Genomic DNA, 144,179 nt, shown 5'->3' with positions numbered 1-144,179 from the left:
CCCTTGACCTGAGCCTAAAGGGAACATAGGATATATTCACATGATAAAGCAAGAAAGGGATATTCTAGGAGAATCCAAACAAAAACAAACAAAAGCCAGATAAGTTTGGGGAATGCCAAGTAATTTGGGAAGACAGAATTATAGGGCGTGAGTCAAAGGATGGTAGAAGCTAAGGCCTGGTGTGTATAAAAGAGTGGGGTTAAGAAGCGTTTAAAAGAGTTTGCATTTGAAGATGAAGGCATTGAAGAACCAATGGATTCTTTTAAACAGGTACGTTATATGATTAGATTTGTGTTTAGAAAGATGTAGGTAGTATGTGTAGGTAATATGTGGAATAGATAATGGAAAATCATACCTGAAGACAAGGAAAATAGAAAGAAGACTGCTTTAATAATACATGGGATGAATGTTGAAAGTCTGAACTAAGATGATACCAGGGAGTACTCCTGGCAGATCGTTAACTCTTACATGACAGAATCTTGACCATTCCTTTAAGACCAGATGTTAAAAGTCATTCTAGGGGGCCAAACTTTACCACCCGAAAATGTGTATCTTTGGCATGAAAATTAATTTAGGCTGGTTATACTTCAGAAACAGAAGACTCAGGAATCTCTTTTTGTTACCTCTCTTCTAACAGCCTAAAATAATTGAGATAAAGGTCCTGTTCCCAGAATAGAGCTGTCACCAGAGATCTCTGCAAAGAATATGGGCTGGGGCTCGCCCGGTGGCGCAGTGGTTGAGAGTCCGCCTGCCGATGCAGGGGATGCGGGTTCGTGCCCCGGTCCGGGAGGATCCCACATGCCGCGGAGCGGCTGGGCCCGTGAGCCATGGCCGCTGAGCCTGCGCGTCCGGAGCCTGTGCTCCGCAACGGGAGAGGCCACAGTGAGAGGCCCGTGTACTGCATTAAAAAAAAAAAAAAAAAAAAGAATATGGGCTGGAAGTGGTGAAGAGAACTAGGGAGGACCTTGGATCAGAGTCCACTGTGTGTCCCAGTTGTGTCTGCATGGTCCAGAAAACAACTGTTTACCAAATATTTGCTTTTCCATCTCCATGTGATATGCTTTCCTCTCCTTTGATGTCCCAAACCACAACCCCCAACATCCTCTTTTGTCTTTAGCTGAAGATGGTATTTAGATGAGGATTTCAGCCATTTTGGTGAGTTACTAAGTTTTCATGGGTCTCTCCCATGTATACATATTACTAAATTTTGATTGTCTCCTGTTAATCTATCTCATGTCAATTTAATTTTTAGACCAACTAGAGAACCTGGAAGGGTAGAGGAAAATTTCTTCCTCCCTGACATCATCATAACATAGATTTCTTTGGAAACTTGAGTCTCTTTGATTCATGGACATTTACATTCTCCCTTTTGACCTTTGTTTTTCTGTTTTCCTATTTCAGTTCTCTATTTATCTATATCTCCCCCCACCTCTCCATCTCGGTTACCCCACACTCCAATTGCCAGCTCCTTAAGAAGGGAACCATCCTGTAAATTACTGTATGCAGCTGGGTCAGCATTATCACCCTTTGTGTACTTAGTAAATGGTTAATTAACAAGCACATGCATACATCATTCTGAATGGCAGAATTGGGTCAGGAAATTAGTGGATTTTAATGACTGACATTCAGAATCTAACATGTAAATTATCTCAATTTACATTTAAATGTAAATATGTATGTCTCACATTTAAATATATTTACATAATGTATATTTATTATATTTACATTGACATTCAGCTGGGAGTGAATTCAGAATGCATAAGTTGCTGACATTTTTATTTTCCTGGCTTCTCTGTCTTCTGAAAGAGCTCAATGTCAGTGAAAGAGATTGAATTGTATAAAAAGGTGACCATTTCTGCAAAGGCAGAAACATGCTTACCTGGAAAGTCCTCTTATTAGGATCATAGCTATAGCTTCCTTTTATTATAAATGTGCACATATTTTAGTTAAGAATAAAAAATATTTACGATATCAATCATCTTGTAATTCAGCCTGTAGGCAAGAGACTTAGAAAATGGTACCTGTAACCTCCAGGGACATATTCCATCATTAGATTAACAATCACTGAGGCAAACATACATCATTAAAACAGACAAGTGCTGCATCGGTGATGCAGGAATAATAAGCAGAACAACGTGTGGTATCACTTTATATAGGAAAACTGTAGACATTTTGTAGATGTGAGAATCTTGTTTGCTTTGGATAAAATATAATCACCACTTCTAGAGATAAGAAAAATTAAAGGATGAACCAAAGCTATATCCCAGGGGTATACCTTCTTTTATTTGGTTTGTCTGTACCGATAGCACAGAATGGAAATTAAATGCATTGAAGTTAGTGACTAGATTCTGCATAGTCAGTAGTGCAAAAACTGATTTTTCACTCATTTAACCTAAACATTACACTGTTATCAGCATCAAAGACAGCCTGTCTATAAACCTGATTTCACTTGCAGAAAAAAATAGACTGGGTTAAATAATTTGGATTCTGTTGAAAACCTATTTTTTCCTTCCCCTTATCACATATTTCCATTTCTAAATGAGGATTGTGAACACACATTTCCCATTGCCTGCCCTTATAAACTCAATAATTTACTATTACTGTTCTCCCAGAATGGATTTAAAAACTGTGTGCATTTATCTATAAAATCCTGGGAGATGTGGCCACCCATTGGATCTGACCTATAGGTAATTATGATGTGCATAATTATGTTATCTGAAGCAGAGCACTTCTGATGTAATCAAAACTGTTCACCTTTAGGACTTTCAAATAACTACCCAATTCACCTAGCCATTCACAACATGGTGAAATTCTACAAGCATCAAGTTGTAAAACAGACAGGTTCTTATTAATAAATGAAATTTTTCCATTTTCAATGTTCTACTGTAAATTGATACATCACAATAGCTAATAGTTGATGTTTGGACGTCAGAAAAACCTGTAGCTTCTCTGTACTTCAATGTCCAGATATTTAAATTGGCAATAAGAAAAGATTAAATTTGTAAAATTTAATTTTAAGTGTTATTGTATCATATTGTGAAGATTATTGTATTATAAATTTTACATGTATGTAGATCATTTAGCACAACATAAGTGTTCCTAACTTGATTGCTAACTTCAGTGAAGTTTTGTCTGACTTTAGGACACTGGTAGATATGTCAGATTGTAGTATTTATGTTGTTCAACAGAAGTTAAAGAGATAAGGTACAATGTAAGTAAATAAAACCCAAAACTTTATTAGTTCACTTTTTTCAAGGTTTATATAAATCATCTTGATTTTTCACTCTCAAATTCAATGGTTTAGATTGTTAGCAATTAAGCCAAAACTTCAACTGAAAACCTAACATGGAAATTATATTTGGTCCAGTCCTGATTCCAATCCTTTCCTATTCTATTTCATATTACATCCTTTTCAATTAAAAAAATATATATACTGGATACGTTTTGAAATATTAATCAAATTAATTCACGATCTTTGTTCAAGTGAAATACCAAAGACCAGAGAAATTTAAGTCAAGTGCATTTTATGTGAAGTAAAGTAGTTTTATTTTCAATCTGTATCCAAATTTTCTATCATTTAACTAACATCTTAGCTATTCATTTAAGTAACTATGATCTAACTTTGCCAAATAATAATCATAATTACATTTTACATTTTGATGGAGAATTCCAAGTGCTAATTGCTCCATATTAATGCGCTCATTAAATGTATTTTAGTTATAAACACATTTTCATGCTGTCAAATTCAATTTTGTAAAGAATAAAAAACTCAGAAATAATACTTAAAAATTCAAATCATAATTTAAATTCAAAGTTAGAACTTGGCAAATTAAAAAATACTGAAACAACATAGTCAGAGAACGTGAAAGGAGAAAGTTTTGAAAAGCATGTAATCAGATTTTAGTTATCTTCTTGAAATCTAAGATTTAAACTTTCATGCCATTCTCCTAAACAGAGATATCAACAAAAATTTCACTTGTATTTACCTTGACACTGGTAAGAATTGATATTTGCTATTAATTTTGATATAATTTGGTCTGATTTCAAACCTCAGCCAAAGAAGTTAAAGATCAGAACAGTGAAGGTCACACCTAAAATCAATAGAGTGAAGTATTTATTTGCACTAAATGCACCATTTTGATTTATTGACAAGCTACATGGAAATTTCTGGAACAGTCTGAATAAAACAATAAATCCACAAATCAATAAATGAATTAATAAATTAGTGAAAGATACATATGTTTTTATTTATTGTGAATAGTTGGCTCTCAGGAGCAGTTATAGCTTTTTGCATATATCTTTTCGATTTTTGTATATTTAACCCTGAGAGATATAATATATGCTTAATAAATTTTGGTAATTGGAAGATAATAAAGGAGAAAATAAGGGGAAAAAGTAGAAAGGGAGAAATGAGGGGAAAATACAGAATAGTAGATAGGAAAAGGGAGAAGAAAGAAAATTTATCTAGCTGAAATAATTAAAATTACTTATTGTATATTGATATTCAGATCCCCTGTTATTATACTAACTCCCATTTTTATTTTGAAACAAAATAAGGTTGCAAACAGAAAAAATAAAATATTTATAATGTATAAATATTTAAACAACAAAATCTAAAAGTTATGGAACATTAAAACAAAAACCTTGGCTACAAAAACTACATAGTTACAATCATTCACTACATGTATTTTTTTCTTCTATTATATTAATTTAAAATCAAAACAAAAATAAGGATAATAAAATGAGACTGGAACACAGAATACTCCTTTCCTGACACCTAATAAAATTTATTTTAAAAAGAAGTAAAGGGGGGGTAGAGTCAAGATGGTGGACTAGGAGGACACAGAATTGTCTCCGCACAACTAGGGCACCTACCAGGCACTGGTGGGGGACCACGGGCACCTAAGGGGATGGGAGAAACCCCCAGCCACCAGCTTGTGGAATCTTGGTTCCCAGGCTGGAGGTCAGGCCCGAGCTCCTGTGGTGGGAGCTCCAAGTCAAAACCACTGGACTAACTAAAAACCTCAGACCCCAGGGAATATTAATCAGAGTGAAGCCTCCCGGAGGACCTAATCTCAGCACCAAGACCCAGCTCTATCCAACTGCCTGCAAACTCCAGTGCTGGATGCCTCAGGCCAAACAACCAGTAAGACAGGAATACAGCCCCACCCATCAAAAAAAAAAAACAAAACCAAACAAACTGAAATGATAAAAAAATATGTTACAGATGAAGGAGCAAGGTAAAAACCTACAAGACCAAATAAATGAAGACAAAACAGGCAACCTACCTGAAAAATAATTCAGAGTAATGATAATAAAGATGATCCAAAGTCTCAGAAACAGAATGGAGAAAATACAAGAAACATTTAACAAGGACCTAGAAAAACTAAAGAGCAAACAAACAGTGATGAACAACACAATAACTGAAATTAAAAATACTCTAGAAGAAATCAGTAGCAGAATAACTGAGGTAGACGACAGGATAAGTGAGAAGGAAGATAAAATGGGGAAATTACTGCCAGGGAACAGAATAAAGAAAAAAGAATTGAGGACAGTCTCAGAGCCCTCTGATACAACATTAAACATATGAAGAATCGAATTATAGGGGACCCAGAAGAAGAAGAGAAAAAGAAAGGGTCTAAGAATATATTTGAAGAGATTACAGTGGAAAACTTCCCTAACATGGGAAAGGAAATATTCAATCAAGTCCAGGAAGCACAGAGTCCTATACAGGAAAAACCCAAAAAGAAACATGCCAAAACACATATTAATCAAACTATCACAAATTAAATGCAAAGAAAAAATATTAAAACAGCAAGGGAAAAGCAACAAATAACATACAAGGGAATCCCCATAAGGTAAACAGCTGATCTTTCAGCAGAAACTCTGCAAGCCAGAAGGCAGTAGCAGGACATATTTAAAGTGATGAAGGGGAAAAACTTACAACCAAGATTACTCTACCAGCAAGGATTTCATTCAGATTTGATGGAGAAATTAAAATCTTTACAGACAAGGAAAAGTTAAGAGAATTCAGCACCACCAAACCAGCTTTACAACAAACGCTATAGGAACTTCTCTAGGCTGGAAACGCAGGAGAAGGAAAAGACCTACAATAACAAACCCAAAACAATTAAGAAAATGGTAATAGGAACATACATATTGATAACTACCTTAAATTAACTGGATTAAATGCTCCAGCCAAAAGACATGGACTGGCTGAATAGATACAAAAACAAGACCCGTATATACATTGTCTACAAGAGACCCACTTCAGACCTAGGGACACATACAGACTGAAAGTGAGAGGATGGAAAAGGATATTCCATGCAAATGGAAATCAAAAGAAAGCTGAGGTAGCAATTCTCATATCAGACAAAATAAACTTTAAAATAAAGACTATTACAAGAGACAGAGAAGGACATTACATAATGATCAAGGGGTCAATCCAAGAAGAAGATATAACAATCATATATATTTATGCACCTAACATAGGAGGACCTCAATACAAAAGGAAAATGCTAACAGCCATAAAGGGAAAATTGACAGAAACACAATAATAGTAGGGGACTTTAACACCCCACTTTCACCAAAAGACATGTCATCCAAAATGAAAATAAATAAGGAAACACAAGTTTTAAATGATACATTAAACAAGATGGATTTAATTGATATCTATAGGACCTTCCATCCAAAAACAACAGAATACACTTTCTTCTCAAGTGCTCATAAAACATTCTCCAGGATAGACCATATCTTGGGTCACAGACCAAACCTTGGTAAATTTAAGAAAATTGAAATCATACCAAGTATCTTTTCCGACAACAATGCTATGAGACTAGATATTAATTATAGGAAAAAAAGGGTAAAAAATACAAACACATGGAGGCTAAACAATGTGCTACTAAATAACCAAGAGATCACTGAAGAAATCAAAGAGGAAATCAAGAAATACCTAGAAACAAATGACAATGAAAATATGACAACCCAAAACCTATGGGATGCAACAAAAGCAGTTCTAAGAGGGAAGTTTATAGCAATACAATCCTACCTCAGGAAACAAGAGAAATCTCAAATAAACAGCCTAACATTACACCTAAAGCAATTAGAGAAGGAAGAACAAATAAAAAAACCCCAAAGTTAGCAAAGGAAAGAAATCATAAAGATCAGATCAGAAATAAATGAAAAAGAAATGAAGGAAACAATAGCAAAGATCAATAAAACTTAAAGCAGGTTATTTGAGAACATACACAAAATTGACAAACCATTAGCCAAACTCATCAGGAAAAAAAGGGAGAAGACTCAAATCAACAGAATTAGAAATGAAAGAAGGAACAACCGACACTACAAAAATACAAACGATCATGAGAGATTACTACAAGCAAAAATATGCCAAAAAAAAAAAGGGCAGCCTGGAAGTGATGGGCAAATTCTTAGAATAGCACAACCTTCTGAGATTGAACCAGGAAGAAATAGAAAATATAAACAGACCAATCACAAGCACTGAAATTGAAACTGATTGAAAATCTTCCAACAAACAAAAGCCCAGGACCAGATGGCTTCACAGGTGATTTCTATCAAATGTTTAGAGAAGCGTTAACACCTACCCTTCTCAAACTCTTCCAAAATATAGCAGAGGTAGGAACACTCCCAAACTCATTCTATGAGGCCATCATCACCCTGATACCAAAACCAGACAAAGATGTCACAAAGAAAGAAAACTACTGGCCAATATCACTGATGAACATAGATGCAAAAATCCTCAACAAAATACTACCAATCAGAATCCAATAGCACATTAAAAAGATCATACACCATGATCAAGTGGGGCTTATCCCAGGAATGCAAGGATTCTTCAATGTAGGCAAATCAATCAATGTGATACACCATATTAACAAACTGAAGGAGAAAAAACATATGATCATCTCAATAGATGCAGAAAAAGCTTTCAACAAAATTCAACACCCAGTTATGATAAAACCCTCCAGGAAGTAGGCAAAGAGGGAAATACCTCAACATAGTAAAGGCCATATATGACAAACCCACAGCCAACATCGTTCTCAATGGTGAAAAACTGAAAACATTTCCTCTAAGATCAGGAACAAGACAATGTTGCCCACTCTCACCACTATTATTCAACATAGTTTTCGAAGTTTTAGTCACAGAAATCAGAGAAGAAAAAGCAATAAAAGGAACACAAATTGGAAAAGAAGAGGTAAAGCTGCCACTGTTTGCACATGACATGATACTATACATGGAGAATCCTAAAGACACTACCAGAAAACTACTAGAGCTAATCAATGAATCTGGTAGAGTAGCAGGATACAAAATTAATGCACAGAAATCACTTGCATTCCTATACAATAATGATAAAAAATCTGAAAGAGAAATTAAGGAAACTCTCCCATTTACCACTGCAACAAAAAGAATAAAACACCTACGAATAAACCTACCAAAGGAGACAAAAATCCTCTGTGCAGAAAACTGTAAGACTGATGAAAGAAATTAAAGATGATACAAACAGATGGAGAGATATACCATATTCTTGGATTGGAAGAATCAACATTTTGAAAATGACTATACTACCCAAAACAATCTACAGATTCAATGCAATCCCTATCAAATTACCACTGGCATTTTTCACAGAACTAGAACAAAAAATTTCACAATTTGTATGGAAACAAAAAAGACCCCTAATAGCCAAAGCAATCTTGAGAAAGAAAAACGGAGCTGGAGGAATCAGGTTCCCTGACTTCAGACTATACTACAAAGCTACAGTAATCAAGACAGTATGGTACTGGCACAAAAACAGAAATATAGATCAATGGAACAGAATAGAAAGCCCAGAGATAAACCCACACACATATGGTCACCTTATCTTTGATAAAGGAGGCAAGAATATACAATGGAGAAACGACAGCCTCTTCAATAGTGGTGCTAGGAAGACTGGACAGCTACATGTAAAAGAATGAAACTAGAACACTCCCTAACACCATACACAAAAATAAACTCAAAATGGATTAAAGACGTAAATATAAGGACAGACACTATAAAACTCTTAGAGGACAATATATGTCACTGTATGACAAAAGTCACAGCAAGATCCTTTTCGATCCACCTCCTAGAGAAATGGAGATAAAAACAAAAATAAACAAATGGGACATAATGAAACTTAAAAGCTTTTGCACAGCAAAGGGAACCATAAATAAGATGAAAAAACAACCCTCAAAATGGGAGAAAATATTTGCAAAGAAACAACTGACAAAGGATTAATCTCCAAAATATACAAGCAACTCATGCAGCTCAATATAAAAAAAAAACAAACAACCCAATCCAAAAATGGGCAGAAGACCTAAATAGACATTCCTCCAAAGAAGATATACAGGTTGCCAACAAACACATGAAAGGATGCTCAACATCACTAATCATTAGAGCAATGCAAATCAAAACTACAATGAGGTATCACCTTACACTGGTGAGAATGACCATCTTCAAAAAAATATACAAAAAATAAATGCTGGAGAGGCTGTGGAGAAAAGGTAACCCTCTTGCACTGTTGTTGGGAATGTAAATTGATACAGCCACTATGGAGAATAGTATGGAGGTTCCTTAAAAAACTAAAAATAGAACTACCATATGACCCAGCAATCTCACTACTGGGTATATACCCTGAGAAAACCATACTTCAAAACAAGTCATGTACCACAATTTTCATTGCAGCACTATTTACAATAGCCAGGACATGGAAGCAACCTAAATGTCCATTGACAGATGAATGGTTAAAGAAGATGTGGATATAGCTGTTTCACTTTGTTATACAGCAGAAACTAATAATATTGTAAAGCAATTATACTCCAATAAAGATGTTAAAAAAATAGAAGTAAAGAATATCTAGAATAATGTAGCTTCTAATTATTCCTCCGACCCACTCACACAAGGGAAATGGCAGAACGAAAGTAAGTAGCAAACATCTTGAATATTACTATGAGCATTAAATTTAGAGAGAAGCTCATGGAGGAAGCAACAGGCAATGTGAAAGAAAAATGTGATGGGGTGGAAAGCAGACTTGAGGAGTAAGGGACAGTGGCCATGCAAATGTGGAATCTCTATCTCTCAGTCCAGTTTTCAAAGAAGTTGGGACCCACCACCAATGCTCAAAATGTTTATTTTAATTGTGTAGAAAATCTAAAAGAAAGAAAGAAGAATCACAATATTAGAGTTACCACTTCCCCTGGAAAATGATGGATTCAGCAGACACAAAAACAAAAGATGTATAAAGGAGCAGAAATCCAGGGGAAAAGTCACCAAGTAAGTCCATTTGAAGTCTCCTCTATAGCACTGTCTTGCCCATGGAACCAATTAACACCATATCTATGCATTATTCATCACTTGGTTCTCCCTGCTGATTCTAGGAAGAGCAGAATGGAACCGCTAAGTGCATAATCTGACCTGGCTCTTTGGTCTCAGCAACTCTTGGACATGCATGCTGCATTGGAGCAATCGTCTGATGCTCCAAGTTAGTACCTTAGAAGGGAAGATACAATCCTCAAACTACGTGCAATAAATCCTGGTACAGGACATATAACAGAAGGAACAGCAGCAACCAGGACCTCCCACAATGCTAAACCCTCTTTCCCACACTAGCCCTCAGGCTACAGAAAATACAATAGAGGGAAAGACTTAAATCTCAAACTGTAGCTATGAAATAAAGGGTGGGAAGGAACAATTCACATGTCCAATATCAAAACAAGTTTGGCAGTGTCAGATCTTTCTATAAGATTCTTTGTAAATAGTCTGATCTCTTCCTAGACGTACTGCACTTAAAATGTTACTAGTATTTTTCAGAAATATATTAGTCAAAACTACTGATTTTTTAAAATTCTTACACTGAAAATCCTTATATTTATCTTCAATTCATTATATCCATCTCCCCTCACCCCCACCTCCACAAGTGGGACTTCACCTCTTTGTATTTTAATTTTTTACATTATTCCTTGACATGCCCTTAATATCTCTTATGAAATAGTTTATCTTTAATTCAGTGAAAGTCAACTGCCAAGATAGCAAATACTATCACAAAAATATTTGAAGTTATAAACCATGCCTTTTTATTTTCTATAATCATATGGAATTTATAACTGATTCATATAAACCCTATTAGCACTTGCAGATTTTGATTACCTTATTCTTAAGAATCAAATTATTGTCTAATTGCCATTATATGGTAAAAATGATCTGAATCATTTTGTTAAAAATTGGAAAGATAATATACAACTATATACAAAATTTATAATATGATAATATTCATAAAAAAATAAAGCTGGTTAAAAGGGATAGAGAATGCAGCTGGGGTGGATCTAGAATCACTGGGGTGGGGCAATGGCAGAGGAGTCAGAGGTACAAAGTGATAGACCAAGGTGAGGAAGAGAAAAGCAGTTCCCAACTTCGGAGCTGACGAGGCACTCTCAGGTAGGTCATGGTGCTTTCTTGTTGAACATAAACAACTCCACAGGACACTAACATCAGTCAAAGCCACTCTGACCATGATAAGACAAAAAGACCATTTGGGAATCATTTCTAAACATACAAAACATGAATATGGTTCAAACCACAAAAATATCCAAACATCTCCCTGTCCTGGATAATATGTATGACAGTAGCTCCTTACCAATTATACCTTTAACCTTGTTTAATTCTTCCTGCCTTGTAGATAAGATTGATTTAGATAATCGGTCATAGAATGCCCACACTGCCTGACAGCATCCAAAAGCTTAGTAAAGTCCTGCTTCCTAAACCCTTCCTAAAATTACCTAACATGAGACCAACTCCTAAGAATTAGCCTCTTGTAACAGACTTACTCAGATACTAGATGGCTCCCCATCATGTGCATTGTACTTCCTTAAAAGGAACACTAAACCCAACTTGTTCAACTATAGGTTTATTATTCCTGGTGTTTTATGGCTGAAGGGCATTGACGGTGGGAAGCAAGTGGCAGTGAAAAAGGTGATAGGACCAGTGGATTGAAGGGTCTTAAAGAAAAGAGCTAGAATGAGAGGATGTGAAAATCAGAAAGTGGGGTACTTGAAACTGAGTCTATGAAGGGGATACAGTTATTCATAATGCCAACGTCTGGATAATGGCCATGGGAATAGAGAGAGTGAATGTGGAAGGGAGGATACTGAAATGGATCTGGGAACTATGAGATCAGAACATTACAAAGATCATGCACAAGGACATTACAACCATTAAGACTTAGGACAAGAGTACTGTTAGAGTGACAGGAGCCCAAAGTTAAAATATTTAATTAATGAGTCTGTAGATAAGCATAACATAGAAGTATATTATAGACTGGGAGCAGAATCTTCAAAGATAAGAAATTTTAGGGAAGAGAGAAAGAAAATTAGTTTGAAATTAGCAAGAAAGTGTAGGGAAGACATCAACTCCACCTACAAGCCACGTACAGTGTGGAGAGACAAGAGCTATTGGTTGAAAGGGCCACAGGGAAAAAGAATCCTTCTGAGGAATTCACATTTCAATATAGACTGAGAAGGTGAAGAGGACATTTAGGGAAGAGGAGGGTATAGAGGATTTTCAAATGATGGACCAGAAGCTCAGAAGTCACTATGAAAGAATCAAAGATTAGAAGACATATGAACCCTCTTACACTGTTGGTAAGAATGTAAATTGGTGAAGCCACTATAGAGAACAGTATGGAGCTTCCTCAAAAAACTAAAAACAGAATTACCATATGATCCCACAATCCCACTCCTGGGCACATACCCAGACAAAACTATAATTCAAAAAGAACAAACACCACTATGTTTTTAGCAGCACTATTTACAGTAGCCAAGACATGGAAACAACCTAAATGTCCATTGACAGATGAATGAATAAAGTGATGTGGTACATATATACAATGGAATATTACTCAGCCATCAAAAAGAATGAAATAATGCCACTTTCAGCAACATGGATGGACCTAGAGATTATCATACAAAGTAAAGTAAGTCAGAAAGAGAAAGACAAAAACCATATGATATCACTTATATGTGGAATCTAAAATACAATACAAATCAACATATCTATGAAACAAAACCAGACTCACAGATATAGAGAACAAACTTGTGGCTGCCAAGGGGAAAGGGGGCTGGGGGAGGGAAGGAATGGGAGTTTGGGATTAGCAGAGGCTAACTGTTATGTATGGGATGGATAAACAACAAGGTCCTACTGTATGGCACAGAGAATTAATTCAATAACCTTGACAAACCATAATGGAAAAGAATATATATATATGTATAACTGAGTCACTTTGCTGTACAGAAGAAATTAATACAACATTGTAAATCAACTATACTTCAATAAAATTTTTTTTAAAAGAACACATATGAAATATGGGGATGTGAATCTCTATGATGAGTACTAGACTATAGCTGTGGAAGAGAATGACATTTTCTAAATATTAAATATTTCATAATACTCATGTCAAAAATGTGAAATACTTCATTTAAAAATCATATTTTTATAATAGAGATAATGTCCCACTAATTGACTTTTAGTCATGAAATAGCCTTTCCTCTGAAGTATTATTACTATGTTCTTTTCTGCACGTAAATTATCATGGGGAGATGAAAGAGGCTTATATTCTAAAGGTTTTTTTTTTTTTTCCTGTGTCCCTTAAGTGAGGGCTTCCCTTAGCGTGCAGGGAAGGAAAATTTTTCCTTTTTATTTTTCTAGGTTCTGTGGCTGGTGTGAGGATCAAATCTGATGTAGGACAGATTAACAGCAGAAAAAAAAAATGTAATTGCATGCCAACACACAGGAACCCCGCAATGATATGAGACTGAAAATGTGGCCAGGCAATTAAGACTTTTATGCCATCCTAAGCTGAGGAAAAGGATAGGGCTTTGGGGTTTCAGGTGGGGGATTGTTGGGGGAGGTTACTAACGAGGGAAGGTAAGAGGAGGAAATTACGGTAAAGTTTGCCCAGCCATGCAGGTAAGTTTTTCAGCTATAAAACTGATCTCTGGGGATAGCTCTCTCCCTATGCCAAACATGTAAATTTCCTCTATAAATGTATATATCTCCCACAAATAGAGAAATGTATACTTTCTTTTAGGCAGTTAATGGGGAGGTAAAGAGCTTTTCCTGAGTCTGCTGGATCTCGATTGCCTTCAACTCAAAATAACCATCATGCCAAAGTAGTATATTTTGGAGTGGTATATTCTATACCCCTTTAAGTGCTATTTCTCAACATTATTAAATCTGAGTTTCCAGTTACCATTTGAAATTACATTCAATTTTGCAAACAGATTCTTACAGACTATTTTCAATAAAGATTCATTTTCTACCTTTCATAATTTAATAAGCAACAGTGAATTTGCCAAGAATTTCCTTTACACTTGGAAAGAAATCAACTTTGAAAAAAGTTTAGCAGCTGTCATTAATGAAATAAAATTGAATTAACTCAATGAGATTGAATATATTCAATAAAAATAGGGCTACACAATAGCACCAGTGGTCTCCTTACAGAAGTAATGTAATTTTGAAAATATGTTCCACTTTTTTTTTAATCCTCAAACATCAAATTGCATCTTTTTGTTTTTTTAATCCTCAAACACCAAATTCCACTGAAAAACTAGCATCTCAATTTTTCAGAGAAAATAAACCTTGGACTACAGAGTATACTGCTAGTTTCAGGAATGCTCTAAGCTATGTATTGGTTTATACTTTCATCTCATGTCATTTTACTGAAATGCCCTTCCAAATATTTGGCATGCAGTACCCGTCAGGCAGTAGGTACTAATAGCTTACATTATTGTCATTATGCCAGCGAACAACCAGGTATTTGTTTGGTTATGGTTCAAGATGTCTTTTTTTTTTTTTTTTTTTTTGCGGTACGCGGGCCTCTCACTGTTGTGGCCTCTCCCGTTGCGGAGCACAGGCTCCGGACGCGCAGGCTCAGCGGCCACGGCTCACGGGCCCAGCCGCTCCGTGGCATGTGGGATCCTCCCGGACAAGGGCACGAACCCGCATCCCCTGCATCGGCAGGCGGACTCTCAACCACTGCACCACCAGGGAAGCCCTCAAGATGTCTCCTTATACCAAATAGTCCATAGTTGTAGGACTCTGGAAAGTCAGTTCCATTTTTTCTCAAGACCATCAGATGTACACTGAAAATTTTTAAAGATTGAAATTTTTAAGAAATAAGACTTCTGCTTTATTCACTTTCATTCACCACTTACATTCAAAGCACTATATCTAAAGTAAACAGATATGTCCAGGGTCCTTGAAGAGATGGAGCTAATTTCACTTTAATAAGAAATCACCCAGTCAGAATCCTGGGAAGAGTCATCATCTCCAAAAGGTGGAACAAAATGAACAGCTTAGAGCTATAGGAATTTTACTTTTAAGCCAAATTTGTCTGTTTTTTTTTTTTTTTTCATTTTGGATGAATTCTTGAATAATTCTGGAATTTGGGCAAGTTCAGCAAGGAAACTCTTCTCTGCCCTATGCAGCATCCACTGGGTGACTCAACTGGGGGTTGGAGGATCCACTTACAAGTTGACTCACTCACATGGCTGATCAAGTAGGTGCTGTTGTCAGGGAGGTGCTCAGATGGGGCCAGAGGCCTCAGTTCCTATCCAGGGACCTCTCCCTGAGCTGCTTGGCTTTCTCAGCGGCAAGATGGTTGCATTTCCAGAGAGTGTCCCAAAAGAACCAGGCAGAAGCAGGATCACATTTCATGACCCAGCCTTAGGAGTTACAAAGTGTCGCATTCACCACAGTATGCAGCCCATCCCAATCCAAGGACATAGAACATGGAGCCCCGAATTCAACAGAAGAAGTACCATACTCACACTGTAATAGGAACATGTGGTCAGGGAGATATTTTGATAGCCATTTTTGGAAAATACCACCTCAGAGTTTGTCTTCTGACCACAAAAATTCAGTTCCCTCCTACTTGCAAAATATATTCTCCTCTTCCCCAAGACCCATCCCATTACAGAATCAGCTTGAAGTCCAGAATCTTTTATCTCCATCAAGCCCAGGTGTGGATGATGATTTGGGGTAAGGTTTCTCAAATACAACTTCTTAATTCCCTTTCTTTTGATCTAAAGAACTGAGAACTGAAATAATACGTGATTTACCCTCCATGCACATACAGTGGTGAGATAGGCAACAGGGATAGGATAACTGCTACAGACACTCTCATTCAGGAACGGGGGAAATTTGAAGAACACAGCAGCTATCAGTCTATAAAAATTCTGAAATACAAAGAGGTGTGGGTTGTCAGTTCCTTGATTAGGGCTAAGATATACTGCCTGGAACTTCTTTTCTGTAGCCCTTATCTCCACCCTTTGGACTACTGATTTTGTTCTCTGAGTCTCCCATCCTTTTCCACAAAAAACAATCTGTGTTTACACTAGTTTTCTGGGTCGGCTTCCTGCCCACAGTCGTTTGGGAGTCTAAGGCATCTTTTTATCATGTAATTTTTCTGATATTTCCAGTCTAAGCTGGTAAATTTCTTCAAGAACTTTGAGGCTTCTTGCCCATCAATTTATAATCCACGTTATTAGACAGAAACCGTACCCATACTTTAAGGTAAGTCCTTCTCTATATTCTGCTCCATGTGAAATTTCTGTGGGACAATGGCTTTAAGATTCCTAGAACACCTATTGTTTAATAGCATTTGTGAGACATACTATTAAATCCTTCTGAGGGACTCTTTGAAAGGGTTTATGATGGAACATTCTGGATGTTTTCTTCTGAGGTCTTCCAGGATCTCATACGTCTACTCTGAATGAGATTTTTACCTGGAAGCCATTTCTTAATTTCAGAACGATTTGCCATCTGGAGCATCTGGAAATGAAAAACAGTTTTCTGATTTAATTTCAAAATCATTAAGTCCCAGTTCATTTTATTTCCTTGAAATTTTCCTTAAAATTTAACAGTTTTTTTTTTAAGCTCATCTCTCTCTTCTCGCATTTTCCTATGTACAGCCATAAGCAACAAGTCAGCATTCCAATATTCTGTCTCAAATTTCTCTTACCTACATCACTGAAGTCACTAAGTACATTTTCCAGTCTCCCCTACTGCAGGTGACAGTGTTGCCAAACTTTCCACCACCACATAAGAAGGGTCCTTTTTCTTTTGGACTCCAATAACATTTTCCGTATATTCCTTTAAGCTCTCACTGCAAACACTGCACGGAAGTCTCATTAGGCTTTTATTAATAATTTATTAGAAATTCTGTTGGGCATCACTTACCAGTTACAAAGCCAATGCCATTTCCTTAAGTTGTCATGGCAGTATGCCACTGCCAGTACCAAAATCTGTTTCATTTATTTATTTCTGTGAAACTAACTGCACCCAAACCTTAACAGCTTAAAGAAACAATAAACCTTTGTTTTGCTTACAAACAGGCAATTGGGCAAAGCTTGGTGGGAATAGCAACCAGGTGCTAGCAGACAGCTGGGAGCTTACTCAGGGCTATAAGACTTGGACCGATGTTCCTTTCTATGCATATTTCTCCCAGACTGCTTGGGCTTCCTCACGGCCTGGTGACTGAGTTTAAAGAATGAACGTATCAAATCAGGAAGAGAAATGATTGCATTTTATGATCCAGTCTGAAAAAATCATACCGCATCACTTCCGTTGTTTTCACTAGCTCACCATTGTTCAAGGGTAGGAAACATAAATCCAACCTCTTGAAAAAAGATGTGTCAAATTCACTTAAAAAAAAAAAGGCATGTGCAATGGGAGATATTGTTGCAGTCACATTTGGCAAATATGTCTGCACATTGCGTGAAATTGTTTTATCTACCACAAATGGTATATTAGAATGATCAGTATGTTATAGATATAATTATACAATAATAATTGTTAATGCCCTTCTGAGTAGAAAATAGTATTTTTCTTCAAATCTATTTATTTTGGCCAAGTTATGGGCCTACTTTTTCTGTGGGTTTTCCCCTTTCCACTAAAGAATATCAACTTTAATTTATGTCAAGAGTTTAGGTAGAAGAAACTTTAGTTTCCCCCTTATAAAAAAATGATTTTACTTGATTTTTTTAACACTTGTCTAAGAAGACCTAAAAGTGTTATCACAAATTTCTACTCTACAAGATGCTAAATTAGGAGAATGGTATTTGATACATGGTATCTGCAAGGGTTCCTTCTCTCTACTTAAAACTGCAAATGATTTTTATCAACCTTCCTCTAAAAAAAAATAGGTATTTAAGCTTAGCATATTTCTTGGAATTTATCTCATTCTTTCTTTTTTATAAGTTTTAAAACCCATAATTCAAACTTAATAAATTCCTGTTAAATAGCTGGGTTAAGCCAAAATTAGACTTAATTTCTTTAAATTGATTTCTCTAAGCATGGTACATTTAATTTAAAGAAAAAATTTAAACTGATTTTAATTAAAGATATTCCAACATGAAATTTTTTTTTTTTTTTTTTGCGGTACGCGGGCCTCTCACTGCTGTGGCCTCTCCCGTTGCGGAGCACAGGCTCCGGACGCGCAGGCTCAGCAGCCATGGCTCACGGGCCCAGCCGCTCTGTGGCATGTGGCGTCTTCCCGGACCGGGGCACGAACCCATGTCCCCTGCATCGACAGGCGGACTCTCAACCGCTGCGCCACCAGGGAAGCCCCCAACATGAAAATTTTAATGGCAATGTAGAATAGTAAAGCTACAAACCCCATAAGCCAAATACATATATATATATATATATATATAAAATGTGTTTATATATAGTATGTATGTATGCATGTGTATATATATATGTAAACATTACATATATGTTTATATAATTATATATTATGTATTAGTTCTATACATATGTGTAAATATTAATATATATATAGCACATATACATGAACACACACATACCCAGTGATACAATTCTACGAAAGAGTGAAAGACATTTTCTTTCTGAGAGGAAAAAATAAGGCACTGATATAGGCTTAGCAGTTACAAAATTATTGTTCATGTGTGTTGGCTTCTTAATTTCTTTTATAAGCCTATATATAAAAAGTGTTTTCTTTTTTTTTGTTGTTGTTGTTTGTTTGCTGTACGCGGGCCTCTCACTGTTGCGGCCTCTCGCGTTGCGGAGCACAGGCTCCGGACGCGCAGGCTCAGCGGCCATGGCTCACAGGCCCAGCCACTCCGCGGCATGGGGGATCCTCCCGGACCAGGGCACGAACCCGTGTCCCCTGCATCGAAAGGCGGACTCTCAACCACGGCGCCACCAGGGAAGCCCTAAAAAGTGTTTTCTTGAACTAAAAATAAAGAATGGAATTTTCTTCAAAATACAAGCTAGGTGAGAACCTAGCTTGTATTTTGCAGCACTAGCACTCAATTCAGGATTAAATTTGATATAAGCACAGAGATATTTTCAACTGAAAGCGTTTGATTCTCGAGGCTTGTTAAGCATGGAAGACCTCGCTGGTACATGGAAGAAGTTGAAAACTACAGCAAAATGTACACTAAGTAGTGAATGGCAGGATACTTGTCTTTTATATAATTCTGAGTTTTTCTATGGGAAGAATAGAATATATCTCATCTTGAGTACATGATCAGACTGTAGCTCATAAATTCTACTCTTTTCTCCCCAAAGCCAAATTCTCAAGTTTAACAGAAAATTCAGAGAAAAGACCACTTACCCAATCTCATATCTGTGTGGAAAAGAAAAAAAAATACTATTTAATTTTGATCTGTAGTTCTTCAAGGAAACTTTTGATGTCTTAATAGTCTCCCTTACTCTCAAGACCAACCAGCAATAAAGATATTTCAAGATTTTCTTCTGCAACATGATTTTTCCAGAGATTCTGCTTTCTTTTAAAACCAAGAGTCTTCTCACTTGAACTGAGCAGACATGGAGAATTTCAAGAAGACAGCTCACATTTTCTCCAGTCTTGCAACTGGTTCATGGGAGGAAACTTTCTAACAAGTAGGCTATTCTCTGCATCCATTCTTCACCTTCAAAGCATGAAGCAATAGCTGCATTTCTCCTGTCTTGACAGCTCCCCTACAATTCACCTGTTGGTTCAGATTCCCTGTTGAGAACTCATCCTCTGGTAAGCCACCAAGTTTCTGGACAAAACAGAAAATTTATGTGGTCCCTGTCCAAAGTTTTCCCACAGATTTTAAACATTTTTGAATGAGTGTAGTGGTCTTTTTAAACTAATGGTGATCATTTTTGTAGCAGTAACTAGAATGTTTTTCCCTTCATCTTCAAGAATTTTTGAGACCAGCATATATCTGTGAAGAAAGCAGTTCATTGTGACAATGTCAGAAATGTTTTTTGTTACAAGAGAAGCAAACTTTTCATAGAGCCAACAACTGATGAGACACCACTAGGTGCCAACACAGTTCCTCCAAAACAAGCTTTTTTGGTTTCCAGATAGGAAGACAAAACATTAAGCCTTTTCTTTTCCAGGCAGCTCTTTGCAGAAGGTAAACATTTCTTGAATTTCACCGTCACTTACAAATTATACAAATACTATGACATAGCATTTACTAGGGAAAACTGATGACTCATTAACCTGGATAGAAAAGCTCTCTTTGACATGTCATCAATATATCAGCTTCTGGAGCTGTTTGAGAGTGGAATTGTATAAGTTCTTGTACAAAAATTGCTTGAGCATTTTACACACTCTAATGCAATATGCTGGGTTATTAGGTCCTTGCCATTTGTGTGCCTTTTTCTTTTCTGGGCAATAAGTTCTGCTACTAAATAATTAGCTTCTTAAGTCTTTTCCATGATTGTGAGTATTTAAACAGAAGTTCAACTCTATTTTGAGGTTCCAGTAACTATTTAACATAATCAGCACCATTGCTTGTCAAACGACTGTGATTTTCAGTAAGTGACTTTCCAGTTTTGCTGGAGCCTTTGGTGTATTTGTAAGTTGTCTTCCACTGGTGATGTGCAATGGAATAAGCCAATTTGGACTATCAGTCCCATTGGTAAGTACCCTTCAGTGTGAAGACAGGCTTTTTTGTGTGTCCCTTGTTATACGGCTACCTGAAATAACTCAAAACATTGTAATTTTTCATCAGTAACATTACCTGAATTGTCAGTAGTCCCAGGTATAGAGGCCTCCTCTTTCATCTCACCCTTTTCTTTCAAAAGTTGTCACATTGAATGGGCTTCCCTGGTGGTGCAGTGGTTGAGAGTCTGCTTGCCGATGCAGGGGACACGGGTTCGTGCCCCAGTCCAGGAAGACCCCACATGCCGCGGAGCAGCTGGGCCCGTGAGCCATGGCCACTGAGCCTGCGCGTCGGGAGCCTGTGCTCCGCAACGGGAGAGGCCACAACAGTGAGAGGCCTGCGTACTGCAAAAAAAAAAAAAAAAAAAGTTGTCACATTGGATCATCGACAGGTGTGTAAAGCAATAAAATTAATAAACAGAGGGCATAATAAATAGCTAAATGAGAAAATTGAAAAATACATAAATAGTCATAGTATAATTTATTTCTCACCTATATAATCTATACTTTGCAATGTTGACAATAGCAAAGCATACAGGGGGAAGCTGAGCCATGGTCAGTGAAAATGTCTTCTTTAGAATGGACACTTCCCTCTGATTTTCTATTATCCTAGTAAAGTCTGTTACTCCTTTAAGTTCAGGCTACCCAAGGAAGTAAATCAGGCTGATGTCATCAGCTTCTGTCCTGTCCTTTTTAGCAATTGTCAATGGCATCTCCTATCACAGCAAAGAATGAGAACTTAACCAAAGGAACTCCATCTTACCACTCACTGCCAAACAGGACTGAAGGACCTCTAACGAAATTGCTAATGAGGCAGCTGGATCACTGTTCACGAGCACGTGGAAGTGTGAAGACTGTGTAGAATGTGAAGTTCAAACACATACGGTTTTGTTTGTTTTTGTTTTGCTTTTTTAGTCATGTTCTCTCACTGAACCCCTAGCAATAAATCATGAAACCTCAGAATTCCACAGAATCCTGGTTGAGAAACATGTTCTAGAACAAGTTTAAATCCTGTTGTGAAGAGGCGTTGACATGCTTTCTGGGTGTCTTGCTTATATTTGCATATCTATCCGCTCTATGTCTCTCTATAAGTATATGTCTTCTTGTTAAATAATTATTTGGTGAGTGAGAATGAAATGGAAGATGAAGAGAAATAACAAAAGACAATCTTTGCTCTTAATAAGACTAAAATCTAACTGAAGAAAAGATGAACATAGTCAGAAATATTAAAGAGCTAAATGTAGCCATGAGAGAATGCCCTGTGAAAGAAATACTTAGGAAGAACATTGCAGAAATTAAAACAAGGAAACGAGCAATCAAACAAACATTATCAGACTTTACAAATATCCTAACACCAACAATCTGACAATGTTGAACTTTATCAGAGTCTTGTGCTCCTGGAAAATAGTGAAATATAAGAAATCTTCCCACCCTTTTTTGTTACTCTAAGCAACCACCCTTGCCCATGTGATTTAGATAAGACAAGGCAGACAAGGATCCTCCAAATTCCTATTTTTAGTCACATAAATGATTAGCTGAACTATTGATTCTTATTGTTCAATCTGGACAAAATGCCTGCTTATGTGCAAACTTTAGTCAGGTTTCTCACAAGCCTTGGTCCTTGAATTATCTTTGAACTTAAGCAAGCACTGGGATGCAAAACCACCCTTTTTAATGGCCTTTCCTGAGAATCCACTGATCTCAGGAAAAGACCTTCCCTAATCATCTTTCTCTTGACTCCCCCTGCCTGCTCATCCCACTTCCCCACAACCAATTCCTTCTAGCCTTGTTTGCTCCTCTGATCAAAGAAAAGCCCTTTTGTAACTGAGCAGGACCCTATGGGCCTTCCCGGGACAGACTCCTCCCCAATATCCTCAGCTGTAGCTCCTCTCTGAAGTACCTACATAATAATATCTGATGCTCATTTCCTGAGTTGTTTTACAGATGCTAAAACCATTACCCAATGGAAGAAATTAATTACATGATGATCATGAGTACATAGCCCCCAGACCTACTGGTGCCTAAGGACTGATAATGTTAACCCCTATGACACCACCTTGTTACCTCACCATCAACCAATCAGAGAATTAAGCATGAGCTGATCACACACCCTGTGACCCCCACTCCCTCACCTTCCCTTTAAAAATTCCTTGCTGAAACACTTCTGGGTGTTGTTTGGATTTTTTCAGCACTAGGTGTCCTAGACTACTTGCTTGGCGCCCTGCAATGAATACTGCACTTTCCTTCACCACAGCCTGCTGTCAGTAGAATTGGCTTTACTATGCAGGCGAGTGGACCCAAGTTTGGATGGGTAATACTTTCTGTCTGATCTTTGAGACACTCGTACATCTTCTGGTTGCAACTTCCTATGGCAATATCCTCTCCCCCATTGCAATAGCCCCCTTCCTTCCATTGCAAAAGTTTTTTTTATTTTTTTCAAAAAAAATCTATTCAAGTCTAAGTCCAGATTTTTTTCATTATTTGACAAATTCTACTAATTTAGCATACAAAAGGAATAATTGAAATCTAGAAAGATTTATGTGCAAAATATTCCTACTCAATATTTTATGTAATAGCAAAACAGTGAAACAACCTCAAATTCTACAAAAAGATTGATCTAAAAAATTATGATAGATCTGTGCAATTGGGAAAAAAATGAGAAAGACCTACATGTATTGATAAGGAAAATATCTCATATATTATTAAAGAAAAAGCATAACACGCATAAGAATGAATTAGCTGTGTAGATATTCATACACATATTCTGACATACTGATGCTTTATATTATAGAGGAGGGGAAAAAAATCTTTTTCTTTTACTCATCTTAGGTTCTCCAGCTGAGGCTCTGTAAATTACACCAACAAAATGATCTCAGGCGGCCTCAGCCTGCAGCGGCTTGAAGCAGGTTCTTAGTTCCCCAACCAGAGATTGAAGCCAGGCCATGTCAGTGAGAGCACTGGATCCTAACCACTAGACCATGAGGGCCAGTGGCTAATGACAAGGCCCTGGCTTGTCTGCTTTGTAGAAATGAATTCCAACAGAGACGGAAAGTAGTGAAACAAGTAATGTGCTTATTAGGAGGAAAAATTACCTGTGAATAGACACACACGGGCGGGCTCAGAGAGAGAGTCACGATTTGTGGTAGTTTGAATCACTTATATGGGGCATTTCTGCCAGGTTTCCCCTGGCCAGTCATCTTGCTTTGCCTGGCTCTGAGTCCATATTTGGTTTATCTCAGGGTCTCCCCCACTCCACGCATGCACATCTCTTAGCCAAGATGGATTCCAGTGCAGAGGCCTGTGGGAAGGTTAACGCCACCTATTACGGACTTTTTGGCCCCCGAGGAGCCTTTCTGCACATCTATAGTCAGGAGGCCTCCTTGACCTCAAGAAAAAGAAATATGTGGTCTGTTTATCTTTTATCTGGCCAGGGCTCATCTCCTCCTCGCTGCTGCTATTATCTTTATCTTGGAGTATCTGTCCACAGGGGACAGACTTGAGCTGCTCAGCCTGGGACCCATTTACCTCCTGCCTCAAGAAGACTAAGAAACAAGAGAATAAAACAGAAACTAACACACCATTGTAAAGCAATTATACCCCAATAAAGATGTAAAAAAATAAAAAAATAATAAAATAAATAAATAAATTAAAAAAAAAAAAAAAGAGAAAAATAAACAGAAGTTTATTAACATGTGCGTAGCTCATGTACATATGGGAGCACCCAATGATGAATAACCAAAATAGGTGGTTAGAAATTGGACTTATATATTATCTTAGGTTGCACTAAGGAAGAGGGGTTTGGGGACTTCTAGGTAGAAGAGGAAAGTTTTGCGAAGATGACCAGGTAGAGTGTGGTAAACACGGGTTTTTTTAGTAAGGTTTGTTATGCAGATTTAAGTCAGTGCCTTCCCCACTGATAAGAGTTGTTCAGAGTCCTCCCTTCTTGGTACAAGAGGGAGGCACCTTTACATACGGAAATTTTGTGCCCGGGTTTTAGAGGTTTTCTTGCATGTGCTGTTTCTCAACTGCCTTTAGCTCAAAATAATCCATATGCCAAAAAGTCATACTTGGGGGTGGCATATTCTGGTGTAAATACTTGTATCTGTGATGACCAGTTCTAAAATAATAGGCAAATAAAGATGTTACAATAATTGTTGCTTCTGGGAATAGGATTAAGGTTTGGGTACAAGAAAAATTTATTTTAATTCTATAATTTTGTAGTGATAGAATGCTTTAAGTATGCATGTATTATTCTTTTTCAATAAAATAATAGTTAAAAATGAATGCACTATAATAGAACAATTTTTAATAATAAAAATAACAGTTCTGTCTGACTCCAAAACCCTTATTATTTTCATTATTCCACAGTGAGAACTGGAAATTGAAAACCTTAATCTTCCTCTCTGATCCCTCAGATCCTCCTGCTATTATGAACAACTACAAAGATTGGAGAAAACTGCAGTCCTAGAGCGTGGAATCCAGTCTCACACTTCTTTTTGGTCCATCTCAGAGTTTTCTGTATACCTAGTAGGTACCCAAGAGTAATTTGGCAATGCTATGAAAATAACAGTATGTGAAATATATATACAGAATTATAGAATGGTTCCATTTATATAGTTGAAATAATTTTATTTAAATAAATTATTATTATTGCCCAACAGACAGAGTTTTCTTGAAAATCAATTGCTTTGTTGACGGTAGGGCAGGAATAAAGACGCAGACATAGAGAATGGACTTGAGGACACAGGAGGGTGAAGTGAGAGAAGCATCGACATATATACACTACCAAATGTAAAATAGATAGCTAGTGGGAAGCAGCAGCATAGCACAGGGAGATCAGCTCGGTGCTTTGTGACCTCCTAGAGGGGTGGGATAGGAAGGGTGGGAGGGAGGCTCAAGAGGGAGAGGATGTGGCGATATATGTATACATAGAGCTGATTCACTTTGTTATATAACAGAAACTAACACAGCATTGTGAAGCAATTATACCCAAACAAAGTTGTATAAAAAAAAAAGAAAAAAAATCACTCATTATTCTATTTGCTTGATAAAAAAATAAAATAAAATAAAATAAATATTTTTCTAATACCCCCAATTACCTTAGCGTTTGCAGTTCTATGGACAAAATATAGTTTGATTTTTCTTTTTTTTTGACATTTACAGGCCAGCTAAGCTCCCTGGAGGGACATTGTCTCTTTCCAGAGATTTATGTGGTCTGAATGGTAGGGATGATAAGCACTTTCTGTTCAATAGTGTAGTTAATACTCAGCCCCAGGATAAGAGAGCAGCGAAGCATTCCCCATGCTGAGGTACAGTGGTTCAGTAGCAATCAGCAGCACTGTTACTTTATGTGAGGAAATTTGCATCAAAATGCTGAGTCCACAGGGAGCTCAACATTCACTCACTTCTCACTGCCCAAGGAAAATAGCTATTATGGTCATTTCCCAGTCTTTCAATGCAGAACAAAAAGCAAGGCAAAGAAAAGAAAAAGAAACACTATTGTAACAAGAATGGCTAGAGGAACAGAGCTGTCTTAATAGGAATATAATTCTGCCTTAAGGTGTACTTTACTTGAAACATATTAATATCTACCAATGATTATGAATTATTACTTTTCTCATAGGTGCCATATTTATGGTAATGTTAAATAAGAGTGAGGAAGACAAATCTATCTTTTTTTGTTTTGTATTTCATCATGTATCTTATTTTGGGTCTTATTTATTTTCATTTATTCAATAAAGAGAATTTGAAAACTTTCAGGATTTGTTACAAGAAATGAATGAATAAATGAAAAGGAGGGAAGGAAGGATTAGTTAAGATGATTTGGACTTTTCTTGCAAAAACATTTAGGTTAATGCTGAAAACTGTACTATTTCTGTTTAGACATCATAGAGGTAACATTTTCTTGGCTGCAATGCAATTTCCTCTTTCAAACAAACACATCAACAAGAATTAAAACAAGAAGACAAAATAACGTATTTGACTGGACTAGAAACAGCTCCAATATAGCATCCTACCCCATGTAAAAGGCTATTCATAACAATGAAAATAGAATCAAGTGAAATAACGTTGCCTGTAGGGGCCGCTGCAGTCATTAAGTAACAGGCCTTATTCCCAAGTAGGTGGCATGTCCAGAAGACCCAAACCAGTATGTTGCCTTATGCTGCTGAGTGCAAGGCGGGTAGAGATGAACAAGGAAACTTTCAGACATGTCAATTATAAAAGAATATGACTTTCTTTTTGCAAGATAAAGGAGAAAATGGGGAATTCTGCAAAAAAAAGAAAGGAATTCTGCAAGTGATTTAGGACAGCTGAAGAGTCTCCCTGGTTTGTAAACCTGGAGAGACTTCTTGTTAGTTGGGCATCACTTCAGTCAGCCTGGAGGGAGGCATGAAAAAGCAGAGGATGCAAGAGAGTGGTTTTGGTCATAGACCAGACCCAGGTTCTCTGCTGATTAGACTCTGCCTCACTCCCTTCTCCTCTGATTTCTTTCAGTCCCCTGTTGGACAATTCAAATACCTACTGGAAACAAGAATGAGAGCTAAATCAAGATGGAGGAAGGAAAGAGATGTAAGGATATGTATTATAGAAAGAAACATCACAAAAATCTAAGCCACAAAGAAATTTTAAAATATGACACTATCCAATTATGTTATAGAATTTAGAGAAAAACTATTCTATCTAAAAAAATATCTCAACTAAAATAGTGGACTCATTTAAGGAATAGTAAAACAACAGATGGGGTGATATAATTTAGTTGGGCCAGGGATAATATAGAAGGAAAAAAGTAAACTATTATGGAGTTATAGTTAGAGCAAAAGACATGATCGACACAGCCAAAACAAAATCAGGCAGTAATACTGATGTCCAGATATTCTGAACACCCTCTTACTATAACTCATTTATAACATTATATATTTAAATTAAAGCATCATATATTTTAAAATAATAGCTAAAATATTTCAAATGCATAACTGAGTTTGACAAACAGAAAACTAAATTTTCATACCTGGAAAAAAAAATTAAACAATGCAATGACCCCAGGTAGTAAGTGTTTCATAGGCTTTTCAGGAGTTTTAAATCCAAATTCTTCTTTCTGCCTGCTTTTTCCCCATAGCCCTTAAAAAAATACCCAACATCTGCTGTACTAATATTTTAAACTTACCTAGAAATTCTCTTTAGCTCCTCTTGTCTTTTTCCTCCAAATTTCACAAAAAAAGTTTTCTATATTTCCACCTCTCTCTCCATCTTCAAAATCCAAGTTCAATCTGATAACTTATTTTACTGGATCACTGAAATTGTCTGTTATCAAGTCTCCTTGTATTTATTGTTACTCCAATGCATTTACCACACTGAATGCTTTAAAAAAAAAACAAAACATTTTGAGCATGTAGTTATGTTATTTCTGTTTCTCATTGTCTCAAGGTCTCAAATTCTTAACATGGCTTATGCAGCCCCTACTTATCTTTATATCCACAGCTTACACCATTATCCCACTCATTTCCTACCTTTTAGTTCTTCCAAAACTGTGATGCTTCCCAACTCAAACCTTTGGCACATGCTGTTCTCTTTGGATTCTCCTCTCCTCCCTCTATACATGATTAATTCCTGATCTTTACTAAGAGGTCAGCTCACGTGTCATTTTCCTCCGAGTACCCTGCTCTGATAACCCCTGACTAAGACATGGCCTTTTATTCATTCTTTGGATTGGTCCCTTTTTCCTTGATCGTGCTTATAACAACTGCTATTAAAAATTAACTCAATATGTATTATTAAAACCTTCTTCCACACCAAAATTAGGTTTAGAAACCTTGAGTTAGTTGTTCCCCATAATATCCCTAGTTTCTCTACATGATGTCTTATAATGAGTAGACCCAGAAGAAATATTTTTGAATAAATGAATAATACCATTTACTTGCTGTACCCTGCCTCTTCTTCATCTTCAGTGTTCAATACAGTTCAAAGTTCTGTTTCTTCCTAACCATCTTCTGGAATTGCTCTCACTTAAGTCACCTGTTATCTACTTGTGTCTGCATATATGAGACTTTGTAACTCTGGTGTAACTGAACCACTCTGATGTATGTTTTTGTGGCCACACTTCTCTTGAAAACCAAATGTGAAGGCATCATATACAAGGGAAAATAGCCAAATGGGAAACAAGGTACCAATAATAATTGGGCAAAAAATAATCTCCACAATCCAGATCTCACTGATATTTGAAAACATGACTTAGACCTGAAGGCCTAAACAAGTCCTCCTAAATCTAGAATGTTTCAATCTGCAAAAGAAGCCAGGGGATAAATTTGATCCACTTAGTGTCCATGTAGAGTTACAGAAATGGAAATAAGAAAACCAAAAGTTAGGCAGCTTTTTAACACCCTCCCAATGATCCATGCCCTTGTATATAATCCCTTTTCTTTAGGGGTAGGCTGGACCTAGTAAGTAGCGTCCATCAAATGGAATGCAGATAGGATACAGCCAAAATGATGGTATGACATTTCCAAGATTAAGTTAAAAAAGACTGTGACTTCCTACTTGCTGGAGCTCTCTTACCCTCTCTTTTGCTCACTTTGATGAAGCCAGCTGCTATGTTGTGAACTGTACTATAGAGAGGTCCACATGGCAAGGAACTAAGGGCGGGTTTCGTCCAACAGCCAGTGATATACTGAGGCTCTCAGTTCAACAGACCATAAGGAACTGAATCCTGCCAACAACAACTGAATGAGCTTGGAAGCAGATCCTGCCTCAAGCAAATCTTGGGTAGACTGCAGCTATAGATGACATCTGGATCAGAGACTTGTGAGAGACTGAGCTAAGCAAAGACCAAGTTCCTGATCCACAGAAACTGTAGGATGGGTTGTTTTAAGGGATTAAATTTGGCAATTTGGTACACAGCAATAGGTGCTAATACACAGGCTATTTCTCAGACGCAGACCTTGCTATTTAAAACATGCAAGCAGGAATGGAAAAAGTGGGCATCTCTCATGGATGCTGACATTTAAGGTCCAGGAGCCTATCTTCCTTATAACCAATCCTCTTATATATTCAGCCCACTGAATACTCAACTATAAACAATCAGGTGAGTAAACTCCATGTTGTCTGACATAATTCACAGAGATTTTACAATAGACCTACTAAGACAACAAATGCCCCAAACTTAAATTAAAACCATCTTTAATTATTGAACTCCCAGAGAGACATTAAAATCTCCAAATCAAGTCATATCCCTTTATAGAATTCAATGACAAATACATTAATATACAATATTTTCTTCTCCAAAATTTTATATTTTGCTCAGTTTAATCCAAAATTAGCAGTAGTCTGATGACTGAGTACAAGTATGGCTCTTTATTCAGCAGTGAAACCCAAGGCAACCTTTACTAAATTATATATAAAATTCCTTCAGCATCTCCAAATTAAATGTGTCTTGATCTGTCTCTATGTATCTGTATTAGATTTCTAGGGCTGCCCTAATAAAATACCACAGACTGTGTGTCTTAAATAACAGAAAATTATTTTCTTACAGTTCTGGAGGCTCAAAGTCCAAGATCAAGGTGTTGGTAAGTTTGGTTTCTTCGTGGCCTCTCTCCTTGGTTTGTAGATGGCTACCTTTTCCCTGTGTTTTCACATGGTCTTCCCTATATGTGTGTCTGTGTCCTAATCTCCTCTTCTTATAAGGACATCAATCATATGGGATTAAGGCCCACCCATATGGCCTCATTTTGCCTTAATTACCCCTTAAAAGGTCCTATCTCCAAATACAGTCATATTCTGAGGTACTGAGGGTTGGGAATATATTATATGAATTTTGATGGGACATAATTCAGTCTATCAGTGTAATAGTACCCAACCTTTCCACACTTCCAATTGGACAATAGTACACAAGAACATATCACAACAGCTCTTATCACTATATCTATAATACCTAAAACTAAACACAACCACTGCAGCCATCACATTTTCCAAGAAAAGGATTTCTGTTATTTCCATGATCTTTGTTATTTCCATGGGCCACAGGAGAGATTTAAGAATACATAAAGAGGATCTAAACTAGACAGGGGAAATAAAAATAAAAATAAAATTACAGCTTGGTTTGAATCTCACTAAGATGTCAATCTTTTGTTGCCAATCTTTGTTTCCATTAACTATGAATTTAATCTCTATCAGGAGAAATTCTTACCAAGACATTAATTTTGCCTGCTATTTTCCACAATCTTGCAAAAAATCAAAAGTTTGCTAGCCCTATGCTTTTTCTTCGACCCTCCCTGATCTCATTCCCTTAGTGCCCTAAGATGAAATGATAACTGTTGCAACATGCTTTATTCAATTCTTATCTTCCCGGGCTACTAAAATTCTTAAGGCTTGGTTTTGTTTTACTAAGCCACTGAAAACATCCATATTTCTTCCCACACCTCCATTCCAGAAACAGCAAGATCTGACTTTCCCTGAAGAAGCACAACAGACTTCATACCAGGTGTGGAAACAAAATCTGAAGAGGTCAATTTTGTTTTTTTAATTCTGGGAAATCCTCTTTTCAAGAGACCTTCCACAGAAAGCTTTCCCTTTCCACATTTAAATGTGAATTTATAGAGAATCAAAACCACCTCTGCAATCAAAGTTTCCTGAAGAAGGTCTCCTTTCTCTATAAATAAACCTTTAGTTTCAACTCAGATCAGATGCTTGCTGAGTATGAGATCTTGAACCTAAAACATGCTCTCTTGATTGCAATTGTTGAACCCAGCCATACCTGTTCGAATCATGAGATTCAACCTCCCCATGTGAAATTTTGCCCTGCAACATAAGTTTCTCCTCTCTTCCCCAAGAAATAAACATATCAGTTTCTGCAGATTTGACTCTGAACTAGTTTACTTGCACCATTACAGTAACAAGGTGGCAGAGAGCAGAAACAGAGAAAACAGGTAAGTTGCTTAGGCCTTCTAGAACACAAGGTATGACCCTCAGAGATTTTAAACTTTAAGGAATACCAACTCAACACCAAAGGATAGGCGAAGCTAAGTAAAGAGTATATGGAGCTGTGCCTTGATTACCCTCTCCCCTTCCCATGGATCTAAGTAATAATGCTTGATAAAAAGGTAGACAGAGTGACAACCTCATGTGGAAGGTTGTAAAGCTTGGGGCAAGGAGGTTGAAATGTCCCTCTGCCCCGTCACCTGTACAGAGGTAGAAGAACAGGGAGCAGATGGATTCCATAAACCAGTGCTGTTCAAAGTGGGGTCCATGGATGGTACTGGTCTGCCTCACGTTACCAGTCAGTGAAATGAGTTCAGAAATTGAAAGTAAGCGGTTAGACTTTTATAGGCCCCTGAAAGGGTAGTGTTTTGTCTACTAAATCTAATTTTTAAAATATGGACTTAACATTATAATTTATCACAGGATATTGAATATAGTTCTCTGTGCTATACACTTTGCTGTACAGCTGAAATTAACACAACATTGCCAATCAACTATACTTAAATAAAATAAATTTTTTTAATAAAATAATAAAACAGAAAATATTGCATTTTTGTTTGTCTATTTTTATTTAATTTTTCAACTATTTTATTTTTACTGTAATTTACTAAAGCATCAGTCTATGACAAATTGGAAATACAAAGGACTGGTCTTTTACCACGGATAGCACTGCTCTATACTCTAATGCATCCACGCTCCCAAGCACTGGACATGAATGTCCTTTCAGCTTACAAGGACACTTCAGGGAATATGTTATCTTTAGCAAACCTTTAAGAGCAGAGGTTAAGAAATATTTATTCCCTCTAGTGATTTGCTACTCTCTGCTGTATGAATCTACTTCTATGTTTTCTGAAGCAATTAACCAACTCACTGTCTTCTCTGTTTAACTTTTTTCTATCTCTTGGCTTTAGCTTCCTCGGTTCACTTATGGACCATTATACTCATGGTCATCTTTCCTGAATTCTTTATCATCTGCATTCTTGACAGCTGACCGATATCATATTGCCCAGTTCAAGTCTAAGATAGAGTCTCTAACTGGTCTTGATAAAACACATGTTTCTCTGGTGTGGAAATTTTACAATGGGCCATGATACAATGTGAAGATTAGCTGATGTAATAGCTATTCTTGAGGCCAGTATTAGCAACTATGGTCAAGTGGTGTTACAGAGTACAGAGCAAGCCTACTACTGTGTAAGGAATAAACCAGATGAGGCAATGGCAAGCATTCTGACTGAGTTACTCAATAATATTAACTGTGAGTAAACCATTTTAGATAAAAAAGAAACTCGTGTACACAGATATTGCAATCTTCTTCAATACTGCTCCGAATGAATTATTTCTGAATAATAATTTTTAAAAATTAACAAAAGAACTCACATTTCTAGAAATGTACACCTGAGACAATTTCTAGGTAAAATACAAGTTAAAATGCTGAGTATGATTTTTTGAAATTATTTAAAGCTGAGAAGAAAGCATGACTTTGCAGAGCAAAGCAGGACAGAAGCTAGAAGCTGCACTAATTACCTGTGGCCCAGGGCTTTGAATTTCATCCATCACGAGAAGGGCAGGCAGGCAGCAGGCAAGGAGTAGACTCTGGACAGTGTGAAGTTTGGTTAGTGATTCTCAAATAAAGCAGTTCCCAAGGTGGTGGCTGCAGTCAAGTGAACTAGAAAATAAAATGCCTCCAAAACGTGAGCACAAGAGGGACAGCTGGACAGACAGACAGAGACAGGGACATAGAGAGAGTAAAACTTAGTATAAATTTCTGAAGTGACAACTATGCAAATATTCAAATAAATTATAAAGAAATTTAACTACATTCAAATTAAGAGCTTTCACTGAACAAAAGAATATTATAAAGAAGTAAAAAGATAAGCCATAAAAGAGAGATGTTCACAACACCTACAACAGGCAAAGGGTGACTATTTAAAATATTTTTAAAATTTGTGAGTTCAATAACAATATAGTAATAATAGCCCAATAGTAATTGTTTTTTAAATTGAGATATTTCACAGAAGTAGTAAGCAGGGGAAAATAAATTAAAATCATGAGATTAAAAATTCTGTACTCATTAGGTACCAAGAATTAAACTGTCATGGAAAAGTTCTTAATATGGATGTGGAACAACTAAAATATTTACAAACTTCTGCTTACATTTATTTATATAACCACCATGGAAATCAATTTTTCATTATTTAGTAGATCTAAAGATGTGAATATCATATGGCCCAGCAATTCCATCCCTAGTGGTTTGCCCTGGAGAAAATTGCAAGGGTGTTCACAGCAGCACCATTTAGAAGGACTAACACTTCAAATAACCCGATCTTCCATTGACAGAAAAATAGGTAAGTAAAATGTGGTAGAGTTCATAATGGGATACTATACAGCAATGCATCTTAGATTAGGACCTCATCCTTTAATAACAATCAAAAATGCAATATGGAGCAAAAAGAGAAACATATTAGATGGTAATACTTAAAGTACTAGTCTACTTCTGTAAGGTTTATAAAGTAGGCAAGTAAGTAGTATAGTGTTAGGGATACACTGATAACATGTAAAACTATTTTTTAAAAAAACCAAGAGAAGGGCTTCCCTGGTGGCACAGTGGTTGAGAGTCTGCCTGCTGATGCAGGGGACACGGGTTCGTGCCCCGGTCTGGGAAGATCCCACATGCTGCGGAGCGGCTGGGCCCGTGAGCCATGGCCACTGAGCCTGCGCGTCCGGAGCCTGTGCTCCGCAACGGGAGAGGCCACAACAGTGAGAGGCCCGCGTATGGCAAAAAACAAACAAACAAACAAAAAAACCAAGATAATGATAAACAAAATTCAGGAACCGTAGGAGGAAGGAATGCAGACAGAATGGAGAGGGGCAAACAGAGGATTCATAGATATATCATGTTCTATTTTTTTAGCTGGGTGGTAAATATAAGGATGTTCTTTTATTATTATTTTTAAACTATAAACACATACTATGTATATTTTTGTATCTTTGATATAGCTTATAACAACTTAAAACTATAAAAGATGTACATCTTTAGTTTTAAACAACTAATATATATATGATAATTTATTTGTAATGTAAGCATAAACTCAAAATCTGCCTTGAAGCAAAGTTCTTGCCTTATCTGAAAAAATAGTATCAAAGAAATAACTTGTTCAACTATATTTTATAATTAGACAAAGTCTCTGCATTGGATTATAGTGAAAATGTTTAAAGAATTTTAGAATTAAACAAATGAAACCATTCACCTTTGCAAACAAATATACATAGCTGTTTTTTAGAATTTACTAATTTTCTGTTTTGATAATATCTATGTTTGTAACAATTTACTAATTTTCTGTTTTGATAATATCTATGTTTGTAACAATATCTATGTTTGTAACAATTTGATAATATCTATGTTTGTAACAATATATTTGATAATATCTATGTTTGTAACAAAAAATTGTTGTAACAATTTTCTGTTTTGATAATATCTATGTTTGTATCCATACTTTGCCAATTTTCAGGCTGCTTTTGTTAATCATCTTTCCATGTATTTGAATATTCTAATAGATGAGAAAAGAAAAGAAGCAGTCAGTATTAAATCAAGAGAATGAAAAGTAGATAAACAAATACAAGCTCATTTGAATAAGAAAAATAATTTAAAACGTATTCTAGAAGACGAAATTTGTTACAAAATAATACTGGATTCTTCCATTAGAAATAGTTGATTAGGGCTTCCTTGGTGGCGCAGTGGTTAAGAATCCACCTGCCAGTGCAGGGGACACAGGTTTGAGCCCTGGTCCGGGAATATCCCACATGCCGCAGAGCAACTAAGCCCGTGTGCCACAACTACTGAGCCTGTGCTCTAGAGCCCATGAGCCACAATTACTGAGCCTGCGTGCCACAACTACTGAAGCCCGCGAGCCTAGAGCCTGTGCTCCAAAGTAAGAGAAGCCACTGCAATGAGAAGCCCACACACCACAACAAAGAGTACCCCCGCTCACCACAACTAGAGAAAGCACGCATGCAGCGACAAAGACCCAACGCAGCCAAAAATAAATAAATAAATTTATATATTAAAAAAAAGAAAAAAGTTGATTATACAACAATAACTTCCTTAAATGTGTTCTAACTGAAATTTTGCTTTTGTACTTTTTTAATGTTTGTTTTAATTTATAGCACTGTGGAAAGAAGAATAACTTATTTGAATAAGTTTGGTTTTTCCCTGTTTCAGGAATGGACATATCACTATGAGATCCTTAGAAAGGCTAGACTATTCATGTAATGAGTATTTTGTATGCAGGTAATGAGTATGTGTAGATACAAAATACTTTTATTTGACCTATCTAATCAAAAATTATACTAGCATAAATTTTGAAGGAAAAAAGTTAAAATGGGGTTATGATATTAAAGGATTGTAGGAATAAGAATATTGGGGAAAAATTAAAGACTTAAGGAAATTTTTTTCTTGTCTTAGGATACATATGAACTTGTAGATTGCTAATATGATTATAAGATTAACAAATTTTAACCTTCAAGATCTGAAAATAAAGATAAATGCTAAAGATAAATTTTCTTCCTCTCATGAGATGAATTACAAAAATTAAGAAAACCACAGATATATCATTTTGGAACATGTCGCTGAAATTAAATAATTCAGTAGTCTCATTTTTAAAAAATTTTTATTATATATATATTGAAGTATGGTTAATTTACAATGTTGTGTTAGTTTCAAGTGTATAGCAAAGTGATTCAGGTGTGTGTGTATATATATATATATATATATATATACTTTTTCAGATTATTTTCCATCATAGGTTATTAGAAGATATTGAGTATAGTTCCCTGTGCTATACATTAGGTCCTAGTTGTTCACCTATTTTATATATAGTAGTGTGTATATGTTAGTCCCAAACTCTTAATTTATCTCCCTCTATCCCCTTTGGTAACCTTAAGTTTGTTTTCTATATCTGTGAGTCTATTTCAGTTTTGTAAATAAGTTCATTTTTATCATTTTTTAAGATTCCACGTATAAGTGATATTATATGATATTTGTCTTTGTCTGTCTTACTTCAGTCAGTATGATAATCTCTAGGTCCAATATTGTTGCAAGTGACATTATTTCATTCTTTTTCATGACTAATATTCCATTGCCTATATATACACCACATCTTCTTTATCCATTCATCTGTAGATGGACATTTAGGTTGCTTCCATGTCTTGGCTATTGTACATAGTGCTGCAATGAACATTGGGGTGCATGTACGTTTTCCAATTATGGTTTTCTCAGGGTATATGCCCAGGAGTGGGATTGCTGGATCATATGGTAACTCTATTTTTAGTTTTTCAAGGAACCTCCATCCTGTTCTCCATACTGTTCTCCATAGTGCTGCACCAATTTACATTCCCACCAGCAGTGTAAAGTAAGCACCTAAAACTCAAAGAAGGGAACTGAATTTTGTAACAGCCTATGCAGGTTTAGTTTCAAGTGTCCTGACATCCAGGTCACAGTTCTCTGTCACCTTACCATTTAGCCACGAGTTTTTCAGTCGTATGGTTCTCTATGCCTTATGTCCCTGTTGCTACAATCAACAGCAATAGTAATGTTTGATTAAAAGAATTTTTATCAATACAATCTCCAAACAGGAGTTCTACAACTTCTAGAAACAAACTTACTCAAATGTTTACTCATATTGTCACGTCCAGAACAATTATTTACAATTTTAGATAAAATGCTATTTAAATTAAATTTAAGATAAAGCTAAACTTAAGACAAAATACATAAGGGAGATTTAGTGAATGAAAAACAGTGCATAGCATAAAGCATCACTACACAACTCAAATTTTAAGAGTGCCATATTAGATAAACATGGAATAGTTTTGTGAGATTATATAAAAATGTAATGATTTTAAACATGCATACAGTTACAAATTTTTCTGTATGTTACTCCCAGTTGCTATAAATCAAGCCAATATTTATGGCAATTTTACCATGTATAGTTGAATCTATATACAGTAAATTTATTTCATTTATTATTTGTTCTGATTTATCTATTCTGATCTGATACAGATTAATTTACACATATACTTAATTTTAAATAGCTAACTAATACTACAATAAAATATGCAAATGTTTTATTTCTTCAGTTATTAACCATGACCCTGAAACAATTTTTCAATATGGACTAAATAGGTTGTAAATAATTACATTATAAGTCACTACATTCTTAAACAAGAACTATTATAGATTTTTAAGGCTGGAAGAAACCTTAGCATAGTTATGTAGATTTAGCAGGATACTGAACTTGTTTGCTTAAGGAAAACAAAAATTGCCTCCTGGTGTGTAATAACCACTCATCCCATCACTAGTGGGTTGTATCAGATCTGTCAGAGCTCAAACTAGATATCATGGATTAACACATCCAAAGGAGAATGTCATTAGAAGAACTGTTTAGAAGCAATGAAAATGGGGGGGAAAAGCCATTGATGACAGTTGTCATGCAAGCACTATCTGGGGAAAAGAACCAGTGGTCCCCTTTGCAGGCGACCCTAGTCAAATGTCCTCGAGGATTCTGGTCCCTTTGCCAAGAACGTTCTCAAGAGTCTAGTTTCTATAATCACACTACCTGGCCTTGAAATTTTAAAAATATCTTTTTGTTCTCTGTATGTTACATAGGTACAATTTTAAAAATAAAAGACATGCTACTTCTTAAGTATTATTGCCTAATGGTAGAATAGTAAATGTGGAAGTAATACAGGGCAACTGTAGTCACTTTTATTACTGTTCCAAAATATTTGCTTTCCCTTCCAGGAAGAGGATATATAACCCTACTATTGCCACGTGACATCCAGGACCTCCTGTGGAATTACAAGCCCTCACCCTCATTGTTTTGGCCAACAGCATTGGAGCAATGTGACACATTCCACATCTGAGCAGAGTCCTTAAGAACTATTGTGCATTTCTGCCTGTTCTCGTGCTCTTTTCCCTTGCCATAAAAGCAAGCATATCTTGGTAAGTGACAGCTCCCTCAGCCTGGACTCTGTAACAAGAAGACAAGAGGAATAGGGCCACAGCCAATTCATAGCAATGAACCCCTAACATGAGCAAGAAATACACCACTGTTTTGTAGGTTGCTGAGATTCGGGGCATGTGTGTCAGTGTAGCTTAATGAGCAAAAACTGACATCTAAGAGCTACTGCAGATCCTTCAGCAAGGAAAGATACAGGGTCTTCATCTCTTATCATCCCTGCTGAAAGGCAGGCAGGGCCACAGAGGCTTACAGTATGGTTTGTCTTCTAGGAGAGGGACATGATCCTATAAAAGTTTAGAGCAGCAGAAATGAAAGCATGATAAAGAAGGCTTATTCATCAGAAAAGAGCAAGCAGATTGGTGATGCGGGCTTTAGGTTCCAGCCATTTGTTTGTAGGAGTTGCCTTAGAATTCCAGAGGCCCCATGAGGATCTTGGGGTCCAGAGGTAGCAGAATGTGGGTACAAACCCCTTCTGCTAGGAGAAGGGGTCGTGCTTCCCAGCTGACACATAGTCCAAGCAACTTAGAATGAGAGCCCAAGGTCACTGTCAGGCAATTCTGCACATTACTCCAGAGGAGGCCGGAAAGGTAAGTAGGAACAAATTCCAAACAAGCAGTTTCCACTGTACCTTGAAGAAAACGGAGAATCAATAAAGGATTTTAAGCAGGTGAGTTATACAACCTGATTTGTATTTCAGGAAGTTAACCTAGCAGGAAGGTAGAGGAGGATTTGAATCAGAGACAAACTGTAAATAGGGAGAGTAATTAGGATGCCAATTTCACAGCTAATAAGACATGTTGAATACCTGAAGTATGGGAGTGATTTTTTCAGTGACAACCACAAAACCACAGTATACTTCCACAAAGGAACTTCCTTCTCGAGAATTGCCCTGCTTAGAAGCCGTTTTAACCCCCTCTTAGTTCCTCTGACACTATGTCTACAATTTAAATTGCACACGCAGTGTCTCAAAAGTTTGGGGTCTTCTTTGTCTATCCGCCATTGCAGATTGAAAGCATCTTTGGTACAATGTCTGTGTCCTCCGGAGCATCCGGCATAGGTCATTTCAAATGGAAGGGATTTCTTATATCTTTACTAAGTAATGGAATATAAAATATAGTAGGGTCTATTCGTAAATGTTGACTCCAGAGCCTCATCAAAGGTTTACGAACTTAGGGTGTCGCACATATGCACCCAGCAGCAGGACTTGAAGTCAACGCTGTGTGGGCCGAGGTCCAGCCGGAACGCTAAGGCTTGCAACCCAGAGAAAGTAATGCTTGTAAAAAGTCGCTTGAAAGCAATAGATTACTGGGGATAGCTCTGAATTAGGCCCCCCAAAAAGAAAAAAATCTCAACAAATAGACCAAACAATTATTTTCCCAAAGACAAGATAATATTTTTGAGGGGATGTGGGTTAAGGAGAATGTGGAAAATGGTCTTCCAGTCCTTACAGCGTTTCCATACGTTTCACTGAATAAAGGCTTTTCAACTTGTAGTAAGCTTTTTGGTCAATCCCTAAAAACTTGGAATGATTGTCTTTGTTAATTTTGACCAGCTTAATATGTATCCCTTTGGGGGATAGAATTCCAGAGTTCCTCACACATTCTTTCTGATAGTCCTACCCTGTTTTACTTTTTTAATCTTCTTTTTCTGATGCCTGAGAAACCCAGAGGATTATTTTAGTAGGTTAACTATCCCACATCATTTATGTCATTTGACAAAATGTTAGCCGTGTGTATTGTTAGATCACCAGAACCCTGCATTCATTAAAAAAACTATTGCCATAAAAATTTGTACATTTGACATTTGCCTCAAGAACTATTCAATTTTGTCTCAATTATATTCAAACACCATATGTTCAATAGTAATAACAAAGATGAAAATGATTGCTACAGAAATACTGTGTTGACATTTCTATTTCTCTTGCCAGAAAAGTTTCCAATTAAACCAATGATATATAGTCAATTAAATATGAATTGTTAAAACAAAAGTGTCAGTTACAAAATAGAAAAGATATTTTTGGGGTCCATTACCATTATTCTGTATTTTTAGGACATATTTTCACTATGTATTTAATAGCTTCAGTTTTCTAAATAGTAAAATTTAGGGAGAGAAATAATATAGGAAGATGAGTAGGTGCTTCACTTTTCAGGAATATTGCAGATAATATAATTTTTGAATTTCGGGGGGAACTAAAAGATCTAGAAATGCTGGGTTAATATGTATGATTATTTGTTTTTTTGTTTATATAAATGCATCACTTTGTATGCAAAAATGAAGGGAAATCCCCAGAGGTCGAGATGAAGAAGGGGGCTTCCCTGGTGGCGCAGTGGTTGAGAGTCCGCCTGCCGATGCAGGGGACACGGGTTCGTGTCCTGGTCTGGGAAGATTCCACATGCCGCAGAGAGGCTGGGCCCGTGAGCCATGGCCGCTGAGCCTGCGCGTCTGGAACCTGTGCTCCGCAATGGGAGAGGCCACAAGAGTGAGAGGCCCGCGTACCGCAAAAAAAAAAAAAAAAAAAAAAGATGAAGAAGGGCCTGAAAACAGGAACATAGCAACATCAATAACACTGGACAACTTCTCTGGCAGATGGTTGTATACCTAACGTATCAATTTGCAAGGTAAGGTGTATGTGTGTGTAAACCCTGAGAAACTAGCACAAGACTGGGGAGCTTCAGCAAAGTATTAAATTCACTCATTTAAAATATTTTTTTTATTTTCTAATATCAGAACATTTGATACATTAGTATTGCATACTTACAATTAGAAATGAATATTGCATAGTTTGGGAGTGCATGTCATATATTCTGTTACAGATAAGAATGCAGTTTGGAAACCACTAACACAGGGACTTTGGTTGCAAGGAAAGGAAAAAATGCCCTGGTCTTGTTTTGACACTATTAAAGGGCCACACTATTGAAAAATAAGGATAAGAATAAAATCTGCCACTAAAAATAGTAAAAGCTTACCTACATCAGATAATGAGAGATAGAAAAAGCAGGATGGATATGAATGAATAGATATTAAAGAAAGAAAAGAAAAACAAATAGATAATACCAAATCAGATGTCAGAAATGAATTTAAATATATAGTGAATCAATAAATATAAACATATAAATGTTTCCAGTTGACAGACTAAAAAATTGGTTAAAAAGCCAAATTGGGGCATTTGCCTTTCATAATATGCTCATATAAAACATGAGGCAGGGAAATGTAAAAATTAAGTGATAGAAATTTCATAGCAAGCATTAACAATAATAACAATGACAAAAGTCTTTTCAAAGTAAGATCAAACAGACATTTTGTCAAAAGACAGTATTTGGGGTTAAAGATAATATAGTAAGATAAATTATTCACCAAGAACACATAGCCATAATATATGTGCATGTGTTTAATAATATTGTCTCAATTTATAAAGCAAAAACTAACACAAATAGAAGAAAACATTGAAAACAGTATTATCATTGTAAGAAAATTGACACACAAGTTTCTCAGTAACTAATGGATCAAGCAAATTTTAAAAACTGTAAGAACAGAGATTTTAATACACAATTAGCAAGCTTGATCTAATGGACATATGCAACCTTATACTCCAAGACTACAGATTTACCTTTTTGATCAAGCACCCATGAAACCTTTCTAAACAGCAGTGATATAAAGTGATGATGGTGGGGAGAGTGTTTTGTTATTTCCTATGCTTATCACCAGACCAAGGATCTTAAGTTTTCCCATGTTTCTAGAAACATCCATGATTTTAGAAAGGAGCCTAGGGATGCCTTTCTTATGGCCCTAATTACCACAGGAAGAGGAACTGGCAGGATCTTGCTTGCAGGCAGCTTCCAGACTGAGGATAAGCTTAATTGGAAATTGACTGCAAAAGTTTCAACCTTGATTTGAAGCCCAGGTGGTAATTGGGGGATATCTAGGAAAAGAATCTCTGCATCTCCTTAAACCATACTTAATCTCCAAATAAAGACAATAACAAGGTCGTAATTCCATCTAACATGTTACAACTATCCTGTGTACAACCAAAAAAGCAACTTTTCCAGAAGAGGAGGTAAAGACTTTGAGTGATGTTTACTCTTCACCTGATATCCCTTATCTTAAATACTATGATGTAAAATTAGTAATACTTAAATACTGATATAAACTCTCAATACATCTTACATTACATGAAAAGAGAATAAAGAAGAAAGGAGACAAAGATATTTGTTTAATATGTGCATATATATACAAAAAAATATTCATAATAAAATATTAGCCCTCATTTCAGTACCTGTCATGTGGTCATGGCTGGTATTTATAACTAAATTCTTTAACTATCCATTCTGTATTCCCTTTGCCTTCATAAAGCACCTCACTGGTTGTGGTTCTTTACCTGGTGGGATGAATTGAAACTTTATTCATGAAGGATCTGGACCACTAGCAGTGTGCCTGGGTTGGGTTGTTGTAGTTTTCCATTGACCTTAACACAGGGCGTGGTAATGCTAAGAGATGTCCTAAAGGATCTCCCATATTCCAGACATACTCTTTCTCCCTTACCTCCATTGTGAAATAGCAGTCTAATTTCCCCTTGGTAGTCCGGATCAATCACCCCAGTCAACACAATAACTTCTTTCTCTGCCAGTTGATATAGAGGCATGAGGAGCCCAAAGTGGCTGAGGTCAGTTTTAACTTCCAGTTCAGTGGAATCATTGCTGTGTCTCCCGGTGGAGGCATTTCTCTGGAACAAAAGTCTCTAGGCCAGCAGAGCATGAAGTTATGGGAACAGGAAGCAAACATTTTGCTAGTGGGTCACTAGGAGTAATAGTGAGTGATGTCATTCTCATTTCCGTCTTTTGATTCCTGGATGGACCCGTGAATCCTGGCTATCAGACAAAACATATAGGATGCTTATTCAGAGCTTACACAGCCTTCTGGAGAACCTTATCTCAGCCTTGAAAGGTTCTGCCCCTGACTGGCACTGTAACCATGTTTTCAGAAGTCCATTCCTCTGTTCTATCAAAACAGCCACTTCAGGATGATGGGGAACATGGTAACACCACTGAATTCCATGAGCACGGGCCCATTACTACACTGCTTGTCCTGTGAAGCGAGTTCCTGGATCAGAAGCAATGTTGCATGGAATACCAGGACAGTGAAGGCATTCTTTAAGTCTATAAATTGGTAGTTTTTGACAGAAACATTACATATGGGGAAGGCATATCAGTATCCAGAGTAAGTGTATATTCCAGTAAGGACAAAACGCTGCCCCTTCCATGAGAGAAACTGTCTAATATAATCAACCTTCCACCAGGTAGCTGGCTGATCACCCCAGAAACAGAGCCATTTCCGGGGCTTAACATTGGTCTCTGCTGCCAGCAATCTGGTCACTCAGCAGTGGATACAGCCAGGTCGGCCTCGGTGAGTGGAAGTCCATGTTGACGAGCCCATGCAGAACCTCCATCCCTGCCACTGTGCCACTTTGTTCAGGAGCCCATTGCGTGATGACAGGGGTGGCTGCAGAAAGAGGCAGACTGCATTCTCATAACTAGGGTGAGCAAAGCCTTTTATTTTATTTTGTTGCCCCCCACTTCATCCCCAAGCCATATTCCCTTTCCACTCTACATAGCATTTCTTTTCACGTGTTTCATAGACCTCCTGATATATGTATTGTTTTGTTAATATACAGTGCTGTTTTGTGGGCATGCTTTTAATTTGCATAAATAATATTGGACCATAGTTTGTATTCTGTTTCTTACTTTTGAGAGATAAGAGAATTTAGTGTCAAAGAGGTCAAGTAATTTTTCCAGGGTTACAAAGCCTGCATATTTATACCTAGAATTCAAACCAAAATGTGCTTAATTCCGAAAGCCCTTGCTATTTGCAATATGCCTCTCTATTTCCATTGACTCCCAGTATAACCAAATTCCACGCATATGGAAAAGTTATTTTATAGGAGTTTTACTACATTTAATTCTCCACATATATGGAAGGCAAACCTCAACTGTTTTTGAGATTGTAGCAAGAAATATGCCATTTGTTCACTTCCTATTTGTACTTAATATCTACTCACACTGCAACTCATTGTGACTTTAACATAATAGCAATAGCAATATCTTCAGGTTCCATTTGTTTCAATAAACCTAAGTTCATAAAATATGGAAATTTTATCTTATGGAGGAAGAACTAGATGAAACACGTGTCAATGATAAAGAATAATATAAAACTGAGTCTGTTCCCTCACTTTCAAGAAACATCAGGCTAGTGGATTGTTTATAGTTTAAAACAATAACTTTTCATGATATTTTTGCCCTCCTTTTAGAAAATTAAAAATAAATAGAAAAACCCATTTTTCCATAGGATTATAATTTGTAGCTTTTAAAAGGAATGTAAATAGATTATAAAGTTTGGCTTGAAACTTTTCATGGGCTGAGTGCTCTCTCTAACTAAAGAAGCCATTTTACAAAAGAGTAAGAAAAAAGAAAATGGGTTACAGTCAAAACAAGGAAAACATCAACAGCAATACGTCCACAGCCGACTTGCCCAGGGCTCTGTGACCTCAACTCTCTCCTCTCCTGCTTCTCCTCAGATGCAGTTATTTGGCTCCCTCACAGAAGCGTGTCTCCCAGAGCACAGGGCTAATTACTTCAATTTGAAGGCACCGGTGATGATTTGCTGTAGGCTATTCGTCTCCTTCCTGCTGCTGGAAGCAAAGGCTTTGGAGCTGGGGGCCCTGTGATAGTTAGAGAGATTAAGGTGCAGCTTGTACAAAATGAGCATCCTAGCTCTGGATAATGAGGTGTAGGAGAGTGTCAGAAGGTGGGCACCATGTCAATCACTGAGAAGTTTTAGCATTCAATGGAGAAAAGGACAGTATGTATTCTTGGACTTAGGGTGTTTTTCTCTCTGAGGAGATTCTGAGCATGCTTGATTTCTAGGTGTGATTGGACACTCATATGTATTCAGTTATATTTGTTATGTGCTATAAGAAGAGAACTATCACACAGGGTATTTTATGAGAAAAATCAATTGATCATTTTATCCATATAGGAGTCAACATGTATCAAATTTTTAAGCTGTATTTCAAATACAGGCATTCTTATTTACATTTAATTTCTCACATACATTTTTTGCATTTTCCTGTTCAAGCATATAATTACCAACAGTCAACAATAAATTGGAAGAGTTTGCCTAAGGAGAAGTTTCCCCATCTTTAATACGTTCTTTAAGTAAGACTATATAAGATATATTTAATGTAACTGTATAGTGCCTCTCATGCAGACTTCCTTTGCCAACTGGTTAGGAGAATTTACCAAATAACATGCATTTTGGCTTGACTAGTCACATCAACATGAAATAACCTCGAGCTTTTATTAAATTTTCCAGGGCAGGGCAGGCAAATTTCATTAGCATCTGTCAGAGTTCACTGGTTAGTACAGGCAGAAAGGTCAAGGAATCTTTGATGCTATAATTTATTTCTCCTATATCTGATCTGTTTCAAACAACATATTCCCAATTGAGCAACCCACCAGCAGTGGGTAGAAATGTATTGGTAAGTGACCAGAATGGAGAAAACAGCACGTGGAAGATTGGAAAGGAAATAACAATTATTGAGTAACTTTTGTGAACCCAGGTACTATGCTAGGTGATTCACATATGCTTTCCAGGTAAGTTTTCCTAAAAATTTGTGATTCAATTAATCCATTTACTATTGACAAATGTGGCTCAGTACACTATTCAGCTTTCTGAAAACCTGAAAAACGGTCTTAAAATCAGTAAAAGACAGAGCCTGAGCTGGAACCCAGAAATTTCTGACCGATAATCTGTGAAATTTTTAGTACTAAAAAAGTAAATGAGGCAAATCAAGGGTCAGAAAGCAGGTAAGCCAACAGGAATAAAGAAGATATATCAAAGCTTAGCTAAAGTTGAAATAATATGAGCAAGTTTTTAGTTATTTATTTATAGTCTTTGGAGAAGTTTAAATGTTAATTAGAGATAGTGACAGGGTCAGGCCAAGCAGTTAACAACCTGAAGACCCACCAGAGCTAAGGAAAGAACATGGCCGTGTAGGAAACCTGAAAGGATACTTTTGGCTTGAAACCTGGTAGGGGGTCAGCTTGTAATTCCAACTGTAGTTACTCTAAAATTTAAGACAAGTTATTCAATAAAAGAAAGCCTGGTTACAGTTACTCAATTAAAAATTACATAAAACCAATAGATCATGGATGTGTCCAAGAATTACCTCTCAAGCAATTAGTAAACAGACAAGAGCTATTGCAGATGGAGAGAGGAGAGAGAGAGAGAGAGAGAGAGAATAGAAGCCTAAACTAAGGCAACTTTGAGAGTAAAAGGTGAAAAATCAGACTCGAGAAACAAAGAGAACATGGTGACCTATGGGTTTGGGATATCAGGGACAAAAGGACATAAAATTATGCCAATTACTGAGAACAAAAATGCAGAAAAAAGGAGGGGTTGGGCTGAGAAAACATTCTGCCATCGAATTTATCTGCATATTTAATTCTTGAGACAACGTGTTTTGTCCCTTCTCCAAGATTCAAAAGTCATTTATAAAATTGCCTTATAATAATAAAATAGCATAATAGAATTCACAAAGTTTTTGAAAGCTTATGTTTTTGAAAACAACTCCTATATGATTTTCAAAGGCATTAAAGAACAATTTACAATTCCTATTTTTAAATAATGGTTGAGATTTCATTTTCTTTATATTGTTAGTTATGTGTTTAGAACAAGAAGAATATAATGAATGTACATTGAACTGAAACATTTTGTATAGAATTCTAGCATTATTTTACAATGAGAGAATTATTTAAGAAAGTGAATCAATGTGTAAAATTTCAATAGGTTATGTACATTTAATAGCAGAAACACTATAATTAAAGAGGTTTTATAGAAACAAAAATCAAGCAGAGTATTTTTTTAAAGAGCACATTGAGGCATGATTATTTATATTCTATTAGAGACTAAAAAGTCAATTATCTCTTTGATCTTGAGAAAATACAAAGCCAGGTTAACTAACTACTATTTCATAAAGCAGAATGAAAGTTCATACTTTCAAAATAGAATTCATTATTCTGTTTCAAAAAGTTCTATGGAAGTTTCTGTGTCAAATAAGGAAATAAGCAACAAAAGCTTAATGTGTTGGTCTGAGAATGCTATATTTTTTAAATAGCATGCAATTTATTTTAAAATTTATCCATAAAATAGGGGTGATACCTATATTTGCTCATAAGACTTTCTAGGCTCATAACTCATAGAAAATCTTCCAAATTTTTCCTTTAGAGTAGCAGTCAGTAAGTGACTTGAAGAAAAATTACTGTTAGAGGTCACTGAGGTTATTTAAAAGAAATATTCTTTCTATTAGGAAGAATCAGTAAAAAAATAAATAAGTAAAAAGCATATTTTACTGGGGAAAAATAACTGAAGAAAAACAGTAGAGAGGGTACCTTCAGGATGGTAGAGGAGTAAGTTGTGGAGATCACCTTCCTCCCCACAAATACATAAAAATACATCTACATGTGGAACAACTCCTACAGAACACCTACTGAACACTGACAGAAAACCTCAGACTTCCCAAAAGGCAAGAAACTCTCCACGTACCTGGGTAGGACAAAAGAAAAAACAGAGACAAAAGAATAGGGACGGGACCTGCACCAGTGGGAGGGAGCTGTGAAGTAGGAAAAGTTTCCACACACTAGGAAGCCCCTTCACTGGCAGAGACAGGGGGTGGGCAGGGTGGAAGCTTCAGAGCCACAGAGGAGAGAACAGCAACAGGGGTGCAGAGGGCAACGCGGAGAGATTCCTGCACAGAGGTTCGGTACCAGCAAGCACTCACCAGCCTGAGACGCTTGTCTGCTCACCCACCAGGGCAGGCGGGGCTGGGGGCTGAGGCTTGGACTTCGGAGGTCAGATCCCAGGGAGAGAACTGGGGTTGGCGGCTTGAACACAGCCTGAAGGAGGCTAGTGCACCACAGCTAGCCAAGAGGGAGTCCGGAAAAAATTCTGGAAGTGCCTAAGAGGAAAGAGACCATTGTTTCGGGGTGCTGAAGCAGAGGGGCTTCAGAGCACCACCTAAACTAGTGCCAGAGATGGACACAAGCCATGGCTATCAGCTCGGACTCCAGAGAGAGGCATGAAAAGCTAACGCTGCTGCTGCAGCCGCCAAGAACCCTGTGCAAAAGCACAGGTCACTATCCACACCCCCCTGCCTGGGAGCCAGGGTCCCGTGATCCAGGGACAAGTTCCCTGGGAGAATACATGGTGCACTTCAGGCTGTTGCAACGTTGCGCTGGCATCTGCCTCAGCAGGCTTGCCCCACTTTCTAATTATGACTACCGTACCCCTCCCTCCACCCCAGCCTGAATGAGCAAGAGCCCCCTAATCAGCCGCTGCTTTAACCCCCTCCTGTCTGGGTGGGAACAGATAGATGCCTGAGGGTGACCTACACACAGAGGTGGGGCCAAAACCAAAACTGAAACCCAAAAGCTGTGTAAACAAAGAAGAGAAAGGGAAATCTCTCCCAGCAGCCTCAGGAGCAGAGGATTAAACTCCACAATCAGCTTGATGTACCCTGCATTTGTGGTATACCTGAATAGACAACAAATCATCCCAAATTGAGGAGGTGGACTTGGGGAGCAACTGTAGACTTGGGGTTTGCTCTCTGCAACTGATTTATTTCTGATTTTTATGTTTATCTTAGTATAGTTTTTAGCACTTGTTATAATTGGTGGATTTGTTTATTGCTTGGTTGTTCTCTTCTTTTTTTATTATTATTATTTTTTAAAATATTTTTTTATTTACTTTTTTTTTTTTTTTTTTGGTACGCGGGCCTCTCACTGCTGTGGCCTTTCCCGTTGTGGAGCACGGGCTCCGGACGCGCAGGCTCAACAGCCATGGCTCATGGGCCCAGCCGCTCCACGGCATGTGGGATCTTCCCAGACCGGGGCACAAACTCATGTCCCCTGCATCGGCAGGTGGACTCTCAACCACTACGCCACCAGGGAAGCCCTATTATTTTTCTTCTTTCTATTTTTCTCCCTTTTCTTCTGAGCAGTGTAGCTGACAGGGTCTTGGTGCTCCGGCCTGATGTCAGACCTGAGCCTCTGAGGTGGGAGAGCAGAGTTCAGGACAGTGGACCACCAGAGACCTCCCAGCCCAATGTAATATCAATCTGTGAGAGCTCTCCCAGAGATCTCCGTCTCAATGCTAAGACCCAGCTCCACCCAACAGCCAGCAGGCTCCAGTGCTGGATGCCCCATGCCAAACCACTAGCAAGACAGGAACACAACCTTACCCACTAGCAGAAAGTCTGCCTACAATCATAAAAAGTTCACAGAAACCCCAAAACACACCACCGGAGGTGGCCTTTCCCACCAGAAAGATAAGATCCAACCCCACTCACCAGAAAACAGGCACCAGTCCCCTCCACCAGGAACCCTACACAAGCCACTGAACCAACCTCACCCACTGAGGGCAGACACCAAAAACAATGGGAAGTATGAACCTGCAGCCTGAAAAACGGAGACCCCAAATACAGTAAGTTTAACAAAATGAGAAAACAGAGAAACATGCAGCAGATGAAGGAGCAAGCGCAAAACCCACCAGAACAAACAAATGAAGAGGAAATAGGCAGTCTACCTGAAAAAGAATTCAGAGTAATGATACTAAAGATGAAAAAAATCTTGGAAATAGAATGGAGAAAATACAAGAAACGTTTAACAAGGACCTAGAAGAACTAAAGAGCAAACAGTGATGAACAACACAATAAATGAAATTTAAAGTTATCTAGAAGGAATCAATAGCAGAATAACTGAGGCAGAAGAATGGATAAGTGACCTGGAAGATAAACTAAGGGAAATAATTACCACAGAGCAAAATGAAAAAGGAATAATGAAAAGAATTGAGGACAGTCTCAGAGATCTCTGGGACAACATTAAACACACCAACATTCGAATTATAGGGGTCCCAGAAGAAGAAGAGAAAAAGAATGGGTCTGAGGAAATATTTGAAGAGATTACAGCCAAAAACATCCCTAACATGAGAAAGAAAATAGTCAATCAAGTGCAAGAATGGCAGAGAGTCCCACAGGATAAATCCAAGGAGAAACATGCCAAGACACATATTAATCAAACTATCAAAAAATAAATACAAAGAAAAAAATATTAAAACAGCAAGGCAAAAGCCGAAAATAACATACAAGGGAATCCCCATAAGGTTAACAGCTGATCTTTCAGCAGAAACTCTGCAAGCCAGAAGGCAGTGGCAGGACATATTTAAAGTAATGAAAGGGAAAAAGCTACAACCAAGATTATTTGACCCGGCAAGGATCTCATTCAGATTCAATGGAGAAATTAAAATCTTTACAGACAAGCAAAAGCTTAGAGAATTCAGCACCACCAAACCAGCTTTACAACAAATGCTAAAGGAAATTCTCTAGGTTGGGAACACAAGAGAAAGAAAGACCTACAAAAACAAACCCAAAACAATTAAGAAAATGGTAATAGGAACATACATATCAATAATTACCTTAAATGAACTGGTTTAAATGCTCCAAGCAAAAGACATAGATTGGCTGAATGGATACAAAAACAATACCCACATATATGCTGTCTACAAGAGACCCACTTCAGACCTAGGGACACATACAGACTGAAAATGAGGGGATGGAAAAAGATATTCCATGCAAATGTAAATCAAAAGAAAGCTGGAGTAACAATTCTCATATCAGACAAAATAGACTTTAAAATAAAGACTATTACAAGAGACAAAGAAGGACACTACCTAATGACCAAGGGATTAATCCAAGAAGAAGATATAACAATTGTAAATATTTATGAACCCAACATAGGAACACCTCAATACATAAGGCAATGCTAATAGCCATAAAAAGGGGAAATCAGTAACACGGAATTATTCTAGGGGAATTTAAAAGCCCACTTTCATCCAGTGGACAGATCATCCAAAATGAAAATAAGTAAGGAAGCACAAGCTTCACATGACACATTAAACAAGATGGACTTTACTGGTGTTTATAGAACATTCCATCCAAAACCAACAGAACACACTTTCTTCTCAAGTGCTCATGGAACATTCCCGAGGATAGATCATATCTTGGGTCACAAATCAAGCCTTGGTAAATTTTTAAAAATTGAAATCATACCAAGTATCTTTTCTGACCACAACACTATGAGACTAGGTATGAATTACAGGAAACAAATGGTAAAAAATACAAACACATAGAGGCTAAACAATATGCTACTAAATAACCAAGAGATCACTGAAGAAATCACAGAGGAAATCAAAAAATAACTAGAAACAAATGACAATGAAAACATAACAACCCAAAACTTATGGGATGCAGCAAAAGCAGTTCTAAGAGGGAAGTTTATAGCAATACAATCCTACCTCAGGAAACAAGAGAAATCTCAAATAAACAACCTAACCTTACACCTACAGCAATTAGAGAAAGAAGAACAAAACCCCCCACAAAGTTAGCAGAAGAAAAGAAATCATAAAGATCAGATCAGAAATAAATGAAAAAGAAATGAAGGAAACAATAGCAAAGATCAATAAAACTTAAAGCAGGTTCATTGAGAAGATATACAAAATTGATAAGCCATTAGCCATACTCATCAAGAAAAAAAGCGAGAAGACTCAAATCAACAGAATTAGAAATGAAAACGAAGGAACAACTGACACTGCAGAAATACAAAGGATCATGAGAGATTACTACAAGCAACTATATGCCAATAAAATTGACAACCTGAAAGAAATGGACACATTCTTAGAAAAGTACAACATTCTGAGAATGAACCAGGAAGAAATAGAAAATATAAACAGACCAATCACAAGCACTGAAATTGAAACTGTGATTAAAAATCTTCCAACAAACAAAAGCCCAGGACCAGATGGCTTCACAGACGATTTCTATCAAATATTTAGCGAAGAGCTAACACCTATACTTCTCAAAATCTTCCAAAATAGAGCAGAGGGAGGAACACTCCCAATCTCATTCTACAAAGCCACCATCACTGTGATATCAAAACCAGACAAAGATGTCAGAAGAAAATAAAACTACAGGCCAATATCACTGATGAATATAGAAGCAAAAATCCTCAACAAAATATTACCAAACAGAATCCAATAGCACATTAAAAAGATCATACACCATGATCAAGTGGGGTTTATCCCAGGAATGCAAGGATTCTTCAAGGTATGCAAAATCAATCAATGTGATACACCATATTAACAAACTGAAGGAGAAAAACCATATGATCATTTCAATAGATGCAGGAAAAGCTTGCAACAAAATTCAACACCCAGTTATGATAAAAACCCTCCAGAAAATAGGCAAAGAGGGAAATACCTCAACATAATAAAGGCCATATGTGACAAACACACAGCCAACATCATTCTCAATGGTGAAAATCTGAAACCATTTCCACTAAGATCAGGAGCAAGACAATGTTGCCCACTCTCACCGATGTTATTCAACATAGTTTTGGAAGTTTAAGCCACAGAAATCAGAGAAGAAAAAGAAATAAAAGGATTACAAATTGGAAAAGAAGAACTAAAGCTGCCACTGTTTGCAGATTACATGATACTATACATGGAGAAACCTAAAGACGCTACCAGAAAACTACTAGAGCTAATCAATGAATTTGGTAAAGTAGCAGGATATAAAATTAATGCACAGAAATCTCTGGGATTCCTATACACTGATGATGAAAAATCTGAAAGAGAAATTAAGGAAACACTCCCATTTACCATGGCAACAAAAAGAATAAAGTACCTAGGAATAAACCTACTGAAGGAGACAGAAGACCTGTATGCAGAAAACTATAAGACACTGATGAAAGAAATTAAAGATGATACAAATAGATGGAGAGATATACCATGTTCTTGGATTAGAAGAAGCAACATTGTGAAAATGACTATACTACTCAAAGCAATCTACAGATTCAGTGCAATACCTATCAAACTACCAATGGCATATTTCACAGAACTAGAACAAAAATTTTCACAATTTGTATGAAAACACAAAAGACCCCAAATAGCCAAAGCAATATTGAGAAAGAAAAATGGAGCTGGAGGAATCAGGTTCCCTGACTTCAGACTATACTACAAAGTTACAGTAATCAAGAGAGTATGGTACTGGCACAAAAACAGAAAAATAGATCAATGGGGGGCTTCCCTGGTGGTGCAGTGGTTGAGAGTCTGCCTGCCGATGCAGGGGACACGGGTTCGTGTCCTGGTCTGGGAAGATCCCACATGCTGCGGAGCGGCTGGGCCCGTGAGCCATGGCCATTGAGCCTGCGCATCCGGAGCCTGTGCTCCACAACAGGACAGGCCACAACAGTGAGAGGCCCACATACTGCAAAAAAAAAAGAAAAAAGAAAGAAAGAAAGAGAAAAAAGAAATATAGATCAATGGAAAGCCCAGAGATAAACCCATGCACATATGGTCACCTTATCTTTGATAAGGAGGCAAGAATATACAATGGAGAAAAGACAGCCTCTTCAATATGTGGTGCTGGGAAAACTGGACAGTTACATGTAAATGGATGAAATTAGAACACTCCCTAACACCATACACAAAAATAAACTCAAAATGGATTAAAGACCTAAATGTAAGGACAGACAGTATAAAACTCTTAGAGGAAAACATAGGAAGAACACTCTATGACATAAATCACAGCAGGATCCTTTTTGACTCACCTCCTAGAGAAATGGAAATAAAAACAAAAATAAACGAATGGAACCTAATGAAACTTAAAAGCTTTTGCACAGCAAAGGAAACCATAAAGAAGACAAAAAAGACCACCCTCAGAATGGGAGAAAATACTTGCAAATGAAGCAACTGACAAAGGATTAATCTCCAAATTTATAAACAGCTCATGCAGCTCCATTTCAAAAAATCCAAACAACCCTATCCAGCAATGGACAGAAGACCTAAATAGACATTTCTCCAAAGAAGATATACAGAGTGCCAACAAACACATGAAAGAATGCTCAACATCACTAATCATTAGAGAAATACAAATCAAAACTACAATGAGATATCATCTCACACCAGTCAGAATGGCCATCATCAAAAAATCTAGAAACAATAAATGCTGGAGAGGGTGTGGAGAAAAGGGAACCCTCTTACACTGTTGGTGGGAATGTAAATTGATACAGCCACTGTGGAGAACAGTATGGAGGTTCCTTAAAAAACTACAAATAGAACTACCATATGACCCAGCAATTCCACTACTGGGCATATACCCTGAGAAAACCATAATTCAAAAAGAGTCATGTACCAAAATGTTCATTGCAGCTCTATTTACAATAGCCCAGAGATGGAAACAACCTAAGTGTCCATCATCGGATGAATGGATAAAGAAGATGTGGCACATATATACAATGGAATATTACTCAGCCATAAAAAGAAACGAAATCAAGCTATTTGTAATGAGGTGGATAGACATAGAGTCTGTCATACAGAGTGAAGTAAGTCAGAAAGAGAGAGACAAATACCATATGCTAACACATATATATGGAATTTAAGGAAAAAAAATGTCATGAAAAACCTAGAGGTGAAACAGGAATAAAGACACAGACTTACTAGAGAATGGACTTGAGGCTATGGGGAGGGGGAAGGGTAAATGGTGACAAAGCAAGAGAGAGGCATGGACATATATACACTACCAAACGTAAGGTAGATAGCTAGTGGGAAGCAGCCGCATAGCACAGGGAGATCAGCTCGGTGCTTTGTGACCGCCTGGAGGGGTGGGATATGGAGGGTGGGAGGGAGGGAGATGCAAGCGGGAAGAGATATGGGAACATATGTATATATATAACTGATTCATTTTGTTGTGAAGCTGAAACTAACAAAGCATTGTAAAGCAATTATACTCCAATAAAGATGTTAAAATAAAAAAAAGAAATTAAAATTGTAAATATGTCATTAAAACAAAGAAACTCCTAAATTATAGAAATAACATTGTTCAATACCTACACATATATATTTAAAAAATAATTACCCTTAGTTTCATTTAGATATGTCATACTTTAATGGTTTTATTTTAAACAATGAAAAAAAATATTACTGGGGATATGCAAAGAATGTATAAATGATGCAGTAGTTCATCATTTGCCACCATGTTAAATCTGTTCTGAAGATTGTCATATATAATTCCCGACTTGACTTTATTGGGGAACATTTTATCAAACTAAGTCTAAAATTTAACTGGCATTGTAAGTTCCAATAAAAGAATGGAGTTTTAATAGTTATTATGTATGGAAAAGAAATTTATTTTCCATGAAAATCTATTATATCATTAGTTTCATACCATATTAAAAATGTTTATCTGCATAAAATGGACCTTTCATCTCTATAAAAAAAAGATTCTTTAAATTTTTCATGATTTATTTGTGATTTTGTCCCCCCCTTCATGAAATAGTCATGGCAGTAAATCTTCAATATTCTAATATGTATTAAACAAAAATTTAGGACAATTTCAAGCCTGTGGCTATAAAGCAATAAAATGGATCCCTCTAGAGGACATTCTTATAATTATTCTTGTTTGAAAAAACATTTTTTTCTACATTCAACTATCTAATATAAATATAGCCATATATTTAAACAGAAAACACCTAGAGTGGCCACTGTGACTGTATTATTATTTCTTTGCTGATTCATAAAAGATAACTAGTATTTAAAATTAAGTTTCACATAAGCTCAAAAAACAAACAAAAAAACCCTAAAGTCATGGAAATGAAACAGAAAATAAAATTACAATGTTTATTATAATCAATTCAATTATAATAATTACTTGAGTGTAAGCTTAGCCTATCAATCCCTTCATTTTACAGAGGAAAAACCTGATGTCCAAGTAGTTATAGTAACTCATTAGATTAAGCAGTGGTGTGGGTATTCAAAGAAGAGTCTTCCTCACTGCTGTTATTTTACCTAACAGCTGAATGCTTTAATATAGAAGCAGTAAATCTTTTACATGTCCATATCATAGAAAAAGCAAACTCTAAACTCCAAGAATGATTAGCTGATCCCCAAATTTATAAATAGAGATGTATTATGATTGATTTCTCATCTTATGGGTTTGTATTTACAAAACTAAAAAATAAATGCTTCGCAAAAAAGTCACATTGATTTGCAATACCCACTCTTCTCCTTACTGTATACCAGATCCCTTTAACTCTTAAATTCGAGGGATTTATATTTTCCTCATGCACAGTGCATTTCAGGTTTGGTGTATACATCTTATTTTATTCCATTTTAAGAATAGACTCAAGAGATAACTCTTCTATGAGAGAAAAAATTTATGCCTAGATCACTTCAGATTGAATATAAATAAGAGATGTGTAAATAGAATAAGAGTGGGATTAGCCAGTAAATCTCTGGGGATGTGAAGGCCTCAGTAGAGTCAATTCTTTTAGATATGAAAAATTATATGGCTTTTTTTTTATTACTTTAAATAGATTTAGGGAGTAACAGAGCTTAAAAAGCTCTCAAGGCATTACATGGTTCAATTTCTGCACTCTGATCAAATGTAGGGGAAAAAACCCCCACCCATATCAAGACCACTTTTAAAGATTTCTGTGGTGGTATTTAATGCACTACAGACCTATTTCACAGGTAGCTAATTAAATAAATTTTCAGAAAAAGTTTTGGAATCATAGAAATCAAATTTCTCAACACAATAAACCAGTCTATCCACAAGTACCCACTAAAACAATCATTTCTTCCTTTCTTTAAAACCATAGTCAGTTGTTAACCTTCCTAAGTTTCTTATAATTTTTATCACTTGAAGGATATCAAATCAGAACTTTGAGGACCACAAAGGACCTCACGGTATCACTTCAATTCAGGAGAGTATAATCTCATGATATAAATGCATCCACAAACAACCAGAGAGGCTAAATAATTTACAGAAGGTCACACAAATATTAAATGTCCCCAGAGGGGCTAGAGGGTAGGGGCTTTAACCCAGTCTGCTTAGTTCTTTTTGTCACACAGCATTGCTTTATCAAAAAAATTCTCAAAATATCTTGGCATCAAAAATTTCCCAACCAATAAAATACTCCACAAGTTCTCCATAATCAGCAACGTGAATAACTGATTAACTTACTGATTTGTTTGAACTAAGAGTGGAATTGCCCAAAAGTAAATAATGAACTGGTTTTAGAGAATCAGAGCATGGCATTAAAGCATAAAATCTTCTAACTGAAATATGTAGCTATTCTGTTTCTTCTGCTTATATACAACCCTATCCATGAAGTAAACGTGTATTTCTTTCAGTTTAAATACAAGTGTAAACAGAGAATTTTTATTAGTTTTTAGAGCTCTAGGAAAAGTAGAAACTGTACAAACAACAGGAAGGACTGATCTGACCCAGAAAGAGGGTCCAACTGTCTTGTAAAATGTTAGGTCAGCCAAAATTTCAAGACGAAAACTGCCTGTACTGATTTAGTTTCAACCTCCTGTGAGATGTAGCCTCTAGGTGAACTTACCAATTCAAATGTGATGGTAATGAAGGAGAGTGAAGAAAATAGTAAGACTAAGTTGAGACATCGAGCGTATAGGACATGATGGATTTGAGGGTAGAGAGAGATGGAGAAGGAGTGGAGGAGGAGAGCTGGGGAAAGTTGAAAGAACCAGGTCTCAGTATTCTGTATAAACCAGACATCCCCCCGCCCCGCCCCCGTCTATTAGGGTATATTGCCTACTTTTCCTTGTAAACTGACTAGCAAGTAAAATTGGTCACATTTTCTCCAAAGTTTTAGGTAGCTGTCTGCATGAGAAATGTGTCATCCCTTCAAACCCTTAACTAATTCTGTGATGTAAAATTAAATTTACTTCTAAAGTTATTAAAATATTTTTCACAAAATAAACCACATATGACAAAAGACTGATGAATGATGATAAAATTTCAGGACAAAGATAATACTACAAAATCTTCCAGAGATAAGGAGAAAAACAACACATCACATCCAAAGATCTGAAATCTGAAAATCATTGGATTTATTTAAACCACGTTGGAAATTTGACAATGGCACAATACCTTCAAAATGGGGAGGGGAACCAACTCCAACCCAGATTTTTATAACCACCAAAATTTTTAATCGAACCTGAATTTAAAATATAGACATGTTCAAGAGTGTATAATCTTAAGCATTTTGCCTCCTATGTACACTTTCCCATGGAGCTAGGTTAGTTTTTGCATCATTAAACAGTCAAGTAAAATAAGAAAGAGAAAGAGAAAGGGTCTAGGAACCAGTGGATCTCACACAAGTATGGTACAAGGAGCTCACAAAATGATAGTGAAGCGAGTCCTGGGTGCAGAGCTGTACAACAGGCATAGAGAACAATCAGTAGAGATTAAAGAACAACAGAGAGCTTCAGATAGATGTCTTCAAGTTAAAAGGGATCAATAATCCAATGTGTTTAAAATCACTGAGAAGGACCTCTATCATTCATGTGTTATTGAGATATAACTGACTTACATCATTGTAAAAGTTTACATATATTGTGAAATGATTACCTCAGTACATTTAGTTAGCATCCATCATCTCATATAGACACAACAAAAAGAAAAAGAAAAATTTTTTCCTTGTGATGAGAACTCTTAGAATTTACTCTCTGGACAATTCTCACATATAACACACAGCAGTCATTATATTGTACATTACATGCCTAGTAATTATCTCTTTATTTTACAACTGCAAGTTTGTACCTTTTGACCACATTCCTTCAATTATTCCTCCTTCCTACTCCTCACCTCTGGTAACCACAAGTCTGATCTCTTTTTCTATAAGTTTTTTTTCTTTCTTTTTCTTTTTTTAAAATTTCATATATAAATGTCTTTGTCTTTCTCTGTCTCACTTATTTCACTTAGCATAATGCCCTCAGGTTCCATCCATAGTGTTGCAAATGGCAAGATTTCATTCTTTGTTATAGCTGAATAATATTCCATTGTGTGTGTGTGTGTATATATATATATATATATATATATATATATACACACACACCACAACTTCTTTAACCATCTGTTCATTGATGGACACACTGTTTTCCATAGTGGCTATTTTGATTTGCATTCCAACCAACAGTGCACAAAGCTTCTCTTTTCCCCACTTCTTTGCTACCATTTGCTATCTCTTGGCTTTTTGACGGTTGGCCTTCTAACAGGCATGAGGGAACATTTCATTGTAGTTTTGATTTGCATTTTCCCAGTGACTGGTGATGCTGAGCGTATTTTCATGTGTCTGTTGTCTATTCATATATCTCCTTTGGAAAAATGTCTATTCAGGTCATTTGCCCATTAATAGTATAAAATCAATAAGTAATGTATTAAATGGAAAAACTGAGAATAATAGCTTTTATAAAGACAAATATAAGAAGAAACAACAATAATTCAAAAGTATTTTTCTCTGAAAATGGGACTAAGGAGTGGGGAGTTTAGATAAAGAATGACTGTGTTTTGTTACAAGTCTTTCACATTATATATTTTTTATTTATATTATCATATAAATTATATATATTTATAAAGCATATGTATATGAAAAAAAGCAGGAATTCAATTGGCAAAAATTTGTTGAGATATCTGAAAATGTTACTCTTGAACTTGCTGAGATGGAAGACAGTCTGTCATTGGCAAAAGTGGTTTCAGTGAGGAGTGTAAATGGAAACCTTATTGTAGTGGGCTATAGAAAGAACAGGAGATAAGAAAGCAGAGAGATAGAAATGTAAAATATTCTTTGTTTTACTATAATTGGATTGCAGGGAAATGGGGTGATGCCAAAAGAGGCATATGTGTTAAAAGAATCTGTTTTTAAAAGTTTGGATGATAGAAAAAAATATGAATATTTTTCTATGCACTTCAGAGTAGAAAAAAAATAAAACTTCATATAAGATTGTTGCTTTTTTCTTCTTTCCAGAATGTTGAAAATACCTATATTACATGGCTAAAATTTTCTCACATTCATAACATCTACGTTTTCCTTCAACATAGAAATAACCCCGGGAAGTGTTCTATTGGATACCAAGCACACTTTGTGAATAAAACTGACTTCTGATAGATATGGCCATCCTTGTTGACTCCATATAAATGGTATTTCTTCAGTGTTAATGCCAGTACACCTTTTCCAAGCTTCATTCAGGTTCACAAAGTAATCATTACCAAAGTTAAAAATGACATCTTCTATAACATGGGGGTTTCATAATAAAGAAAACATGATCTCATAGAACACTTACCTCTCACATGCCAGGAACTCATTGGTTCTCTGCATATCAAGGATTTGTCCCACTGTAAGGTTATCTATCTGAGAGAGTAATTCTTGACAGTCAGCGCCTTAATACAAGTTGATGCCCATAGTGCTATTTAATAAAATAAATTTTAACAATTGCTTCTGTTCCATTCTTTCTGAAGTTAAGGTTTATCCATAACTTTGCCCTTTTTTTAAATTTTGGAGGGAAATATTATGATTCTTGTTCAAGGACTCAAATTTTGGATCAGTTTCTATGTTTTGAAACTAAATTCACCAATTTCACGCGAGAAAGCAATGTTTTTCACTTCTTGTAAAAACAACTAATTTGGTTGACTAGCGAGATCACTGTGCTTTTTGTTTGACAATTATGCGGTAGCTTCAATGATTTCATGATGTTATTTGACAAATTTCCAATACAAACAATGTTCCAAAAGTAGAGATAGATGAACAGTTCTTCCTGTCAGCACTGTTTTTGATTGCTTGTTTAAAAGCATCATGCCAGATTTATTTGCTGTGGCCATCCAATTAATTCTGTACTTAAAATGTAATATATTTGTATTTATAATGTTGAATTGCAGCATTTATGTTGTGATGCCTCTCTTTATATTTATGATTTAGTAGATAACCTTTGAACCATTGATCCATTTCAGTTATTCAAGGATAGAATATATCATTATAGCAAAAACCAAAACTTCAAATGTAGAATGTGTAGAAATTTACACATAAATGACTTTATAATGTGTCAGCCAAAATAAACCATAACTTTTTAGCTAAAATGAAGGGCCACAATCTTATAGCTGGTATAACTTTTAAGGCTATAATGATGTTTGACTTATATAGCAAGATATGTTTGGAGGGAATAAAGAATCATCTATTTCAAATTTGTAAACAGTCAAGGGACTACCGTTATGAGAAGCACATTGTTAGAGGCTAGATTCCCCCAGAAATAGCTTCAGATGGAGACTAGCATGTCAGATGTTGATTAGAGATCTTGGGATCAATACCTGTGGAAGACAGGAGAGTGAGGGGAGGCCAGATTGTGTAGAGGGAGAAGTCATCCTTCATTGCAGTCTCAATGGATGCCCAGTCATCCCAAAAAGGAGTATTGGAAATGAGGATTACCTTGTGAACTGTGACCTCTCACACAGCACAAAGGTTGCTCAAAGCTTTGGCCTGGCTTCTACCTGCACTAGGCCATGACCCTAAAGGTGTTCCCAATACCTGCACTGAGTCTTTGCTCAAGAAAATGCAGTGTTGACAGACCACAAAACGCACACCATCCTTACCCAAATTGCCAAACCATTTTCAGCAATTTTCCACTTACCTCCCTTTTTTAACTTTTATTTCCCTGTAGCCCCCCATTCACATTTTGGTTCCCCTTTTTTTTCACTTCCTCTAGCCCATTTTCATTCTCTCCCTGTTCTCCATTTTAAAATCTTAGTTACCTTTTTCTTAGTTGGAACTGAGCTTCATTTATACTGGAGTTAATCTCCTCTAGTGCAGTAGTCTGAATAAAATCTGTCTTGCTACATTTAACATGTGTCTGGTACTATTTCTCTTTGACACATTTCCATGCCATTTTGAATTGCGGCAAGAAGGCCAGGCCTTTATACAACCCTATTTATTGGCTACTGGATGTGGGCTGCCCCCAGGACCAGGTATAATATTAAATGAGGCAGTTTTCCTTAGCCACAGCAATTCCAACTCTCCCAGCAGCTAGGGGAATAAGTACTTTGATTCTTACAACTCCTGTAAGAATTCTGTTTTCTGTGTTTAAATTTATGCCAGCACCTTCTTATGTAATGCTGATTCTTCATTCACTGGGTCAGTCTTTATTCTAATAGTTCAAAAAATAGTTATTTTTCCCCAAATGGAATAAAGAAACCATTCCCAAAATGTGATTTCATACTGATGTAAGATGTTTACATAAACTGTAAAGTATCTTGAAATTCAAGTGACCTAAATATACTCTTGAAAACAGCCAACTGAACTAATTGACTTCTCAAAATTTCTCCTAAACCTCAAATGTATAAAATAAAGAATGGCTGAAGAAAAAAAATCCACAAATTTTCTTTCCCTGGATGTTTTTTTTTACACTTGCAAATTCAAATGGATCCTAAACCATATGTTATATAGTCTTTGTAAGAAGTGTTTGGAGTTTTGTTCACAAGGCATTATATAAAGTCTATTGTAGTTTTCTTAACCTCACAGAGCTGTAGTCTTTACTTCAGGTAATGCAATTAGTGCCTATCCCACTTTGCATACATTAAGAACAACAAACTTGTATGTAACCCAAAATACAAAGAAAAACACAAATGATATCTGCACAGAGAGACAAGCTTTATTTTATAATGATAGCAGCTCATTAGCTCCTAAGTTCAAATGAGTCCAAAATTCACAGACAGTAGCATACTCCCCATAAGGAATCAGACACTAAAAAAGGCAGAAAATGTAGGTGCACACACATTGAAGCAGGATTCAGAGAATCTAATTTTGAGTCCCAGTTTCACCAGCACCTATTTCTGTGACCTTGAGAAAGCAACTTTATTAGTTTGAATCTATTTCTACATCTGTCCTGCTTACATTATAAGATTTTGTAAGGATAAAATTGGAAATATAAGTAAACATGCATTGAAAAGACTGTTGCAAAAACTGGTAGTATGCTGCCGTAGAAGTAAGACAAGCAATAATAAAAGCCATCTTTTTTTTGAATACTTGCTATGATCCAAGTGCTTTGCATATTATGTCACTTAATCCTTACAAAACCCCTGTGGAGAGATATCCTGATCCCCACTTGACAGATGAGGAAACTGAGTTTGAGAGAAACTTTGCAACTTGTGCAGAAACTCTGCAACTATAAACCTCAAAGCCCATTGATTTACCCTACTGCACAGGGCCTCAGAAAGCCAGTAGGCAGAGGGAATGGAAGGCTAGGTGGATGAGTGATACCACAAGTTCACTGAGAATATGGGAGGACTGGGGAAAGTGTCATCTAGAACAGCTAGACTAAGACCTCTGCCACCGAAGGAGGAGGGGATAAGGAAGAACTGAACAGATGCTGATACATTTGTAGGTGATGTAGGTGTCAGCAAGATTGGGGAAGAACAATCAGGTGGTCTCTATTTCTGCCTGTAACGAGAAGGTAGCTCTTCTCCTGAGAGGAAGGTTGTGATAAGGTCTGATGAGGTCATCAGTTGAGGAGAGAAGCCAAGGTTAAAAATTGGATATAGAATTGACTATAAACATAGGGAGAATTTTCCAGGGTATTCTGAGGACCATTTTCCAGGCTATTTTGAGGACCATGAATTTGTCATATTCCCATTCGCCTAAAAGTATGTGATTTTTATTGAGCATGCATAGCAGCCTGGGTATAAATGTTGAGAAGGCAGAAGCTTTGACTGATTCAAAGTTGGGGTTTGCCTTGGGAGAGGCAGAGGGATGAAAGGCAGTCAATGTCCTGGCTGTGTCTTCCATCTTTCTGCTCATAATGGATTCTCATTTTCTAACCATATTTCTTTCTACTGATCAATGCTATTGAATAAATTCAACTGAGTTTTCTCTTTCTTGGTTTAACACACCTGGAAACAGAAATTATTCATTCTGTTGCTCTGAGATTTGGCTCATATGAGCTCCACACAAGTAATCTCTCTCCTCTGACCAGCAGACATGGTCAGGGTGGGCCATAGCTACCTGGGTGGTCTTAGGACAGGGGCCAGAAACAGGGGTAAAGCTGAAAGCCATCCTTATCCATTGTGCAGATGTGTTCACATTAAGAACGGGATTGTAATAACACGGTTTCAGATTTTGAAATGCAATGTGCAAACAGCTGTGACCTTGTATCATTTTTACAGTGCTCTGTTCCACTAGCTTTGTGACAAACAATTCTGATTTTTCAAAGAGAAAGAAAGAAAAAGAGCTTGGTCTTAGAAACAACTTCAAATGTAGCTCTGATGCAAAGCAAAGATTGATGCATTTATTTTGAATGTAAATGTTTTTCTAAAAACATGCCTTGCACCTCCACAGGCAGATATGCCTCTCATTTCATTCCTCACCTGTGGGTTGCCTACCCCTGCCTCAGCTTTGTGCTCTGACTTCTGATTGGGACTTATTATTATTCTCATCACTGTGGGAGAACTTTGAGGTCTTCTGCTAGAGGCAAAATTATGTAGATGTAGTTGGTACATTTCCTAAAGTGCAGCTGTGTTGTGAAACAGATGTTGTATCCTTTTTGCTTATGTTAGTGCATTCTTTCAAAGGATGGGAAGAAAAAACCCCCACAAAGTACAGATCAGCCTATAAAAAACAGAAGCTCTCAACCCCCTCTGCATTTGCTTCTTCTGCTATCTTGCTTCTATTTTCATTCCCCATAATGCTTATCACCACCTGACTTACTACGTATACACCTGTCTTTGTCTTCTTTCTCTCTCCATTTTCATCTCTCTTCATCTCTGTCTCTATCCCTCTCCAACACCCTAATATGTAACCCATGAGGGAAGGAGCTTTGTTTGGTTCACACCTATATCACAGACATCTAGAGTATCTCCAGCCAGAGGGGGCATTCAATAAATATTTGCTGAATAAACGAATTAATGAATGAACACATTACCAACAGGTCACAAAAAGGATCAACAATCCAATGGAAGCTGAGGATTTAGAGTTTCAAAGAAAACCTAAACACCTAACAGTGGTCTAAAGGTCAGATAAGACAAGTTGAGGTAGCATTATTGCTCTGCCTCACCAGTGAAGTGACACGGCTTGAGCAACTGTGAATTCTGAGGTCAGCATCGCATGCACTTTAATCCCAGCAGTCATCAGCAGGGGATGCTATAGTCATATGTCCCTAAAAGTAAATCAGAGCTTTTTCAGTATTTTCCCCAAAACTGTCTGAAAAGCATTTTCTACTCCAAGCAGAGGAAAAAAAAAAATTCCTTATGGGCCAGAAAAAGAAAACCTTAACTACACTTGTAGTTGTTACCAGCGTGTCTCATGGGGAAAGTACTTGATGTGAGGTTCAGGGCTGCTGCTCCATTATGTTGTTTTCAAAACAGATTTATAGTAAGAGCTGCAAAGTAAACAGTTTCTGTGTTAAACCATTAATGCTAATGTTTAGCTTCATTTTATACCCAATAGTGTAAAGTATTTGAATGTCCAGTGTGTAAGGGAAGCACATTATTAAAAATTCATTTTATTGTGTTATAAGCTGCAGAGATGTCATGTATAGTCTCCCAGGTCTGTAGACCCGCCAGTGTTCAGCCGTCTCAGAATTCATCAGCTTTAACCACACTTCCAATATAGAAACGACTTCTGCAATACCTTTACCCTGTTCCTGCTAGAAAATTTACAGAGGCAATTTACCAAAATACTATTTTGGTAAATATATATATAAATATATTTATAAATATATATATAGGTAAATATATATATAATTTTTTTATTTTATATAAATATAAAAATAAATATATATATATTCGTTATATTTGTATCTAATATCAATAGCACACTTCTTTATTTTAGAGTTAATTAGAAAACCTATATACTATGAGAGACCATTGGTTCATTTTGTTCAAAGGAGGAGGAGGTCATTTAGATATTTGTTTTTTTCAGAAACTATACAGACATCCTAGTAATTTGGAAGAGTGAGTAAATACAAATGGAGACTGACAGCATGTTAGTTAAGAGCACAAATTATTGGCATCTTATCACCTAGGGTTTAAATATCAGCTCTGCCATTTATTACTTTAGGCAAGATACTTAAGCTAATGGTTCTCTAACTTTGGTGGCATTCAGAAGCATCTGGAGAACTTGGTAAAAATGCAAAGTCCAGGCCTTCCTCTATTTCAAGAAGCCTAGACCTCATATCCTTTAATAGTTCTCGTGGTGACTGTGATACACACCAAAGTTTGAGAACTATTGACTTAAGCACTAAGACTGGATTTCCTTATCCATTAAAATAAAGATGTTAATAGAAGCACCTGCTGTTGTCATGTTGGTTAAATGACTTACCTGTCTGAACCCAGTGCCTAAGGTTGTAAACTCTCAATAAATATTAACTATAATTAGTTCCCAAAGTCCTTATTTTGTAGTCTATCTCTGCTGGTGTGACAGAAATTTACCCTAATAAACTTCGGTGAGGTTGAGATAATATTCCCTTCCACTTACTACCCAAGTGACAAAAAATTCTGTGAAATCCAGCCATCTAAAAATTAAATTGAAAAAGATAGAAAACAGTGAGATTTGTCAATATAAGTTTTAGAAAAGATTGGGTTTTCTAAGTTTACTGTAAGAATAAATGTTTGAGTTAACAGTTTTCTTTCTTTTTTTAATCCAGCTCTTTAAAGCTGTCATAACAGTAAAGTCTTTACAGGTGTATGTGTCTTAGGAGACTACTTTAAAACGACTAAACTATAAACAAGGAAAACAAGTTTACGCATATTACAGCTTATGCTATAATGCAGAAAAGCTAAGGTGGCAGTCTTATTAAAATCAATGTTTTCTTGCAGATTGAATATATATTAAAAATTTTTTTAGATCCATCTTACTTTCGGAACATAAATTTGTGTTGAATTAAGATTTTTATAAGATGGATAGTCAGATGGGAAACGTTTCCAATCACAAGTGATGAAAAGTTTCATTTAGTCTCTGCCCTTTCCTGCTAATTTTGGACCTTGACTCATCTAAAATCTATGATTTCAGGAAGACAGAGATTATAAGTTTCAAAGAGAAAAATGTCAGAAAGCCACCACACAGACAATAGAAGAAAATCACAGTTATTCTAAAGTAGTAAGTGATAGTCTTTCCCGGCCCAGTCCCCTAAATTTCTTTGCAATTCTCCTGAAACCCGCTGAAGAATTATGTGTATCATTCTCACAGTTTGGATCTGATGGCTTGATATTAAAAATAATCTTATATGACCAACAAATATAACTTGCCCTATTAACATCATCAAGGTTTAGGTTAAATTTCAAATTTTAAACCTAGACATTTTGGGCTTTTTAGTTTTATTGACCCCATCTGACTGGACTCAAATTTTCTTTGTGCTTAAATGATTAAGCAACAAAATTAAAATGTATATTTCTGTCACCTGAACTAGTAATGTCCTAAAAGTCTATTTTCTGTGGTCAAGTAGATGTCATTACAGATAATCAGGAGACATACATTCCCTCTTGGGTGTTTTCATTCAGCTTCGTGACTTTACACTAAAGTATCTCCACTTGGTGGATGTTACACACACACACACACACACACACACACACACACACACACGTGCATGGACTCGCACACACGCACAAATCACTCTAAACAAAAATAGAATATCTGTCCCTGCAACACAATTGATCCATCATTTGTCTCGATAGGCTAATAGACTCAAAATGACATAATCATATCTCCTTCTTCACTCCCCCGTGTATATTTAGCTATCAAACCTGATATTATTTTCTCTGTGATAGTTCTGTCTTCTTTTATATTCCTAGTATCATTACCTTAAAACTAATCAGCAATATCTCTCCTAGAATATTGTAAAACATTGTTAATTTCTATACATTAATTGTTGCTATTTCAAAACATTCAGCTCCAAGATTACAGATTAATTTTCCTAAAACAATACAGTGTCCGTGCTTAACAACTTTCAGTATTTCCTCGGTTCCTCTAGAATGAACCCTAAAACTTCTGAAATTTGGCCACAATGTTCCTCTCCAACATTTTCTCATCACTCTTTTCCTATTTTGCTGCATTCATTTTTTTCCCAACCATGTGATAAACATCTTCGAATTATGTTCATAAATATTATTTGACAACTGTTTTAAACTTAAACACAGACAACTTATCAAGCACTATTACTACCATCCTCCTTCACAGATGAGAACCTGAAGATGATGAGCAAGGATAAGTGACTTGCCAGAGATGACACAGGTAGAAAGAAGCACTGAGTTTCCAGCTCTCGGGATTTTCTCACTCAGTTTCCGCTGTCATGAGTGTCTTTTTTTGTTTGTTTGTTTGTTTGTTTTTGCGGTACGCGGGCCTCTCACTGTTGCGGCCTCTCCCGTTGTGGAGCACAGGCTCCGGACACGCAGGCTCAGTGGCCATGGCCCACGGGCCCAGCTGCTCCACGGCATGTGGGATCCTCCCGGACCGGGGCACGAACCCGTGTCCCCTGCATTGGAAGGTGGACTCTCAACCACTGCGCCACCAGGGAAGCCCATGAGTGTCTTTTCTTCTGTATTTCTACCATTGCTTGGAGGTCTGGTTCAAGTCTCAATTCCTCCTTGAACATTTTTCGGACCTAGGAAAACCCTCCCTACAATTGTTAGTTGACCACTCATTTGTATATTATACTCAAGAACTAAGACAATGCTCAATAACTCTTTGGATCCCCAAACTCTACCCAAAGGCCCTAAGTGAATCCTATCATTGACAAGGATGCGGAAGGCACCTTCCTCATCAGATGGGATAGATGATTAACATTAAGCAAAAAATACATTGCAAGGCATTAGGTAGATGGTAATAGCTGTATTAATCTGGGTGGGCTGCCATAACAAAATAACAAAAATTGAGTGGCTTAAACATAGAAACTTATTTCCTTAGAATTCCAGAGGCTATATGTCCAATATCAAGGCACCATCAAAGTTGGTTTCTGGGTGGGCCCTCCTTGGTTTATAGACAGCCAGATTCTTGCCATTTCTCACATGGTCTTTTCTCTGCAAAAACACAGAGAAAGAAATCTTTGCTGTCCCTTCTTTATTATATAAGGACACTAGCCCTATTGGACTAGGCCCCCACTCTTATGACCTCATTTAATTACCTCCCTAAGGTCCTTGTCTCCAAATCCTGTCACACTGAGGATTAGGGATTCAATCTGCAAATTCTGAGGAGGCACTACTCAGGCCGTAACTTGGACAGTGTTTCCTATTGCCAAGCATTTTTCTAAGTTCTTTGAATATATTAATTCTTGTAATCATTACAATAACTCTGTGAAGTAAATGCTATTATGATAACCACTTTACACAGAAAAAAATTGAGGCACCATGGGGCTTAGGTGATTTGCTTACAATTACACAGGATTTGAGTCTAAGCAGATTGTCTTGTCCATGTGTGTAATTTGTCATTATGTTATATACAGCGTCATGAATCAAAGCTGAGCCTTAGAACAGCTGACGTGAATCCTGGCACATTACCAAATCCAGTAGCAGCATTGCAAGGCACATATAGAATAGATTAAGTCACAGTGTATTTGTAATAGATAGAGCATTGAGCCCCGTGTCAAAACTCCAGGCCAATGAACATGTGACCCTAGATGCAGTAATCAACTTCCTTTGGATTGTAACTTTTTCAACACAAAGATTTTCTCCAGAATCCTCTCCCTGACTTGGAGCTCCTTAGGGGAAGGAGACTGTACTGGTTCATCCTTCTACTCCCCAGAAACCAGCACAGGACATGGAACAGAAAAGGTGCTTAGTAAAAGTTTTTAAATGGGTAAGCCAAGGCTTTATAGCTTCCATGTAGTTATGCACACAGATCGTAACACTGTTAATATTATTTTAAAATGAAACATTCACCCTCAAGGGATCAAATGTGCTGATTTAATGGAAACTTCTCTTGTTTCATTATGAGACTCAGCAAATATTTAGAATACGTCTAAATAAATAAAATTAAAATGGATAAAACATGGGGAAAGCTGTCCTGGGGATATTTTTAAAAGAACATAGTATAGATTTGTATAATAATTATTATAAAGTCAACATATTTGAATCATGAAAATACAGCAGAGTATTTGTCTAGATATACATGGCAAATAAACACTTTTATTCTCTCCCTACAATCCAATACAGCAACAGTGAAAGAAATGTTATGGAAATAAATCCACAGGAATGGGAAGAGAGGAGACAGCAGCAATAGATTTCTTATAAGGCCAGAGAGCAGGTGATCATAATGATAAGGAGGGGGGAGGAAGAAGAGGAGAAGTAGAAGAAGAAGACGGGAAAAGAAAAGGATGACCTGCATCCATTGCTAAAGTCAGTAATGGTGAAAAATCAAGAACTAAATCAAGACCTTTAGAGAGAAAGAGAAAATATTGCACTATTAAAAGGAACATTCAGCAAAAATCTCTTGAAAATTAAAACTTTTACTGCAGATTTCAAAAAATCAACAGGAGTTTTGGAAATACAGTTGCTAAGGATTCTCTGAAAATAATACAGAGTATAAAAGATGTATAGTGAAAAAGATAAGAAAACTAGACAACAGCCCAGTTGATCTAATATTTGAGTAATATGAGTTCCAGAAAGAAAGAGATCATAAATAAATGAGAAAAGTAAAGCTTCAAACAAAGAAACATATGAAAACCAAGAGACACACATGTTCGTGGTGAAGAGTCCTATTAATGCCCACATAATGGATGAAATAATATAACTGCATATTTGCAATTTCAGACCACTCTGGATAAGATGCTCCTAGCAGCTTCCAAAGGTTTAGAGGAAAAACTGGAAAGGACATAAACAAAAGATCAGCGATCAGAATGCATCATATTTCTCAAAGGACAATGCAAAAGCCAGAAACAATGGACCAATGCCTTCAATGTCATAAAGGATAATAATTCCCAACGCAGAATTCTATGTCTAATCCGATGATCCAGCTGATGTGAGTGGAGAATAAGGGCATCCACCCATTTTAGCATCCATCTTTTCTCAGGATGCCTTTGGAGGATATGTTCCACGTAACAGGGGAGAGTAAACCAAGAAAGGGGAGAGACGTAACTAACAGGAGATCCAACATCAGAAACAAGACAAAGATATGCTCAGGGAATGTTAAAAGGAGCTCCCAGGGGAGCATAAAGTTAACCAGCCCAAAGTTGAGCATACAGAAGATACTTAAACATACCTCCAAGAAAGATAAAGTGCATATAATACATGATATATCTGGATACCTAAAGAGCAGAATTAGAGAACTGGTAAAGAATTTACGTTAGCGAGAAATATTTAGAAAAGTAAGCAAACAGAAAAAAAAAAGACAATAATTCCAGGGACACCAAAAAGTTGAGAAGAAAAAAGAAAAATCATGGTGTTTTATATAGCTCAGCTAAAAACAGTGTTCATATCAACATAAAATTGGAAAACTGAATATTGATATAACCAAAGGTGTTATATAACTTTACCAAGAGAATTGGTTTGGTGGAAAGTGATGAAAGGAAGAAAGAAGCAAGGAAGGAAGGAAGGAAGGAAGGGAGGGAGTCCAAAAATAACACCTATTGAGTCAAGAGGGGGGACTACAAGAATGTGATTAGTTGTGGAGGGAATGTCACAGAGTTTGCTAAAGAAGTTTTAAGTGGATGATCTGAAAAGGGAAAAACTATTTTTTTTACAATAAACATTATATAATACTTTGACTCTTAAAGTCATCTGTAAATTTGATAAAAACAAAAACTATAGTAAAAAAAGAAAGAAAAATATTGAACACAACACAGAATAGATTTTAAAATCATCCATAACCCTAACCACTAAAAGAAACTCCACTGTTATTTTTATATAAATCAAAAAACACAGACTACATTATACATACAGATTTATAACCTGAATTTTATTTTCATTAACTTTATAATTTGACCAATTTCTAAGATACTAGATACTCTTCTACAGCATTGTTTTAATGACTACCTAGTAGTCTCAGTTATATAGTATATATATATATATATATATATATATAGTATATATAATTTAAATGTTAGGTTATTTCAATTCAATAACAATTTTTATACCAACAGTTCTACTGAATGAAGGTCCCTAGGCTACCTAATTAAATCAATCCTCACTGAGTGGAAACAATTCATCATTAGTGTCCAAAAAAAAAAAATAACTTTCTTAAATGAGTTTTTTTTTTACAAAGAAAAACAAGAATTTACACTAATGGATAATTTCTGTACAGCCGTGAAGAAAAGCAGCCCCTTCCCCTCAGGATTCTCCACAATTACAAGCTTTAAGTACACTTCAGAGCACTTTTAGTAGAAAACAAGTGTATAATATTGGAGAACTTATGAGATCCTATAAGCAACAGGACCATACTACTCCATGTCTAACATATGAATAGTATGTTAACATTGCGAATAGTATATACTATTCTGTGTGTGTGCATATATATTTATACTTGTATTTATACTTATTTTTGATTTTCTAAATGAACTTACATAAACTAATTCAGATCAAGGGTAATTCTGCAGATTAATTTGACCCAGGATTGTCTTCTGTTGGAATAGAGTATGTAACTAAACTTTGTGATGTCATTTCAGAGATGGGCTCAGGTCCCCACCTGCTACTGGTATTTCACAACCCTCTAAACTGAGTCAAAGCTTTATCATTCTACAGTGGAAGATAAGGCAGCAAATGTAATCATCTCCTGAATGCCATTGGGAGAAATTAATTTTAGGTTGTTGAAGTCAAAGGAGTATTCACTTATATGAGAGATCTTTTCTGATATCTTTGAGTCTTGACCTCCATAAGCTCCCACTACCAAGATGGTGCACAGGTTAGAGAGAAGGTGTGCATTTTTCACCTTTTAAATATTACCTGCCATACTAAGAAACATTCCTCAAAAGAATGTACCTTCGAGATAAACGTCAAGAAGACTAAAAATGCATACTAATGGTGGAAATGGAATGCATCGAGAATATACTACAAAGCTAGGGGCTATAATTTTTTACCTGAATCAAAACTAAGCATTAATATTTTATGTTTGCAATTAATTTTAGACTAGTATTTTATATTTCCCTTGTGTGATATATTTTTCCAAATTAACTGCAAATTTTGTTTCAAATATATTTTTTACTTAGTGAAACATTATTAGTTCTTATGGATTTTAATTGTTGTTTCTTTCTGGTTTTACTTACGTGACTATTTGCAGTAGAATCATTATTGGAGCTATTATAGTTTTGTTCTTTGTTTTCCCATGGAGCTTAATTCTAATGAACCAAATCACTTCTGTACTGTACATAATTCAAAATGAATGTGTCATAATATTCTATGATATGAATTACTGTAATTGATTTAGTTTCACATTGTTAAATTTACTGAGTCAGTACTAAGTTTATAGAAACATTATGTCAAATCAAATCATCAGTTATTTTCTCTCCAAACACTTCCTGGAACTTTCTAAAACATATTTTTGTCTTTAATCCTCCTATACAGCTTTACAGCTTTCTTCTCAGGATATGTCACCATCAAGCAATTTAAAATGGCAACTTTGAAACAGATGTCAAGGGCATTTGCTCTATGTCTTAAATGATCATCAACATTCCTGATTAATGGTGTGATTTCCACAAAATGTGTGTAAATGGGACAGATGCTTTTTGGATAAAACCTTCCCTTCTATCAATTTCAGGTATAGTGACAATAAAGGTTTCATGTCTAAAGGACCTTTCAAAATGAAGTTGGATTAAAACCTTGACACCCTATCCTAAATTCCTATTATCAATAAGATAATTTTCTGATTGCATAGGACAGATGACTGCTAGGCAAAAATATCTGTTTTCATTTACTATAGATATTGTTTTATTGAGACATATGTGGAAAAAGTTATGACACAAAATATAAAACTTTGTTATATTGAACTGTTATGTATCATAATGAGTGAGTCCTTCAATCAGATTACAAAAAATGAAAAATAAATCATCATACAGTAATAGTGAAACATTCATGTGAGCCCACAGCTACACTGAACCTCGAAACTGCAAAACAGCTACTGTGAGCATAAATAGCTCACTGAAATCAGTGTATCCAGGAACACTCCCAAAGAACATTATTTTAAAGAAGAAATTAATCTCAAAGCCTGATGAACTTAGCTGGAGATACATGCAGAATTACAGCTATCAGGTCTACCTAACAAGAAAGGAAATTAAAAATCCTTTACTTAGCATCTGTAAGAGAAACATTTTTTAACTTTATTGAGGAATAATTGACAAATATAATTGTATATATTTAAAATGTACAGCATGATTATTTGATATATGAATACATTGTGGAATGATGACCAAGATCAAGGTAATTAACACATCCAGTTATCCCACATAGTTAACCCACTCCTTTCTTCCTTCCTCCCTCCCTTCCTTCCTTCCTTTCTTTCTTTCTTTCTTTTTCTTTTTTTTTTTGTGAGAATGTTTAAGATCTACCCTCAGCAAATTTCAAGTATGCAAGAGAAACATTTTTTGAATTAAATTGGTTTGAGTAGGAACATTTATTTTCTTACCAGTATGGGCCACAGCTTTACAGCATTAAAACAAGGCTTCCTCTTTTGGTGCAATGGAGTTGCTACTTGAAACTATCTCTCACATTAACTGAAATAAAAAAGCTATGTTACCATAAAATATTATCGTCATTTTTAATCTATCTGAACAAGAGAATAGGCTAATTTAGTTCAGTACCTACATTACCTTTATAACATTCAAATAATTAAATTCATAAAGTACTTTGTATGTGTCTACATTGGCCTAGGAAATGGTTGTACTTAGGAAAGGAAATGTGTTGATCTGCAAAGTATTCCTTCCATCCATATCTTTGTCTTGATATTTTTGTTCTACCAAAGTTTATTTGGTGTGTGCGTATGTGTGTGTGTGTGGCCAATACTTGTAAAAAAAAATGTTTAAGAATATGTTGAAACTCGAAATCAAATGATGATTATGTGAGTGAACAGTATCCTCTGGAAATAAAATACTCTAATCACATTTATCCTTGTGAAAAATAAAATAGCTATATATATTTCATCTAGCTAATTAAAAGTTGAAGGCCACACAGACTGACAGTAAAATAATCAGTTAGAAACTTATTTTAAAAGTTACAGCTTTTTTCTTTCTAGATAGACAAGTTTTGCTGAATTAAAGTTCTTAAGGATCTCAAAAACTAAGTAAAATTATATTTTCAAGATCAGCCTACATTTTCTATGCTAAAAGATAATTCATATTTTCAGCTTCATATAAGCATTAGCTTTTCTCTTACCACTCTTAACCATTAAAGTTAACTTTAAGAAATACAAAATAAATATTACATTTAATAGCTGGTAATTTATAATAATTTTATAACATTGTTTTTAGTGCTTTGCTACAATTTAATAATATTATCTTTGATTTAGAAAATATAGTTAAAAGTGGTCTTTTTTTATTATTTTTGCTTTGTCTTCAAAATAAAACAATACTTATATGTATTGATACATATTATATGATATGATACAATACCAATGTATCTTGAATGGAACATATGTGGACCTCAGCTACAAAGCCGAGGATGGGGCAAAGTCAGACTGCTTCAGAGAACCTCCCAAAAAAGCCAGCCAAGCATTGCAAATCTGGTGTAAAAGTGTCCAATTTAAAAAGCAGTCTCTGAGAGCATGATAAGAGTTCCGTAACAAAGGTTCACACACAGGGCAAAACTCCCCTTTCTGAAGGGTTTTAAAATTTGTGGTCCGAAGATGAAGAAAGCCTGGGAATTGTGAGCCCGTCAGGTGCCTGGGTAATGGAGCATGTGTGTAGCCATTGGACGGTCTGATGAATTCTCCTATGCAACTTTCTCACAGACTCAAGACTTTTTAAAAATCGTCTGTATATGCAACACAGAATCCAACACATAGTGTGCCAAATATTTAGTTGAGATTCCATATATCCAAGCCAGTTTGAATTGGAGTATGTGTAAAGAGGTAGCAAGTGAGGTAGTGACGGTAGGTTCACACTTTAGTTTGGACAATAGCACTTATTCCACCATAAAATATTGATGGGACACTTACATACCAGGACACAAAGCACTGGGACTAGGTGAGACACACTTTCTGGCTTCGAGTATTACAGTCTAGTGGAGACAGCTGACAAAGTATTGACACCGCAGGAAATCAGTAACAGACTGAGATACACATGAATAACAGTGGGGGGATCTACTTTAGACTGGGTGGTCAGGAGATGTGGCTGCAAGGTGGCAACATTTAAAATGGGTCTCAGTGATGGGAAGAAGTTAGTCATGCAAAGATAAAGGGAAGAACGTTCCAGACGGGAGCTGCAGTGCAGTAAGTACTTAGAGGAGTATCAGTAAGGACATTATAGAGAGGCAGAGGTCAGACCCTGCAGAGCCTAATAGGTCATGATGAAGGGCAGGCATTTCCTTCAGTGCCATAGATACGAAGAAGGAGGAGATATATTGAAATGACTATAGTTCTGTAGATTTGAACTTGAGAAATGTGAGAACTCCCTTTTCACACTGGAGGATGAAGGGAGATCATTAGCTGATACAGAGGGCAGAGAAAGCAGGTGTGGGGGGAGTTTGAGGCAAGAGAAGGTATGAGATAATTATTTTCAATATGAGTAATTAAACCTACTAGAAAAAATTAGTAGTATCGTAAGACAAAATTTGGTACCAAATCGAGGTATGAAGTCATGTAACTGGGAAGGGGAAGAAAAGTCCAGAACAAATGGAGCTAACAAGAGTGAGGTGAACTGCAGGTCTTCACAGGCGCACCAGACTCAGGAAAGTCCTCATTCTCCAGGGAAGAGTGAGAAAAGAGCAGAGCAAATTACTAGCAGTGAAGCCTCAAATGGTGACAGCATTGAGCCCTGACATGTGAATTATAGATTCCAAATATAGCAAGACAAACATTGCAATTTTCCAGCTAGGGAGGCTCAGGTTTTGCATATATCTCTTACCCTGACCCCAGAACATTGCAGAGCTGAATTTGCACATGGAATGTATTAACAGCTACAGCTGGGAAGGGCTGGAAAAGACAAGAACAAAGTAATGAGGTGATACTTACACTTTAGAGCAGATAATGCAGTTCAACAGAGAAAAGAACAAGATTTGAGGCATTTTACGGAATTGAAGAGGCACCTACATCAAGGAAGAACCAAATTCGTCCAGCCTGTCATTAATTTGGGATGGGGAGGAAACTGTCCACTAAAAGGACTTCACAGATTCTTCTCTTCCTTATGGTTTTACTTGTTGATGTTGGTCAAACAATCATCAAATTTCAGCCACTATGTGTAAAATACTGAATTTTTTTAAAGAACACTTAAAATATTGCAAATACATTCTTGTAGCCTAGCAAATATAAATCTGGTAGGCATATGTCAGAGATTGAATAAGTTGAATATAATTGGTATCAAGTTTAGAGGCAAGATATCAACTCTAGCTAGGATACCGGGACATAATTTTCTATAGAAGGTGAGGTATAAGATAAAGCTTGAAGGTTGAGAAGAATTGTGATCAGGGAGGTTGGTGGTAGTTGAGAGAGAAAAAGCATAACATCATTTTAAAGCCTGAGCAGGTGCAATAAGAGGAAACAAGAGGGAATATAGATCACCCATTAATACATACACACATATACATAAAACATTTACAGCTATGGATCATACTAAAACATATTATTGCTTTATCTTGATTCAGGTTTATTTAAAACAGATTGCACAACTTCAACTAACTCAAATAGGGTTTAGATTGAAACCTGCGCCCCCAGCTTTACCCCCTGCCCACCACTCATGTGAATCCTGTGATCCAGGTTAGTTTGCTACAACTCTGCTATAGGAGGTTACCTTGAAGAGGCATTTTCCAGATCTGAGGGTGGGCACTGTTTTCATCCTTCCAGATGTCCTCTCTCAATAGCTCCTCTAGAGAACAGAACTTTCTACCGACAAGAATTGAACCGCCATAATTCATGGACCATCACAGACAGCTTAAAGAATACTCCCTGACGGACCAATTCCCTCTCTCAAGTTGTCATGTTACATGTACACAACTTGTACTATGAGATAAGGACTTGGTCTCCATTTGAGAGATGAGAAAGTTGAGGTTTAAACAGTTGAAGAACTTGTTTAATATCAAGATGGACCAAAGGTTAACATAACCCTTTTCTCTGCTGCCATTTCACTTTCAATTTAACTCTATAGCTCTGTTAAATGTAAAATGACTGCCGTATATATATGTATATGTGGCATATATATATATATATATATATATATATATATATACTAGTCAACATTGCTTATTACAAAAATGACTCCTGATTGGTAAATTGCACTGGACCAGAAGAAACTATAAATTCCTGATGGAAATGCCATAGTTTTAGCTTCCCTAGTTTCAGAGACCCTTATAACAACCCCTTGCAGGGATCCTGGATGCTATGCCTATAAAGTTTTTATAAGAGCTAGTCTCTCCTACAGGGCATGAAGCTTCTAAGTAGAGGCTTTTAAATCAGGGCAGCTTCCACATGTGCCCAGTGTGGATCCCATCTCCTTGAACATGAGCTCTCATCTGAGGGAAAGAGACCTCCCTGAGAGCTGTGTGAACTGCTACAGGGACTGCTAACCTAATGCAGGAACTCCTGCTGAGTGGAACAAGGAATGCCCAGCGCTGACCTGCTGGGAGGCTGTGACTTCTCTCCAGAGTAGTCTCAAGCCAAGGGTTTTGGGAATCTGAATGTTTAATTGAGCTTCAAGGACCCCTGGTGTGAAATGCAGACACACGTTTTGTAAATATCAGGTAGGAGCGTTCTACTGTGCCCCGAAGTGGAGATTATTTCTCTCCATCTTTTCTTGACTTAAAATGAGTACTCAACAGGGAGATCAGCTCAGTGCTTTGTGACAACCTAGAGGGGTGGGATAGGGAGGGTGGGAGGGAGATGCAAGAGGGAGGATATATGGGGATATATGTATATGTATAGCTGATTCACTTTGTTATAAATCAGAAACTAACACACCATTATAAAGCAATTATACTCCAATACAGATGTTAAACAACAACAACAAAAACACCATTTTCAAATTTCCAGTCGAATACTCAGTGGTAGTAGAACCTCAGGCAAAGTTGTTGCTATTACTTAATTTCTAAGCCCTTACTCTTCACCTATCAAATCAGAACTATGAATAGTACATTGTTAATATTAATATTTGCAGTGTTACCTCATGATGATATGAGATTTAAATGAGATAATGCATATAAAACAACTTGGTTCAACACTTGGCACAGAGAAAATGAACTGCAGCTATTTCCACTTTTGAGTGATGGATATAAAGTTTGATGTTAAATACAGAAAAAAAAAAAAAGATGAGTGCTCAAACTCTCCAGAGGTTATAACAAAGATCCAGTCATTCTCCCTTGTTAATGATAAAGTTAAGTGTCAGATCCTTTTTGCAACGTACTCAAATGTCTTTTATTGTTATCTCCAAATTTTTCATGTACACCCACACGGCACATGGAATACTTACTGGGCTTACCAGTTTCCAGGAATGAACCTCTCTAGTTCATGGCATTCCATGATAATTATGCAATCCAAAATCTAATAACAAATGTGACTTACAGGGTGTAAGGACCTGCAAGACAAAAATTAAAAATAAGAGACTTAATTCTCTCTGTTGAAAATAAGGAAGAGTTCTCCTCTCACCTTTTTTAGAGAAATAGTTTTAGAAAACTTGCATTTATAAGTTATTTTTCTGTCTCTTTGAAATACATGTCAAATTTTTAGAAGCAAATAAGCCTCTTGCCTGCTTTATGACCCAGGAATGTCCTTCCCAAGGACCTGGGAGCCATCTCTTGGAACTGTAAACATCAGGGGAGATAACACCTCTATCTCCCAGTTTCTGTGAGAGGAACAAGCCTAACTTCAGTGGGTGCCTTGCTCCCAGTTGCCCACCTGTCATAAAGATATGAGAAGTTTATTTTTCCTTTGTATAAAACAAATTAACTAACACAGATGGTTACCCCAATTACCGGGTAGATTTAGGATAAACAATGTGCAATAAATGGCGCTATTAAGTTCTTTAACTTGGGATCTAATCATTGTTTATCCTGAAAACATGTATGTAACGGGCATCAGTTTGGCTTTATAAAAAGGTGAGATTTCTTTCTGTCTCTGTAGTCGCTTAGTGGATTACCGTGATACACATCTATTCTATTTTAATTCTTATACAATGATTAAAGCTTTTTCTTTCTCTAATACTTTTGTGGAGAGGTTTTCTGGGCTGAGAGAAGATTTTGTTTTCAGTTGTATCTCCCCAGCAAGCGATATATCATTTTTAATTTTTCCCAACCTACAAATTATTTGGCTAACTTTTATACGTTAGGAGTTCCTATTTCATTATCCACACATCTAGATATTACTGTCATTTCCACCAAATTTCAAAGAGTGACTGATAGTGATATTAATTCAGAAGAGGGAAAACTGAGAGGTAACCATCTTAAAATGTAGTTTTTAATTGAATCGTGCTCTCAGAAATGAGTATTTACTGAACCATAAGGATTTTACACTATAATCCACATGTATAAACAAAGATTATGTTTGAGCTGAGAAATAAGTGCAAAGGAAACATTTTTAATATTTTGCTATTTCAAGGACTTCCATGTAGAAGATAGAAGAGGCTTTTCTCATTATAATTCCAGAGGTAGAGTAAATACCAACGTGTGGGACTCTCAGAGCAGGGGAAAGCTGGATTTAGTAGAAAAATGTTTTAATAATTGAATCTTTCATCAAGCTTAGCCCCCTTCTAATGTCAAGTGCATGCTAGCAATACAATTATTCAACAGTGGGTTGGGCAAATGTCATCTGGAACTCTACATAAGCCCAGTTCTGGTGGGAGATTGAAGTCTATGCTACCGAGATCTTTCTAACTCTACCTTCTATTATTTTTGTAAAGAAAGATTTTATCAAAAGAGAACAGCTGCTGATAAAGACCAAGATCTCCTGTAACAAAAACTGCAATCGACCTTTGCGAAAAGGCTTTTATGTGCCAGGCACTTTGCTGAGCATTTTATACACATTAAGTCATTTAACATCTTTTTTTTTAACATCTTTATTGGAGTATAATTTACAATGTTGTGTTAGTTTCTACAGTCATTTAATCTTCACTACAAACCTGAGAAATACGTATTATGAGCACCATTTTACAGCTGGGAAAACTGATGCACACACATCTGGTAAATTGTGGCTGCCCATCAGGTGTTTGTGTTTGCTATTATGCCATGCCACCTCTTATCTGAGAAAACTGCAAGGACTCTATAGAGGCAAAGTGAACAAAATCAAAAGGATTCATTCTGTTACTTTTTATGAGTCATATAACTTGAACTTAATAGAAAATCACAGAAGCATGTGGAATATATTAACTTCTTTCAATATCAATGTATTTCCAAAGGCTTTTAACATTTCCAGAGTTGATAAAATGAATAAACAATTCGGGAGTTTCTAAAATTACAATATAAGGAAAATGAGGGTTTTCTCTTGGAAAGTTTTGCTTCTTAAAAATTTTAAAGGTATATGACAGAATTTTAGTGTTATTGTATAGTAATTCTGTTGTTTAAGATAGTATTAGTGTGGCTTCAAGGCAGCAGTGCTCCAGGATTTTCTGTTAAGCTTCCCTATATAACCTTTACTATCACGCCTCCAGCCATCTGCCCAGCTTTTCTCCTGGTCTGCCTTGCTTTGGGCAACAAAGGAAAAATGTTCATATCAGAGCCTGCTTGGCTCCCACAAGTGTATACCCTTTAAATTCTTCTTGGCCCTTGTAAACCTGCTATTCATGCCTCATGAATTTCTTTGTTCAACTTCAGCTGTTCATTTTTCCAAATTCTACTTAAGGTCATCTCACATCCCCATTACGCTCCAACTCACTGCAGATGTGTCTCCTCTCCTGAGACATTTATCATCTAAGACCTGCAGAAAATCTTTGAGGAGGGTCTCTCTTCTATGTCCTCCCTTTCTGCCCACATCCTATTTTTGTGGGCTTTCTCTGATAATTCTCCTCCAGCCAAAGGAGTCTCAATGTAGTCTGAGAGTAGGAAAAAAAAAAAAAAGTGCACTCTGCTCAGGTAGATCCAAACTTTTCTATCTTACATATGAAAATTTAAAGTTGAATATATGAATTTAAATTTAATTTTGCTGCCATCATTTCTTTGATACGATTACCTGTCTCAAAATCAATGGGTGGCATGGCTTACTCTAAGTGGCACAAACATTCTCCTAGTGAGAAAGAGAAAATAAGTGTGATAGGGAAAAGAGAATAAGAGCATGTCATTTAATAATTCAAAACACTATGTTACAAAGACAATCCAAGTCTCTCTTTTAAAATAATTATTGATCCTCTACCCTTTTCTGCTATCCTCCCATTCCTTTTTCTGATAAACTCAAGGGTCATAGAGAACTATTTCTCTTTCCCTACCACCTCCAATTCATTCAAATACACAGAGCTTATAACTGTAGCATAGAGGTACAACAGGCAGGGGCAGCCCTCCTACTTCTCATTATCCTAAGGTCACAAGGGCTACTTCAGTCTAACAGACCTCACTCGCATTCCCCAGCACACCAGATTCTTCTCTGATTCCAGACACAAGGAAGATAGACTTGTTCTTACCTAGAGAAATAGGCATAGCCAAGTGACTCATCTCGGTCAAGAAAATGTGAGCTGAAAGACATGGGCATTTAACATTCAACCCCCATTCTCTATACTGGACACCGGTCTTGTAGAATCTTCAAGCCTCATGTTGAGATAATAGTGTCATAAACTGATGGTACTTCCCTCCTCCTGGATCCTCGAGTGATTAAAATGAGCAGAACCTTCTCCCTTTCTGTTTAAGGTTGGCTAATTTTTTATGTATTTCAATTCCTATTTCATTATGGATAGATCTGGAAATTATCGTCTTTACAGCCAACCTACACTGCACGTGTGGCAAGAGTGCGCAATATACTTTCAGTAATTTTAACTCTGGAATCTTTTTGTTATCCTTGGCATGACTAGCCTATCAGCAGGAGACAGATAGGCACCGAGGGCATTTTGAATACTCTAAAGGAAGATTATTTTACATAAAGTATTTTACTAGAATGTGGAATTTTAGTCCCAAGAAATAAGCCAATTTCACCAGTGTGGGGTACAAAATGGATTGTAATAATCAAGTTAATATGACTCCTAGTCCCCTCCTTTCAACTTTGAACATGTTTTACTCTCCCCCCCCAAAAATTTTTCTCCTCACCTAGTCAGGCAATTCCCCAACTGTTACTAACTGCCTATTTAATAAACTCAGATATCCCCACTTCTCCTCTGAGGCTGATCATTACAAACTTTATAACTTGAGGCAAGATGGACGACCCAGTAAGATCTCAAGTTTGGGTAGCTTAAACCTAAACAGGAGAATAATTCTCAGCTCATGATTGTTGTCTTTGCAATGGTAGCTGCAGATAATGCCAAAGTTATATCTAAGGGTCAGTTCTGGGTGACACATCTCTTACAGGGCACCACATACTCATCATTTGTGGCTCAACTAACAGCTACTACTTTTCTCAGTCTCCTTTAATGGTTCCTTCTCTTCTCTAAGACCTGAATGTTGAAAAATCTGAATGTTGAAAAATCTCTTCTCTATCCAGTATCATGTCTATAAACGCCAACTCCTATGTAGTTGCATTTCACAGTTAATGTCTCCAGCCTAAATCACTTTCCTGAATTCCACATTTATCTATGCAACGGCCAATTATCTCCACTTGGAGGTCTAATAGATATCTCAAGACCAACATGTCACAATTGAATAGCTGAACTCCCACACTTACATACTAAAAGCTGCTCTTCCTGTAGCCTCCCCGATCTCAGTAACGGCAACTCTAACCTTTTGCCCCTTGCATTCTTGATACCCTTTCTTTGATCTCATTTTTTTCCAGTCCTCTTGTTTATTCCTAACATACTATGCAATTCAATTATTTATCATGTATAATGTTTATATTCTGTGTCCACTAAGGGAAAGTAAGACTCATGGAGATTTTTGTTTCATGTTTCTGTTTTGCTGCATAAAAGTTAAAAGTATCCCAAGGGTCTAAGTGAGTGATTTTTATATTGAGTATTAATGTATTAGGAGACTTTTAATTTATTTTTTAACTGGCATATAAATTGCCCCTTCTGAAATAGAAAAAATAAGAGCTAATTATTTTTTCTTAAAAAATATATACAATTTCAGTGTTTCTTTCCTCTTCATCCAAAATTGAAATAAGCGTCGGTTAACAGCAAGAAATGCACTTCTGAAGAATTTCTAGCCTCTTTATAAGCTATAGTGCTTAAATGATAATCAGAAAAATGCTAAAGCAACAAATGGTACAACTGCTACATTTTCAGATAAATCTACCATGTCAGCTTTCCTCATCTCTGACATTAATATTATTTCTCATATTTCAGTATATTAAAATTGCCATTTTGTGGGCTTCCCTGGTGGCGCAGTGGTTGAGAGTCCGCCTGCCGATGCAGGGGACACGGGTTCGTGCCCCGGTCCGGGAAGATCCCACATGCCGTGGAGCGGCTGGGCCCGTGAGCCATGGCCGCTGAGCCTGCGCGTCCGGAGCCTGTGCTCCGCAACGGGAGAGGCCACAACAGTGCGAGGCCCGCGTATCGCAAGAAAAAAAAAAATAAAAAAAAAATTGCCATTTTGTAAGATCCAAAATCAGCAAAGATCATATATAGTTTTATATTTGCAATCAGTCTTAAAATATTTTTTCTCCTAACTTCATAAAAAAGACTATTTTTAACAGCTTTACTGAAATATAATTCACATTCTATAAAATTCATCTATTTAAAGTGTACAATTCAGTGGTTTCTATCATATTCACAGAGTTGTGTAATCACCATTATCTAATTTTAGGACATTTTCATCATCCCCCAAAAGAAACTCTATTCCATTAGAAGTCACTCTTCATATCCACCTCCCCACCCAACAGTCCCAAGTGGAATAGGGAAGAACAAATCTGACTCTGTATTGGATCTGATTCTTTTACTTCAAGCTTTGTATTCTATTGCTTTTGCTACAAGTTATTCACTAAAGGGATGTTGCCTGTAGCTTAAAGTATACATACTGGCCCATCTCCAGGAACCCTGCCTCCCATGCCTGAGCAGGAGGCTATAAAGTACCTTTGTTTGGCTCACGGGAAACATCCTGACCAGGCCTGCCTATGAATGGCTGCAAGAAAGAAGAAATTAACACATTCCCTCTGAAATATTTGCAACAACTTACCCTTTTTTCCCTTTACCTTTTCTCCTCTGACCCCTCTTGTTCTATAAAAGAAGTTAGCATCCAAACCTGGGCAAGATATTTCTTTGGGACACTAGTCCACCATCTACTCTATCTGCTGGCTTCCCAAATAAAGTCGCTATTCTTCGCCCCAACACCTTTTCTCTAGATTTATTGGCCTATCATGCAGCAAGCAGTATGGGCTTGGACTCCGCAACACAGCCAACCACTAATGTACTTTCTGTCTCTATATATTTGTCTAGTCTGGAATATTCATATAAATGGAATTACAAAACACATGGTCTTTTGTGACTGACTTCTATCACTTAGCATAATACTTTCTAGGTTCATCCATGGAGTAGCATGTATTTGTACATCATTCCTTTTTATTGCTGAATATTTCATTGTATGGATATACCACACATTTTTTATCCATTCATCAGTTGATGGACATTTGGGTTGTTTCCACTTTTCGGATGTTAGAAATAATAGACATATGGTTTTATTTCTCTTAGTTATATACCTAGGAATCTACAATGGCTAGGTCATATGGTAACCACAGGCTTGACATTTTGAGGAACCGAAAAACTTGTTTTCTGAAGTGGATGCACCATTTTACATTGAAAAACACTATTTTTACATTGTTAAGATTAGCATTTTGTGTAAAGTTATTGTTTGCTGAAAGGGAAAGTTAAACTAAATTATCTCAAATGCATTTCATATTAGGTGATTCAGTTACACAGTGCTTTAAAATTCTTAAGCTTTTACTTTTTCTTTTAAATTTACAGAAAAAAATTGAGAGAATACGAAGATAAACACTCCTAAACGCTTCACCTACAATAACCTATTGTTAACATTTTGTCACATTTGCTACTTCCCTACACACATGCACATGTGTGTACACACATCTTCCTGAACAATTTGAAAGTAATTTGCAAACCTCATGGCATTCCATATCTAAATATAATATATATTCAGAAAACAAGGACATTTTTCTGCACAACCACATCAGTATCACACCCAAGAATGTAAGAATTATTAAAACATAAAATAATACTACATATTTTTCATAAAATAATGATAACAAAAGAAGATAATATTGTTTATCTCAGAGACTCCTTCAGAATTTATCTCTCTAGGTTGACAACAGGAAAAGAAAAGAGTCAATAAGGAACAGGAAGCGACCTTCTAAAACTGAGCAGGACCCAGTGGGACACTTCCACCATGTGATCAGAGGCCATAATACAACAGCACTATAACGTGGCTCCATCTCTACCCGACCAGCTCAGCATACGTGCTCAGGTGAGTACCACTGTGATCCAGGACAGATTCCAAGCCTTCTGATCGACGTGACTGTTCCATGCACTTGGCTGTAGCTAGTTTCCATGGAGTTTTGTAGGAGGTCAACTTCTTTCTGGGGCACCAACCTGTAGAGATACTGTCTTCAATAAATTAATCCTTTCCACACAAATGCCAAAGAAATTCATTATTTTCCTTTGTAAGACATTAATCTAGAAAAGGAGTACATTCCTTAAATGATAGAAATAAATATAGAAAGCTGGTGGGGTAGACTCTACTATATTAAGAACTATATGAAATATATGGATATGTAAGAGGTTATGAAATATAATGGAAAAAGCATTGGAGGATAGGTCTGGAGAGGCAGATTACAGTCCTTATATTTTCACTGTTTACTTCAGTGATCTCCAGCAAGCCACAAAAATTTTTGGACCTCCTAATTTTTATTTAAAAATTAATTTAAAAATAAATATCAAAATTTTATCTGAAATTAGAATGACTGTTGAAAAACTCTTTGGCTAATGTCTGTTTCTTAGAGTTCTGAATCTTAAATGGCCAATTATTAATTTAGATTCTGGCAAGAGGAGAGTTTTACTTTGAGGTTTTCTGATTTGGAGCCAAGAATCTTACTATTTAAAAAGAATTTCAGACATTTTATTTTGTTTTGTTAAGTAACTAACCCTTTCGACATGCCCCTGGTATGGTATACACTAGATACTGTAGGTTTTTCATGGCCAGTAGGGAAAAGGGTGTCCTTTAAATATTTCTACTTCTGGATCTCATTCTGATTTTCATTGTTATTCATTTTTATATTTTACTCTATAATAGTCCTTATTAAGAAACATATATATATTTGCTTTTTTTCTTTATTAACCAATACTTCTCAACTAGATTTTCAATGGTTAATCAGAGTTTTATCTCCTCTTTTAAATTTTATAACTTGATAATATGAAAAACTGGAAAAGTACTGCCATGAATCTAGAAGAATGGAGGGGGAACCCTCAGAATATTATGGATAAGGCCTGCTCTTAATGTAGCATTTTCACTAATTTCATTCCTGACTCATTCGATTCCCCAAACTTATCATTCCACTAATATTTTATGGTAAAACTAGAAAAAGGGATAAAAAGAAGAGTATGAAAATGGCTAACATTTTATGGGACTTTACATTTAACATCTCTACATACAATCTCATTTCATCTTCTTAGCTTCTGTGGTATGAAAAATGGAACTCGAGAAAGTCATGAGGTTTGCCCCAGAGCTCATAGCTAATATGTTATAGAGTTGAACTGGAATTCTGATCCTTAGATTCTGGCTTTTGTGACCAGACAGCATTAGTTCTTTCAATAGATAATAGGATTGTTTTCCATGTCACTGTTTCCGCACTGCCTAAAGTCCTATTCTGGAAATAAAGTAGCAAAGACTGTGCGTATGAGTGCTCTCCTTTGATGTAAATGTATAAGAGCCGCCACCCTGAGGTTCCCTGGGGCCTCTAGGCTTCTGGAGGCTCACCTTCCCTTTAACAGCCCATTAGTAGTACACCAAGCCACACACTGTGTTGTTAGAGGAAGTCTAGGCCCCTCCCCCAAATATTCTCTGGGCCCCTCAGGAGTCCCTGTGGAACCTAGGAAAATGCATGACACCTACTAAATTCTTGCCAAATATTAATATTATCATTATTGCCCATCTTACTCCACCTTTCTCTGTATATCACCTCTGCCCTTCACATACCAGTTCATGTGCCACCCTTCTACACAGTTCATTCTGCTCCAGACTGCTAACTGATGCCCTTGCCTTTTATTCCTCAGCACACACCTAACAAAAAGCTAAGTGTTCAATAAATGCTATTAAGGTTTTCCTATAATGGAATTATGGGGCAGGGAAGGAAATTGAAACCTGAAATTTTTTTTCAAGTTATTGCTCCAACTAGCATTTCGTCCTCTGCCAGTTTTTCTGCTTGGCCATGTCCTCTCTTAGGCCTTGTGCTGGGTTATTGATATTTTCCCATCTATCTCAAGTAGCACCCGCTGTCTGCTGCTCTCTGTCTCTCAGACTCCAGACTTCAAATCTCAGCCTCTGGCCTCAACCAGAAGAAGCCAAAAATAATTGCACATCATAAATATCTCTTCATTCAGGGAAGACAATCCTTTCACATTTTGGTGCAAAGCAGGTTATGCTTGACTGTCACAAATGTTGCTTTTCTTGACTAGATATTGTTTTACTTTTGTGTAGCCAAGTAGACTGTTGGTGGTTTCTAAAAGCAGAAAGCTGTGAACATCAAATGCAAATGCAATCAGCTAATTCTAGCTGCAGAAATACTAATAGAAGTTTATTTTCACTTTCTTCCTCTTCTTTTTTAAGCAATAAAAATCACAGATCCATTTTGCAGACAGGACTTAGTCACTCAAATCTCCACCCCTACCTCCAAAGTTCCTGTAAACAGACTGCTTTTCCCAAGATCAGAAGTAGCTCAGTCTGGACACCAAAACACAGTGGCAGTGGATAATATTGCTAACTCTTCCAGATCCAAAGCCAGGGTTCTGGCTTCCCCCAATTATAATTACTCTTTAAGCAAAACTTAAAAGAAGAAAGCAAGAATTAGAATATATGAGTGAGTTTTCCTTCAGAATGTGGGCTAGGCATAATTTGCAAATGAGATTTCTATACTAGTCTGATTATTTACAGGTGAGGAAAGGTGGTATCATAATGTCTTTCTGTTTTTATTTGCTCATTTGATTGTCTTATTGATATATTCTTTAAACTAAAATGACTTTTTTATTCTTATAAATTAAAGGCACTTATTCAACCTGCTCTCTTCCCACATCTGCTCTTTTAAAGCTTCGACTAGCATCGAAGGAGGCTGGGATATTTAAGGAAATTGAAAAAAGTTAAAAACTTATTTCATCAGAGGAGATGAAGATGGTTAAGTAAAATGATATGAGCCCCGCAGCTGTAGGACTTTGTAAGCTTATCCTTGAATTCAAGGCTTTATTCTGAATAACAGAATGAAAGACTTCCAGGTGACCTTTGAGACAATCTCAGATGACCCTATGTTGTGCAAATAATGAGGCAAATAAGACCTCCTCTAAGGAAAAGTAGTGGAATCTAGTTTGGAACATCGGTCTCTTCTGCGCGAGCACAAAAACCAGGGTTCCGTACAATTCACCTACCTATCACATCAGTTAAGATGCTCTATTTCTTATACCTTCTTTTATATAGATGACTTCTTATAAAGTAAGTCCGTATTTCCAGTGGTTTCCCCCTTCAAACGTATGGTTAGACAAATTTAAACAATAAAAGAGAAAAAGAAACTTTTGAGAGGAGACTGTTAATAGTGGATAAATAATTTGTTCAAAAATGCGCCCTCACTTCTCTTTGTATAGTTGGGCATTATCGTTGGATGTTGTGAAGTTCATCTGTCTCTTCCTCTGTGAAGTTCTCTCCTCTCCCCCAAAAGAAGAGGAAAGTGTTTTTGCTTCAAAAGAGGGAAGAACATCTGTCCCACCCTGCACCCTCAGCCCTGGCTGCCCATGAACAAGGGCAAATATATCATTAAACGAGACATCGAATATCAAACAAACTTGTTTTCTATCTCATCTCAAACCTATTAGGAATCTAAAATTCTGCTCTCTCAATTATAACAACACAGGATTGAATTTCATAAAGTTCTATGTGTAATATTAAGAGGCAATTCACTCAGGTGATAGCAGTTATATTTGCGTATGCCTGGTACCATTCAATTCACTTTTCATTAAATGTGTGTTAACCTAAAACTACCCTAGACTATAAAAGTGTAAGAGGATTGTGATAACATACCATTAAAGTGACAGTAAATCAGCAGAAACATAACATTAGATTTTCTAGTTCAGTTGCTTTGCCGACTGTAAATATAGACCATTCCTCCATGAAGTTATAGATATTTTCAATGAGCACAACTGAAAATACAAGTTGTGTCTTAAAGCCTGCTCTTAAAACCAGGAAAATAAAAGTAAATTTAGATGTGGAGTTGACCATATTTTCATTATGAAAATTAAAGCTGGGAAAAATATCTAATTACAGTATCTAATTTGCAGCAATACGATTTCCTACTGAAATACACTAAACTGTATCCATGAGATGCAAATGGAGCCATTTATTGACACAGACCTTCCCCTAAAGTTACTCAGGCTCGTTCACTATTCCAAATGTTGCGGTATTGCTGTGGTTTTAAAATACAAAACAGGAAAAACCATGTAATTACCATAATTGTATATCTATGATAGAATTTCTACTCCAGAACTTTGTCAAGAAGCAACACTGACACTTTTTAAAGACCTAAGTATTTGTTCTTTCCTGACTTATGTTATTTTGGTTCTTCTGGAAATTTTATTAAACCAGTTATAGGAATGTTATTTAATGAAAAAAGAAAAAGTACTCATCACCTTAATATGACCTCTGCTTTCACTTTAATAGATTTCCTTTTCATGCATGCCTCAAATCTGCACAACATTTTAACCTGTGTGTAGTTCCCGCAGAATTTCAATGCCATTCCATATTCAGCCTCCTGGTAGGAAACCTCAAGCTAAAGAGAATGACTGGGAAATAATTCCTGTGGTTTTCCAAAGGCATCCTGGAGGTGAATGGAGATTCTCTGGTGTTGTGGAAAGGTAAACAATAAAGGAAACATTTCTAGTAAGAAATTCCAAAATTCATTTGTGGGTGAATTCCATCAACTATGGGTGTTGGCTCTAATGATAACAACAAAGCATTTGTGCAGCTCCCTAGAACTTAGAAAGTGGTCCTGTAGACACGTTTTCAGTTGAGTAATATGAAATTCTAATAATGTACCAACTGTCATTGAGGTACTCTGCCAATAGGAAACCAAGTCTCCTGTCTTCAAATTATTTACCCCTAGGAATAGAGTGGGAAATTAGCAGCACCCAGCTAGAAGTGGTGTCTTCTCCTGCTTCTCTCCACAATACTGTTCCCCAGGAGTCCACAGTGCAGACAACAGACATTCTTATCCACCTGTGTGTTTCTGATTCATGATGGCAGAATAAGAATTTGGAATTAAATAATTTAATTCTAATATTTTTCTGCTCCCTCCTCCCCTCCTCCCAAAGACACACACACACACACACACACACACACACACATATTTTCTGGTGTACTTAAGTACTATAGATATGTTTCAATCCCTAATATTTGACTAGTAAAGAGAGTCCTGGAGTCTCTGATAGTATCTCTGGCTTCTAATGGCTACCTTTAAATCTACCTCTGCAATCTTCTCCCCCAGAAACTGGCATCTAAAAAGTGCATTTTAGAAAAGCAATATATGTACTATCACAAGTTTACTGGGGGAAAAGTTGTACCACTGAATTCCATCAAATGTGCAGTCCAAATCCAATACTGAGCTGCCTCACTGTAAGAATTTTTGCACTTTTCTTGATTAAAAGAAAGCATGGAATGAAAAATCAAGTATACAGTGATATAGTAATATAACACATCAATGACTTTCTATAAAATATTTTCAGTCTTATAATCAATGAATAGACATAGAATGATAACTATTTTTCATGTAATAACTGACCCAATCACAAGTTATACGCTTACATAAAGTTTTGATATTTCAGTCTCAGAAATCAAGCTTTGAGACAACGCCAAAGTAGTAGACAATTTTTTTAAGTGAAAAGGTGATAGCAGCTGAATTTAGTAAGTTTTCTTCTGGAAGGTAGGATTGTCTGAAGGCTGAAAAATATATGAGAAACAGCTATAAACGTCTATAAAATTTGACTTGCTCTGGCTCCCCAAAATCGCAGGTTTAGAATCCCTTCTCTTCTGATAAGTAGCTGTGTGGCCCTAGGCAAATTACTCTCTCTGTTGTGGTATCCTTATCTGTAAATGAGAAATCCCTCCTCAACAACCTACCTCACTGCAATGGTAGAAAACGAAAAGGAAATATTTATGCTGAAATATTGAGATAGTATTAGACTCATTCCATTTTCCATTTTGTTAACTTTAAAATGATATATTGTCAATTTTAACACAGCACTCTACTTATTATGAAATGCTTTAAGTAGTCCCATATCAGAATTTGTATCTTTAATATAAGTCACTGAATAACAAGACATCTAAGGTATTTAATATAAAGATTTAAAATTTGGAAATATGTTTAAGGGAATAGTATAAGTGGTGGACTCACTACTCCTTCTACCAAAAACACTTCCCTACTTCCCTAGAGAAATCAACATTTTCAAGTATCTTTGTTCACATTATTGATCATTTACCTAGAATGTTTTCCCTCTTCTTTTCCTCCAAATACATCTCAGCTTATCCTTAAAGGCCCAGCCCTCAGTCCTCTCTTTCTTTGAATTCTAACCACATATATGTTTGTAACCACACCACTGAAACCTCTTTTCTTGTTCACAGATTCGTTGCTGTATGTTAAATGCGTCTCCCCCTTCCAGGTGTACTGAGCAGTGATGTTTCATACTGTGCACGGTGTTAGCACTCTGGTGCTGGAGTTATGTAGACACTAATCAGAATTGGTGCTTATACTCGTCATTTTATGGCTTGGAGCAAGTTATTCAACTAGTCTTATTTTCCTTATCTTTAAAATGTCAAATTTTTATTTTGAGTATTTAAAAGTATAGAATGCTTTTGGATAATCCCTGCATATAATGAGCTTTCAACAAATGATAGTTGTTATGGTTATTATTATTAATATTATTTACTTCCTGTTCCATAATAGCTAACACGGCACTCACCACATCATTTGGGATCCATAAATACCTGTTGTGTAAATAATCCCTTTATAACTGCAGCATTGAGATCAACAGTAATGGACACATTTTAAGTTCTTTGTGTTATATCATATTTTTGTTCCACACATTTATGTTTGGTACTGATGATTTGGTTCATTGCATATTCAAAAACATGGAATTTCATCCTACTATTAAAGAAATATCTCTGTATTCCAAAACACTAATCACTTTTATGGATGTTGGCATTTTGACATAGTCAAGTGTCTCAAATAACAACCTAATGAAGCCAGAAAAGAAGAAAGAACTAAAATACACATCAAGGTCCAGAGATAAAACTAATAAATAATTTCTATGAATGTGTATATTCAGAGAGGCTCTGAACATACATTTTTCCAAGTGCCAAAAGCCAGAGGTTATAATACTCTGTTTAACCTGGAATATCAACATCCTGTAATGACCGGCTGAGATCAAGAGTAAACTGGAAACATTACCAAAATATCATATTTTAGTTCAACTAGCTTACCAAAAGTTTTAGTGGTTAAATTTTTAAAGCTTCACAGTTGTGGTACAGGAACAATAATTTATCCTCGCCGTCAGCTCCCGGGTTGCTGCTGCAGTCAATATACTGCACTTTCACAGCAGAAAATAGATGTTCACTGTCAAATGAAATCAGCGAAGAAGCAAGATATTTAAGAGTAACTGTTATTTCCTAACACTCCATTATTATTATTTTTTGGTTCTCTGTATAATCTTTTTTAAAAAGTCCTATTAAATATGATTTATCATTGATATGGTTTTTATGTTTTTCCTTCTCATGAAATGTTGAGTGGTAGAGTTGGCATTCTACTTTTACTTCATCAGCACAATAAACCAGAAATTACAAAACAAATTCTTTGCTAGAAAGTCTTGGGCTAAATGGAATTAAATATCTAAGAATCATGTAGCGTTCTTGTTTTGTTTAATGTATAAATATTGAATTTTAACCACATATACTGTGGCTAAAACATCTGCAAACATCGACATTGGTATTATAATGTAGATTAATACCTCTTATTTTGCAGTATGTTATTTAGAGTTTTATAAGCATTAGTTGGTTTAAAAAATATATATTCTTCCAAACGTTATCTAGCTAAGTTATCTATGTCCTCTCTTTTAACATTCCTATTGCCAATCTATCTCTTGATAAATTTAAACATTTGAGTGTTCTCAATAAATGGTTACACATGTGGATTTAACAGTTTCAGAATAATTAATTAGTGCTGCATTTGACGGTTACAATAAATACTTCATACTCCCCCAGAAAAATTGAATTTTATCGTATAAAGCACATAAAGATTTAACAGAAGTTTCAACAAAAATCCTTACCTATATTTGAAATGGATATTCAGATAATCTGATATTAAATGACAAACCCCAAAGATGGGCTTTATATGCACTGTTGACATTGTCATGATGCTTATCTATGATGATAACAAATACGATCATATGATCACTGATCATGCAAAGTTCAGGGCTTTCATAAATGACACTTAAGTGGGTCTTTGAACTTCCAAAACTCAACGATGAAACCCAATAGCAGATTTTAGCTGAATACTGAGACCAAAGCTTTATATTCATGTATCCTTAATAAACTTTTCTAAATACACATAAATGCACAAATATCTTTATAATGAAATAGATGCCTATTACTGAAATATAAAGTACACCACATATACCACTTTATGTCCTTTTCCACTTACCATCTTATATTACCAGTTTATTATATATATAAAAAAAAACTACTTTCGTAGTTGTGCAACATCCCAATATCTGGCTATATCATATTTTCATAACCATTTCTTTATCACTGGGCTTTCTGGATTTAAATTTTGAAATTTAAAACTTTCTATTATGTAGCACATACTACTTTAACACTTAGAAAGACAAAAATCTTTTAAAAATTATATTAACACAAAATCCATCAAGTATTTATTAAAGGACAAAATTGTACAGCTAAAGGTTGAAGCATTAATTAAAATAAATTATCAAAAAAATGCCAAAATATTTTTATATGTAAAAAACATACAGTGTGTTAAATGAGAAGAATGTAAATCAGAATTTCAATCAGTGTCCTTGAAATCATTTGTGATGGAGGAAAGAAAGGAAGAGAGAAAGAAGAGAGGGACGAAGGTAGGGGAAAAAATACTGTCCCTCATTGTCAGATTTAGCATTGAGCAGAATTTCAATAAACTTTGCTGCATTGATAAACTTAAAATATATATGTCATCTATTCTAGATTCTTATTACTTTCAAACTGGTGTGAATAAAAATTTGAAATTTTCTTCCAATTTTCAATTTAAAACATAGCTTTATTTATTTTTTACTTGTCTGTGCTTAGGACTCCTTCAGAAATTCATGTTTTCAAATACAAGACATGTTATTATTGAAACGTGTGAGTATATATATACTAGTATATATAAATGTGTAACAGATGATCATGTCATAGATGGCTGTACATGCATGTATATATATGCATACACAGTCTAACAATGTTAATTTTTTTCTTTAATTTTGAATAATCTTTAGATTATAAGCATAAGAAATACTCAAAATGTCTCTTTCTAAGAATTTATATCCATGTATATTTACGTGTGTGTGTATATATATATATACAAAATGAGATTTGGGACCTTTAATTCATTGTTATCAAATAACTCTGTTCCAAAGTAACTGTCCCTTTGCAGCCAGTTAAGCCTACTATGCTCTTTTCTCCATGGGGGCCTGGTGTGCAATGGCTGCAAACCGCAGCCTCCTCGGTAGTGTACGCAGCCTGTTGCCTGTACCGCTTGCCCCAAGGGAACTTGGAGACAGCTTTTTCCAGTGGACATTCATGACTGGCATGCTGTCCCCAGTCTAGGCTCCACGCAGGTATGTGTGGTGCCTTTGGAAAGCCCCAGGGCACAGTGGCCAGGGTCCACGTTGCCCAAGTCATCATGTCCATCCATACCAAGCTGCAGAACAAGGAGCATGCGATTAAGGCCCTCCACAGGGCCAAATTTCAGTTCCCTGGCCACCAGAAGATCCACATCTCCAAGAAGTGGGGATTTACCAAGTTTAATGCAGATGAATTTGAAAACATGGTGGCAGAAAAGTGGCTCATCACGGACGGCTGTGGGGTCAAATACATCCCTACTCGTGACCCCTGGACACATGGCGGACCCTGCACTCATGAGAGCTTCGGCGCTGCCCCCTCCTTACTCATGCCCACCCATAAATCCTATTTTCCTGTCAAAAAAAAAAAAGTGATTGTCCCATTTTGTCCTAGTATTCTTTATTGATGATGTCACTGCTCCCTTATTGGTGGCTGAGTTTATCAGCATAGGCAATAAAGGAATGGAATGCTAAAGCTAGCTTATTAAATTCTTGTGTAACTTTAGTAAAAGGATACTTTAGCCACCTGAGTCTGGTTTCAAACAATATTGGTGCACTCAGGCTGTGCCCCTCCCCATTCCACTTCAGCCCAGGATCTTATAAGTGCCACTGCTATTTACAGGGGCTTTGTGATTGTTAACTGTTGGGAGACAGAAGAGGGAGAAGCATGAGGGCAGTAGGGACCTCTCTGACCAGCCCCTTGGAGTAGGTTTTAGTCACTAGAGAAAAGGACGAGAAGCCAGTCGGACTGATTTGTGAGACAAGTTGAGGCAGGTCAGTGTGAGAGCCAAGAGAGATGGAATGGTTCTGTGGGAGCTGTGAGCCCTCTGTAAGACATAGGGCACAAGCAGAGCTGATTGGGGCTCACAGCTTGGTGGAAAGGAGCATTTTCTTAGCCCCTGCATGGAATCCAGACTACTGCAGCAAACCAAGCTGTAGATCCCATACCACTGGCTCAGGCACTGGCATTCTCATGGCGAGCACCTCTTTCTAATGAAAACGCGGGGGGCAGATGTGCACAAGAAGAAAGGGAGAGGGAGAAGAACACGGTGGCAGCATATGAAAACAGCAGGGATCCTTCGCTTTGAGAGTATCAAATGAGGGTGTGTATGCGTCTGTGTGTGTGTCCCAGGAATAAGTAGAGGACATTTTGGGAAAATCCAAATATTCCTATTTGGATCTCAGGACCATTTGCAAACTCGGCTTAACAAAAATATATGTATATTTAGTGGCTGTTGCTAGACGACATTAGGGATGTTCTGCAGTCATGAAGCCAATATTTGTTGAACTCTGCTTTCTATTGAGGATCACTAGTGCTTTACTCCTTAGTCTTTTTTCTTTCTTTCCTGTTTTCATTACTTAAGGAATGCTGAATCTCTCATCAGTCTTAATCTAGGATATTTTGCTTACTAGGAAAGACCATGGCATTTCTGGCATAGGTAAAATAATTTCATATGATACATGCTTTCCCACTAAAATGCACAGTTATGAAAAATAAAATCGACAATGAATTATTCTGATTTTCTCTAAAGAACCACTTAGCACATATTAGAGTCAACAATGAAGTAAGACTACCATGATCAAGAAAAGGATAAAAGAGTGATGGGGGAAAGCATAGTAGATGAGGTACTTCAGCAGCAAGGATTCAAGAGTTAGGATGGAATTTGAGGCAAAACCCAAAAAGCTTGGATTTCTGCTTCAACATCATGAGTAGCTGGGAGCTGAGTTATACCACCCCTTCCCAAATACAACTAGACTCTTGATAAGATGCATTCTTAGAGGCCGCTCTAGTTTCACTGGAGGTGGAAGGGATTTCCAGGGCTTATCCCACCAATTGAGGATAAACAGGACAACCAACTAGAACTGAGCCTGGAAGCACCGGAAACCTGGGCTCCTAATATTGTTGGCCAAAGTGTATTTCTGAGCTACGCAGGAATATGGTCAGGATTCTGGAAGATGGTCCCCAAAATGCGGGAGCCAGGATTTTAGTAGTGGGAAGTTAGCATGACAGCCCACGTGAAGAAGAGTCAATGTGATGGGAAGCCAGGATAGATCTATGGACAATGGTGAGGAATAAGTTTGCATGAAAACTGAGTTCCAAACCAACACCTGGACCTTTGGATCAGCAGTGACAAAGAGAGTTGATTCTGAGACTCCCAATCTAATGCAAAAGCCCCCAAAGAGGCCTGTGAAATAGGAGATAGGAATGTTCCCCAATAACATAAACAATGACAAAAGTGGGGTCAAATGCCCTTTAAAGGAAAATATCCCTAACTAGGACCTCAGGACTCCCACAGATTAATATGACATCACATCAACACATGAAATAACAGATTTAGAAAACCAAGGGCTAAAGACATTAACACTCTCAGAATTTCTTTGTATAAAATATTTAAAGACATAAAAATAAAATTGCAAAGATCAACATACTCAAGAAAATTTTCACAAATAAGAGTACAGACTTGGGGCTTCCCTGGTGGCGCAGTGGTTGAGAGTCTGCCTGCCGATGCAGGGGACACGGGTTCGTGCCCCGGTCCGGGAAGATCCCACATGCCGCGGAGCGGCTGGGCTCGTGAGCCATGGCCGCTGAGCCTGCGCGTCCGGAGCCTGTGCTCCGCAACGGGAGAGGCCACAATAGTGAGAGGCCCAAGTACCACAAAAAAAAAAAAAAGAATACAAACTTAAAAATAATTGGCTTCTAGAAATAAAAATATATGCAATCATGGACGTTAAAAATCTCAAAAGATAAGCTGAGTGTATATCAGAGTAGACACATTTGAGAAGAGGGGTAATGAACTGCAAGGTATACCTCCTTATGTCACAAGAGGAAAAATTTATTCTCACTGGTAGAAATGTAGATTGTTCCAGCCATTTTGAAAAAGCAACGTGGCGACATCTCTTAAAATTTCAAGACAGACAAGCTGAGTTCTGAGAAAATAATTAAAAAAAATAAAGGCACCTACCTGTAAGCATATAAATAATGAAGGGAGATGGATAATTGATTTTTATTAATGGGTTATTTATTCTTCTTTTTACCGCTGACTTCTATGACTGTTATAATTTGGAAAATTGCAAGCTAAGAATATTATTAGAGAAAAAGAATAATAATAAAAATACCTGATATTTATATAATATTTATTATATGCTAGCCACTATAAACACTTTTTATATATATATAAAGTCATCTTTTCAACAATCTTATAAGGTAAGTACTAATATTACTTTGAAATATGGGTTGCTCAAGAACATATGACTAGATAATAGAGAGTTTGAACACAGGCAGAGAGTCTTATTCTAAAATTTTCACTTTTACCCACTCATAATCTATACACTTTTAAATACAAGCAAAATATAGGAAAAAGAGTCCTTTACAACCCTCAAAACAGATTGAAAGAAGCCTGGAATGGTAGTTAACACGTTTGTATATAAATAGCTTGTGAGATATAAAACTCCAACAGGCAGGAGAATTTGAAGACCAACATCTGTGTTACAAATATGAAAAGTCAAAGAGGCTTTCCAGAATGAATTTTCAGTTCCCAAAGTGCAGCACATCCTTGTCAAAAAGACAAAAACAAGAATTAATAACTCAGTACAAATCCCTGGAGTCCTGTTAAATTTAATCTGGCTATCTCTCCTCTTTTAGGAAACTGAGAGTTAGGGAGATTAGTATTTAATAGGAGATGGGTTCCTTACAAATGTACCCACTGTCAACTTCTCCAGTTGGAAAGTTTGAAGAAAAATCACAAGCTGAATCCAACAACAATAAAAGAGAATCTCTTACAGTTCATTAGAACTGAATATTTTGTAAATAATAGTTAGGCTATCTCTTCAGAATTGTAGGTGATCATGAATTAGAAGTAAGGAAATGAATAGTGAAAATCTGTGTGGACTTAAATAGTGACACCTCCCCTGAATATAGTTTAAGCATGTTTATCCTGAAATGAAATTTCAATGCAACATGAAATTTCAGATGATCATTTAATGTTTCCCTTATTAAAAATGATTACTCAGGCATGACTTCAATAAATTATCTAGGAAAAAAAAAACAGAGTTAAGTACCATAACTGTTTGCATGTTCTTCCACGTTAATATCATTGGGAAGAGTAACAAGCTAAAATATCAATATATTTAAAATCCAACCCACTGCTCAATTTTCCCTCTTTATAATAGTTGTAGAAGAAATTCTCTACTACATTTCATGCTAGATGTCTTAAAAAATCATCATCTGCTCTCACTGGGGTATACTCAGACTGCCTCATAAGGTGGACATTCCTAGGGAGATAGTCAATCGGTATCAAATTCTACTTAAATGTACATCATTTTTTTTTTTTTTTTGCGGTACGTGGGCCTCTTACTGCTGTGGCCTCTCCCGTTGCGGAGCACAGCCTCTGGACGCGCAGGCTCAGCGGCCATGGCTCACGGGCACAGCCTCTCCACAGCATGTGGGATCTTCCCGGACCGGGGCACGAACCCATGTCCCCTGCATCGGCAGGCGGACTCTCAACCACTGCGCCACCAGTGAAACCCATCATCATTATTTTTTCAAAGTTCATTCGACAAACTGGTTTAGGTTTAGGAAACTAATGAATAGAAAAGAAATACATTCTTTTTATAGGAAATGAAATCATTGTTCTCTTGATTGAGAACAACCTCTCCATTTTGCTACTTAGTGCAACTAATATTTAGCAATTATTAAGTTTGATAAATTGCATATAATTAGTAAGCAGCCAACAAGCCACAACAGAGGAAAATATTCACTTGCCAATAATTTGGTCATCCTTTTCTGGTAGAATGTTTTGTCTCAGCTTAGGGGCTATTTAATTGTAGTCACAGAGGAGCCAGGCTCAGAATTCTGCTACACAGCAGGGGAGAACTGCCCTCAATTACAAAGAAATTCAGCCCAGTCTTTCTACCTATGATCTGTGTTTCTATTAACCCTAAACTAGCTCATAAACAATTGGTGAATAAGGGAGTGATATCAGTATGTGTTGATTGTTATGTTGATTCATATGGGATTTTTTTATAGACAAGTGGAAACAGAAGAGGGAATAGAATTATGACCTTTATCAGGAAATATCCTTCACCCCAGCTGCTGCACAGGCCAGGAGGTCTTCCATCTGTATTTTAACAGCTTCCTCCCAGGGAGCTCACCCCAGCCTTGAAGGATTCTCCTGTGCTCAAAGTTCTATTAACACCCGACTTTTCCCAGTGCCCACAAGCCAGCATTTCTAATCAACTGTCTTTGCGAATTTTCACATCCCTTGAGCATCCTACTGTCTACGCTGTCCAAATTATCTCCAAGGTCCCCAATTATTGTTTCTTTAGGGCTCTGGATGTAAAGTTACATGGGTTTTGAGTGGTCTGTCCCTAAAATTATTTTCCCATAGGCCCTATTGTTTCAAATGTGTGAATTTGCAGAACACAAATCCTTTTGTATATATCATGTTATAACAGAATAACTTTATTGCTAAAAGACACCCTATGGCTAATGGGGAGCTAATCATTTGAGTTTAGGTTCTATAAAGACATAAGAACATTTAATAGAATTAAAGTAGTACTTCTTTAAAAGAACTGTATATAAAAACAATCGCTCAGAAGACAGTTTGCCATCAAATAATTTGCTTTATTTAATGAGTTAAGGCTTGTCTTTAACTTCAAAGAATATACTAGAAACATATAGTACCCTGAATATACTCCTTTCTAAATTTTAGTCTGATGCTAGGACTATTATTTGATCTAGAGCATATGTTCCCAAGCAGGCCTGGGTCCCCACTAGGCTCCTGCTACCTTGAACAACATACATTTGGGGAGAGGGGCTAAAATGGTAGTCATTAGCCATTTCTCCCAATACTTAGTTCCTCCTCTAGATCAAGAGTCTTAATCTCACAGAAAATGATGCTACTCTGATATAAGACAGCTGTTCTCAATGGGAAGGAATCATAGTAAAATGAGAAGGTGAAATCTTAAAAATAGGCACCAGGAAGTCTAGCCCACATCAAAGGTAGAATCTTTGGAATAAAAGAAAATAAGGAGAGGGAATATGGTATTAAGACTTCCCATGTTGCGAAATACTGACCCAGACGAGTTAATAAGAAAACTCAATAATATGGGACGTTTTTTGAAAGCAAAAGTTATTGCTATCACTTAGATTTTTAACCAAGGCCATCTTCTATTTCCACATGATCCCCTCCCACTTGATGACTAATTGCATTTTTCTAAAGAAAGGCATAAATCAGAGTGAAAGTAGGTGTACTGAGAATATTTATAAATACATATTTATATATATGTATGTTCAACCTTATTTGAGAAATGAGAGTTCTTTCTCAATCTTGATCTTTAAAATAGAACTTAGAAATAATAGTGAAGATGGGTGCTAAACTCTTTTATCATAGAGATTTAGGTTCTGTCTATAATTAAAAATAAGTTCCTACAAATCAACAGTAAACTGTCCTGAGGAAGCTTAAGATGATTTATGGGCCAAAGTATTAAACTTGTCAAAGGCCACAGTTTAACAACACAAAACTTAATAGTGACTTGATTTTAATTAAGAATCGCTGTAGATATATGGATTGCTGGATCTGAACATTATTATGGGACCTTACTTATAGTAATATGAATTTGAATCTTAATATCGAATCCAAGCTTTTGCCTTTTATTTTATTCATCAAAACTATATCTGCTTCATTGGATCAAGCTTTAAGCACACTTCCTACAGAAGTTGTATATTGATGAGCTACTTCCATCTTGGAATTCTATGAGAAACCCCTCCAATGCTCAAATGTATATGAGAACAGAAAGATGGACAGATTGGGTGGTCATTGGGTAGGGTAGAGGAGAGTGGGGAGACGCAATGACGTTGGGTAGAGGGCATTCCTCTTTCTTTTCTGAAAACTAGTAGACCCCAAAGACAGGAGACATATTGAGCATACTTTCTTTGCATCATCCTTATAATTTTGTTCTTTGGATATGAAGTATTTGGAAAATATTAGGAAAAGAACAACAGTGACCTGGTAATGAAACTGCTAACTTTTATTCTTCCTTTGTCCTAAAACATACTTGGGAACAAACTGAGAAACATTAAGGAACATTAATTGTGTCTTTGAAATTCAAATCATGCAATTCCACTCTTACAAGATTTTTTAAAAAGCTTTATATGAAAAAAGGATCCTCGTCCCTGACTTAATACATCGCCTTTTATTAGGATCAGCACATCTCTTTCTCTCATTGGATTAGTATACCCCATGAATCCTTAGTTGTTTTATGCATAAAAGGTGCTGAACAGAGGTTTCTGAGTTATGAATTAAAGGGATACTTAAATACAGCTCACTGCTCAGTAGCATGGGGGAAATGACGACCAGGAAGAGGACAGGAGAACTAAATTACTAACAAAATAAAGGAGAACGAATGAGATTTCATACTTTTTGGAGGGGGGAAGGGTGAAAGCCAATAATTTAAGTTAATGATGCAAATGAACAGAGAATGACCCATTTCTGTAACAGCCTTTCTACCCCTCGTATGGGCAGAATCAAGTCTGTGATGAGCCATTGCCTACACCTTTCATAGCCCCAAGAGCCCAAGTCATCCCTCTCACAGTTTCCACCCTTCCCCAGGCTGCTAATAATGCACTTAGTGGCCAAAAGAACAGACTGGACTTCACTTCTCTAAACACATCTGTGCCCTGGACATGGACCTGCACAACATTAGCAGTAACTGACATGGCCACCCAGATATTGATAAGCTGATTATATTATTTATATGGGGACGCACAGGACCTAGAATAGCCAAAACAATTTTAAAAAAGAAGAAAAATTGAAGGAATCATTATTTTATCTCAAAATTACAGTAATCAAGACAATTTTGGAACTGGAATAAGAATAAACATACAGATCAATGGAAGAGAACTGGCAGTCAGAAATAGACTCTCACATATATGGTTAAATGATAAGTGACAAATGTGCAGGGTAATTTAATGAAGAAAAGATAGTCTTTTCAACAAATGCTGTGAAACAATTGGACTTGCATATGCCCTCACTATGCATGTCAAAAATGAATGTCAACATTTATTTTATACCACAGGCAAAAAGTAACTAAAAATGGACCATAGACCTAAATACAAAATCTGAAACTACAAATTTTTAGTAAAAAAAAATAAAAGAAAAACCTTTGTAATCTTAAGTTGGACAAAGATTTCTTAGAACATGTAATGGTTCATTTTATGTGTCAACCTAGCTAGAATATAGTGAATATAGTTAGTTGTTTGGCCAAACACTAGATTAGATATTGCTATAAAGGTATTTTTTAGATGTGTTTAACATTTATAATCAGTTGACTTTAAGATTATTCTGCATAAGGTGGGTGAGCCTCAAACAATCAGTTGAAGGCCTTAAGAGCAAAGGCTAAGGTTTCCCGATGAAAAAGGAGTTTTGCCTCCAAACTGCCACATAGAACTTCTTCCTGAGTTTCCAGCCTTCAGATGCAAGACTGCAATATTAACTCTTTTTTTAATTGTGGTAAAAGAATAATAATAACATGAGAGCTACACTCTTAACACACTTTTAAATGAACAGTAATTATTGTTAACTATAAACACATCATTGTACCTCAGATCTCTAGAAGTTTTTCATCTTGCCTGACTGAAACTTTATACCCATTGAACTGCATTTCCCTCACTTCCCTTCCCCCAACCCCTGACAATCACCATTCTACTTTCTACTTCTACAAGTTTGACTACCTTCACTAGCTCATATAAGTGAAATCATGCAGTATTCGTCCTTCTACGCCTGGCTTATATCATTCAGCATAATGTCCTCAAAGTTCATCCATGTTGCAGCATATGATGGGATTTCCTTTTTTTTTTAAGGCTGAATAATATTTCATTGTATGGATATACCACATTTCCTTTATCCATTCACCCAGCATTGAATATTTAGGTTGTTTCTACCTCTTGACTATTGCGAATAATTCTGTGATGAACATGGGAGTGTTCTCTTGAAATTGCAGCCTGCTGCCTTGACCTATGGATTTTAGACTTACCAGCCCTCATATCCACAATCACTTGAGCCAATTACTTAAATCTCTCTCTGTCTCTCTGTCAACTAGAGCTCTTATACCTTGTTCTGGGGAATATAAATGGCATGGCCACCTTGTTATAATATTGAACATACACCTACCATATGACCCAGCAATCCCACTCTTATCAAGAGAACTGAAAACATATGTCTACACAATGACGTTTTAGCATTTTTATTTATAATCACTCAAAACTGGAAACATCTCAAACATCCTTCAACTCGAAAATGGATAATAAATAAATTATGGTATATCTACACAATAAAATGCTATTCAGCAGTAAAAAGCAAGGAACTACTGATACATGCAAGAACTTGGATGAATTTCAAAAACATTATACTGAATGAAATTTTAAAAAGACACAAAAGCCTACCTACTAAATGCTTCCACATACATGACATTCTGAAAAAGGAGAAAATCATTGACACAGAAGTCAGATCAGGGAAGGGATTTCGGTGTGATGGAACTATTCTATACTTTGAATGTGGTGGTCACTGTTCTTATAATTTTAGGTAGTTACAAACATCAGTTAAATACTGGGCTTCGGATTAACAATACATTTAGGAAGTAAATTGATATTGTGACTATTGTAATGGTTTTACTGGCTACTATGTCACTGATGCATTTTAAAAGTTTTAACTCTTTCCTAAGAAGTTGAATTAAAATCTTAAACCAATTGCAAAGGAACTGTCCAGAAAGTGCAATTGGAAGAGATTAATAAAGAAAGGTATTACTTGGAGGCTAATTTGTTTTTAATTATAGCTAGAGAAATTCAACCCATTGGTCCTTCATGTGTGGCAGCCTTTTGATGAAAATTAAAATGGCTGGACTTGATAACTTTTCCAAACTTTAGATGAGGGAAGTGTATTAAAGCTCAATGAAATAATTTTAGTTAAAAGCAGAAATATGAAAAGAATAACTGTTTTACAAAAGCCAGAGTACAAAAAGAATTAGTTTTTTGAATATGAGATATTAAAGTTTAAAAACTAAATATTTTTTCTCTAAGTTAAGATGGAAAAATTTTGGCTTTGCTAGAATTAATTGTTTTAAAGAGACCAAATATTCAGAAGGAAGAGAAAAATGTCTCAAGAGAGATTACAAAATATCACTGAATTTCTCTTTTGTGCAAGACACTGCTGCCTTTTGTACAAAAACCTATAAAGTTCTAAATATTTTACCCTACATTTTTTCTATTAATCCATATAACAACTCTATAAACTATAAGAGGATACTTTTATCTATGTTAACAAACAAGAAAACTGGGCCTCTGTTTCTTTTCCAATTTACCAGTCACTACCAGTGGAGTTGTATGTCAACACTAAGGTCTTTGCACCCATACCACAGCGCCTTTCCTGAGTATAGGGAGACCTCAAAGATATTGCAGGGTTTGGTTCCAGACCAAAAAAGCAATATCTCAATAAAGCAAATATCTCAATAAAATGAGTCACAAGAATTTTTTGGTTTCCCAGTGCATATAAAAGTTATGTTTACACTATTCTATAGTCTCTTAAATGTGCAATAACATTATGTCAAAAAATGTATATACCTTAATTTAAAAATACTTTATTATTAAAAACTACTAACCATCATCTGAGCCTTCGGTGAGCTGTAGTAGTAACATCAAATCACTAGTCACAGATCACCATAACACATATAATGATAATGAAAAAGTTTGAAATGTTGCGAGAATCACCAAAATGTGACACAGAGACACGAAGTGAGCAAATGCTGTTGGGAAAATGGCACGGATAGACTTGCTTGATGCAGGGTTGCATCAAACTTTCAATTGGTAGAAAAAAACACAATGTTTTCAAAGCGCAAGAAAGTGAAGCGCAATAAAGTGACGTATGCCTGTATTATCCTCTTCTGGAATACAAAATGTTCTATTAAGTAGCTATTTGCTGCCGATTTACAGAAAACTGTTTTGTTGTTCACTCACTATTGTACTATGTTGTTGTTTTTTTTTCTTTTTGTTTTTGGCTTTTGCCTGAGTTGAGTTTGCCAACAGAGAGGAGAAAAAAAACTAAGTCTCAAAGAGGGCAAGTGACATGATAAAATATGGAGCTAGTATTTTTCATCACAAAAGCTTTTAGTTAATCTCAGTAAATGACTTATATGAGCAAAATAAATCTTTGATCAAAAATGCTATCATGAATTATTATTTAGAAGCTAAATAATATGACATCTGAGATGTGCTTTAAAATATTTCAGGACAAAGGAGGTGATGGAGATAGATGGAATAAAATTGGAGAAATGTTTGTAATTACAACTGTTGAACTTAGGTTATATATACATGGACATTCATATGCTCCTCTCTTTGCTTTTGTGTATGTTTAAAGTTTTTCATAATACAAAAGTTATTTTCAAATGCCACCATGAATCAAACTCTATAATCAAAGGCAATATTATTTGGGATTTTTTTTAATGTTTGTTCATTTATTTATTTATTTGGCTGCATCGGGTCTTAGTTGCAGCACTCAGAATCTTCGTTGCCGCATGCGGGATTTTTCATTGAGACATGTGGGCTTTTCGTTGCAGTGTGCAGGCTTCCCTCTAGTGTGGTAGGAGGGCTTCAGAGTGCACAGGCTCAGTAGCTGCGGCGTGCGGACTTGGTTGCCCCACGGGATGTGGGATCTTAGCTCCCCAACCAGGGATCGAACCCGTGTCCCCTGCATTGGAAGGCGGATTCTTAACCACTGGACTACTAGGGAAGTCCCAAAGGCAACATTATTTGTTACTGCTTCATAAATATTTGAAAAAAATTGAAATATTTGAAAAAATAAAGCGAGGTTCTTGTACTAATAATGCACATTCATTTCTATCAGGAATTTTTCTCTTCCTTACTGTTTACAATCATCTTACTTTCAAAAACAATAAGTTTTCACATCAAAATGAAATATAACAAGTGAGAGAAATAAAGAGGAAAGAAAATAAAGTAAAATCTAAGAACACCAAGAAAAGTTCTCATCAACCAAACCATCACAGGGTTGGCTGCTGAATGTCATTTAATTTTCAAGCTGCTGAACAAGATCGTAAGAGGAATGACACTGAAAGGCCAGGGCACTAGGAGAACGGTCACTATTGTATCAAAGTAAAATAGCCTTTAGTTTGTAGGCTTTTTCTCAATTTTACAATGTCACAGACCATCCAGCATATCGATGCATTTTAAATCTGGTATTTTCACTCTATCCAAGTTAAAAAAAAATAGATTTGGCGATGTCCAGTGCTTTCTGAATGTAAAAGAAGTAAGAGACTAAGAATGGGGGGGCAGGAAACAAACCAAATATTACTAATTGCATATGAGACACTATCCAGACTCAACACGATAGTCTACTGGAAATGCCTTCTACAGATGCTAAAACTGTTCTCTTGTAACCATTTTTCTTCAGTCTTTGTAGAAAATCATGGTTTTGCAAGTGCAGCCTCATACAAGTGCAAGGACAACTAGTGCTGACACAGTAAAAGAAATATAAACTCTTCAGAATTGGCCAAAGAAATTGAAGATAACCAGCCCATTTAAGCCCCTTGATCATCATACTTCCCTCTCAATGTGCATGTGAAAAGAATGTAAAATAACTCAAATAGAAAGCTTCCTCTAAATCTGTTGTGGTCAATCTAAAATAATTATAAAATGCCTGATGTGTCTATTACACGTGTTAAAATCTTGAACATTAATAAACCTGAATTAGAGAACAAAATTAAATAATCAGCAAAATGTTGACCAAGGAGTCCTTGAATTGACAGCTGTGTACACATCCTCCTTATCAATGTCAAGGAAGTTTATGAATCTCTGATGAAAGGACAATGCCCCTGGTATAGCACGGCTGAACAGAGAGAGAGCAGGGAGCCCATATCACCATTCATTATATGAATAATAATTTCAAGACATTTTCATATCTGCATGTTTCCATTTCAAGTTTAAAATTCTGTCTTTAGTTAATCTTTGAGAAATTGGCATAATTTATTTCACCACAACACTTAAACTCATAAAGTGAGGCTTCCTTGCAAAAGCAAGTAAAGATATTAAATTAGGATGTCAGTTTCTTCTCTGCTTTAGGATTTTAGGAGAGTAAGGTTAGATAGAGATGAACCAGGAATGAACATGATAACTGCAACACAAAACCATAAAATTTTTGAACATTAAGTTAATAAACCCAATCTTAGATAGATTAGATACATGAGAAATGGTGTATTGAATATAACATGCTCTGTGTCCTATGCAATGTTGACCTGAAAAAGGGAAATATGTTTTTTAAAGGGGTCAGTTCACAATGAACTACCTTCAAGTTCTGTGCTGGCATCTGCTGGCTCAACAAGGGCAATTGTTAAATTTTCAGGAATTTTGTGAGTCAATTTTTAAACACCCCTATTATTAAAAATTAAGTTATATTAACTTACAATTAAATAAATCCTATTAATAAGAAATATAATAGTCATCATTCATAAATTATTTTGCTATTGTCTACATTCTTGAGGTTCTTTATGTCTATTTATTTTATGGTGGGAACATCAAAATTGAGTGCTACTGCATATCTCTTCCCAATTCCATTTTCATACCAAGTTAGTAGGTTAAAATAGAACATGATGAGATTATTTACACCATGGAAATCAACAAATACTATGAATCAGTATTGTTTTTCCTAGAAAGCTGGTTATTAAACATTTATCAACATATTCCTGCATATTGAATTTAGAAGAATAAGATAAACATGATTACACATAAAGAGATTTTTATAAATAAAAGTTAAGGAAAAATGTCTATCCTCTATCACATTACTGTTATAAATTCTTACTTGTTTGACACCTCAATGAAGAGAGAATTATTTTATTTAACCATGTGTCTGTATAGTTCATTTGTTTTCTCTAAGTTGGAATGGTCCTAAATAATATATTATGGACAGAAAAGAATCCATTATATTTTTAATTGTTTATAAAAATACTCACATAATAGTAAATCGTTTCTAAGTATATTTATATCAACAAATTCTTGTCCATGTCTAACATTTAAATTAAAGATGGAATAAAGCTGATTAGCAGATTAAACACAATGTCTTCACAAAAATAAATGGGAATTTGGAAATGCCCATTTCCCAGTTGTTAAAAAAAAATAAGAGGCTGAATTTGGAAATTCATTGTACAGAAACGAAATCCTACGTGATCCATATTTTATACATAAACTCACATACATGAAGGAACTTGAAAATAGTACAACACTGAATAGAAAGAGATATTTGGTATAGAGAAAACTCTACTGGAATTCATACTGAGATAATTTCATGGAATAATAGGAACTTGAGCTGGATTTTTGTAGCAAGAGTAGAAAAACAGAAGGAAAAGAGTAACCATACCACCTGGTAGCACCAATAAACATTAACACTACTACTGCCAAGTGAAGAGCTAGTTTGTAGCTACTCACAATACTCACAAGAGCTATTAGTAGAATAATTCCCTCTTATCCATGGGGATACATTCCAAGACCTCCAGTGGATTCCTGAAACTATGGATAGTACCAAACCCTATATATGTTATGTTTTTTCCTATACATACATACCTACAATAAAGTTTATTTTTTAAATTAGACACAGTAAGAGATTAACAATAACTAATAATAAAATAGAACAATTATAACAACATACTGTAATAAAAGTTATGTGAATATCATCTCTCTCTGTTTCTCAAAAATATCTTATTGTACAAATTTAGTGCCTTCTCCATGTTAACTAAGCACTTATCAAGCACTGTGACCATAACTTTTGCAGTTTGAGGTGTGACAGCAAAATTAGCATGAATTTCTTTTTCCTTCTCCACAATTCCATTGATAAAATTTCATTCTTACCATACATCTTAGCAACCTCAGGATACAATTCTTTTTTCTTTCCTTATTAGGTTGAGAACTTTCTGCTCTTCACTTAAAGGAAGCATATAACGGCTTCTCTTTGGCATATCCAAATTGCCAGCATCACTATTCTTGTGCTTTGGGCCATTATTAAGTAAAAGAAGTATGATTTGAATACAAGCACAGTGATATCAATCTGATAACCAAGATGGCTACTAAATGACTAATGGACAGGATATGCTGGACAAAGGGATGATGTACATCCCAGGTGGAATGGAGCAGCACGGCGTGAGATTTCATTGTACTACTCAGAATAGCGTGCAATTTAAAACTTATGAATTGCTTATTTCTGGAATTTTCCATTTAATATTTTTGAACTGTGGTTGACCACGGGTAACTGAAAAAAATGGATAAGGGGGACTATGGTATTGTTAGAATAGAAATGCTTTCTAACCTAAGAAGAGGCTCTTTTTGGCTGAGGCCTGAAGGAGAAGCCCTGTTTGAGCGGTGTCGATAACTATCTGGTCATGTTAAAAATGTAAGAAACTGACCTTTTTTTTTTTTTTTTTTTTAAGATTCCATATATATATGTTAGCATACGATATTTGTTTTTCTCTTTCTGACTTCAAGAAGAACCTAGGGGCAGGACAGGAATAAAGATACAGACCTACTAGAGAATGGACTTGAGGATACGGGGAGGGGGAAGGGTAACCTGGGACGAAGTGAGAGAGTGGCATGGACATATATACACTACTAAATGTAAAATAGATAGCCAGTGGGAAGCAGCCGCATAGCACAGGGAGATCAGCTCGGTGCTTTGTGACCACCTAGGGGAGGGTATAGGGAGGGTGGGAGGGAGACGCAAGAGGAAGAGATATGGGGATATATGTATATGTATAGCTGATGCACTTTGTTATAAAGCAGAAACTAACACACCACTGTAAAGCAATTATACTCCAATAAACATGTTAAAAAATGTAAGAAACTGCACTAGTAAAATGTAACGTGGTAATGGAATTTAGTAAAAAGAGGCTGGATAATAAAGAGATATATATTGTGGGAGATCTTAAATATAACTTTAAGATAATATGGAAGACTTAGGAAATGCCTCTGATACCATATCCTCTCTGCCCACCGCACAGGTCATATTCATGTTCGGTGGATAGCTGTTATACATTTTTATGGCTTCCTGTCTCAAGGAGCTACCTGTCTCAGCATGAGTTCTTTCCCTGGTTACAGGTATACATCTGTCCTGATCAAGGAACAGGTCATAAGGGCCAGGTAGTTATACCCTCAGCCAATAAGGCAAGGGAATTAGTGATAAATGCCCCCAGTTCCTTGTCCCTCATTGGGGGAGTTTAGGGAATTGTTCTAAACAGTTTCTCAGAAGCTACCCAGCTGGGCTGAATTCCAGTTACCCTACACCATTTATCGTGTCCTCTACCTTCCCTGCTTCACCTCCCCACTCCTTCAACATGCTTCTCAGAATTATTTCAACCCCCCAAACCCTGCCTCCCCTAAAAAATCCTCCTTGTACACAGTTCTTTGTCTTAGAGTCTCCTTTTGGGGAAATCCAAACTATTATGGAGTCCGTAATATTCAAGATATTCAAGACTGAAAGTGATATGAGAACAATAAGTAATTTATTTATGGCCAATAAATTTCAAATAAGGGTTTTCATGCTATGTCAATACAATTCTTGGACTGACTTAGAAGAGAGAAAACTACTTCACATAGGTGAGCCTAGGATCATGAAAACAACTCAGTGAGTGTTTGTATGGTATGTGCTACCTGCACTACAGAAAGCACTCGGGGATATCGGGATGAACAAAACTGCCTGTGCCCACAAAGTACATGGTCTGCTTACACGAAAATTCCCAATGGAGACAGTAAACAGAGAAAAATAGGAAATTAGATTCCTCAAAGGTGATCAAAGAATTGTACTTATTACTAGACTCATAGATGTCAAGCGGAATGCTTGCAAAATCCTGACCAGGCCACAGATTGATGTCATTTATTTGGAAGCTGATACTAGCAAATTTGGGGACATTCTTCAGAACTGACAGTAGAAAGGGATTTTCCTCTGGGGATGAACAGCAAATTGGTCTAACTATACTTGACATTATAATCACACCAGGCAATTATCAAATGCATTGTTGCTGGACAGCAGCAATGTCATTGATCTGCTGCCTGGCCAAAGTGCGGTCCAGTTCTTCAGTTCAAAGCTCAGGGTTTTTGAGGGCTTTTTATAAAATAAGGTCAAAGCTCTTGAAAGCCCTTGGAAATCAACTCAACTATCTACTGATGGAAACTATAGACCTCCGCTTCCCTTCCTATCCCATGATTACACCAGCCTCTTGCCAACCCAAGCTTCGTACACCCCTTTAGGGATTCATAAGCATCCCAAACTTACTTCAGTCTAAAGCTACAAATCTTATCAAAATACAAGGGACTCTAGAATTACTTCCCAATATAGCTGTTTGGATAAGAACAAGTGGAGGGGACTAAAATACAAGGGAACACAGGAGAGCAGCCATAGTCAGAATACCAACAATTGTGTCATTACCCATATCTTGTGTTCTCTCTGTAAAATTAACCAATATCCAATTTCCCTGAACCTGAAGCCACATAATGAACTCCCTGGAGCAAGTGAATTTTTATATTTTAATTATTTTCTATTCTGCTATAAAATCACCATGCAAGTACATTATAGCAAATCTATATGAAAGGAATAGTGGGAATGCTAAATAGGCCACTTACAATAAAAGTGAAACATCTTAATTTCCGTAAAAAAGTCATTCTCTTTTAAATTAAATATTAAGAAAAGTAGAAATAACCAGTTTCTGCCTTTGTAGGAGTGGTTTGGGTACCTCAGTGAGAGCCCCAAAGCAATGATGTACACTAGACAACCCCATCCCACAAAGCCTCGCCTCCTACATGTGGAAGAATTTGACCCATCATGTGGAGTTTCATTTCTGAAAATGACACCAGGGCCATTATGTTGGAATAGAATAAAAACTAATAAAATTGTATGCCAAATGTTTAATCAAATCAATAATACAATTCACTGAGTTTCTTTGGAGATCATTTCCTAAAATAAATATCAGAAATTACAGTAAATTTCAAGTAGAAATATACACAGAAAAATGCACATGTGCTCTTTTTAAAAAGCTGATTATATCTTGCTGGTCTAGTTCTATGTATAAGCAACTGCCTATGCCTTTGATTTGGATGGTAACTAAAAGGGCCTTCCAACTATAATAGCCACTGTGCTGCCTGTTTGCTGTAATAGTCTCAACCTCACTGCTTCATTCCTTTAGGTCTTCTGGATTATTTTTGCCATTATTTTAAATTAAAATACTTATTAAAAGGAGAGCATCTTCTTCTTATTGGACACCTTAAAGAGCAGCTGATATCTATGGGAATATTACATGAATAAATATTATACAGCAGTGACAGCATCTACAATGAAGCATGAAAAAAACGCTCTTTTTCCAAGTGCCTATTAGGTAAATTATTGCTACTCTCAGAAAGGAGTTCTGATTTAACAGCTCAAATACTTCCTTCATCATTTTAATTCAATTGATACTATTTTCAAAGAAAATTAGATTATCAGCATAGAAGTAGACCTTGAAAGCCACATAGTCTAACTACCTCATTTTACACTTGAAGACGGTGAATCTCAGAGAGGTTGACCTGCCAAAAGCCGAGCAGATATTTATCGGCAACTCTATAACCAGAACTCTGGTCCATGTCAGAAGCTAAAGCCAGTCAGATGTTTCCAGCAAACCGCTCAGAAATAGGGAGGGAAGATGGAATATATGGAACAATTACAGAGCACCACCATTTTTATCACAAGTTCTGAGAATAATTTCCTCCAAGTGTTTTCTGATACAACTGAAATTAGAATGTGAGTAGCTGCCATGCCTTCTTATAGTATACCAAGTAGGATGTGTCATTTTTTATAAATTAAAACATGGCTAGAAAGATAAGCCTGAAATGTTAATAACAGTTATTTCTGGTTTTACTTTCTTCTTGGCATTGTTCTATGTTTCAAATCCTTTGAAAATAGTCAACAAATGATATGATAAAAACTTACTATGCTCCCCAGATAAGTCCTATTAAATAATTAATTTATACATGTGGTATTTGATAATGGCGAAAAAAGTCATCTTCCCAGATCTCCTATATTTGACATATTAGTATAATGTCTTCAGACAGTAGTGATTTTTTTTAATTTATTTTTTATTGAAGTATAGTTGATTTACAATGTTGTGTTAGTTTCAGGTATACAGCAAAGTGATTCAGTTACACATACATATATATCTATTTTTTTCAGATACTTTTCCCTAATAGATTATTACAAAATATTGAGTATAGTTCCCTGTGCTATATAGTAGGTCTTTGTTGTTTTTTTTATATATATATTAGTGTGTATATGTTAACCCCAAACTCCTAAGTTATCCCTTCCCCCCCTTTCCCCTTTGGTAACCATAAATTTGATTTCTATGTCTGTGGGTCTATTTCTGTTTTGTGTATAAGTTCATTTGTATCATTTTTTTTGGTTTCCACATATAAGTGATATCATATGATATCGGTCTTTCACAGTAGTGATCTTAATTTAGTTTATAGAAAATGATTTTATACTTAATTTAGATTATAGAAAATGATTTTATACACAGCATTTGACTTGAAAATAATAGGCTAAAAGCTAGTAGTTTGGGAGGAAATTTACCCACCTGAGCAAGAGGTGGTTATGCCCTTTCTTCTGGATTCACACAGATCTTTGTGAGTCACTTGACCAATCTGAGCACCCACTGCCCCTATGAACAATCCCTGCTGCACAGTTTGTTGTGTGGCTACAAGGGATCGTGCCCTAGCACAGTACCTTGCACAATACTACACACTCAAGGACAGCTAGCTCTTTCTATTATCAGGCTATCATTATTTAAACAGTTTCCAAATGTGAAACTGGAAACTAATAGATGTTAAAGGAAGAATTTCTATTAACAGAAATAGTACTTGGAGTTATAAAGAAAAAGTAAAGATGACGTCTATAGCAATACTTATGGTTTCATATGTCTGTGTACTGATGCACAAAGAATAGAAAATAAACCAGAAATAGGCAAGTGACAGTAGGTAATTACTAATCTCCTAATTATTACCAAAACATAATGGACTGGGGTACATACTTTTTTAAAAGTAGGAATAATATAATAGTGGAGAATAATTATTGTAATAAGAGAATTCTGGAAACAAATTCCATCACCACCAGTTTTTAGCAATTTATTTTCTGGAAAATCAATTTATCTCTCTGATACTTAGTAAAAATGAAAATAATAAGGATGAGGTTTAAAGGCCAAAAAAGGTAGAAATTGGTATGAAGAAAGCAGTTAGTAATATAACTTTTAATTTTTTTCCTTCCTTTGGGAGAAATAGATCTACTAGAAAGGGAGAAGAAGCAAAACTGTAAATTTAACTGGTTTGGAAGTCTCAAATCAGGTAATTTGGGGTGAAATAAGGATGAAGACAAAAGGAGAAGGTAACAGAATGGATAATATTGTGGGAATATTCTGCAGACTTAGAAACCAAATAGAACACATACTGAATATATTTCCATAGAACATAAAACTGACCTGAATGCAAGATATAGCTGTGATGGGAAACTTCAAGTCCCAAGCCACCAGCTGGGACCTTAATACTGCTTAATGCCAAGCATCTGATAAATAGTTAATGAATTCAATACTTGACCTGATGAAAATAGCTTTCCACAATGTTAGAATAGTTGAAATATGAATGTGAATTTGTCAAGGGAGCTACTTAAATCAGCCTCATCCAAACATGGCACCTTTACCATCTAAACTGAAAATATGTGAATATGAGTATTATTCCTCTTAATTTTCTCTTAATTTCTCTCTTAGTGGACTTCTCAGAAGAAAGTACATGTCAAATATGCCTATGTATGTATAAAGAAGCAAAACTAAATTTAACCGTGATATTATAAATAATTGTCAAAGTAGCAAAGGGAAGAAAACATAATGGAATTATCCCTAAAAGAGTCTGTCAGAAAACAAAAATGTTACACAAATGATCATTCATTCATGCATGCAATAACATATACTAACTGGACAGCCACAGGCAAAAGAATGAAACTGGACCACTATCTTATGCTACCCACAGCAATTAATTCAAATTGGATTAAAAACTTTAATGTAAGACCCAAAACCATACAACTCCTAGAGGAAAACATTGATGGTAAACTTCTTGACATAGGTCTTAGGCATGATTTTTTTAATATGACACCAAAAGCAAAAGCAATCAAAGCAAAAATAAACAAGTCAAACTACATCAAACTACAAAGTTTCTGCACAGCAAAGGAAACCATTAACAAAATGAAAAATCAGGCTACTGGATTGGAGAAAATATTTGGAAAATGGGCAGAAGATCTGAATAGGCATTTTTTCAGATAAGACATACAGATGGCCAACAGGTACATGAAAAGATGCTCAACATCACTAATCATCAGGGAAATGCAAATCAAAACCACACTGATATATTACTTCACACCTGTTAAATTGGCTATTATAAAAAAGACAAGAGATAAAAAGTGTTGGCAAGGATGTGGAGAAGAGAAAACTTGTACACTGTTTATGGGAATGTAAACTGGTGCAGCCCCTGTGGAAATCAGTATGGAGGTTCTGCAAAAAATTTAAAATAGAAATACCATATGATCCAGCAATTCTACTTCTGGGTATTTATTCGAAGAAAACACTAATTTGAAAAGATATGTGCACCCCTATGTTCTTTGCACCATTTACAATAGCCAAGATATGGACAACCTAAGTGCCCATGGATGGATGAATGGATAAAGAAAATGTGTCACTAATATATATATATATATATATATATATAAAATATATAGGAAACTGCATACTCTGTTACATTAAAATCTGTTGATCTACCCCGAATTTGAATGGATCTTTTACCCATGCATGATTCTGTAACATATGCATTGCTCATTTGAAAATTCACTGTGGTATGTAGACCTTTCAAATGTTTGCACGTTTCATTATGTAATATTTTTAAAAACCACACTTGTTAATATCACCACCAATCTAATCAGGAAAGTCAGTATAGGGAAGCTGTGAGGCTCACAGTGGTAGGAACACATTTTCCAAAATCCTCATTTTCTCTTGAAAGTTCAAATTTTCCCATTGGCAACAAATACAATCAGTTGTTTTCCTTGAAGTGACAGGCTCAACTGATTCATTAAAAGAAAGAGGGCTTCCCTGGTGGCGCAGTGGTTGAGAGTCCGCCTGCCAATGCAGGGGATACGGGTTCGTGCTCCAGTCCAGGAAGATCCCACATGCCGCGGAGCGGCTGGGCCCGTGAGCCATGGCCGCTGAGCCTGCGCGTCCGGAGCCTGTGCTCCACAACGGGAGTAGGCCACAACAGTGAGAGGCCCGAGTACTGCAAAAAAAAAAAAAAAAAGAAAGAAAAACATCCATCAAATACTTAATTCTGAAAAAGTATAGTTTGTTGGTCTTTCAAGTAAAAGTGATGTTTCATGGAAAAAAGGAGCTAAATAGGTAGCTGGTTCAGCTCCTAACTCAATCACATGTGTGTTTTCTTTAAAACCACTTCCTTATTTCTTTATGCAGAACATCTTTATGTGTACTTCCGATTTTGTCACACAGAATATTGGAAAGACATACTGAAGTGTTGAGATTTAACAAAATTAAAAATTGCTATATCACAGACGTAGAAAACAAACTTATGGTTACCAAAGGGTAAAGTGGGGAATAAATTAGGAGTTTGGGATTAACAGATACACAATACTATGTGTAAAATAGATAAACAACAAGGACCTACTGTAGAGCACAGGGAACTATTTTCATTATCTTGTAAAAACCTATAATGGATAATAATCTGAAAGAGAATATATATATATATATATATGTGTGTAAAAAACTGAATCACTTTGCTGTATAACTGAAACTAATACAACATTGTAAATCAACTATACCTCAATAAAAAATAATAATAATAATAGAATTGCTACATCAAGGACATTCCCAAGTGAAACTAGCTTTTTTTTTTAATGGCCTCATGTGTGACACAGTGAAGAACAGAGTACCTCCTAGAACACTTAGTTGCCACTGTCTTGATTTGAGCCTCTGCACCAGCAGTTTCAAGCAACATTGACTTTGGCTCTTCCAGTGCAAATGCAGATACAGTGAAAAGGGCAAATCATGCTTTAGCATTATTATGAAAATAGGTTTGACCTCGTGGACTTCCTGTAAAGGTCTTGGGGATTTCTAGGGGTCCAGAACACTTTGAGGGCTGTCCTTTATAGCTCCAGTTCTCCACGAGGCTGCATATGAGCATATAAGCATCACCTGGGGAACTTTCAAACCCCACCAGTGTTCTGGCTGCACTTCAGCTTTGTTAAATTGGTCTCTGAGGTAGGGCCCTGGTATAGGTATAATTTAAATCAGGTAATTCTAATGTAATCCGGATGAGAACAACTAGTTTAGAGACCAGCAAAAGAGAGGGTGACCTTTGTGGTAACTACAGCACTTTGTGAAACTCTGCGAAGAATCTAATGACCTACTGCAGATTTTTAGCACTTTGAGTCTTTCTCTTTGATTCTTACTCCTAAAAACTTGGCATGTCTCCACGTATTCTCAAATGTAAAATTTCTTTTATGGTGTCTGGAAGATTTGGGACAAGGAATTTAACAAAATGTTTTACAAGATACAAACACAATTGTCACAATTCAACCATACAGAGGTGCGTACGTGTAAAAAGTTATTAAGAGATCCTCAGGGCCCACTCAAGATAAGCAAAGATAATGTTTCTTTATTTTGTATTTACAAAAATAGATCACTTTTTCAATGTTATATAAATTATCTAAATTGCCTCACTTCTCTAGCCATCTGTTTCACCTCTGTAAAACAGGAAGTTAATCTAGATGAGACTAAGGCTCATCAGTTAGCCTATGAGATCATCACTTAGCGGGACTTTAAGCTCAGTGAAGTAGGTCACTGCATGCACAGCAGGGGGCTGAAAGCCACACAGCCATGCCTGCCCCCTCCACTATTTCAAGCAATGTCTACTGAATAGCTACTCACTGTTGGAACTCTATTTGATTTAGGACTTAAAGTAGATTTTAGCTTTTAAAAAATTTTTTCTGAGTAATGTTTAAAGAAAAAGATTTATTTATCCTCAACAATGAGCAATCCAAAGCTTCCTCAATGGAAGCTAAATTAGTGTTAAGGAATAGAGTCCCACAGACATAGAGAACAGACTTGTGGTTTCCAAGGGGGAGAGGTTTCGGGGAGGGATAGAGTGCAAGGTTGGGGTTAGCAGATGTAAGCTATTATATATAGAATGGATAAACAACAAGGTCCTACTGTATAGCACAGGGAACCACATTCAATATCCTTTGATAAATCATAATGGAAAAGAATATTTATAAAGGAATGTATGTATAATTGAATCACTTTGCTGTATAGCAGAAATTAGTAAACATTGTAATTAATAAACATTAATTTAACATTAATAAACATTAATTAGATCAATTATACTTCAATTTTTTTAAAAATTTTTTAAAAATTTTAAAAAAAGGAATGGAGTCCACGTGCAAAGTGACAGCTCACCCATGCTCAGACGTCCAGGGGCTCCTTTGTATCAGGCACTGTACTTGATGTGGAGTTACTGAATCAGATTTCTCTCTCTTTTTTTCTCTGTCTCTATTAATCTATTTTATGTAGGTTAATATCCCAAAAGACGATCCTTAGCCACTCTGAGCTTCACGCCTGGACTGTACAGATTATTTCCTTTTTAGCTTAGAGAATTTCCATTTAGGTTTGTCACAGGGCTCCCTTTGTGAGAAGTAAATAAAAATAACTGATCCAGAATTTACTAATCATTTAAAGGTCATTCAAATGTGATAGATGGTGATCTATTGAGATGATATTTAGCATAACATCATGTGCACATTTTTAGTCAATTCAGCATCCTAGTAGATAGCACGTCGTTTGAAATCAAATTATTTTTACTTACCCATATTAAAAAATACATTTTAGATGGAGGTGATTAATATCTTATAGTTACATACCCTAAAGCATATTTTCAATTAATATTTTCTTCTCTCTTGACTGAAGTGTCATTTTTTATTCATCAAAAATTTTAAAAGTGTAACATCTATCAAAGCATCTCTAGTTTACATCTTCTCACCTGTGTTGGAAATTTCTTGAATGGGTTGAATGGGTGGACTAGGTCATATGTTTGCCTCTCCAGCACACTGAGCCTGTTCTGTTACCCGGTGTGTTTGTATAATAACAATTAGCCCATAAACAATTTTAGTTGCATGTGAAAATTATCAGGACTTATATGAATTTTTTCTAGGAAAGGAAAAACAAACTATCAAGTAGTAGAATTAAGTTTTGAGCAGAAAAGGAGAGACCCTTTCAACTGTATTTTAAGGAAATTTAAACTGCCTGCCTGCACCCAGCTTTCCCTCTTCAGAGATGCACACCCCGTTGTGACTTTGGGCTGAAGAAAGTTAAACTTCCTCTGGTGCCCACCTTAACTGCAGCCCCTGGCTCACCTCTCTGCACCTGCACAGGCACAGTGTCCCTAAGTCAGTATTTCCACTCTACTGATTTTATGTAGATTAACATCTCAAAAATCAATTCTTAGCCACTCTGAGCTTCCTGCCTAGACAGTACAAATTATTTCCAAAAATACACTTATTATTAATTTTTGGTAGTGCTCTGCTCACAAAGTTGCATAGGTTTTGAAAGGTCTGCCCCTGACCTTTTTAAAGATGTTTTATTATCTTTAGCGGAAAATTTACAAAATGCATAGGTTTTCAGGTTCACATGTATTGTGTCAGGGAAGAATCCTCTATACTTGTTGTCTTGAGGAAAATAAATAAATGGTGAATATAGTTAATCAGGATTTATTTTTCTTAAGTTATTTGTAGTTAGACTTTCAAAAGTTTTTCCTTAAGTCATTTAGTTATCATGGGGCAGCATTCCTTTATTTAAAAGTCATTACAGTATTGCATATATTCTAATCTACTTATTTTTTGAAGCATTATCTATTATTGGTTAGAATAAAATTCTGGTTCGAAGCTATTCTTAGTGGTACTAATTTTTTCCCATTTAAAAATATTAAAAATATCACGCAAAACATTGAGCAAGGGCTTCCCTGGTGGCGCAGTGGTTGAGAGTCCGCCTGCCGATGCAGGGGACATGGGTTCGTGCCCCGGTCCGGGAAGATCCCACATGCCGCGGAGCGGCTGGGCCCGTGAGCCATGGCCGCTGAGCCTGCGCGTCCGGAGCCTGTGCTCCGCAACGGGAGAGGCCACGGCAGTGAGAGGCCCGCGTACCGCAAAAAAACAAAAAACAAAAAACAGAAAAAAAACATTGAGCAAAATAAAATAGATATTCTATATTCAACACTGTAATAATCCTCTTACACATGTGTTATTTATTAAGTTAAAATCTAAAGTTTCAAACCTGGTGAGATAGCCATTATTTTTCATCATTTTTATTACTAAGGAAAATATGTCTAAATGTAACCTCTTATAAAAATACCTATTCCATTAGTGAAAAAACATTCACACAAAAAAGAAATTTTCATATTTTTAGTCTGGATGAAATTATACGACTAGACATTCATGATTGTCTTCAAGGTTATATCTTTTTTCTTGGCAAGAGGAAGAGAAAAAAGCTACATATTGTAAATATTCATCTTCTTTCCCGTCTCCAGAAGAGGAAAAAAATATAGAATAGTGAAAAGGTCAATGATGCTTCAGAAAAGAGAAAAACACAAAAACCTGCACTTAGTGAAAGCATGTCTGGTTCCCTGTGAGAGAAAATGGGTTTTAATGCAGCCACCAATATTGAAGTTACGAAAGGGCTACTTATAGAAGTTGAACATATTACATCTATTGTTAAATTACCCATGAAACAGAAGAAAGAAGACATTTGCATCCATTTGCTAAAGCTACCTAGCACACTGCTGCAGACAGGTCTTGGCCAAGACAGTAAGCAAATCAGCCATGCTCTCTAAAAACAAAAAACAAAAACTGAAGATATATGTCACATCTAAGGAATAAAATGTAGGGTGATTTGCAGCAGCTGAGGCAGTCTGTCTGTCCTGCCTACCTCAGAAGACTTTAGACACCTTTTCTGACAGGCAGATCACATGTTCCAGGTAGAGTGCACAGGCTGCTGGCTGTGTACAACAACTTTATGTATTTCAGCTAACATAAAGTGTCGATTTTGGAGCATTTTAACATATCTGTGATCTTGGTGTACGGGCCTCCAACCACTATTGTTAGAGAATTGCTACATAACTGTCATTACTCTTCATGTGTCACATTTTTATTACTGGCCATATTTTCATTACTTTCAATTTAGTTTCATGCATTGAGTTTAACTGCCATTTACAATGACTTCTTGGTTGATGTGTCTAAAAGCTGTATTTTCACACCATCTGTAATAATTAAGAAAATGCCAACATCAAACTTTTAGAAAGAGCGCCAGCAGCTGAGAAGAAAATCAGAAAGCCCCAAATTAAGCATTCTTTCAGGAAATGTAGCATCACAAACCCTTTTGAAGGTACAGAAGAAAAAAATGTGCAGAAAAATTATATGTGATAAGAAAGCATTTTTTCATGGTTTAATTGACAATATTTTTTCATTCTTAGCATGTACAATAATGGTGCATCTTAGCAATGACAGCATAAGATTCAATAAAATACAGTATTTTTGAGGTGAGGAATCACTACCTTTAGCAGCAATGGGTGTTTAACAATAGTTAATGATCCTTTATCAGTGATCAGTTATCAATAAAAAAGAACAAGTTTTGATCAGCCATGATAGAGGAAAGACTGAATAATCTTATACTCTGTTTAGATAAAATATTACAAAATCATTGTCATACGAAGAAGTGATTAAAGAGTGTATAGTCAAAAATTATGGAGAAACTATTATGGAGGTATATCAGTAAGTTAATGCAAATTTTTATAATTTTTACCTCAGTTTTTGATGTTTGTGATATTTGCCAGCTTTTTAAAATTATTAACTTCTAGTGATTTATTTTCTCATTCTAAGTAAATATTCACTTTTAAAATTAATGTATGTAATTGTTTATTCTTTTTCTGGAAGAGGGCTCAGAAAATTGTGCAAGCTTCAGGCCCCAACAAACTTGTATCCGTCTCTGCCAGAAGAGAAATCCCTGACTTCCATCTTCTTTCTGTCCTCAGGATCTCACCAGTGCTTTCCATTGACTGACTCAACCTAGCTGTGAGTTAGTCAGTCAGCGAGCCCAGGAAAGGCAGATTGCAAAGGTCAAACCCCTGAGATACGGCGCAGTGCTGGAGAAGGGTTTGAGGGGTGGATGGATACAAGAGCAAACGGCAATGGGTACCACCAGCCACTCATTGCAAACCATATTTAGAAAATCTGTCCCTGTCTCCCACTCTGTCTCTCCTGGAATTGAGGGTAGGAATTGAACAACAGAATTTGCCACTTTTCCTCTTAGATTTCTAAATCAATGCACAAGTTCAATTTCTCGTTATGTTTAGAGTGAGCTGATCCATTTCCTTGGCAGAGCCTAAATGTGGTTTTTCAAAAAAAGAATAGGAAGAAAAAATAGGGTGAAGCCCCACATTCATCTTTGCATATCACTATCTTCGACATCAATGTGAATCCAATCTGTTGAAAAAAAATCTCGGCATCCAATGCTTTCCTGAGTTATAACAACCCTTAATTAAAAACCAAAAAAATCACAGCTAGCTAAGCTCAAAAAGACTTAAATTACTTAAAATGATTCAAATAAACTCTAGATCCTCTTGTACATACTTATAATGTCTTACAGATAATAAAAAGAATCTGTTCTGGTCAAAAGTAAACAGAAAAGGCTGTTCTATTTAATTTTATTGCTTTAAAATATGTTCAGAGATGGTCAGGAAATATATGACCTAGTTTATTTTCTGTGTACATCATTAAAGTAATGCCAGAAAAATAAGTGAAAAAGATGTTTCAATACCAAAGAATCCACATGTCTGTGTTGAACTTACCACTTCAAACACTGGTGGTTATGAACAACCTAGTGGTAAGAGTTTATTATAAAATAACATTGATTTTATGAGGTGAGATTAAAGAGTCCTTTAAAATAGAGAGCATTCTTTCATAAATAAAAAATAATTCATAACATAAGTAAAATTCCAGTTTCTTGTAAATTATATTAAAAATGATGACTATATTCCTATTTTTAAATGATGTCAATTCAAAGGGTTTTAAATGTTGGGTACAAAGAACGAAAGATACCAATATTTTGAATAATGTTTTAAATGTGGTTTCAAATGTGAACAACAACAATTTGATAGAGAAAAGATTTGTTCATTATGAACCTGGAAACACATATGTTAATATCTACAATGTGCTGGATATTGCTGCATTAAGGAGATCATGTTACCATTAGTTTTCTAATTTTACAATCAGCAAAATAAAAATCAGTGGGAGTAACAGATTCTCTCCAGTTCCCAGAACTACTAAGTAATGGTCTGGGAACACAAAAAATCAAATATTTTTCTTTTTTTTCCAATATACTATTAGGTAGAAAACCAATTAAAATTATGTATTTCTTGTATAAATATAGTTGGTCCTCTTAGAGAATGTCATTAAAATCATACTTTTTTAATTCTCCAAAGAGTAGCAAACTTGGCTGCAATGTTAACATAGTCCTCAATCATCTCTCTCAGGCGCTATATTTATGCATAACCGAGTAGATACCTACCCTTCTTGTGGAATTTAAGTGTGAGTTTCTGAGGTCTCAATCTTGTCTTCTTTTGTCATAACCTGAAATGTTGTCTGAAGTTTTATTTTTAATTTACTTTCTCCAAATCTAATCCTCCAACTGCTTGCTTCAGAATTACTCAAGGACCCAGGAAATTAGGCAAGGGGAAAAAAAAAAGCATGTAGGTTGCAAAGGTAGAGGTAAAATTATCTATATTCGCAGATGAGATTATCTTGTGATAGAAAATTCTAAGTAGTCTACTAAAAAACCATTCGAACTAATAAATGAGCTCAGCAAGGTTGCAGAATACTAGATTAATACACAAAAATCAATTATTTCTGCACACTAGCAATGATCTTTCCAAAATTAATATTAAGGGAAAATTTCTGTTTACAGTAGTATCAAAAAGAATAAAATATTTAGTATAAATTTAACCAAAAAAAGCACAGGAGTGGAACACAAACTACAAAACATTAGTGACAGAAATTAAAGAAGGTCTGAAAAAATGGAAAGACATTGTATGTACACCAGTCACAAGACTAGATATTGTTAGGGTGATAATATTCCCCATATTGGTCTACAGATTCAAAGCAATGCCTATCAAAATCCCAGCTAGCTTCTTTGCAGAAACTGACAAATTAATCCTAAAATTTATACAGAATTGCAAAGGACCCAGAATAGCCAAAACAATCTTGAAAAAGAAGAATGAAATTAGAGGACACACATTTCCCTATTTCAAAATTTAACACAGACCTACAATAATCAGAGTGTGGTACTGGTATAAGAATAGACAGATATTAATGGAATAGAATGAGAGTCACAAAAGAGACTATATTTACAGTCAACTGACTTTCAACAATGGTCTCAAGACATTTCAATGAGGAAAGAATCTTTTCAACAAAGTGCTGGGACAACCAGATATATCCACATGCAAAGGGATGAAATTGGATCCATACTACACACTAAATCAGGGGTCCCCAACCCCTGGGCCACGGACCACCTGTCCGTGGCCTGTTAGGAACCAGGCCCCACAGCAGGAGGTGAGCTAGCGAAGCTTCATCTGTATTTACAGCTGCTCCCCATCGCTCGTATTACCGCCTGAGCTCCGCCTCCTGTCAGATCAGCGGCGGCATTAGATTCTCATAGGAGCACGAACCCTACAGTGAACTGCGCATGCGAGGGATCTATGCTGCGTGCCCCTTATGAGAATCTGATGCCTGACGATCTGAGAAGGAGCTGAGGCAGTGATGCTAGCGCTGGGGAGCAGCTGCAAATACAGAGTATCATTAGCAGAGAGGTTTGACTTCACAGAGACTGTAATAAATCAATTGCCTGCAGACTCATATCAAAACCCTATCAGCGACTGGCAAGTGAAAACAAGCTCAGGGCTTCCACTGATTCTGCATTATGGTGAGTTGTATAATTATTTCATTATATATTACAATGTAATAATAACAGAAATAAAGTGCACAATAAACGTAATGTCCTTGAACCATCCCGAAACCATCCCCCATCCCCCCAGTCCGGGGAAAAAATTGTCTTCCACGAAACCAGTCCCTGGTGCCAAAAAGGTTGGGGACCACTGCCCTACATACAAAAATTAACTCAAACCCACCTGTTCTCTTGGCCTCTTGCAGCGGGGAGGGCACCCAGCCGATCCTCGGGCCCTAGTGGGGCTGAGCTCACCCCACGTCCCCTCCAGCTTTGCCAGCCCGGAGCTCCGCTGCTCCCAGTGGTCAGAACGCAGGGATAGAGCAGGTCTTGGCGGCCCAGGTTGGGGTCGGAGGCCGTGCCCTTCCCAGGCGGCTCGAGGCACACACGCTGCGCCTAGTCACCCCGAGGCTTCCCAGCGCGCAGGCGCGATAACAAGTTTGCGCTTCGCTTTCCCAGGGCGCATGCCCAGCTCCTCTGCAGCGGGCTCGCGCCAGCCCAGACTGCGGCGGCAGCGGCCAGTTTCCGACCAACCGTGGGCCTGGGGAGTTTGTGTCCAATGACTGCGGGTGCAGCAGCCTGAGTTCTAAGCACAGGAGATGAGTATACATCAACATTTTTAGGAGAAAACATACATTGTCAACTCACTGGGAGAAGCCTTAGGAAGTACTGCTAACCACCTACACTGTCATCGGAATAAAAGTCCTCCTGGTTTCACATGAGACACCAAGCTAGATGCAGATCATCACCCCCCAGGACAATTAGAAGGCCCTCTCTATGAGTGACCTCAAATTGAGGATTTCCAGAGCTTACTCAGGCTCTAGAAGCAGACGACACCACGAAATAGAAGGCTTTACCCGAGATCTCAGATCAAGAATTTTGTCTCCATTTACCTTCCCTCGAAAACTTCTCCTCTCCCTGACCGCAAAATTCTCTGACCTAGAAATTTAAACAAAACCCTTGCTCTTTCAGTTACAGACAGATTGACTAGAGGTTGTTTGTCTTAGCCTATCCTCCCCCTATTCCTCCACCCTGGGCTCCCTTTCAAACTGTCTTGCTTCGACTAACTCTTAACTGCTTTTTCAACAGTTTTAGCAGAGCTCCAAAACCCACTCACACGAGTCTTTCAAACCCTGGCCACCTTAACTAATCAGTCTAATTGCTGATTATGTCAGCGTCTAAATAACACAGAGCCTGAACTAGGTTTTGTTCCTGCCAGTGCAAGCGCCTGGTAGACCCATTCCGGGCAGTAAATGAGTGGAAGTCACTCTACTTCCTCCTACTGCAGAGTGACTTGGCATTGGGGAAGCCCCATGGAGGCTCGAGGTCTGTCCTTCACTCAGGTGAGGCTATTGGAGGGAAAAGTTTCTCTTTGCCTTGAAAATAAAAACAGCACTGGACCCCTCCCAGGTAACATACCGAAACAATACTGTAATCAAACACTATGGTTTGATTCCACGGATGGCACCTTCAAACCATCCTTAGATGTCATAAATGAGCTCCAGACTGATTATAATAATACAAATGTTTGCCTAGTCACTGGACAATATTCTTGGTCTGCAGGCCACACAAATGGGACCTGAAACAGCTCAGCTGTTCCCTGTGTTGGTCTACCCGATACCCCAGGCTACAGATGGGTCGACCAAAATTCTGGAATGACCTGGTCAGGTAATGACACCTATCTCGATAGCTGCCCAAACCAGACTGAAGTTCTCCTCTACCAGATACTTCACAACCTGTTTTGCTCTTACAGCCTGACAGAGGCACATGGGAAATGCAGACGTACAGATGCTAACATAACTAACGACAAAGTCCACCATGGACACCAAACTCCAAACTGGTGGGTCATAGGTTCCGCCCTGACCTTGTCTGTGAACACGTCTGGTCTGTTTAGTTTATGTGGCAATAAGGTATATAAAGGGTTCCCACCTAAATGGTCAGGGCGATGTGGACTTGGCTACCTGGCACCTTCCCTCACTAGGTATCTCACTTTAAATGCTAGCCAGATTACAAACCTGGGCTCCTTCAGGCATAAAGTAACACCACAGAGACACATCCAACCAGAAATCATAGGCAAGCCACTCATGTATCGCAGTACTGATTCCGTAAGGAGCCTTTTTCTGAGTTGGAGAACTTCTGACCTAGAAGAAGCAATTGTGAACATTTCCAAGGTCATGGAACATGGATTCGCTGCCACCCCACAGACCTTGAAAACACGTCCATCAGGAGTTAGTAGTTTCGCCTCTGTGCTCCAAAGTCACCATCTCCTGGCTACACAGGCTGCCCAACAAGGAACACAGCGTGCCATCGTTGGCAGACAATGCTGCTTGTATGAAAATAAATCAGAAGAAATACAGAATTGTATGAACCATTTAAAAGAACAGGCCAAAATCCTACGTAAAGTGAGTGAAGCACCGTTGATTAATTGGACGGAACTCGAGAATAAGCGACTGGTTCAGTGAAAGATGGGGCCATGCGTTGGGATTTGCGCTTTTATGCGTCTTCATCCTTGTTATCTGTGTTTTTGTCTGCACATCTCTTACCTCCCGACTTCTAATCCAAGTCTCTCCACAACGATCTCTCCAGCTCCTTGCCTGTGAAGCTTCATGACAGGTTATAACAGGGAAATGAAGGCACTAACCACACCAAAATGGTATAAAGACTATTTTAAACTGAGAACATCTGAACAAACAGCAGCTGCAGCGGAAAAAACAAAAAACAAAAAACAAAATCTCTAAACTTCCCTTTAATGAGTAAATTATGTCTTTCTCAGAATTCAGCTGCCATACACCCCTCTCTGAGGGAGTTTTCTGTAAGGGAGGATCCTGGCTTGGCATCAGGACCTGCCAGGGAATTATGGGACTACATCCTGTGAGAACCTTCCATATTTTCCCACTGAGACCTTAATACCTTTCCCCACCCCCATCCCTCTAAGCTGGTATATAAATCCTTACTCCTTATAACATGCTGCTGTAAACATGTGTAATAATCTTTGCTCCTATTAATCTGTCTGTCAATTCACAGGCCCCCAACTACTTCAACCTAAGTTGGTAAAGGAAAAGTTTTCTTCCCAATAACACTTTCTAGACTTTTCTGGATATACCAGAGGGTGTGTTCAAATACATAAAGGAATTTGGAAATCTTGATTTTGTTTGAAGGTGAAAGAATCCAGTGTACATGTACACAGGCTCTGTGGAAATCCTTTTAAATTTGTCTCAAACAGTAAACTTTGGGTAATCAAAAAAAAATTACCTTAAACTGGATCATAGAAATAAATGTAAATGCTAAAATTATAAGAAATACAGGAGTAAATCTGCGTATTATTGGGTTAGGTAATAGTTTCTTAGATATGACACCAAAAGCACAGACAACAAAGGAAAATAAATAAATAAATTAGACAACATCAAAATTAAAAACTTTTGTGTTTCAATAGCCAACAAGAAAGTGAAAAGACAACCCACAAAATGATGGGAGAAAATATTTGAAAATCATATATATAAGATACTTGTATTCAGAATATTTATTAATGAGTCTTACAACTCATTAATAAAAGGACAATTAAAACTTGAGCAAAGAATTTGAATAGACATTTTTTCCAAAGAGAATATACAAATGGTCAAAAGCACATGAGGAAATGCTCAACATCTTTAATCATTAGGGAAACTCAAAACCGCAGTGTGATACCACTTTACATGCACAAGAGTGGTTAAAATGTTTTTACAAGGGGGACAATTACAAGCATTCATGAAGATGTGAACCCTCATACATGCTGAGGGGAAAATAAATGGCATCGCTGCTCTAGAAAAACCTTCACCAGTTCTTCAAAAAGTGAAACAGAGTTATCATATAACCCAGTAATACCACTTTTAGGTTTATACTCAAGAGAAATAAAAATATACATCAAAACAAAAACTTTATTTGTATGTTTCTAGCAGCATTATTTATGAGTCAAAAAGTAGAAACAACTCAAATGTCCATCACTTACTTGATGAATAGATATATTAAGAGGTATATCCATACAATGGAATATTTTTGGCAAAAAAATAAAAGAAAGAAATACTGTTACTACCACACGGATAAACCTTGAAAACATTCTGCTAACTGAAGGAAGCCAGTCACAAAGACGACATATTTTATGATCCTATTTATTTTAAATGTCTCGAATAGGCAAATCCATGGAGACAGAAAGTAGATTTGTGGTTGTCAAGTGCTGGGGGGAATGGGGGAATGGGGAGTCATTGCTAATGGGTATGGGGTTTCTTTTGGGGTGATGAAAATATTTTAAAATTGACTGTGGTGTTGGTTGTACAACTCTGTGAAAATACCAAAAGCAGTTGAATTATACATTTTGAATGGGTGAATTGTACGGCATGTGAAATATATTTCAGTAAAGCTATTTTTTCATGTCATAACAGGAGATAGAAAAGAAAGAATAATTCTGGAAGCTTGTTTAAAACACAGATTACTTGACTCAACTCCGTACAGCTGAAACGGAGTTCCTGGGAATGCTGTCCAAAAGTCTGCAATCGTTTTCACAATTTCACCAAGTACCTCTTAAGCACCCTGCTTTAGACTGCAGAGGTTACTAAAACGGAAACAGCTCAGGAGCAATGACTATACTGGCTATTAGGATCATTCCACCCTCAGCATCAGTGACCGGGTTGAGTTTTGATCTACAGGGAATGAGCTTTTTACACAAAAAGAAGGCAATCACTCCTTTTGGGTGAGAGCACTAAGAAAGAAGGGGATATGGAGTTTGGTTTGAGTGTTCCAAGAGACAAAGTTGCCCACTTGGCATTATTGCCCTCGGTTAGCCAGGTAGGAGCCAGGAGCACCAGAGGGGCGGCCCCATAGCCAGAACCCTGGACTTGTGCTGCTCTGTTGCCAGTCTAACTTTTAGCAAAGATAAAAGCAGGGAACAAGTGGAACCCCAAGGATAGAAAAGATCCTGACTGTGAATGTTCAAATAATGCAAAAGCAAACAAACAAACAAACAAAAAGCAAAAAACTTCAAGCTTTATTTTTAAGTGGTTAGTTTCTTATGAGAGATGATTCTATATCATAACACGTTATATTTGGCAGGAAACACATGAATTTCCTACTACTGTTAATTTTTATATCTTTGTAAAGTACATACATACCAGCTCCAAATTATCTGTGGAGCCTTCTGTAGTCACCTCCTTTGACAGATCAAAATGGACCCACAAAATATGAAGTTTTGTTCTATTAACATATACTGAGAAACTTTTATTTCACATAGTGTTTTTTAAACTAATTCGTTTTACATATTGTAGCAGGTTTCTTTTGACTCTCTGTCCCAAACAATCATTTTAATCAGCTTTTCAACAAAGGTTTAGGGAAATAGATAGCATTTTTAAAGTTAATGCATTTATATTTTTCCCAGAGGATAGCAAGAAAGAAGAAAACCTCTCTGGTCATACTGTCAGTGTCAACGTTAAATGTCAAGATGACATTTAATAACTAATCTACAAAAAGTAAATGAGTTCTCTTTATTCCCTTGCCCTTACACCAGGATAGGCTTCCTGTTACTTAAACAAATTACCATCCTATTCAAAAAGACTCAGGAATCAGGGCCTTTGTCAAAGAATCTGAGATAATATATTAGGGTCTGTGAAAGCTTGAAAAATACAACTTATTAATTTAACATTTTACATATTCCGAAGAGTCATTTCTTCTTAGGGCCATTTGAAAAGAAGAATTTTTAGCACCGTTTCAGCTAACAGCAGGAACATTCTAAGAATTTTAAAGATTCTTGTTAAGCTGTCTACATCAAGCTGAGTCCATTTATCATTGACTATTTTAAGTCTAACTCTTAGCTCTTACTTTTGTGATTTAACATAAATCTAATTGGGGGTTCTCTGGCTCCTTTCAAGTTTATAAAAGGAAATTTCATGAGGAAAAATGTGGAATATTGTTTTTCAATTTGCTATAATATTAATTTGAAATGGAAATCTCCAAAATGGTTTAAAGGTCACTTTAAAATTTGTACTTTGGGACCACTTCTGACATTTTAATGCAGTAATAATTTTCTTTATTTCTAGTGAATTTTTGAAGGAAGGAATATTAACCAGATTCTTATACATAAAGTATTCATCTAAATGTATTCAAGAACCAGAGCTATTAAAACTTAACTAGTAACTCTTTAGTAACTAGTGAGTAATTAATTTAATTATTTAGCATTTGCATATGTAGATAATACCAACAATTGTCCTGCTTTGCATAAATATGATTAAAGACAGGTTAATTTTGGAATCTAATACAAAATATTAGAATCTTTACATATGTCCTCTAATCTCTGATGACTTCTAGAAAGCCTTTCAACTCAATAAAATATAGTCATTCATATGTTAGTATAAATAGAGATAAAAGGGTGGGGTGGGGTAGGGAATAACATCAAGAAAAGATGAAGAAAGGTTTTGCTTAAATCCTAAATTTCATTCTGAACATACTGAGTAAGAAAAGAAATAGGATTGATTATAAAGTATTTTATATACCTTATTTTTTATAATATTTTCAGTATATTTAATTGAAAATAAATATTAATTTGGTATGTAAATCACCTATAATTGCACCTATAAGATGATATATAATTCTTATTTTCTGAATAATTTGGTCTATGTATTTATATGGATATGTACGTAATTTTCATGTTCACATGCATAAATGAATAATGGGCGAAGTTTATGTTTTTCACTACTTCAGAAAGTATTTTACTTATTTTTAATTATGAAAAATTTCAAATATACATTGAAGTAGAGAAGTTACTACAATGGACTTTCACGTATCCTTTCACGTATCCAGAGTCAACAATTATCAAGACTGCTTCAACAATTATCAAGACTTTGCTTCTTGCTCCATGTGCCTCTTTCTCCTTTTATCTCCTTCATTTGCTCATTAAAGCAAATGGCAGCTATCATATCATTTCACTTTCACATAGTTTCATATGCAACCAGAAAAAAAAAGTGGGCTTCCATCTTATGTCACCTTAACGCCTAACAGAATTATCATAACCCATAAATGTATTCAAATTTCCCAAATTGCTCAAAAATATGTTTTTATTGTCGTTTTGTTTGAACTAGGATCTAAACAAGATCCACGATTGGTATTTGGCTGTTGTGTCTTTAAAGTCATTTTAAGTCTAAAAAAATAGAGCATATTCCTTCCTTTTTTTTTTTTTTTTTTTTTGCTTCTCTGCCACTGACCTGTTAAAGAAACCGGGTCAGTTGTCCTGCAGAATGTCCCACGTTCTGGGTTTGTCTGCTTCCTTGTGGTAAGTTCCACTTACCTATTGTTGAATATCTAACAATCCCCCAATTTAAAACAGCCACATATTATCTATTATCTTAGTGCTATGGATTGACTGGGCTCAATTCCAATATTCAGTTTGGCTCACCCATAAGCCTGAAAGTTGATGGTGCCTCTCAGCTTGGAAGTCGGTGAGGCTATCAACAGAAAGGTTTATCTGTGGCATCTTCACGTGGCTTGAGCCTGCTTACAGCATGAAAGCTAGATTCCAAGCGTGAACATACCAAAACATATGCTCAACAGCAGATGCTGAAGGCTTCTTATCATCTAGCCTTGGATGTCACACAGTGTCACTTCTGTAACATTCTATTGATCAAAAGCAAATCTCAGGAATCTCAAGCCTAGATTCAAGGGGAAGAGGACTATTCAAAAGAGTAAAGATAAGGTTATTCATTGGAGAGCAATCTTTAGAGTTTAGCTACTATACTGTGTTTTTTAATTGGTTCCTTTAGTACCAATATATCCTATCAATGGAAGTTAACTCTAAAGGCTTAATTACATTCAATTATTTTGGCCAATGATATATCTTAGTGGTACTCTATACTTTATTTTTTTTTTATTATTTTTTTTTTTGCGGTACGCGGGCCTCTCACTGTTGTGGCCTCTCCCGTTGTGGAGCAACAGGCTCCAGACGTGCAGGCTCAGCGGCCATGGCTCACGGGCACAGCTGCTCCGTGGCACGTGGGATCTTCCCAGACCGGGGCATGAACCCGTTTCCCCTGCATCGGCAGGCGGACTCTCAACCACTGCGCCACCAGGGAAGCCTCTATACTTTATATTATACCATATCAGAAGGCACATAGTGCCAGGTATGATTTAAGGCATCTTACAAATTTATATGAAAACCAACATAGCATAAAGTAAGATAATGAGAAAAATATTTAAGATAAGTGAGAGTAGATATATAAGATACTATTAAAATACAGTGCATAAAAGTATGTGCACTTAAAGAGTCTCTCATCCCACCTCCCACAGCTTCCATGTCCTGCTATGGAAGGACACATCAGAATCTCCAAGAAGAATGGAGCATGATGGCCCTTAATATGTCTTTTTTAATATTGTCTTATTCACATGACTGAGCTCTTTAATAAGTGCATCTGTGTTGTTGGGAAAGAGAATCACATATGTCACATACGAGGTGGTCATTCAGTGTGAGTCATTAGGAAACCATCTCATGATTCTGGGCAAGATGGCCCAGTCCTACACTGTGAGAAATTATGGATGCGTTGACTGAAGGACATTATTTTTCTCAAAGGAAACTCTGAAATCACTCAAATGATTGAACAAGTACTTGCCTGAGACTAAGGAGATTCACCAGATAGATCTGTCAGGTAAAATACTGGATACCCAATTGAATTTGAATTTTGGATAAACAATGTTTTCTTAAAAAGCATTAGGGGGCTTCCCTGGTGGCGCAGTGGTTGAGAGTCCGCCTGCCGATGCAGGGGACACGGGTTCGTGCCCCGGTCCGGGAAGATCCCACATGCCGTGGAGCGGCTGTGCCCGTGAGCTATGGCCGCTGAGCCTGCGCGTCTGGAGCCTGTACTCCGCAACGGGAGAGGCCACAACAGTGAGAGGCCCGCGTACCGCAAAAATAAAAGAAAAAAAAAAGCATTAGGTATGTTACATGCACTATTTGGGACATACTAAAATAAATTTTTTGTTGTGTATATGAAATTCAATTTAAATTGGTGTCCTGTATTTTTGTTTCCTAAATCTGGCCATTTTAACCCCAGAGAACATGAAAAAGAGTATCTGGATTTGATAAATTTAAGACAAAACTCTATTATTATAATGATTTTATTATGAAAGAACATCAGTGAGGCTCCCACAGCATGTCTGATTTGTATAGCACGGTCTGAAAGTTTCAAACTTCCTCTTTAGTGTATTTTGTGCCTAGAAAATAATAATTCGTAGAGTTTGCTATTCATTTTAGGACATTATAACTCAATTCAGGGCACATAGTCTTTCAAAAAGTAGTGCGCAATTAGCTATGGTTACAAATTACCCTGTTGCCTAGTGCCAGGCAAAGAACAAAAGTATGAGTAACAAAAATAAAACTTTTCCAAATGAAGGATGGATAGAAGCGTTACTCCAATTATGAAGTAATTATGGTCCAAAGTATCTTAGTAAACCAACCTCACCACAGCTAGTGTCCAAAAGATTCAAGTCAAAAAGCCTTGACTGGAAGACAAATAACACAAATGTTACTACAAGATTAATGCATTCATCATGATAGCCCTTTCAAGACTTTATACAACACATAATCTAATATAGCATGATCTCAAGCGTATAGCTCACGATTCAGGTTGCCCAGATTGATTTCCTGCTTCTTCCATTACTAGCTGTTTGTCTTTGGGTAAGCTCCTAACTTCTCTACATCTCAATTCCTCTTCTGCAAAGTGGGGAAAATAATATCTACAGCATAAGTTGTTTTGAGAATTGTTAGTCCATGTAAGGCACTTAACCCAGTGCTGGTACACAGTGGGCACACAATCAATTTTGTCTGTAATGATGATAGAAGATAAGGATGGTGGTGGTGATACTGAAAAAAATAGATGTTAAAAAGAGGCATAGAAATGCTATTAGTTGTTATTCCCAGGCAGACTTGGTTTTCATTCTTATTCTTCCATTATTTGTGAAATTTTCTAAAACAATGTAACTTTTATAATCAATCAAACCTAACATTTTAACTGCCTTTACAATGAATAATCAGAGTGTTCTGTTTTGTTTTGTTTTTTGCGGTACGCGGGCCTCTCACTGTTGTGGCCTCTCCCGTTGCAGAGCACAGGCTCCGGACGCGCAGGCTCAGCAGCCATGGCTCACGGGCCCAGCCACTCCGCAGCATGTGGGATCTTCCCGGACCGGGGCACGAACCCGTGTCCCCTGCATCAGCAGATGGACTCTCAACCACTGTGCCACCAGGCAAGCCCCAGAGTGTATTTTTTTACAGCTTGAGCACAAAAGTTATCGTTGCCCCAGCCAACTTCCTGATCCTCTATAGTGTCTAAAATCACAATCATACCTTTAGAATAAAAGTGTATATGTGTTACTTGGGAAAAAGAGAAGATATCGGTATAATCACAATGATGTTCCTTAGTATTGAACACACCAGGCATCAGATGATTTAGCTAATGCTTAGGGAAGAAGTAAGAAGAGAACTAGACAAGATATTGAGGTTTTCATGGAGAAAAAAAGTAGAGGGGACAAGAAGGAAAGTTCTGAAATGCAGGGAGCTGTTTGGGGTAAGGAAGCATGGAAGAAGGAAGGCTGTGTGCACCCTGAAGGTACAAGGCATCTGGGGGTGATTTCATACTGGAGAAATTTTGGCCATAAAATTGGAGATAAAATGCCAAGAAAGTAATCTGATTCACAACTTTGCCTACCATAGTCCTCGGAGTAATAATGTTGGTGAAAATGATAACCTATTATGCTTAGCTGGTTTCAAACTATTCACATATTTTAGTCTTTCAATTCTTTGTTTTCCTCATATTTAAACTTAGTTTGGGAAGCCAGTGCAGATTTTGAAGGTAGCCTTTTTTTTTTTTAATCTCATGTCTCATTTTGACCTAGAAGCCACTAAATATTTATGTTTTTTCAGATTCTCATAATTCATACCTTAAATAATATTCAATAACTTTTCTATCACCTCTAAAACAATAATCCCTGAATCTTTTTCTCTAGCTAAACCTTCTTTCATGAACTCCAGGTCTGTAAACATTTACTTGGAATCCCCCGGGGAATTGCAAACTCAACATGTCCTGAAGGGAACTTATCAGCTTCCTTTCCTACCACCCATACCCCTATGTGTACTATATTAGAGACTGGAAAACCCCTTACTCATTTGTTTCTCTCCATACAACCCCCAAAGTCACACAGTTCTGCATTTCCAGTTCTCCTTTACCATTTTACTCCATGGTAGTCTTTTTTTCCCCCCCAGTGCACAGTTAGTTATACCATAGGAAAAATGTAAACTCCACCCTTGGAAGCTACCCTCATTTTTTCACAGTGTTACAACACTGCTATGTATTTAGAAGATTCCATTTATACTTTCCTATATTAGCCCATTTTAAGCTTTTTAAGCCAACCTTATATAAATTTTTCTTTTAAAGGACATATAGATTTCTTTAGTGTTTTATAATATTCAGCTGAGCAAGGAGAAATTTTGCCTCCAAATTTTCCAAACACATAGAATGTTTCTGTTAACAATTAGATGCATATCTCTAGATGAAGAAACAAACAGAACACAATGAAAACTTGGAAAGGTACAGACTAAGTGAGGCTTCAAGCATGTTACAGAAGTCAAAGAACACACTTTTGTGGGACAGGTTTTGTCACCTTGTAATTATCATCTGCCATTAAGTGGGTTAGTGACTTTCCTTTGTTCAAAAAAATATGACTGACATTATTTAGTGATTTAAAAATAATTGTCAAAATAAAATTAATTGGTGAGCTCTAAGAATTTATACTTTATCATCCTCATAATGTTTACTTCAGGCTCCCTTTACCACCCTCTGAATCATCAGTCATTTAAGACAATTTTTTTCATGACATTTAATTAGGAAACATTTTGCCATCTGAATTATATGTATTATCTTCTCTTCATATTTTATTCACAGAAAAACGCTGTGAGTTGTCTGAGGCAGATGAGAAAGTTGTGAAGAAATATATTATGAAGTATTGCCCCTTGTGTTCTTTCCCAAAGTTTTCTTGTACTCTGTGACCCTTCCCAAATGAACTGCAAGATACAACTATTTCTTACTCCCAGGATGTTCTCAAGAATTAGTGGAAAGAGAACCAGCCAGTTACAATGAGGGTTTTGTCTCTTGTGACAAGAAAGGTGGGGTTCTAAGTGGAGGTATTGGTGATCATCTGACTGGAGAGTAGTTGAAGATATAAACATTCCTGCAGATGCCAACATCAATGATTTACGGTACCCGAGATCCAGACTGGATGGCCTACATCTGAGCAAATGACAGTGTGGCACAGATAATGGTGCCAGAAGCCATAATCTCCCTCTAAATCACTCCCTACCCACCAACTCAATTTCAGGATGCTCACGAAGCTCTATAACCACCTCAGGAAGAAAGATGGTGAGGGGATCACGAAATGAGGTGAAACACACCTAAACTTTGCCCTCCTTCTAGAACCTTTCTACTCACAACTTCTCAAATGGAGATAAAGCACTGGTCTTATATCTTATCTCAGAACCTTTTTTCCCCAGCTTTACTGAGAAGTCATTGACGTACATCACTGTATACGTTTAAGGCACACAGCATGGTAGTTTGATTTACATATATTGTGAAATGGTTACCACAATATGTTCAGCTAACATCCATCATCTCATACAGATGCAATAAAAAGAAAAGAAAGGAGAAAAGAAAAAAAATGTCTTGCTGTGATGAAAACTCAACGATTATCATATATATCATATAGCAGTGTTAACTAGAGTCATCATGTTGTGCAGGACCCTGTGCACTCTTGGTGGGATTGTAAATTAGTGCAGTCAGTATGGAAAACAGTATGGAGGATCCTCAAAATAATAAAAATAGAGCTATCACATGATCCAGCAATCCTACATCTGGGAATACAGCCAAAGGAAATAAAATCACTATCTTGAAGGGATATCTGCACCCCCATGTTCATTGCAGCATTATTTACAATAGCCACGACATGGAAACAACCTAAGTGGATGAATGGATTAAAAGTTATAATGTATAATATATGTGTATATATATATATATATATATACACATGCATTTACATATATATAATGCAATATTATTCAGCCATAAAATTTAGGGATACTCTATCATTTACGACAACATGGATGGACCTTGAAGGCATTATGCTAAGTGAAATAAGTCAGACAGAGAAAGACAAATACTCACGATCTTGTTTATATAAGGAAACTTAAAAAAAATAAAAAAGCAAAAGAAAAGAAAGAAACTCAATGAAAAAAAGAAAAGAGATCAGACTTGTGATTACCAGAGGCAGAGGGTAGGAAGACAGAGAATTGGAGGAAGGTGGTCAAAAGGAAGCTTTCCAGTTATAAGATAAATAAGTACTAGGGATGTATCTAGAACTTTGAATTCATTTTCTGCTTACTATTTGACACACTTAAATGCATTTGCAAACTAAGAAAGTCATTATATCCTTTGAACCAAAGAACAGTGTTTTACACTTGCCCTTATTAATATTCCTAGTTTCAGCCCATCTTCTACGTTCTCTCAAAATGGTGACTATGTACCTCTAAACAGGTATTCTTTAGTTAGTAGCAGGGTGATTTAGCGGAAGGAACTCTGATCCGATGACTGCATAACTGCTCCATCTTTGTCACTGTTCTGGGACCTTGTTTTGGGGAAATATAATTTTTAAAAAAATCTCCCAACCCAGGAAATTTCTCCAAGAATGCATAAGAGAAATAAAAACAATTTTATTATTGAATAAGCATTAAACTAGAATGTGATATGCATCACAGGCAATGTGTTAAAGACAATGCCAAGACAGAAAGACATCTCACCCTTTTTCTGGAGCCAAGCAGATACAACACATTGTCTCAAGAGAAACCTGAACTTGTCCTCAAGAAAGAGCACTTGACACACTATTTGTCACACGTAGTGCATCCTAAATTCACCTGGTAATTGGGGTGACCGTCTATGTTAGCTAATTGACTCTATCCAGAGGAAAAACACACTTCTTCTGTCTGTATGATAGGAAGGAGTTTTGTAACTTGGTCTGAGGTCCCCATCCACCCACAGAAACTGGGAACAAGATCTTCCTTGATGATTACATTTCAAAGAGATGGCTCCCAGGTCCCTGAGAAAGACAATCCTGGGTCATAAAGCTGGCAAGAGTCTTATTTAGCTTTTTACAAAATTCACATGTGTTTCAAAAAGAGAAAGAACTTACAAGTTTTCTAAAGTGAACACTAAGCAAAGGGGAGGGGAAGACTCACTTATTTTCAACAGGAAGAATTAAGTTTTTCATCTTTAATTCGTTTGCCCTTACACTCGGATAAGTCACCAGTTGCTTCAGGCCTTTGTCTTCTCATTTATAAAAGGCTAATTCGTCTTGTATGATCTCTAACATACATTTTCTCTCTAGAGTCTACATTGTCTTTGTCTTTTCGTTGTTAATTGTGATTGACTACCTTTTTTCAACTTGATGTCATCTAGCAGTTTGATTAAGTTGCCTTCTAAGTACTTATCTAAATAAATCACTGAGAAAGAGGAAAGAGGCCCCTGACATCCTGGTCTGATGCTGACAGCTAAGCTGTATTGTTCTCTTCTTGAATGTAAACCATCTCACAGAACAGCAATATCAGACAAAGTCACTCTGAGTGTATGATAAAAATGACACAACTCAGGGTCATGGTGTAACCCACAAAATACCAACCTTCCTTCTCTCCTGCCTAATATGAGTGACTGCTGCTTTAAAAAAAAAAAATCAGCTATGGCTTCATGCTAGCTCCAGTCTGCTTTCTTTATAGATAAGATTGATTGAGGTAGCCAATCATAGAATTATCCCTGCTTCTTGACAGCATCCAAAGCCCTGCTTCCTTAGACCCTCTCCAAAATGACTCAGCCAAAACAAATATCCTATCACAGAATTCCCCATAATAAGCATTCTCCTGCAACTGCAACAAGTAATAAATCAAGCTTTTTCAACTACAGATATGTTGCAGGTGGTCTTTGGCAGAAAGAAATTGACATCATTGATTTAAAATGAAATGTGGAATAGGAAAAAAACAAGGGTAGAGCCTGTGAAACAATGCTGGGGGCTTCACTGCTTGTCATTGATCCTTTCATCAATAACTTTGGCCATGGAAATTTAACCCAGTACACATCCACCTGACAATACAACTATTCATTTCACCTCTTTCTATCTTCTTCACAAAGCTATCAGCAGAGACTTTCTCCAATTCACTTGGACCATTTATGTAACAACTGTGACTGTGTCCTGATTTTTTTTCACTTTTAAATTTGTTTGATTTGTGTGTGTGTTTAAAAATTGTACATATTTTGTAACTGGGAGAAAGATGCTCAAGGTTGTTTGGCTTGCCAGTTTTTATCAAAATCATGTCAACACTTACTTCCTCCCTACACACTATTGAATATGATGTCTTTCCTTTGCCTATTCTCTTACCTAAAGTATCTTGAGTTTCTATTATTTTCTCATCCGTTTAGGCTTCAGTTCCCTTATTAATATATTTGTGCTGTCCTTTCAATTTAAAGTTGCTGTATTTTGGGCTTCCCTGATGGCGCAGTGGTTAAGAATCTGCCTGCCAATGCAGGGGACACAGGTTCGAGCCCTGGTCCAGGAAGATCCCACATGCCATGGAGCAACTAAACCCATGTGTCACAACTACTGAGCCCATGGGCCACAACTACTGAAGCCCATGAGCCTAAAGCCCAAGCTCCACAACAAGAGAAGCCATCAAAATGAGAAATCCGTGCACCGCAACGAAGAGTAGCCCCCTCTCGCCACAACTAGAGAAAGCCTGCATGCAGCAACAAAGACCC

General features: G+C 36.5%; 1 non-coding gene across 1 annotated transcript; it reads left to right on the top strand.

Annotated features, from left to right (window-relative positions):
- Window positions 1–96,980: 96,980 nt before the first annotated feature.
- Window positions 96,981–97,115, top strand: LOC132521404 (small nucleolar RNA SNORA70). Its single transcript, XR_009540854.1, has one exon. It is a non-coding gene; the product is annotated as a small nucleolar RNA SNORA70 (small nucleolar RNA).
- The last annotated feature ends 47,064 nt before the right edge of the window (window positions 97,116–144,179 follow it).

Source organism: Lagenorhynchus albirostris, chromosome 5 (assembly GCF_949774975.1).
Source record: "Lagenorhynchus albirostris chromosome 5, mLagAlb1.1, whole genome shotgun sequence".
Lineage (NCBI taxonomy): Eukaryota > Metazoa > Chordata > Mammalia > Artiodactyla > Delphinidae > Lagenorhynchus > Lagenorhynchus albirostris.
This window is presented reverse-complemented; position numbering and strand designations above follow the sequence as displayed.